The sequence below is a fragment of the Physella acuta genome, unplaced genomic scaffold, assembly GCF_028476545.2.
Source record: "Physella acuta isolate Inbredline_101_S28 unplaced genomic scaffold, ASM2847654v3 ptg001377l, whole genome shotgun sequence".
NCBI lineage: Eukaryota > Metazoa > Mollusca > Gastropoda > Physidae > Physella > Physella acuta.
Window position 1 is genome coordinate 689,027 of NW_026732892.1, and position 123,326 is coordinate 812,352.

At 39.2% G+C, this 123,326-nt stretch overlaps 5 protein-coding genes across 11 annotated transcripts; 4 read left to right on the top strand and 1 right to left on the bottom strand.

Annotated features, from left to right (window-relative positions):
* The first annotated feature begins 6,262 nt into the window (after nt 1-6,262).
* Nucleotides 6,263-21,620, top strand: LOC131927158 (GLIPR1-like protein 1). 4 transcript variants are annotated; one of them, XM_059282876.1, is made up of 7 exons: nt 6,263-6,384; nt 12,343-12,587; nt 15,851-16,007; nt 16,445-16,557; nt 16,990-17,102; nt 20,370-20,467; nt 21,029-21,620. In XM_059282876.1, the coding sequence occupies exons 2-7, from the start codon at nt 12,351-12,353 to the stop codon at nt 21,103-21,105; spliced, it is 795 nt and encodes a 264-aa protein (XP_059138859.1). In that variant the 5' UTR covers nt 6,263-6,384; nt 12,343-12,350; the 3' UTR covers nt 21,106-21,620. The 4 variants fall into 4 exon arrangements, with proteins under 4 accessions (XP_059138859.1, XP_059138860.1, XP_059138862.1 ...); XM_059282877.1 differs by lacking the exon at nt 6,263-6,384 and adding an exon at nt 11,796-11,849; XM_059282879.1 differs by lacking the exon at nt 6,263-6,384 and adding an exon at nt 11,797-11,819.
* Nucleotides 21,621-29,466: 7,846 nt separating this feature from the next.
* On the top strand, nt 29,467-40,011 carry LOC131927147 (GLIPR1-like protein 1). 2 transcript variants are annotated; one of them, XM_059282863.1, is made up of 7 exons: nt 29,467-29,593; nt 32,643-32,887; nt 33,635-33,791; nt 34,270-34,382; nt 37,689-37,801; nt 38,818-38,915; nt 39,582-40,011. In XM_059282863.1, exons 2-7 carry the CDS (start codon nt 32,651-32,653, stop codon nt 39,656-39,658), a joined length of 795 nt encoding a protein of 264 aa, XP_059138846.1. In that variant the 5' UTR covers nt 29,467-29,593; nt 32,643-32,650; the 3' UTR covers nt 39,659-40,011. The 2 variants fall into 2 exon arrangements, with proteins under 2 accessions (XP_059138846.1, XP_059138847.1); XM_059282864.1 differs by lacking the exon at nt 29,467-29,593 and adding an exon at nt 31,403-31,477.
* Nucleotides 40,012-55,736: 15,725 nt separating this feature from the next.
* Nucleotides 55,737-75,323, top strand: LOC131927150 (cysteine-rich secretory protein LCCL domain-containing 2). 3 transcript variants are annotated; one of them, XM_059282869.1, is made up of 10 exons: nt 55,737-56,133; nt 57,971-58,256; nt 58,552-58,705; nt 59,501-59,613; nt 60,684-60,796; nt 61,790-61,887; nt 62,937-63,083; nt 72,663-72,926; nt 74,033-74,177; nt 74,261-75,323. In XM_059282869.1, exons 2-10 carry the CDS (start codon nt 58,002-58,004, stop codon nt 74,361-74,363), a joined length of 1,392 nt encoding a protein of 463 aa, XP_059138852.1. In that variant the 5' UTR covers nt 55,737-56,133; nt 57,971-58,001; the 3' UTR covers nt 74,364-75,323. The 3 variants fall into 3 exon arrangements, with proteins under 3 accessions (XP_059138852.1, XP_059138850.1, XP_059138851.1); XM_059282867.1 differs by having other exon boundaries at nt 55,738-56,133; nt 72,657-72,926; XM_059282868.1 differs by lacking the exon at nt 55,737-56,133 and adding an exon at nt 56,223-56,289 and having other exon boundaries at nt 72,657-72,926.
* Nucleotides 75,324-77,063: 1,740 nt separating this feature from the next.
* On the top strand, nt 77,064-84,843 carry LOC131927156 (peptidase inhibitor 16). Its single transcript, XM_059282874.1, has 6 exons — nt 77,064-77,314; nt 79,946-80,069; nt 80,286-80,398; nt 82,651-82,748; nt 83,315-83,461; nt 84,780-84,843. Exons 1-5 carry the CDS (start codon nt 77,064-77,066, stop codon nt 83,428-83,430), a joined length of 702 nt encoding a protein of 233 aa, XP_059138857.1. The 3' UTR covers nt 83,431-83,461; nt 84,780-84,843.
* Nucleotides 84,844-86,258: 1,415 nt separating this feature from the next.
* LOC131927157 (cGMP-dependent protein kinase 1-like) lies at nt 86,259-118,908 on the bottom strand. Its single transcript, XM_059282875.1, has 16 exons — nt 118,809-118,908; nt 117,496-117,621; nt 116,751-116,856; nt 115,790-115,853; nt 113,528-113,605; nt 108,522-108,616; nt 106,412-106,483; nt 101,440-101,511; nt 98,653-98,740; nt 98,077-98,216; nt 94,674-94,763; nt 93,961-94,102; nt 91,266-91,429; nt 89,411-89,533; nt 88,898-89,027; nt 86,259-88,473 (listed from the first exon to the last, which is right to left on the bottom strand). The coding sequence occupies exons 1-16, from the start codon at nt 118,906-118,908 to the stop codon at nt 88,375-88,377; spliced, it is 1,689 nt and encodes a 562-aa protein (XP_059138858.1). The 3' UTR covers nt 86,259-88,374.
* Nucleotides 118,909-123,326: the final 4,418 nt, after the last annotated feature.

The window sequence follows — 123,326 nt, forward strand, 5'->3', positions numbered from 1 at the left end:
TCTAGTGTTTTAAAGCAAATATTTTCATTGGCAGCATTGGTACTGTCGAATTCACAAATTATGAATTACTGAAACGTAGAAAATAAAAACAAGTTAATTAAAAAGTCTAGTGACATTTAGGCGCAATTTCCTTATGTTATCTAAAAATAGCTCTGTCATAGCGTAAATCAAGAGCAGGGTTAGTAAAACCATTGGTTAGTTATTAAAACGTTTTTTATTAAAAAAAATTTTCAGTATTTTACATGTTTTATTTACAATAGAGTTACATGACTAAAAACCATTGCGCGCCTACTGAACGTGATGGCGCAGCCATTGAACGTGATGGCGCAGCTATTGAACGTGATGACGCGTGTGGTGTGGTTGGATAAATATGCCTACTAATTCGGTTCAAATTTTAATTAATTAAAAAAAAAGTTGTGACCGAACGAAAGGATATTTTTGAAAACTTTCTTCGGCAATATTGTTCAAAATTATGGCTGGAATCGATTGGTACATGTTTCAAGTCGCTAAGTAATCTGGTTGCCGAGATATGAGTCAAAAACTGCTTTTTTTCGAGGTTGTTTGGCTTTTCCGGGAAATCCATGAAAGAAACCCGGAATTTTTATGGCCTATGTTCATCTTCGTAACTTGCTTAACATAATTGCTTTTGGAACTAGTCATCGATATTGCTTCGTTGAGGAGGAGATACGACTTAAAGCTGCGGACACACATCCATCCATCCATCCATCCATTCATTCATACATCCAGAAATGACGGGTTAATAAACGCAATTCTCCAGAATGGAAATTGCGCTAAAAACTAAATAGCAGCATATGATATGCCGCGGGTCGGCTCGTACAATAAATTTCTCTAGACATCTAGATCTAGAATCTAAATATCGGCTGTCGAAGGGAGCTATGTATAGATCTAGAATCTAGGTAAACCCAAAATTAATTTTTAAAATTAAAAAGACTTTTAAAATCAGAATACATTATTGAGATTCTTTATTAAACTATTTTAGTCCTTAAATATTTGATATAGACATAAATCTTTGCGTTTTAGATTCACGGATCATCTAATTCAAGAATGCAAGTGATTTATCTATCTAGATCTAGACTAGATCTATGTCCCAAGCGACACCCGTACCGACAACACAAAGACCCACACCGCTCCTACACATAGACCAACGCAACCTACATACAAAAACCACAACATCCCTGATGGCCCCCACACATAGACCCCCACACAAAGACCCCACTCACCAACTCCTTCATCCCAACAGCTCTAGGAAACACCATACTCATGTAGGCGTTACTGATCTGTAGGTTCAAATTCTTCTCCTGCTCAGTGAAGCATGTCTTTTTGATGCTGGAGCCCCAGGTGTAGTTGCCCCTCAGTGTAAATAAATCGTCACGTGACCAGTAGAGAGTGCCATCTGACGCCGGTAACTGGACCAAGGTCAGGGACGTCACCGACAACAGGAAGTGGACGACGAACTTCTTGCGATAAATCTTCATATTCATCATTCGTTTTGTTAAAGCTGTCATTTAAATAAATACAATGTTAAATGTTAAAGATGATTCAAATTGAAATGAGTACAACTGTGATACATGATAGATCTGAAGCGAGGCACGCTTTTGTTTCGTAGCTACTTACACAAATTTGTTTGGTGCAAACTGAAGTTAGTTTCTGGAAAAAAAAATTTTTAGCGCAATTTCCATTCTGGAGAATTGCGTTTATTAACTCGTCATTTCTGGGAATGGATGGATGGATTAATGGATGGATGGATGTGTGTCCGCAGCTTTAAGTCGTATCTCCTCCTCAACGAAGCAATATCGAGGACTAGTTCCAAAGCAATTTTGTTAAGCAAGTTACGAGGATAAACATAGGCCATAAAAATTCCGAGTTTCTATCATGGATTTCCCGGAAAAGTCAAAAAACCTCGAAAAAATGCCGTTTTTGGCCCATATATCGGCAACCAGACCACTTTGCGACTTGAAATATGTACCACTTGATTCCTGCCATAATTTAGAACAATATTGCAGAAGAAAGTTTTCAAAAATATCCTTTCGTTCGGTCACAAAAAATTTTTTGAATTAATTAAAATTTGGACCGAATTAGTAGGCATTTTATTCAACCACACCACACGCGTCATCACGTTCAATAGCTGCGCCATCACGTTCAATGGCTGCGACATCACGTTCGGTAGCTAGGCGCGCAATGGTTTTTATTCATGTTATTCTATTGTAAATAAAACATGTAAAATACCGAAAAAAATTTAATAAAAACGTTTTAATAACTAACCAATGGTTTTACTAACCCTGCTCTTGATTTACGCTACGACAAAGCTATTTTTAGATAACATAAGGAAATTGCGCTAAAATTGTCACTTGACTTTTTTAATTACTTGTTTGAGTGTTGGCTTCGTATTATCTGCATGTAGGATGTTGCTGTCTGGATGTGTGATGTTGCTGTCTGGATGTAGGATGTTGCTGTCTGGGTGTAAGATGTTGCTGTCTCGATGTAGGATGTTGCTGTCTGGATGTAGGATGTTGCTGTCTGTGTGTATGATGTTGCTGTCTGGGTGTAGGATGTTGCTGTCTGAATGTAGGATGTTGCTGATGTAAAGAAGTTACATTTAAATCTGCATGCCTAGTTCTCGTGCTTCAAACGCAATTGAGCTCTCGAGTTACCGTCTCTACTGAAGTCTCAGGTTATCAACGCAGGAATCAAGAGATTCAAATGGCTTTAAAACATGCCCATCTAAACATGAAAGGCGTGCATAATGCCTTGATGAGGTGCGGGCTTATTTCTCTGATCAAGGCGGGACAAGTTCGCACCTGCTCCATCCCCACACAATAATTACAGACAGGTCAAGATGACCTATCGAATTCATGAGGCCAGGATGAATTAGTGACTTTAGAACTTGATCAATTCAATGGTGTTTGAATTAGTGACTTTAGAACTGAATCAATTCAATGGTGTTTGAATTAGTGACTTAAGAACTGAATCAATTCAATGGTGTTTGAATTAGTGACTTTAGAACTGAATCAATTCAATGGTGTTTGAATTAGTGAATTTAGAACTTGATCAATTCAATGGTGTTTGAATTAGTGACTTTAGAACTGAATCAATTCAATGGTGTTTGAATTAGTGAATTTAGAACTTGATCAATTCAATGGTATTTGAATTAGTGACTTTAGAATTTGATCAATTCAATGGTATTTAAATTAGAGACGTACACGTTTACTTTACTTCCACTAACACGCTGGTAGCTGAGATAAAAAGATATTTTAGCATGCCTCAGTTCCAGACATGTTACAATTTATTCTGTACTGTTCTAACTATAACATAACTACTGACACATGTTTACAGCTTTATTCCGTACTGCTGCAACTACAACATAACTAATTACCCAAGTTTATAGCTTTATTCTGTACTGCTGTAAATACAACATAACTAATTATACAAGTTTACAGCTTTATTCTGTACTGCTGTAACTACAACATAACTAATTATACAAGTTTACAGCTTTATTCTGTACTGCTGTAAATACAACATAACTAATGACACAAGTTTATAGCTTTATTCTGTACTGCTGTAACTATAACAGAACTAATGACACAAGTTTATAGCCAGTAAAAATGTTTGTTGCATATAGACAGAAGCATTTATTTCGCGCGACTGCTAGCCTGAATGTCTTGAGTTCGGGTCAGAGACTCCAGGGAAGGAAGTCCTGAGTCCACTCAGTTGTGGTAACTTACCAAACTATGAAACTGACAACAACTGTCAAAACGATTGACAGCTACAGTATTCCAGATAATCTATAACCTCCAATCAATATTTCAGATAACCTTTAACCCCCAATCGATATTCCAGATAATCTTTAACCCCCAATCGATATTCCAGATAATCTATAACTTCAAATAAATAGTTCAGATAATCTGTAACATCCAGTCAATATTTCAGATAATGTTTAACCTCCAATAGTCGTTATAATTGTCCCCCTTACACTGTTAAAAAATGTGTTAACCATTCGCTGGTTTGCATCATAAACAGAATATTGTGTGTAGTTTAGGTCTGTTTCCGGTAAAACATTCAAATGACATTCACACACCTCTGTATATACACCCAGATGACATATCAGTTTAACTGTACAAGTACAATTTTGTCTTTTAATTGAGTGGTTACAATGGGTATACGTGACAGCATATTATCTGCTGACGTACTTTATCTGCTTACATATTTTATCTGCTTGTTTAAACTAATAGATGATAAATTGTTTTAAAAAGCATTTATAAATCATTCAATAGACAAAATCCCTAGTACACATTGTCGAGATGTACACATTAAAAGTTAACAACGTTAACACATGTGTTCTGGTTAGGTTTAGTTGTGTTACTGTGTCTACACATCAGCCACTAACGTTAACACATGTGTTCTGGTTAGGTTTAGTTGTGTTACTGTGTCTACACATCAGCTACTAACGTTAACATATGTGTTCTGGTGATGGTTAGGTTTACTGTTGTTATTTACACCGCCGTGCATGACTTTTGTTGGTCTGGTGCCCGACGTTTGCCTGTAAAAGTTTTGTTGAAAAAATTAGCAAAGTGAAAATTAAAAAAAAAATAGTTTTGATAGAAAGATGTCAGTGCACACTTACAGAGGAAGCGACGGTTGGAAGGACCGACGTGTCCTGCCGGATGTCCTGCCGGATGTCCTACAGTGCCATTTTTTAAAAATAACTATAAAGAAAAGCGCGAGTCTCTTCCTAAATATTAGTAAAGGTATCCAATAGACACTTAAGTGAACCACGCTAATTTATTTTCTACTTTTTAGTGCATTATCACACAAAAGTTTGTTATGAAAACGTTTTTTATGACATTTTTAAATGATTGAACGTCCTGATTGATTCAGCTGCTGCCGCGTGTTTTGATGAGATATATTTTCTGATCCTCTGTTCATCCCCCAACCTAGAGGACAAGGATATTCGAGCCTGGGACTTATGGGATTAGTAAACATGCGCTTAACTACCCGACCACGTATATGTTTATTTATGCGTACAAGTATGTATGTATATGTGGGCAGCCTATTGATTTATTATTTACATTAATATGTTGTTTGAAACATTTTTCTGTGAAGTATGCACTAAGCTACCCTTATATGTATTAGCAGTAAGACAGGGATTCTCTCCTGGATTAATTACAGTAATTAAAATAGAGGCCTAATCTTAAAAGCCGTAGTAATGTGAGTACTTGAGACATGTAACAAGATCGCGGGAGTTGATATAATAGTTTTCAACCAACCAGATGTAAATACACTGCTAAAGAAATTCTAGTGTAACAGAATTTCGCTGAGACGTATAATCCCATCGGACACTTAAAAATTGGAGGATTCTAGCGAATATCAAGCAACAGCCCACGAATGTTACCGTTTATTTAGGATCAAGTTACAGAAATTAATAAATCTGATTTTAAAATTAGGGAACAGTGACGTTAATATGGATTTTGAAATCCGTATGTTAAATTGACATCGATATAGGCCTACTCACCTATAAAACTAACACCAAACATGTAATTAGTATGCTAAATGCATGTTTAAACGATGTGCTCAGGTTTAATTTTTAAACACAACAGCTGAGCTTATCATTAAATCATGGTGTGGTTAATTTTAAACATCGTACCACTGTACTAAGCGACTAATAAAGAAAACAGATAGGCCCCTAGTTCCGAGGAGAGTCAATTTATGTATGTTTTAGGCTTATATTTGATCATTGCGTAATACACAAACATAATATGTTTTTGAATAATATGTTTTTGAAATATATATTTGTTGCCTGTACGACCATTTGTAGTATGTGGCGTCACTATTGGGGCCATACGTACAGCAAACCACACAATCCCTTCAAATATTGAGATCTTACAAACAGATGAATGCTGGTCATTAATAATTGTATTGGTTCGTTTAAAATAATTACATTATTTTTTTAAGTGGCGGGTAGGAAGATAGTTCGACAACAAATTACCGCACATACGCACTCACACACACGCAGACAGTGCGCACACACACACACTCAGGTATACACACATATACACAACATATACACAACCATACACATACAGACACTCACGCACGCGCACACACACATGAATGCACACACACACACACACCAGCCTAATGATGCACCGTCACTATGAGCGTCTGCAGCTCCATGTACAAGCAACATCAGGAGAAAAAAACAAACTACCCAGTTGTTATGACGTATGTCCTAATTACCGGTCGATGTGAGTACTTAAATAGATGTCAAGATAGAGCACACAAGCAGTCGCTAGTTGGTGAGTGAGCAGCAAACTACTAAACACAGGAGTCCCGCGGTACACTGACACCAGTGCTATTGACTAGCGGGTAAGTCATTTATCTTATAAATACCTGCTTCATTAGACCGTCATTATTGTACCTGACAGCTCAATTAGCTCACGTCTTTATTAAACGTCACGCTTTTGGAACAATTTTTAAATTGCCCCGGCCCTCTTTAAATACGTCACATTTCCAGTTATTACTTCATTCAAAGTTGGAATTCTTGTCTTCTCAAAACAGGGATTTCCTTAAAATTTATTCACTGAACCTGGTCAACATTAAATAGGCCTCTAAAGATTAATTTTTATTGCAATTTTTAAAAAAAAAGTATTTTAAAAATGCGACATACGGGCTAAATATTTTTAACATTACTTTTAAAATGCGAAAAAGTGGCGTCACACTTTCCGACCCCCCCCCCATCTCCATTCTAACCTCCTCCTTCTCAATTCCGACTCACCCCACCACCCCCCCCCCACCCCCACCACCCCACCCCCACCACACCTCCTAGTAGTGACGTATAGGGACGTCCCTCTAAACAAGTGTTTCTTCCAGACTTTTTTCTCCGGGGGACACTAGATATTTTAGGGGGTGGGGAAGAGATGCCGGGAAGAAACACTGCTCCATACTCTTAACTCAGAGTTAAGCTTCTTGCCATTCTTCAATCAATCAAAAATGGAAATGGATTGAATGAATGTATCTAGTTGTCGTTTAAGGACAATTTTTTTTAAGTTTTAAATCTCACTTAGATATAATCCTAATATATAAATCCCCACGTTCGCACATCTCTCTCTCTCTTTCTCTGTCCGCAAAAAATTTTCGCCGGACATCACGTCAGAATCGGCAGCGATATATCGAGAACTTTTTACGGACTTTTGTTGAAAAAAATATGTTAGATGTTTTAAATGTATAACCACAAAATTATTTAAAGAAGAAAAATAAAAAATAAAGGCGTATTCGAATATAGAGAAACAGTATTATTTATGCAACCGGAAAAGCATTAATATATGTGAAAAAGAACGCATAAAACTGTGACGTCACTATTGCTTATACATTAACTAATGACGTCATCTGCCGTGTTTAGAATGAAAAGAAATGAACTATTTCATTCAAATTTGATTTAGATCTACGTACACTATGAAATGTATACAATACAATTTTTCCGGCCTAAACTCATAAAATTTATTTTATGTATTTGGATTCTAGATCTAGAGATTCTAGATCTAGACTAAATCTAAATCTACGCAATAACTAGATCTAGACGTAGACGCTAAGATCTAGATTTAGACTCTAACTTCTCTAAAATCAATTCCAAAAATAAATTTCTATATTAGGACTAAACTATTTCAAGACTTATTTATTTTATACAAAATCTTTGTTATGAACTGGCTAATTTGGGATAAAAAATTAATTTGAAAGAATAGGCATATTCGCGTAAGTTAAGATTTTAAAATACGTGTTTCATTCTCCGTATTCTATAAGGTGCCTAAATAGCGGAGATGTTAGTGTACATTAAACCACGCAGGTGGTGCGGGTTCGAGACACAGCAAGTCAGCTTGGTTAATGTATTCTTTTTTGTTATGCTCGGGCTAAACTTAAAAAAAAAATCTTTTAGGATTCTAGCTCTAGATCTAGATTGTCGGGTGTCCGATAGGGCACTTCCCGGCGCCGCAGGCGCTTCAAATTTGGCATGATCTTGCCTTGGTGCGACAGAACACGGGGGCCGGTTGGCCGAAAAGTCTACGATGTGGGGGTCAAAACTGACCTCGACTGACCGGTACCTTATATGAGCTATAAATCGAAAAAAAATGTCCACCGAGGAACCTCTTCATAACTCTTGAGGTCGTAGACCGACCTTCGGGCGAATTAATTAAGCATTCAAATTCTCAATGTTTTCGAAAGCCTAAGCGAAGCTGGGCAGCATGCCTAGTAAATATAATAAAATGGGACGGCGTGGTCGAAATGTAGAGCAATTTACTGCTAGCCCGAAAGTCTAGAGTTGGATCACGGTTCGGACTTGTGACTGAAAGACGTCACTGAGTTCAGCCCAGAGGCCTAGCGACCCTTCCCGGCGCCCGGGGACAAACTCGAGATTTCGATTTGCACCCCCCCTCAAACTTTCGATTTGCACCCCCCCCCCCCTCGAGATTTCGATTTGCACCCACCTCAACCTTTCAATTTATTTTTCCAACCCATTTTGGCGCCCCTAAGCTCGGCGCCCGGGGACATATGCCCCCCCCCCCCCCCCGCCCCCCGACCCCCTCGCTACGCTACTGGTCCAGCCAGCTCTTTTGGGTACCTGACTTACTTCGGGGAAAGTAAAGTCGGCTTAACACTTTAAATGCACTGACAATCTAATATATATAAAGTTCAATTCTGTATGTTTGTTTGTAAAATGTTTGTAAAATGTTTGTAATCGAGGATTACAAAGGAATATAACAAAAAACGAAAAAAAAAACGATACTCGATGGATTCAAGTGTTAGATTATTAAAGCGCTCACGGTCTAAATTTATGAGTTTAAAAATTACTATTGAAAGTCTTTAAAAACAATTTTCATTTTATATACTTAGAATAATAATTTTCAATTATGAACATTACATAATTTTTTTTTTAAAAGTGTATCAATATTTATAAAATTTCTAAAATTGTGTCTGAAATGTATTTGCATTTTGTCCTTTAGTTCTCATAACGTCCCTAGATTTGGAAAACACAGTTACTTCCCTTTAAAAAAACCATTGAATCGGGGGAAGAAAGAATTTACTTTTATTACTTTGTTTTGGTGTTAGGAAAAAAAAAAATTACATAATTAGCGGGGATTGATTAAGAGCAATGTCGTTGGTATTTTTAATACTGCCTTTTATTTATTCTATACACTGAACATACTGTATACTAATTATTTTTTTAAAATCAATAACATTTAATAAGACAGGTCCTACAAATGCTATATGTTTATTTCTTTCCATTTACGGATGAGCTTGGAGTATTATAATTTTGTTCGCCAAATTGAAACAGGCGCGTCCGCCGGCGCCCCTGCACGGTTCGATTTGGCGCCCTGTGCTATCATGTGAGCGCTATGCTGCATAATTTCGTTTTAAACAGTGCGATAAACTATGAATAACAAAGATTACTATAGTCTTTAAGTTAATCAAATCCGGGCGTTCTCCGGCTATTTGGCGCCCCGGGCCTTCCCGTGTTTGCAATGGTACCTACGTTCGCGTGAGTTCAAAAGACTATGAATAAGTTGGGTACTATAGTCGCTTACTAAGTTGAATCAGGCGGTTACGCTGCACGTCGTCATGGTGCGATTAGGCGGCCCGGGCTAGACTGTGGACACTTTGAGTTTATATTTGCGTTTGTGTTTTCTTTGTGTTTGAGCTTGGGTTTGCGTTTGTGGTTGTGTTTGCGTTTGGATTTGGGGTTGGGTTTGGGTTTGTTTTCGTTTGCTTTTTTCTTTGCGTTTGTATTTTCTTTTGCTTTTATCTTTGCGTTTGTGTTTTCTTTGTGTTTGTGGTTGTGTTTGCGTTTGTTTTTGTGTTTTCGCTTGTGTTTGTATTTGTGTTTGTGTTATGTTTCCGTTGTTGTTGTTTTTTTGGTGTGTTTTTTTGTTTCGTTTGATTGTGGTTGGGTTAGTGTTTGCGTTTGCATTTGTTTTCGTTTGCTTTTTTGTTTGCGTTAGTGTTTGTGCTTTCTTTGTGTTTGTGGTTGGGTTTGTCTTTGCGTTTGTTTTTGTGTTTTCGTTTGTGTTTGTTTTGTGTTAGTGTTATGTTTGCGTTTTTGTGTGTTTTGGTTGGTTGTGGTTCGGGTGGGCAATGCCGGGTATATGCTGATTACTAAACACACACGTTATGGTCCTTTACAGATACGTTTTTCAGAGATGCCAGTGCAGGGCCTGGCCGGGACGGCTAGTAAGAAAATAAAACAAACTTTTAAAAGTAAAAGCTTCAGTCACTCATAAGATTGCTTACATATTTTAGCGACCAAACTCTTACATATTTTAGCGACCAAACTCTTACATATTTTAGCGACAAAAGATATTATTAAAGGAAACAAATTAGTTTTATTTACTTATTTTCAGTGCTTTTAAAAGCTTATTGTTAAAAATAGTTTCATGTTTGTTTTATTTTCCACTTTTTAATAAGTCGTTCTATATTTTCCACTTTTTAGTAAGTCGTTCTATATTTTCCACTTTTTAGTAAGTCGTTCTATATTTTCCACTTTTTTGTAAGTCGTTCTATATTTTCCACTTTTTAGTAAGTCGTTCTATATTTTCCACTTTTTAGTAAGTCGTTCTATATTTTCCACTTTTTAGTAAGTCGTTTTATATTTTCCACTTTTTAGTAAGTCGTTCTATATTTTCCACTTTTTAGTAAGTCGTTTTATATTTTCCACTTTTTAGTAAGTCGTTCTATATTTTCCACTTTTTAGTAAGTCGTTCTATATTTTCCACTTTTTAGTAAGTCGTTCTATATTTTCCACTTTTTAGTAAGTCGTTCTATATTTTCCACTTTTTAGTAAGTCGTTCTATATTTTCCACTTTTTAGTAAGTCGTTCTATATTTTCCACTTTTTAGTAAGTCGTTTTAAATAAGGTTGGCACCACTTAGGCCACGACTAAAAAATATTTGCTTTGAAACCCGATCAGTGGCTTGCAGTCATTCAAAGACAACCATTGGATCTTTTTAATCGTGGTCGACGCTCTGTCAAAACGTGAGTGTGTCGTCAGCTGTTAAAGCGATCTCTATTATTTTATCCTGTCTTCTCCACTTGTTTATTGAATTTAGTAATCTCTTGATTAAATTGTAATGAGCAAATTAGATTAAAAATTAGATTTTCTTGCATTGTCAACAGAGACGAATTTAAATGGAACGTTTTCCCACCAACAGACATTGTGAACTAAATAAAAGTTTATAAATAGGCAACCATCTCAACCTATTTAATAGAACGGCGTTACATAGCTGTGACTTTTAAATAATATTTTATTATATTTAATTACTTGATTTTAGGGTGTCACGTGACCCCCCCCCCCCCCCCCAAAAAAAAACATGCACGTCACTCATACGATATGCATAAAGCTATGGTCTGCAACCCGCTGTTCCATTTCTCCCCCAGTTCCCGCAGGCTGGCAAATATCATATCCATTTCACACGGCTACATTAATTTATTCCCAGCCTTGGGTGCTTGGGGTTAATGGTCGGGTTATATTTTTGTAAGGCTAACGTCGATACAATCATACTCAGCGCTGGGCAAAAAATGTAACCGCCGCCAATTACCGAATCACGTTAATTGTTACATGAATAGAAATTGAGGGTTTTTTTTTGTAAATTTTTTTTTATTCTAAATGACGTTAGCGACGAGAAGTTGTTAATGAACGGCGGAATGATTGTGGCCTACACAAAGATCAAATTGTCTGCGGTCTATAAAGCGGCAGTAGCTCTATGCTGTCTGTTTTTATCTGCCTGTATCACAGTTCGGACTAAGGCGTTAAGGTTAATCTAGTGACAGGAACTTGCCGTGGGGTTGGTGTTAAGGCTAGGGTTAATTTTCAAGCGAGGTATATGGTAGGGATACTCCAAAGATTGAAAGTGTCCCCCGTAGATTTTATTTTGATATTTTCTTCCAGGATCTATCCGTAAATCTCCAACCTTTATATTATAAAATTAGTCCCCGTAGAAACTAGTAGATATCTATCTAAGGGAAAGAAGAATGTAACTTGTAAATATTATATATCATCACTTAATTACTTCCCTTAAATGTAGTCTTGTTTCTTTACAACCCTAATCAAATATTATTTATATAATTATAAATAAAAGCGTGGGCCGCTGTAGTGATATAAATAGTAGTGCATTAATATATTTAAAGAAAGTAATGTTTTATATATAAAGTAACCGCAGATTTATATTTAATAAAAATTGTATTATTTTCTTCTTTTAGTGCATTTATAAAAGCTTGTAATCATAACCGTTTGTATGTATTTATTATTTTTAAATATTAAAAAAAATTTGTCTGAAGGCTAAGGAATGTCTACCCCACGGTACCTGACCCTGGCCATCACGGCGGCCATCTTGATTCCAGCCACCTGTCTGTTAGTCTCCCACACCCGTGAGGACATCTTCAGGCGGCCGGTACCAAACTTCGTCCGGACGGACATCGGCGACAGAACGACCTTCACCCCAGAGGAGAAGCAGCGAATCCTCCAAATCGTCAACTCGTACAGGAGTATCGTGGAGCCGCCTGCCACTGGCATGCGCGAGTTGGCAAGTGTTGTAGTGTTCTTCTATAGCATCAGTCGTGTCTGTGGCAAGTGTTGTAGTGTTCTTCTATAGCATCAGTCGTGTCTATGGCAAGTGTTGTAGTGTTCTTCTATAGCATCAGTCGTGTGTGTGGCAAGTGTTGTAGTGTTCTTCTATAGCATCAGTCGTGACTGTGGCAAGTGTTGTAGTGTTCTTCTATAGCATCAGTCGTGACTGTGGCAAGTGTTGTAGTGTTCTTCTATAGCATCAGCCGTGTGTATGACAAGTGTTGTAGTGTTCTTCTATAGCATCAGTCGTGTCTGTGGCAAGTGTTGTAGTGTTCTTCTATAGCATCAGTTGTCTCTGTGGCAAGTTTTGTAGTGTTCTTCTATAGCATCAGTCGTGGCTGTGGCAAGTGTTGTAGTGTTCTTCTATAGCATCAGTCGTGGCTGTGGCAAGTGTTGTAGTGTTCTTCTATAGCATCAGTCGTGGCTGTGGCAAGTGTTGTAGTGTTCTTCTTTAGCATCAGTCGTGTCTGTGGCAAGTGTTGTAGTGTTCTTCTATAGCATCAGTCGTGACTGTGGCAAGTGTTGTAGTGTTCTTCTATAGCATCAGTCGTGTCTGTGGCAAGTGTTGTAGTGTTCTTCTATAGCATCAGTCGTGTCTGTGGCAAGTGTTGTAGTGTTCTTCTATAGCATCAGTTGTGTCTGTGGCAAGTGTTGTAGTGTTCTTCTATAGCATCAGTCGTGGCTGTGGCAAGTGTTGTAGTGTTCTTCTATAGCATCAGTTGTGTCTGTGGCAAGTGTTGTAGTGTTCTTCTATAGCATCAGTCGTGTCTGTGGCAAGTGTTGTAGTGTTCTTCTATAGCATCAGTCGTGGCTGTGGCAAGTGTTGTAGTGTTCTTCTATAGCATCAGTCGTGTCTGTGGCAAGTGTTGTAGTGTTCTTCTATAGCATCAGTCGTGTCTGTGGCAAGTGTTGTAGTGTTCTTCTATAGCATCAGTCGTGTCTGTGGCAAGTGTTGTAGTGTTCTTCTATAGCATCAGTCGTGTGTATGGCAAGTGTTGTAGTGTTCTTCTATAGCATCAGCCGTGTCTGTGGCAAGTGTTGTAGTGTTCTTCTATAGCATCAGTCGTGGCTGTGGCAAGTGTTGTAGTGTTCTTCTATAGCATCAGTTGTGTCTGTAGCAAGTGTTGTAGTGTTCTTCTATAGCATCAGTTGTGTCTGTGGCAAGTGTTGTAGTGTTCTTCTATAACATCAGTCGTGTCTGTAGCAAGTGTTGTAGTGTTCTTCTATAGCATCAGTTGTGTCTGTGGCAAGTGTTGTAGTGTTCTTCTATAGCATCAGTCGTGTCTGTGGCAAGTGTTGTAGTGTTCTTCTATAGCATCAGTTGTGTGTGTGGCAAGTGTTGTAGTGTTCTTCTATAGCATCAGTCGTGGCTGTGGCAAGTGTTGTAGTGTTCTTCTATAGCATCAGTCGTGTCTGTGGCAAGTGTTGTAGTGTTCTTCTATAGCATCAGTCGTGTCTGTGGCAAGTGTTGTAGTGTTCTTCTATAGCATCAGTCGTGTCTGTGGCAAGTGTTGTAGTGTTCTTCTATAGCATCAGTCGTGGCTGTGGCAAGTGTTGTAGTGTTCTTCTATAGCATCAGTCGTGTCTGTGGCAAGTGTTGTAGTGTTCTTCTATAGCATCAGCCGTGGCTGTGGCAAGTGTTGTAGTGTTCTTCTATAGCATCAGTCGTGTCTGTGGCAAGTGTTGTAGTGTTCTTCTATAGCATCAGCCGTGTGTGTGACAAGTGTTGTAGTGTTCTTCTATAGCATCAGTCGTGACTGTGGCAAGTGTTGTAGTGTTCTTCTATAGCATTAGTCGTGTCTGTGGCAAGTGTTGTAGTGTTCTTCTATAACATCAGTCGTGTCTGTAGCAAGTGTTGTAGTGTTCTTCTATAGCATCAGTTGTGTGTGTGGCAAGTGTTGTAGTGTTCTTCTATAGCATCAGTTGTGTCTGTGGCAAGTGTTGTAGTGTTCTTCTATAGCATCAGTCGTGTGTGTGGTTTGGTTAGCATATCAGTTGTGTCTGTGGTTTGGTTAGCATTGTTTATAGCGTCAGTCGTTTGTGTGTTTATTTTGTTTTTGTTGTATATCATCAGATTATAATAAGGCTCCGTTTTGGTACCTGACGTGGCAAGTGAAGTAGAGTTCACCAGTTCATGTAACCTCAGCATTTGAAGGGATAGTTTGGTAATATTATGTCCTGAGTCAGTATGTGTGGTTTTTGCTGTGGATTTAGCTGTGGTTTTAGCTGTAATTTTTGCTATGGTTTAGCTCTAGTTTAAGCTTTGAAATACGTTTATTTATTCTCATATTTCTAGCTGTGACTTAAGTTTATAATTCCCATGTTTGCAGCTGTGGTTTAAGTTTTTAATTCCCATGTTTGCAGCTGTGGTTTAAGTTTATAATTCCCATGTTTTCAGCTGTGGTTTAAGTTTATAATTCCCATGTTTTCAGCTGTGGTTTAAGTTTATAATTCCCATGTTTGTAGCTGTGGTTTAAGTTTATAATTCCCATGTTTTCAGCCGTGGTTTAAGTTTATAATTCCCATGTTTGCAGCTGTGGTTTAAGTTTATAATTCCCATGTTTTCAGCCGTGGTTTAAGTTTATAATTACCATGTTTTCAGCTGTGGTTTAAGTTTATAATTCCCATGTTTGCAGCCGTGGTTTAAGTTTATAATTCCCATGTTTTCAGCCGTGGTTTAAGTTTATAATTCCCATGTTTTCAGCCGTGGTTTAAGTTTATAATTCCCATGTTTTCAGCCGTGGTTTAAGTTTATAATTCCCATGTTTGCAGCTGTGGTTTAAGTTTATAATTCCCATGTTTGTAGCTGTGGTTTAAGCTGTTAATTCCCATGTTTGTAGCTGTGGTTGGTTTAAGCTTTTAATTCCCATGTTTGTAGCTGTGGTTTAAGTTTATAATTCCCATGTTTTTAGCTGTGGTTTAAGTTTATAATTCCCATGTTTTCAGCCGTGGTTTAAGTTTATAATTCCCATGTTTTCAGCCGTGGTTTAAGTTTATAATTCCCATGTTTTCAGCCGTGGTTTAAGTTTATAATTCACCATGTTTTAAGCTGTGGTTTAAGTTTATAATTCCCATGTTTGCAGCTGTGGTTTAAGTTTATAATTCCCATGTTTGTAGCTGTGGTTTAAGCTTTTAATTCCCATGTTTTCAGCCGTGGTTTAAGTTTATAATTCCCATGTTTGTAGCTGTGGTTTAAGCTTTTGATTCCCATGTTTTCAGATGTGGGATGAAGACCTGGAGGAGTTCGCCAAAGACTGGACCCAGAAATGTATTGGCACCCACAGTCACAGGAACATGACCAAAAAGTGGATGAAAAAAAAACCTCACACCTGGAAGGTGTGGGACTACATGGGGGAGGCACTCTACTACAATCATGGTGGGTAGAGTCCCGGGGGTGGGGGAGGCACTCTACTACAATCATGGTGGGTAGAGTCCGGGGGTGGGGGAGGCACTCTACTAAAATCATGGTGGGTAAAGTCCCAGGGATGGGGAGTCGCTCTACTACAATCATGGTGGGTAGAGTCCCGGGGGTGTGGGAGGCGCTCTACTACAATCATGGTGGGTAGAGTCCCGGGGGGGGGCGACCTACTACAATCATGGTGGTTGGAATAGATTGTTAGACCTGCCATAGTTGCTTAATAGATTGGTAAACAAACGATAGCTGCTTGATAGATTGGTAGACCTACCATACTCCGGAGAGTAAACAGACCAACAACTATGTTTAGAATTGTATGAGGAAGGAATGTTATTAGGTGCTGGTCTTTAAAAAAATCATTAGAAATATAAATAGTTTTCCTTTTGTTTTGAATGTAGGTTCTAAATATAGCATCGAGGAAGCCTTTTGGATGTTTTGGAATGAAGGCAAAGATTACGACATCAACGAGCCAAAATGTACACATAAATATACCTGTGGTCACTATCAAGTGGTGAGTAGCTTATAACTGTTTAAGTTGTCAGCTCTACACATTGTGTTGGTATATGTAAACATCGTGCATGGAGTAAGTTACACAAAATGTTTCCAGTTATTTATAATGTATTGTGTACAGAGTAAGATACATGGGGCCTACTTCAGTATGTAAGGATCATGTAAGGTGATTGACCAGGTTAGGTGTAAGGTGTAATGACCTGAATGTGTATTAGAATAATATTTAAGTTGCGATGCTACTATAATAGTTCATGCAATCATGATTAAAATTAATAAAACAGAGCATGCAATCTTGATTGATGCTTACTTATATAGATTATCAAACATGATTAGTATTACAGTTAGACAATGCAATCATGATTGTTATTGCTGAGATAGATCACTCAATCATTATTGATATTGCCGCGATTGACCATACAATCATGATTGACAGATAACTACAGCCAAGGCCCACAGGGTGGGGTGTGCCCTCAACAAATGCCAACGCTTCAGCAAAAGCACGTACCCAACCCCCGCCATCTTTATAGCCTGCTTGTTTGATGCCCGGTAAGTCGAGAACTCTGCTCCAAGAATTTAACCAGCAATTTCATTCAAAGATTACATCCTACATTATGATACCATGCCGTGTTGTTATGTCGTGTCGTGATGTCGTGTCGTGATATCGTGTAGTGATGTCGTGATGTCGTGTCGTGATGTCGTGTCGTGATGTCGTGTAGTGTCGTGTCGTGATGTCGTGTCGTGTCGTGATGTCGTGTCGTGATGTCGTGTCGTGATGTCGTGTCGTGATGTCGTGATGTCGTGATGTCGTGTAGTGATGTCGTGTCGTGATGTCGTGTCGTGATGTCGTGTCGTGATGTCGTGACGTGATGTCGTGTCGTGATGTCGTGTCGTGATGTCGTGTCGTGTCGTGATGTCGTGTCGTGATGTCGTGTCGTGTCGTGATGTCGTGTAGTGTCGTGTCGTGATGTCGTGTCGTGTAGTGATGTCGTGTCGTGATGTCGTGATGTCGTGTCGTGATGTCGTGATGTCGTGTCGTGATGTCGTGTCGTGATGTCGTGATGTCGTGTCGTGTCGTGATGTCGTGTCGTGATGTCGTGTCGTGATGTCGTGTCGTGATGTCGTGATGTCGTGATGTCGTGTCGTGATGTCGTGTCGTGATGTCGTGTCGTGATGTCGTGTCGTGATGTCGTGTCGTGATGTCGTGACGTGATGTCGTGACGTGATGTCGTGTCGTGATGTCGTGTCGTGATGTCGTGTCGTGTCGTGATGTCGTGTCGTGATGTCGTGTCGTGATGTCGTGTCGTGTCGTGATGTCGTGTCGTGTCGTGTCGTGATGTCGTGTCGTGTCGTGATGTCGTGTCGTGTCGTGATGTCGTGTCGTGATGTCGTGTCGTGATGTCGTGTCGTGATGTCGTGTCGTGATGTCGTGTCGTGATGTCGTGTCGTGATGTCGTGTCGTGATGTCGTGTAGTGTCGTGTTGTGATGTCGTGTAGTGTCGTGTTGTGATGTCGTGTAGTGTCGTGTCGTGATGTCGTGTCGTGATGTCGTGTCGTGATGTCGTGTCGTGATGTCGTGTCGTGATGTCGTGTCGTGATGTCGTGTCGTGATGTCGTGTCGTGATGTCGTGTCGTGATGTCGTGTCGTGATGTCGTGTCGTGATGTCGTGTTGTGATGTCGTGTCGTGATGTCGTGTCGTGATGTCGTGACGTGTCGTGTCGTGATGTCGTGTCGTGATGTCGTGTCGTGATGTCGTGTAGTGATGTCGTGTAGTGATGTCGTGTCGTGATGTCGTGATGTCGTGTCGTGATGTCGTGTCGTGATGTCGTGTCGTGATGTCGTGTCGTGTCGTGTCGTGATGTCGTGTCGTGATGTCGTGTCGTGATGTCGTGATGTCGTGACGTGATGTCGTGATGTCGTGTCGTGATGTCGTGTCGTGATGTCGTGTCGTGATGTCGTGTCGTGATGTCGTGTCGTGATGTCGTGTCGTGATGTCGTGTCGTGATGTCGTGTCGTGATGTCGTGTCGTGATGTCGTGTCGTGATGTCGTGTCGTGATGTCGTGTCGTGATGTCGTGTCGTGATGTCGTGTCGTGATGTCGTGTCGTGATGTCGTGTCGTGATATCGTGTCGTGATGTCGTATCATGATGTCGTGTCGTGCTGTCGTGTCATGTCGTGATGTCGTGTCGTGTCGTGATGTCGTGTCGTGATGTCGTGTCGTTATGTCGTGTCGTGATGTCTTGTCGTGATGTCGTGTCGTGTCGTGTCGTGATAACGTGTCGTGTCGTGATGTCGTGTCGTGTCGTGTCGTGACTTGGTAATATCTTCATGTCGTCACATAGTTTAGACTAGCTGCATACCTGTGCTCCGCTAAGGTAAATTTTTTTTAAATGTACTAACTTGGGAACAGAACAAAACTAAACACAATACAAACGAACGCAAAAAAAAAACACATACGAAAAAACAAACACAACACTGATTATATAAACACAATTTAAATGCAAAGGCATATTGCTCACAGTCTATCCCGTAGCGCCAAATCGCGCCCTTTCCGAGCGCCGGCGGCGCGTCTGACTCAGTGAATGACTATAAAACAGCGAACCTCCATCCCGGGGACAAACTTTCGATTTGCACCCCCCCCCCCCACCACCAACCTTCCTTTTTTCCACCCCCCCCCCTTCCGCAAATTTTCAATTTGTTTTTCCATCCCATTTTGGCACCCGGGGACATATGTCCCCCCCCCCCCCTCGCTACGGCTCTGCTACAAAACCCCTAGCTTGTCCGCAAACCGAAAGATAGAATAATAATTAGTAAAGAGTACATTAAGTGTTTAAAATAAATAAAAGCCAGTATTTAGAATATCCGTGTTTTACTGACCAAATTGCACTTTATAAATTCAAGCATTTTTTTCAGTACTTTTTAAAATTTACAATAAATTTTCATGACTAAAACCATTGCTCACTTAATGAACGTGATGACTTTATATAATAATGGGGCAATAGTTGATTAAAAATTACAATTAGTAAACAGTACGTTCAGTGAATAAAATAAGTAAAAGATAGCCTTTTACCAATCAGTGCTAATTATAATATTCCAACAATAATGTACTCTTACACGTCTGCATAATTTGCATTCACATTTTGGTAATTATATTATTCCAACAATTATTCCGTCTTGGAGATTTTGCCTTCACATTTTTAGTTGAATTTATTTTAAAATTACCTCCCTTGGCAAAATTAATAAACAGTTTAATTAGATTTTTCTACCCTACTGTTAATATGTTATTAAAATGTATCCACTTTTTCGAGGAATATAAACGAAAATGATATTTGACATTGATCCTTTTAATATGTTTAGCAATGTGCGTGTCTTTACTATTTTCTTTACGTTATGCAAAAGAGTAAAAGCAGTGGCAACTATAAAATAACTTTATGTCGTTATAAACAAACCCTACTTTATTACACACTGCGATGCGCTGAAAAGCACTGCAAGGTGCGATATTTACTTTTATGGTTCCAAAATCTATAGCGATGACGGAAGGAAGGACTGACACACACCACTTGGCCGCTTATATTATAGATGCTGTCAAGTTGTCAAAATAATTGACCAGTTTAAAAATTTGTTTCATAGTCAAACCAAAGTCGTAAATTATTGATTACAATAAGTATAAATAAAAAAGACACTAAGAGTGTACTTAAGTAGCTCGACAAAAATATGTAGCCTAATACCGGACAAGATATTTTAGTCAGTTTGAAATAGTCTTTGTATTAACGCGTACGTACTAGAAAGCTAACACGTCATTGTCCCCTCCACAGATACTTTGAGGACGCGCGGCCGTACGAGGTGGGAGAGAGATGCTCGGCGTGTGGAGGTTCCGGGTACAGCTTCCAGTACTGCAGGCACGGTCTCTGCAGTGAGTACAATTAGCACTTCCGGTTTGTTGCACGAGATTTTTGCCAAGTACAGTCTTTGTTTTATTTTTGTAGCGAGACGTGGGTCAGTAGAGTATGTGGTTGTGTGGTAGTATGTGGTAGTGTGTGGTAGTGTGTAGTAGTGTGGCAGTGTGTGGTAGTGTGTGGTAGTATGTAGTAGTGTGTGATAGTATGTGGTAGTGTGTGATAGTATGTGGTAGTGTGTGGTAGTGTTTAGTAAAATGTGGTAATATGTCGTGGTGTGTGGTAAAGTGTGGTAGTGTGTGGTACAATGTGGTAGTGTGTGGTCGTGTGTGGTTGTGTGTGGTAGTGTGTGGTAGTGTGTGGTAGTGTGTTATATTTCTATAGCTGTATCTGTACAGCCACTGGGTATATAGTAGCAAGGTCACTGTAGAACAGCTAATCATCGTTGGATATAGTTATCATTAGATGCTCCATCGCCACTCTTGTAAATATAATCTGTAATAAGTAGAAGCTAAAATAGAAGTTATATGTGTTGAAATTGGCTTTTCACTAAAATGTGTTTGTGTCTCATCTTTTAGTCTCGCCTTATATGAGGAAACATAACTCTGGATACGACGGGAGCACAGACAGCGTGGGCGTCACTGGGCTTCAGTAGATGGTCACACCATGTGGGCGTCACTGGGCTTCAGTAGATGGTCACATTATGTGGGCGTCACTGGGCTGCAGTCGATGGTCACTTTATGTGGGCGTCACTGGGCTTCAGTAGATGGTCACATTATGTGGGCGTCACTGGGCTGCAGTAGATGATCTCATTATGTGGGCGTCACTGGGCTTCAGTAGATGATCTCATTATGTGGGCGTCACTGGGCTTCAGTAGATGGTCACACAATGTGGGCGTCACTGGGCTTCAATAGATGGTCACTTTATGAGGGCGTCACTTGGCTGCAGTCGATGGTCAACAACACAAGCCGCCAGCTATTGAAAGAATGACGTCATTTGTTTCACGCTATCAAATTCTCTTAAATTTTCTCTAACTATATTTATGTGTTCACTATTCGTAATTTATTTGCTTTACATACACGATGGTCATATAATCATTTCGTGGCATTTAAAAAAAATTCTTTCAATATCTACAAACTGTTCTTGTTACAATAAACATCACATGGTAGACATCACGTCTTGTCCACTTTGTTTAAGGGTGTCAGCGTCATTTCGTGGGAGGTCAGATGGGTCTGCGGGGAGGTGGGGGGGGGTTGAGAGAGGGGGTTGAGGGGGGTGCACGTGCTTCGTACATACTTCTGTGTTGATACAACTATTGTACCCCTAGAAAAAGATAGACTCATTGCACTAGGCCGACATCTTAAAAACCGACATGAATAAAAATCCGACACGAATAAAAATTTCATAAAAACGTTTTAATAACAAGCTTTTATGTTTCGTCAAAACAAAATGGCTGGAATCTTGTCTTCAGATCACCTATTCTTTATGCTTTGCTATCATGGAGAGCCAGTTTTATTCTCAACGACTCTGTCGACTGAGAAACCACCAAAGGGTTTTATTCTTATCGACACAATTGGAGAGAGGCTCAACGATTTTGTCGCTGAGATGATCTATATCTATATTCTATCTATTACATGTTTGATTTTTTTTTGTCCATTTGGTTACAGGAGAGAATCTGCACTAGAGCTGTAAAATAGTAATTATTTTAGTATCTATATATATAACGAGCCGGCCCGCGGCATAACATACGCCGCTATTTAGTTGTTGTTTTTTTTCTACTTTTCAGTAATTCATAATTTGTGAATTCGACAGTACCAACGCTGCCACTGAAAATATTTATTTAAAACACTATAAGTAGCTCGTTAAGGACCATAATCCCCCTTCCTTCCCCCCTCCCCCCCCCCTACGTTTAAAATCGTTGGCTCTGCTTGTAAAATTTAGAGCGAACACAGCTCACTAAAACCATGTAGGGGTGGGGAGGTAGGGAGCGCGTTTACAGCTAATTGTTTTCTAGGCGCGTTTGCAGCTTGTTTTCTAGCGGCTCCCAGAAGAGAATTATATATATAGATTCTCTTCTGGGAGACACTAGAAAACAAGCTGTAAGCGCGCTCCCTACCACCCCACCCCTACATGGTCTGGTGAGCTGTGGTTCACGCTAAATGTTTACAGAGCCGGGTTTAGTGACGACTATAAGGGGCAGATAATTTAGTTTGAAACGATTTTAAACTATGGGGAGGTAACTAAGAGGAGGCTGCTTTCACGGGGGGGGGGGGGGGGGGTAGGGTAAAGGTTGGGGGAAAGGAGAGTGGGGGTAGGGGTTGGGGGAAAGAAGGGTGGGGGTAGTATCGTTCTTAACGATCTAGTGTTTTAAAGCAAATATTTTCATTGGCAGCATTGGTACTGTCGAATTCACACATTATGAATTACTGAAACGTAGAAAATAAAAAAACTAAATAGCAGCATATGATATGCCGCGGGTCGGCTCGTACAATAAATTTCTCTAGACATCTAGATCTAGAATCTAAATATCGGCTGTCGAAGGGAGCTATGTATAGATCTAGAATCTAGGTCAACCCAAAATTAATTTTTAAAATTAAAAAGACTTTTAAAATCAGAATACATTATTGAGATTCTTTATTAAACTATTTTAGTCCTTAAATATTTGATATAGACATAAATCTTTGCGTTTTAGATTCACAGATCATCTAATTCAAGAATGCAAGTGATTTATCTATCTAGATCTAGACTAGATCTATGTCCCAAGCGACACCCGTACCGACAACACAAAGACCCACACCGCTCCTACACATAGACCAACGCAACCTACATACAAAATACACAACATCCCTGATGGCCACCACACAAAGACCCCCACACAAAGACCCCCACACAAAGACCCCCACACAACCCCCACTCACAAAGACCCCACTCACCAACTCCCTCATCCCAACAGCTCTAGGAAACACCATACTCCTGTAGGCGTTACTGATCTGTAGGATCAAATTCTTCTCCTGCTCAGTGAAGCGTGTCTTGTTGATACTGGAGCCCCAGGTGTAGTTGCCCCTCAGTGTAAATAAATCACGTGACCAGCAGAGAGTGCCACCTGACGCCGGTAATTGGACAAATGTCAAGGACGTCACCGACAACATGAAGTGGACGGCGAACTTCTTGCGATAAATCTTCATATTCAGCATTCGTTTTGTTAAAGCTGTCATCTAAATAATTAAACACAATGTTAAATGTTAAAGATTATTAAAATTGAAACGAGTACAACTGTGATACATGATCGATCTAAAGCGAGGCACTCTTTTGTTTCGTAGCTACTTACACAAATTTGTTTGGTGCAAACAGAAGTTAGTTTCTGGAAAACAAAATTTTTTGAGTGTTTGCTTCGTACTATCTGCATGTAGGATGTTGCTGTCTGGGTGTATAATGTTGTTATCGGGGTGTAGGATGTTGCTGTCTGTGTGTAGGATGTTGCTGTCTGAATGTAGGATGTTGCTGTCTGTGTGTAGGATGTTGCTGTCTGGATGTAGGATGTTGCTGTCTGGATGTAGGATGTTGCTGTCTGTGTGTAGGATGTTGCTGTCTGGGTGTAGGATGTTGTGGTCTGGATGTAGGATGTTGTGGTCTGGATGTATGATGTTGCTGTCTGGGTGTAGGATGTTGTGGTCTGGATGTATGATGTTGCTGTCTGGGTGTAGGATGTTGCTGTCTGGATGTAGGATGTTGCTTTCTGGATGTAGGATGTTGTGGTCTGGATGTAGGATGTTGCTGTCTGCATGTAAGATGTTGTTGTCTGGGTGTATGATGTTGTTGTCTGGGTGTAGGATGTTGCTGTCTCTGTGTAGGATGTTGCTGTTTGGATGTAGGATGTTGCTGTCTGGATGTATGATGTTGCTGTCTGGATGTAGGATGTTGCTGTCTGGGTGTAGGATGTTGCTGTCTGGGTGTAGGATGTTGCTGTCTCTGTGTAGGATGTTGCTGTCTGAATGTAGGATGTTGCTGTCTGGATGTATGATGTTGCTGTCTGGGTGTAGGATGTTGCTGTCTGGATGTATGATGTTGCTGTCTGGATGTAGGATGTTGCTGTCTGGATGTATGATGTTGCTGTCTGGGTGTAGGATGTTGCTGTCTGGGTGTAAGATGTTGCTGTCTGGGTGTATAATGTTGTTGTTGGGGTGTAGGATGTTGCTGTCTCTGTGTAGGATGTTGCTGTCTGGGTGTAGGATGTTGCTGTCTGGGTGTAAGATGTTGCTGTCTCTGTGTAGGATGTTGCTGTTTGGGTGTAGATTTTTGCTGTCTGGGTGTAGGATGTTGCTGTCTGGGTGTAGATTTTTGCTGTCTGGGTGTAGGATGTTGCTGTCTGGATGTAGGATGTTGCTGTCTGGATGTATGATGTTGCTGTCTGGGTGTAGGATGTTGCTGTCTGTGTGTAGGATGTTGTTGTCTAGGTGTAGGATGTTGCTGTCTGGATGTAGGATGTTGCTGTCTGGATGTAGGATGTTGCTGTCTGGATGTATGATGTTGCTGTCTGGGTGTAGGATGTTGCTGTCTGTGTGTAGGATGTTGTTGTCTGCATGTAGGATGTTGCTGTCTGGATGTAGGATGTTGCTGTCTGGGTGTAGGATGTTGCTGTCTGGATGTAGGATGTTGCTGTCTGGGTGTAGGATGTTGCTAATGTAAAGAATTCTATACTCACTCGAAACACCGACTAGAGGTCGTGCGATACTCACCCTTAACTAGTTGAGTGTTGCAAATGAATAAATCAGTATACGTCAGCTACTAAACTTTTACAACAGCCGTTGTATACGGGTTGTGTGGTTCTAATGTCTATAGTTGAAATATTTTAATCTGCATACCTAGTTCTCGTGCTTCAAACGCAAATAACTCTCGAGTTACCGTCTCAACTGAAATCTCAAGTTATCAAGAGATTCAAATTGCTTTAAAACATGCCCATCTAAACATTAAAGACGTGCATAATGCCTTGATGAGGTGTTGGCATATTTCACTGATCAAGGTGGTACAAGCTTGTACCTGCTCCTTCCCCACACAATAATTACAGACAGGTCAAGATGACCTATCGACTTCAGGAGGTCAGGGTGAATTAGTGAACTTGATCAATTCAGTGGTGTTTGAATTAGTGACTTTAAAACTTGATCAATTCAATGGTGTTTGAATTAGTGACTTTAGAACTTGATCAATTCAGTGGTGTTTGAAATGTTGACTTTAGGACTTGGTCAATTCAATGGTGTTTGAATTAGTGACTTTAGAACTTGATCAATTCAATGGTGTTTGAATTAGTGACTTTAGAACTTGATCAATTCAATGGTGTTTGAATTAGTGACTTTAGAACTGAATCAATTCAATGGTGTTTAAATTAGTGACTTTAGAACTTGATCAATTCAATGGTGTTTGAATTAGTGACTTTAGGACTTGATCAATTCAGTGCTGTTTGAATTATTGATTTTAGAACTTGATCAATTCTAGTGTTTGAGTTATGGACGCCGGGACTTGATCAATTCAATGGTGTTTGAAATGTTGACATTAGGACTTGATCAATTCAATGGTGTTTTAATTAGTGACTTTAGAACTTGATCAATTTATTGGTGTTTGAATTAGTGACTTTAGAACTGAGTCAATTCAATGGAGTTTGAAATGTTGACTTTAGGACTTGATCAATTCAATGCTGTTTGCATTATTGACTTTAGAACTTGATCAATTCAATGGAGTTTGAAATGTTGACTTTAGGACTTGATCAATTCAATGCTGTTTGCATTATTGACTTTAGAACTTGATCAATTTAATGGTTTTTGAACTAAAGACTTTAGGACTTGATCAATTTAATGGTGTTTGAATTAGAGACTTTAGGACTTAATCAATTTAATGGTGTTTGCATTGGTGACTTTAGGACTTGATCAATTCAATGGTGTTTGAATTAGAGACGTACACGTGTACTTAACTTCCACTAACAAGCTGGTAGCTGAGATAAAGAGATATTTTAGCATGCCTCAGTTCCAGACATGGTACAATTTATTCTGTACTGCTGTAAATACAACATAGCTAATGACACAAGATTATAGCTTTATTCTGTACTGCTCTAACTACAACATAACTAATGACACACTTTTATAGCTTTATTCTGTACTGCTGTAAATACAACATAACTAATGACACAAGTTTATAGCTTTATTCTGTACTGCTGTAAATACAACATAACTAATGACACAAGATTACAGCTTTATTCTGTACTGCTCTAACTACAACATAACTAATGACACACGTTTATAGCTTTATTCTGTACTGCTGTAAATACAACATAACTAATGACACAGTTTATAGCTTTATTCTGTACTGCTGTAACTATAACATAACTAATGACACAAGTTTACAGCCAGTAAAAATTTATGTTGCCTATAGAGAGAAGCATTTATTGCGCACGACTGCTAACCTGAATGTCTTGAGTTCGGGTCACAGACTCCAGTGGGTAGAAAGTCCTGAGTCCACTCAGTTGTGGTAACTTACCAAACTATGAAACTGACAACAACTGTCAAAACGATTGACAGCTACAATATTCCAGATAATCTATAACCTCCAATCAATATTTCAGATAATCTATAACCCCCAATCGATATTCCAGATAATCTATAACTTCAAATAAATAGTTCAGATAATCTGTAACATCCAGTGAATATTTCAGATAATGTTTAACCTCCAATAGTCGTTATAATTGTCCCCCTTACACTGTTAAAAATGTGTTAACCATTCCCTGGTTTGCATCATAAACAATATATTGTGTGTAGTTTAGGTCTGTTTCCGGTAAAACATTTAAATGACATTCACACACCTCTGTATATACACCCAAATGACATATCAGTTTAACTGTACAAGTACAATTTTGTCTTTTAATTGAATGGTTACAATGGTTATACGTGACAGCATATTATCTGCTGACGTACTTGATCTGCTTACATATTTTATCTGCTTGTTTAAACTAATAGATGATAAATTGTTTTAAAAAGCATTTATAAATCATTCAATAGACAAAATCCCTAGTACACATTGTCGAGATGTACACATTAAAAAGTTAACAAATAACGTTAACACATGTGTTCTGGTTAGGTTTAGTTGTGTTACTGTGTCTACACATCAGTGATCAGCCACTAACGTTAACACATGTGTTCTGGTTAGGTTTAGTTGTGTTACTGTGTCTACACATCAGCCACTAACGTTAACATATGTGTTCTGGTGATGGTTAGGTTTACTGTTGTTATTTACACCGCCGTGCATGACTTTTGTTGGTCTGGTGCCCGATGTTTGCCTGTGAAAGATGAGGTGGAAAAATTAGCAAAGTGAAAATTATTTAAAAAAAGAAATTTATGGAAAGATGTGAGTGCACACTTACAGAGGAAGCGACGGTTGGAAGGACCGACGTGTCCTGCCGGATGTCCTGCCGGATGTCCTACAGTGCCATTTTTTAAAAATAACTATAAAGAAAAGCGCGAGTCTCTTCCTAAATATTAGTAAAGGTATCCAATAGACACTTAAGTGAACCACGCTAATTTATTTTCTACTTTTTAGTGCATTATCACACAAAAGTTTGTTATGAAAACGTTTTTTATGACATTTTTAAATGATTGAACGTCCTGATTGATTCAGCTGCTGCCGCGTGTTTTGATGAGATATATTTTCTGATCCTCTGTTCATCCCCCAACCTAGAGGACAAGGATATTCGAGCCTGGGACTTATGGGATTAGTAAACATGCGCTTAACTACCCGACCAAGTATATGTTTATTTATGCGTACAAGTATGTATGTATATGTGGGCAGCCTATTGATTTATTATTTACATTAATATGTTGTTTGAAACATTTTTCTGTGAAGTATGCACTAAGCTACCCTTATATGTATTAGCAGTAAGACAGGGATTCTCTCCTGGATTAATTACAGTAATTAAAATAGAGGCCTAATCTTAAAAGCCGTAGTAATGTGAGTACATGAGACATGTAACAAGACCGCAGGAGTTGATACAATAGTTTTCAACCAACCAGATGTAAATACACTGCTAAAGAAATTCTAGTGTAACAGAATTTCGCTGAGATGGATAATCCCATCGGACACTTAAAAATTGGAGGATTCTAGCGAATAACAAGCAACAGCCCACAAATGTTACCGTTTATTTAGGATCAAGTTACAGAAATTAATAAATCTGATTTTAAAATTAGGGAACAGTGGCGTTAATATGGATTTTGAAATCCGTATGTTAAATTGACATCGATATAGGCCTACTCGCCTATAAAACTAACACCAAACATGTAATTAGTATGCTAAATGCATGTTTAAACTATGTGCTCAGGTTTAATTTTTAAACACAACAGCTGAGCTTATCATTAAATCATGGTGTGGTTAATTTTAAACATCGTACCACTGTACTAAGCGACTAATAAAGAAAACAGATAGGCCCCTAGTTCCGATGAGAGTCAATTTATGTATGTTTTAGGCTTATATTTGATCATTGCGTAATACACAAACATAATATGTTTTTGAATAATATGTTTTTGAAATATATATTTGTTGCCTGTACGACCATTTGTAGTATAAGTGGCGTCACTATTTGGGCCATACGTACAGCAAACCACACAATCCCTTCAAATATTGAGATCTTACAAACAGATGAATGCTGGTCATTAATAATTGTATTGTTTCGTTTAAAATAATTACATTATTTTTTTAAGTGGCGGGTAGGAAGATAGTTCGACAACAAATTACCGCACATACGCACTCACACACACGCAGACAGTGCGCGCACACACACACACACTCAGGTATACACACATATACACAACCATACACATACAGACACTCACGCACGCGCACACACACATGAATGCACACACACACACACACCAGCCCAATGATGCACCGTCACTATGAGCGTCTGCAGCTCCATGTACAAGCAACATCAGGAGAAAAAAAACAAACTACCCAGTTGTTATGACGTATGTCCTAATTACCGGTCGATGTGAGTACTTAAATAGATGTCAAGATAGAGCACACAAGCAGTCGCTAGTTGGTGAGTGAGCAGCAGACTACTAAACACAGGAGTCCCGCGGTACACTGACACCAGCGCTATAGACTACCGGGTAAGTCATTTATCTTATAAATACCTGCTTCATTAGACCGTCATTATTGTACCTGACAGCTCAATTAGCTCACGTCTTTATCAAACGTCACGCTTTTGGAACAATTTTTAAATTGCCCCGGCCCTCTTTAAATACGTCACATTTCCAGTTATTACCCATTCAAAGTTGGAATTCTTGTCTTCTCAAAACAGGAATTTCCTTAAAATTTATTAACTGAACCTGATCAACATTGAATGGACTCTAAAGATTAAATTGCTTTTTTTTTTAAATGTTTTTTTTTAAAAATGCGACATACGGGCTAAAATTTTCTAAAATTACTTTATAAAATGCGAAAAATGGCGACACACTTTCCGAACTCCCCCACCATCAACTCCGACCCCCCACCTGCTATTAGTGAAACCGTTATCGACGTCCCTCTAAACACGCAGCTTTTAACTCTTAAATCAGAGTTAAACTTCATGCCATTCTTCAATCAAACGAAATGGAAATTGATTGAATGTATAGATCTAGTTGTCATTTTATAACAATTTTTTAAAAAGTTTTAAATCTCATTTATACATAGTAAAAATATTAAAATGGGATCATAACCAAACTTTTTTATTTTTAGCGACCAAACTCTTACATATGTTAGCGACCAAACTCTTACATACGAGGAAAATGGCCCGTTGAGAAAGGATCCAACGGGCGCTAAGTTGATAGTGCTATTTTCTCTAAACAAAAACAACCCCCCCCCTCCAAAACATGTCTACCGTCCCATTCAGCGAAATATAATTATATACTTTTTCCACTGTCCGCCCCCTCCAAGAAATTCTACCCCGCCCCCGAAAATTTCAAGTACCCCCACCCCTCTCCGGGGAGGAAAAAGTCTGAAAGAAACACTGGTCGCATTTGTAGATCATACAAACTAAAGGAAGAACCTGGGCGGGGTCTCGCCCCTACCGGAAGAGATGCATGAAAAAAACTGTGCACGCTAAACACTTTTTAGATTAGAAAAAGTTCCTCCCTCCGGAGAGGAAAAAGTCTGAAAGAAACACTGGTGTCGCGCTTAGCCACTACCCGAAGAATTGCATGAAAGAAACTCTGCACGCAAACCACTTTTTAGATTAGACACATGTATTAGGCTGTAATTTTATTATAGAGTATCGATGACGACATTTCTTTTGAGTTGGGGGTGTGGGTAGGCTTAGACGTTCTTACGCGGTGTTTGGGCTTCGCCCCTACCCGAAGAATTGTATGAAAGAAACTCTTCACACAAACCACTTTTAAGATTAGGCAATATTGGCTTTTTAATTCAATGTTTACTCGAGAATCAATGACGTCATATTATTTTATGCACTTTCCCGGCTTGAGACTATTTTTTGCTATATACTCAATGTGACGTCATGTTTCGCTTCCGTTTCACTATGCATGTTTTTGATTCGCTTGTGTTTTCTCTATAGCGTTCTTGTCAGATAGATACACAGATAGATAGATAGATAGATAGACAGACAGCGAAACTATTTTAGTATTAATGATGGCGATCAAACTCTTACATATTTTAGCGACCAAACTCTTACATATGTTAGCACCAAAGCTTTTATTAAAGAAATCAAATTAGTTTTATTTTCTTATTTCCTGTGTACACAAACGTCACTCAGAAAGTTGATATGCGTAAAAATTGTTTCAATTTTTTTTTTTTTGTAAATAAAAATGTATTCTAAATTCTAAATGACGTTAGCGACGAGCAGCTGTTAACTAATGGCGGAATGATTGTGACCTACACAAAGATCAAATTGTCTGCGGTCTATAAAGCGGCAGTAGCTCTATGCCGCTGTTTCTATCTGCCTGTATCACTGTTCGGACTAAGGCGTTAAGGTTAATCTAGTGACAGGAACTTGCCGTGGGGTTGGTGTTAAGGCTAGGGTTAATTTTCAAGCGAGGTATATGGTAGGGATACTCCAAAGATTGAAAGTGTCCCCCGTAGATTTTATTTTGGTATTTTCTTCCAGAATCTATCCGTAAATCTCCCATCTTATATTATAAAATTAATCCCCGTAGAAACTAGTTGATATCTATCTAAGGGAAAGAAGGATGTAACTTGTAAATATTATATCATCCTTAATTACTTCCCTTTAATGTAGTCATGTTTCTTTACAACCCTGATCTAATATTTTCTTTAGATATTAAAAATAAAATACTTAAAAAAAACTTTTTAAAAAACCACGTTTTTCTTGTGGACTAAAAAGTAGAAAATAATTTTTCTTTTGTGCTTCCTCGAGCTGTGCAGGTTCTTGTGATGACTGACAAAAAACGTGGGTACGTTCACCATCAAATTTCCCGACCCATCTGCCCGACCCACGTTTTTTGTCAGTTATCACAAGAACCTGCACAGCTCGAGGAAGCACAAAAGAAAAATTTATTTTCTACTTTTTAGTCCACAAGAAAAACGTGTTTTTTTTTTAAAGTTTTTTTTAAGTATTTTATTTTCTCCTTTTTAGTCCGTTGCTACACGTGAAAAACGTGGTTTTTAAAAAGTTTTTTATATAGTTTATTTTCTACTTTATCTAATGACTTGATTAAGTATGACTTGACTAAGTGTTTATAAATACACGGACTAAAAATCTTGAGCGACCAATACGCTTTAAACAGAGAAAGGGCGTAATTTAATTAAGCCTACATGCCGTGACCAGGATTCGAACATGGGTTGTCGCGGCCACAACGCGAAGTACTACCCACTATACGATCACGGCCAGCGCGCTCACATCGATTGGGGCCGAAGTAACTGGGTCAATAGGCCTCCAGTCTTGTCGGTATGTTTAGAAATCATGTCCTCGATTTTATGGTCCTTGGGGCGTAATTTAATTAAGCTAATTTAGGTCTCTAATTGCTAGTTTTTATGATTGCATCTGAAATTGTTAGGCGAAAATAGCCTGCATTCCAAATTTCAGATCTCTAGAGCAATCAGAAGTGGGATAATTTTCGATGTCAATTTTAACAACAAACATCCAAACAAACAAACAAATAAACGCAAAGCTGAGTTAAGAAAAACGTGTTAAAAATTTGTCTGAAGGCTAAGGAATGTCTACCACACGGTACCTGACCCTGGCCATCATGGCGGCCATCTTGATTCCAGCCACCTGTCTGTTAGTCTCACACACCCGTGAGGACATCTTCAGACGGCCGGTACCAAACTTTGTCCGGACGGAAATCGGCGACAGAACGACCTTCACCCCAGAGGAGAAGCAGCGGATCCTCCAAATCGCCAACTCGTACAGGAGTATCGTGGAGCCGCCTGCCACTGGCATGCGCGAGTTGGCAAGTGTTGTAGTGTTCTTCTATAGCATCAGTCTTGTCTGTGGCAAGTGTTGTAGTGTTCTTCTATAGCATCAGTCGTGTCTGTGGCAAGTGTTGTAGTGTTCTTCTATAGCATCAGTCGTGTCTGTGGCAAGTGTTGTAGTGTTCTTCTATAGCATCAGTCGTGTCTGTGGCAAGTGTTGTAGTGTTCTTCTATAGCATCCGTCGTGGCTGTGGCAAGTGTTGTAGTGTTCTTCTATAGCATCAGTCGTGTCTGTGGCAAGTGTTGTAGTGTTCTTCAATAGCATCAGTCGTGGCTGTGGCAAGTGTTGTAGTGTTCTTCTATAGCATCAGTCGTGGCTGTGGCAAGTGTTGTAGTGTTCTTCTATAGCATCAGTTTATAAGTTTATAATTCCCATGTGTTGCAGCTGTGGTTTAAGTTTGTAATTCCCATGTTTTCAGCCGTGGTTTAAGTTTATAATTCCCATGTTTGTAGCTGTGGTTTAAGTTTATAATTCCCATGTTTTCAGCTGTGGTTTAAGTTTATAATTCCCATGTTTGCAGCTGTGGTTTAAGTTTATAATTCCCATGTTTGTAGCTGTGGTTTAAGTTTATAATTCCCATGTTTGTAGCTGTGGTTTAAGTTTATAATTCCCATGTTTGTAGCTGTGGTTTAAGTTTTTAATTCCCATGTTTTCAGCCGTGGTTTAAGTTTATAATTCCCATGTTTTCAGCCGTGGTTTAAGTTTATAATTCCCATGTTTGCAGATGTGGGACGAAGATCTGGAGGAGTTCGCCAAAAACTGGACCCAGAAATGTATTGGCACCCACAGTCACAGGAACATGACCAAAAAGTTTATGAAAGACAAACCTCACACCTGGAAGGTGTGGGACTACATGGGGGAGGCAATCTACTACAATTATGGTGGGTGGAGTCCCGGGGGTGGGGGAGGCACTCTTTTACAATCATGGTGGGTAGAGTCCCGGGGGTGGGGGAGGCACTCTACTACAATCATGGTGGGTAAAGTCCCGGGGATGGGGAGTCGCTCTACTACAATCATGGTGGGTAGAGTTCCGGGGATGGGGGAGGCACTCTACTACAATCATGGTGGGTAGAGTCCCAGTGGTGGGGGAGGCACTCTACTACAATCATGGTGGGTAAAGTCCCGGGGTGGATCCCGGGGGTGGGGGAGTCGCTCTACTACAATCATGGTGGGTAGAGTTCGGGATGGGGTAGGCGTTGTTCTACAATCATATTGAGCGGAACCCCTGTGGTGGGGAGGGGAACTGAGGAAGCGTTGGTTGCTAGATCAACAACTATGTTTAGAACTGTATTAGGTGTATTGTGTGCAGGCCAATGGGTAAAACATTAGGGGGAAAAATTACATATGTTTTAAATGTAGGTTCTACATATAGCATCGAGGAAGCCTTTTGGATGTTTTGGAATGAAGGCAAAGATTACGACATCAAACAGCCAAAATGTACACATATATATACCTGTGGTCACTATCAAGTGGTGAGTAGCTTATAACTGTTGTAGTGGTCAGCTCTACACATTTTGTTTGTATATGTAAACATCGTGCATGGAGTAAGTTATACAAAATGTTTCCAGTTTTTACTTTCTCGTATACAGAGTATAGAGAAAATATTATTTAATCGTGAACAAAAATCACATGAAATTTTGTCAGTTTTCACCGTTTTACACCTCAGTCCTTCATCACATCCGGAGTATGGAGGACTAATTTTAATCGGGCAATAATTATTAATCCAAGTTTACCAAAAATGTTACGTTTTATGCGTAATCGAGTCTGAAAAACTGGGCTTTGCAATTCTGTCCGTGTGTGTGTGTATGTGCGTCTGTGAACACGATAACTTGAGTACCGTTACATCTAGGTTGATGATATTTCATATATAGTACTAGCCGTCCCGGTCAGGCCCTGCTCTGGCTTCTGTGAAAACCTTTCTGTTAAAGACCATTACCTGTGTGTTTACTAATCATCATAAACCCGGCATTGCCCACCCAAACCACAACCAACCAAAACCTAAACAACAAAACGCTAACATAACGCTAACACAATTACAAATACAAACGAAAACAAAAACCTAACAACAAACCCAACCACAACCACAAACACCAATACGAAGACAAAGAGAAAAAAAACGAAAAAGCAAACGAAAACAAACCAAATCCAAACGCAAAACCAACCACAAACACAAACCCAAAGAAAGAAATCACAAACAAAAAAGCAAACGAAAACAAACCAAATCCAAACGCAAAACCAACCACAAACACAAATACAAACACAAACTCAAAGAAAAAAAAACACAAACGAAAAAAGAAAGAACAAAAACGAACCAAATCAAAACGTAACCACTAACGCAAACCCAACCTAAACACAATGAAAATACAAACGCGAACATAAACGCAAAGTGCTCACAGTCTAGAATTTTTGTTATTTTTTTAAAAATGTGTTTAATGAACATGCCGACAATTATTACTATCAGTTTGAAAAATGAAAATTATTTCCCAACACTTTCAATAGTAATTTTTTAACTCATAAATTTAGACAAATGCGCACGGTAATAGTCTAACACTTTAATCCATGGAAGTATGTCAACGACAAACATATTTATTTTTACATACAGAATTGAGCTTTATATATTAGATTATGTCAAAATTCAGCAATTTCCGTTGACCGGAAGTAGTAATTTACGCTATTTCCGATTTCTCAAAAAATATATGTGAATTTACAAAGTACTAATAATATTCCGCACTATTATACACATATTGTTCGGCGTTTAGTTGGTGCGCAATTCTTTTTTCTATGAGATTCTATTCTATTTTTTTAAAAGTTTAAGTACTTAACAAACCGGGAATGATCTCCCCTAAACTTTCTCGAATATATGTATATATATATATATATATATATATATATATATATATATATATATATATATATATATATATATATATATATATATCTTCTGGAAGACGTTAGAAAACAAGCTGCAAGCGCGCCTTACAGTCCCCTCTCTTCCTCTCTATTGCTACCACCCCCACCCCCTCACATGGTCTGGTGAGCTGGAGTTCACGCTAAATGTTTACAAAACAATCGTAGAGCCGGGTTTGTTGACGGCTATTAGGGGCAGATAATTTAGTTTGAAACGATTTTAAACTTAGAGGAGGTAACTAAGAGGAGGCTGTTTCACGGGGGGGGGGGGGGAGGAGGGTATGGGTTGCGGGAAAAGAGGGTGGGGTTAGTATCGTTCTTAACAACCTACCGATAGTGTTTTAAAGCAAATATTTTCAGTGGCGTCATTGGTACTGTCGAATTCACAAATTATGAATTACTGAAAAGTAGAAAATAAAACAACTAAATAGCGGCGTATGATATGCCGCGGGTCGGCTCGTTCTTATATAAAACAACAGGGATGGCAACTCGGGATAAAAACATGACTTTTAATCCACTTTAAATACTTAAACTTTTTAAAATAGAATAAAATCTCGTAGAAAAAAAGAATCGCACACCAAGTGAACGTCATATAAAAAGTGCAAAATAGTGCGGAATATTATTAGTACTTTATAAATTCACATGCGTTTTTTGAGAAATCGGAAATAGAGAAAATTATTACTTCCGGTCAAACGGGAATTACTCAAAATTTGATAGAAGGTATAGAATTAGATCTTTTACTTACATGTGAAATTTCATTTATGTATCTGAAATAGTACTCAAGTTATAGGCTTTTGAAAATTTGAAAGTAGAAAAAGTTCCACTTCCGGTTATCAAATGTTGATACGGATCTACGATTTTGATATAATACTTATATATGAAATTTCATCAACCTAGCTGTAACGGTACTCAAGTTATCGTGTTTACACACACACACACACAGACATACGGACAGAATTGGATAACCTAGTTTTTCCGACTCCATTACGCATAAAACGCCAAAATTTTTATATATCTGGATATATAATTTTTGTCCGATTGAAATAAATCCTCTACATCCCAGATGTGATGATGGACTAAGGAGTAAAAAGGTGAAAACTGTCCAAATTTAATGTGATTTTTGTGCACGATTACAAGACTTTCTCTATACTTCGTATATACGAGAAAGTAAAAATAGATTTAAAAATCATGTCTACATCCCGAGTTGCCATCCCCCCAGGGGAGTAGCGAGGGGGGTGCGGGGGGTGCGGACAGCACCGGGTGACACCATTTAGGGGGGTGACACCAAGGCAAAAAATAGAAAAATATATCGAGAAAAACTTGAGGGAGGGGGGGGGGTGCAAATCGAAAGTTTGAGGGGGGTGCAAATTGAAAACTTGAAAGTTTGTCCCCGGGAAGGGTCGCTACGCCTCTGGGGGGTGACACCATTAAGTGCCGCACCGGGTGACACCCGACCTCGCTACGCCACTGCATCCCCCGTAGTGTTTTTTAAGAATATTCGAGAAAGTTTAGGGGATATCACTCCCAGTTTATTTATAATGTATTGTGTACAGAGTAAGGTACATAGGGCCTACTTCAGTGATTGACCAGGTTAGGTGTAAGGTGTAATGACCTGAATGTGTGTTGGAAAAATATTTAAGTTGCGATGCTAATATGATAGTTCATGCAATTATGCTTGAATTTAATAAAACATTGTGACCGATGTTTACTGATATAGATTATCAATCATTGTAGATTATTACTGCAATAGATCACTCAATCATGATAACTATTACCGAGAGTGACCTTGCAATCATGACTGTTATTGCTAAGATAGTTATCTCAATCATTGTTGATATTGCCGCGATTGACCATACAATCATGATTGACAGATAACGACAGCCAAGACCAGCAGGGTGGGATGTGCCCTCAACAAATGCCAACACTTCAGCAAAAGCACGTACCCAACCCCCGCCATCTTTTTAGCCTGCTCGTTTGATGCCAGGCAAGTCGATAGTTCGGCTCTAAGAATTGAAACAATAATTTCAATGAAACATTCTAGCAATGAGATGACTTGTCGTGTGGTGATGTCGTGTGTTGATGTCGTGAGATGATGTCGTATGGTGATGTCGTGTGGTGATGTCATGTGGTGATGTGGTATTCGTGTGGAGATGTCGTGTGGTGATGTCGTGTGGTGATGGCGTGTGGTGATGTCGTGTGGCGATGTCGTGTGGTGATGTCGTGTGGTGATGTCGTGTGGTGATGTCGTGTGGTGATGTCGTGTGGTGATGTCGTGTGATGATGTCGTGTGGTGATGTCGTGTGGTGATGTCGTGTGGAGATGTGGTATTCGTGTGGTGATGTCGTGTGGTGATGTCGTGTGGTGATGTGTGGTGATGTCGTGTGGAGATGTCGTGTGGTGATGTCGTGTGGTGATGTCGTGTGGTGATGTGTGGTGATGTCGTGTGGAGATGTCGTGTGGTGATGTCGTGTGATAATGTCGTGTGGTGATGTCGTGTGGTGATGTCGTGTGGCGATGTCGTGTGGTGATGTCGTGTGGTGATGTCATGTGGTGATGTCATGTGGTGATGTCATGTGGAGATGTGGTATTCGTGTGGTGATGTCGTGTGGTGATGTCGTGTGGTGATGTGTGGTGATGTCGTGTGGTGATGTCGTGTGGTGATGTGTGGTGATGTCGTGTGGTGATGTCGTGTGGTGATGTCGTGTGGTGATGTCGTGTGGTGATGTCGTGTGGTGATGTCGTGTGGAGATGTCGTGTGGTGATGTCGTGTGGTGATGTCGTGTGATGATGTCGTGTGGTGATGTCGTGTGATGATGTCGTGTGGTGATGTCGTGTGGTAATGTCATGGATTTTGCATAGGGTCGATGCTTTTATTGTACTTAAGAAGTTCTGCAGACGTGTATCGCCTGATACTGGACAAGATAGTTTTGTCAGCTTGAAATAGTCTTTGGATCAACGCGTATGTACTAGAGAGCTAACACGTCATTGTCCCCTCCACAGATACTTTGAGGATGCGCGGCCGTACGAGGTGGGAAGCAGATGCTCGGCGTGTAGAGGTTATGGGTACAGCTTCCAGTACTGCAGGCACGGTCTCTGCAGTGAGTACAATTAGCACTTCCGGTTTGTTGCACGAGATTTGTGCCAAGTACAGTCTTTGTTTTATTTTTGTAGCGAAACGTGGGTCAGTAGAGTATGTGGTTGTGTGGTAGTATGTGGTAGTGTGTGGTTGTGTGGTAGTGTGTGGTAGTATGTGATTGTGTGGTAGTGTGTGGTAGTGTGTGGTAGTATGTGGTAGCATGTGGTATGTGGTAGTGTGTGGTAGTGTGTGGTAGTGTGTGGTAATGTGTGGTAAAATGTGGTAGTGTGTGGTGGTGTGTGGTTGTGTGTAGCAGTGTGTGGTGGAATGTGGTAGTGTGTGGTGGTGTGTGGTTGTGTGTAGCAGTGTGTGGTAGAATGTGGTAGTGTGTGGTAGTGTGTGGTAGTGTGTGATAAAATGTGGTAGTGTGTGGTGGTGTGTGGTTGTGTGTGGTAGTGTGTGGTAGTGTGTGGTAGTGTGTGTAATTTGTATAGCTGTACCTGAACAGTCACTGGGTATATAGTAGCAAGGTCACTGTAGAACATCTAATCATCGTTGGATATAGTTATCATTAGATGCCCCATCGCCACTCTTGTAAATATAATCTGTAATAAGTAGAAGCTAAAATAGAAGTTATATGTGTTGAAATTGGCTTTTCACTAAAATGTGTTTGTGTCTCATCTTTTAGTCTCGCCTAATATGAGGAAATACAACACTGGATACGACGGGAGCACAGACAGCGTGGGCGTCACTGGGCTTCAGTAGATGGTCACATTATGTGGGCGTCACTGGGCTTCAGTAGATGGTCACACAATGTGGGCGTCACTAGGCTTCAGTAGATGGTCACACAATGTGGGCGTCACTGGGCTTCAGTAGATGGTCACACTATATGGGCGTCACTGGGCTTCAGTAGATGGTCACATTATGTGGGCGTCACTTGGCTGCAGAAGATGGTCAACAACACAAGCCGCCAGCTATTGAAAGAATGACATCATTTGTATCAAATTCTCTTAAATTTTCTCTAACTATATTTATGTGTTCACTATTCGTAATTTATTTGCTTTACATACACGATGTTCATATAATCATTTCGTGGCAATTTAAAAAAATTCTTTCACTTTCTGAAAACTGTGTTCTTGTTACAATATCATTTACATTGTAGACATCACGTCTTGTCCAGTTTGTCTAAGGGTGTCAGCGGCATTTTGTGGGAGATGAGATGGACGGGGGGAGGGGGGGACGATGGGAGTGCACATACTTCTGTGTTGATACAACTGTTGTACTCCTTGAAAAAGATAGACTCAGTGCCATAGGCCGAAATCTGAAAAACCGACATGAATAAAAAGCCGAAACGGATAAAAATATCATATAAAATGTTTTAATAACAAGCTTTTATGTAATAATGCACTAAAAAGTAGAAAATAAATTACAGACTACTATTTAAATAACTATAAAGACAAGCGTGGGTCACTTTAGTATCTATTGGATACCTTTACTAATATTTAGGAAGAGACACACGCTTTTCTTTAAATAGTAGTCTATAATTTATTTTCTCCTGTTTAGAGCACTATAACACAAAAGCTTGTTATTAAAAAGTTTTTTTATGAATTGGTTTTTACTTTCTCGTATATACGTAGTATAGAGAAAGTATTGTAATCGTGCAAAAAAAAAAATCGAGATTTTTACAAATCTCGACGTTTTACACCTCACTGATACGGAAAAACATAATTTTGCAATCTTGTCCGTATGTCTGTGTGTGTGTGTGTCTGTGTGTGTGTCTGTCCGTGTGTAAACACGATAACTTGAGTACCGTTACAGCTAGGTTGATGAAATTTCATATATAAGTATTTTATCAAAATCGTAGATCCGTATCAACTTTTGAGCGATTTCCGATAACCGGAAGTGGTACTTTTCCTACTTTGAATTTTTCAAAAGCCTATAACTTGAGTACTATTTCAGATAGATAAATGAAATTTCACATGTAAGTAAAAGATCTAATTCTCTACCTTCTGTTAAAGTTTGAGTAATTTCCGTTGACTGAAAGTAGTAATTTACGCTACTTCCGATTTCTCAAAAAACTAATGTAAATTTTTTAAAGTACTAATAATATTGCGCACTATTATACGCGTTTTTATTCGGCGTTTGCTTGGTGCGCAATGTTTTTTTTATGAGATTCTATTCTATTTTTAAAAGTTTAAGTATTTAAAATGGATTAAAAATCATAACTATATCCCCAGTTACCATCCCCTGTTGTTTTATATAAGAATATTCGAGAAAGTTTAGGGGAGATCACTACCGGTTTATTTTTTTTAGTACTTTACATGTTTTTATTTACACTAGAGTTACATGACTAAAACAATTCATAAATAAACCGGTAGTGATCTCCCCTAAACTTTCTCGAATATTCTTATATAAAACAACAGGGGATGGTAACTGGGGATATAGTTATGATTTTTAATCCATTTTAAATACTGAAACTTTTAAAAATAGAATAGAATCTCAGTAAAAAACAATTGCGCACCAAGCGAACGCCTAATAAAGGTGTGTATAATAGTGCGCAATAGTATAAGTATTTAATAAATTTACATTAGTTTTTTGAGAAATCGGAAGTAGCGTAAATTACTACTTCCGGTCAACGGAAATTACTCAAAATTTAACAGAAGGTAGAGAATTAGATCTTTTACTTACATGTGAAATTTCATTTATCTATCTGAAATAGTACTCAAGTTATAGGCTTTTGAAAAATTCAAAGTAGAAAAAGTACCACTTCCGGTTGTCGGAAATCTCTCAAAAGTTGATACGGATCTACGATTTTGATAAAATACTTATATATGAAATTTCATCAACCTAGCTGTAACGGTACTCAAGTTATCGTGTTTACACACGGACAGACACACACACAGACAGACACACACACACAGACATACGGACAAGATTGCAAAATTATGTTTTTCCGTATCAGTGAGGTGTAAAACGTCGAGATTTGTAAAAATCTCGATTTTTTTTTTGCACGATTACAATACTTTCTCTATACTACGTATATACGAGAAAGTAAAAAAACGTTTTAATAACAAGCTTTTATGTACTAATGCACTAAAAAGTACGTGATGACGCGTGTGGTGTGGTTTTATAGACATGCCTACTAATTCGGTCCAAATTTTAGTTAATTCATAAAAAATTTATTAGGCATCCAATTAAGTCAAATTTAATTTCATATTGCATTGTCTTCATGTCTTGACCCACGTGCCAAGTGTGAACCGTATCGGTCAAGTAGAAGTGTCCGAATTTTCACTCCGGCGTTTCGATCAAGACAGACTTACGACAGACTGACGACAGAGGAAGTGAGTTAAATAAAAGCTTGTAAAAACCATTGCGCACCCATTGAACGGCGCCCTATAAAAGCTTGTAAAATTCATATAAAACTGTTTAGTAACAAGCTTTTATGTAATAATGCACTAAAAAGTAGAAAATACATTATATACTACTATTTAAATTACTATAAAGAAAAACGTGGGTCTCTTCCTAAATATTAGTAAAGGTTTCCAATATATACTTAAGTAATTAACAAACTTTTATTTAACTCACTTCCTCTGTCGACAGTCGTCAGTCTGTCTGTCTAGATCGAAACGCCCGAGCAAAATTACGGGCACTTCTAACTGACAGATACGGTTCGTTGTGGGTACTTGGGTCAAGACGAGAATAAAATGCAATATGACAATAAATTTGACTTAATGGTTGCCTGATACATTTTTTATGAATTAATTAAAATTGTGTCCAAATTAGTAGGCTGCCTCATCGACTATTCCGTACTATTATACGCGCGCTATCACGTTCATTAAGTGCTCAATGGTTTTTAGTCATGCAACTCTAGTGTAAATAAAATATTTTAAGTACTGAAAAACAAATTTTAAAACAAACGTTTATTAATTATAAGTGATGTCATGCATCATTAGTCATAAAAGATGTTAAACATCATTAGCCATGAGTGATGTTATCACTTGTCATAAGTGATGTTATACATCACCGATCGACATCCATTTCATTGATCATTAGCTATTTTGCCATACGATATAATCTATTGCACGAATTGATACTATGCAACATTATATGTATTACTAGCTGCATCCCGTGCTCCGCCACGGTAAATCTTTTTTAAATGTACCAACTTGGGAACAGAACAAAACTAAACACAACACAAACGAACGCAAAAAAAAAACGAAAAAAACAAACACAACACTCATAACATAAACACAATTTAAATGCAATCATAAAGACATATTGCTCACAGTCTAGCCCGTAGCGCCAAATCGCGCCCTTTCCGGTGATTTGCACCCCCCTCAAACTTTCGATTTGCACCCCTTCCCCCCCCCCTAAAACTTTCGATTTCCACCACCCCCCCTCGCAAATTTTTTCCAACCCACTTTGGCGCCCCCTAAGGTCGGCACCCGGGGACATATGCCCCCCAGTAGCGTAGCGAGGGGGGGGGGGGTTCGGGGGGGACGACATATGTCCCCGGGCGCCGACCTTAGGGGGGGGCGCCAAATTGAAAGTTTGAGGGGGGGGGGGGTGCAAATGAAAAGTTCGAAGGGGGGGTGCAAATCGAAAGTTTGAGGGGGGGGGGGTGCAAATGAAAAGTTCGAGGGGGGGGGGGCAAATCGAAAATTTGCTCCCAAGGGGGCGCCAAATTGAAAGTATGTCCCCGGGCGCCGGGAAGGGTCGCTACGCCTCTGATGCCCCCCCCCCCCTCGCTACGCCTCTCCTATAAAACCCGAAAGATAGAATAATAATTAGAAAACAGTATAAATAATAGGCAGTATTTAAAATATCCGTGTTTTACCTACAATATTTCACTTTATCCATTCACGCATTTTTTTCCAGTACTTTAAAATTTACAAAAGAGTTTCATAACTAAAACCATTGCGCACCTAATGAACGTGATGACGCGTCTATAATATTGCTGAATAGTTAATTAAAAATTATAAGTAATAAACAGTAGGGCCTACATTCAGTGAATAAAATAAATAAAAGATTGCCTGTTATCAATCCATGCTAATTATAATTTTCTAACAATAATTTCCTCTTACACATCCGAATAATTTGCATTCACATTTTGCTAATTATATTATTGCAACACTAATTCCTTCTATGACGACCGTATATTTGCATTCACATTTTTTATTAGCGTGAGTTTAATGTATTTTTAAATTACCTCCTTTGTCAAAATTAGAAAAGAGTTAAATTAATTTGATTTTTCTACCGTACTGTTATTATGTTATTAAAATGTATCCACTTTTTCTAGGAATATTAACGAAAACTATATTTGACATTGATCCTTTTAATATGTTTTAGCAATGTGCGTGTATTTAATATTCTCTTTACGTTATGCAAAATTGTACAAACAGTGGAAATTATAAAATAGCTCTATGCCGCTATATAAACAAACCCTACTCTATACCTATAATATATAAAACGCCATGTGCGCTCTTCTCTCTCTCTCTCTCTCTGTCTGTCCGCAAAATATTTTCGCCGGACATCACGTCAGAAACGGCAGCGATATATGGAGAACTTTATACGGACTTTTGTTGAAAATAATATGTTAGATGTTTTAAATGTATAACCACAATTTTATTTAAAGAAGAAAAATAAAAATTAAAGGCGTATTCGAATGTAGAGAAACAGTATTATTTATGCAACCGGAAAAGCATTAATAAATGTGAAAAAGAACGCATAAAACTGTGACGTCACTATTGCTTATACATTAACCAATGACGTCATCTGCTGTGTTTAGAATGAACTATTTCATTCAAATTTGATTTAGATCTACGTACACTATGAAATGTATACAATACAATTTTTCCGGCCTAAACTCATAAAATTTTATGTATTTGGATTCTAGATATAGAGATTCTAGATCTAGACTAAATCTAAATCTACGCAATAACTAGATCTAGACGTAGACGCTAAGATCTAGATTTAGACTCTAACTTCTCTAAAATCAATTCCAAAAATAAATTTCTATATTAGGACTAAACTAATTCAAGGCTTATTTATTTTATACAAAATCTTTGTTTGGAACTGGCTAATTTGGGATAAAAAAATTAATTTGAAAGAATAGGCATATTCGCGTAAGTTAAGATTTTAAAATACGTGTTTCATTCTCCGTATTTTATAAGGTGCCTAAATAGCGAAGATGTTAGTGTACATTAAACCATGCAGGTGGTGCGGGTACGAGGCACACCAAGTCAACTTGGTTAATGTATTTTTTTATTATTATTCTCGGGCTAAACTTTAAAAAAAATTCTTTTAGGAATCTAGATCTAGATTGTCGGGTGTCCGATAGAGCACTTCCCGGCGCCGCAGGCGCTTCAAATTTGGCAGGATCTTGCCTTGGGGCGACAGAACACGGTTGGCCGAAAAGTCTACGATGAGGGGGTCAAAACTGACCTCGACTGACCGGTACCTTATATGAGCTATAAATCGAAAAAAATTGTCCACGGAGGAACCTCTTCATAACTCTTGAGGTCGTAGACCGACCCTCGGGCGAATTAATTAAGCATTCAAATTCTCAATGTTTTCGAAAGCCTAAGCGAAGCTGGGCAGCATGCCTAGTACCTATAATAAGACACTGCGGTGCACTGAAAAGCACAGCATGGTGCGAAAGTTTACTTTTATGGTTCCAAAAGCTATAGCGATGACAGAAGGAAGGAAGGAAGGACTGACACACGCTCAGCCCGCTTATATTATAGACTAGCTGCATCCCGTGCTCCGCCACGGTAAATATTTTTTAAATGTACCAACTTGGGAACAGAACAAAACTAAACACAACATAAACGAACGCAAAAAAAAAAAAAAAAAAAAACGAAAAAACAAACACAACACTCATAACATAAACACAATTTAAATGCAATCATAAAGGCATATTGCTCAAATGTACCAACTTGGGAACAGAACAAAACTAAACACAACATAAACGAACGCAAAAAAAAAAAAAAAAAAAAAACGAAAAAACAAACACAACGCTCATAACATAAACACAATTTAAATGCAACCATAAAGGCATATTGCTCACAGTCTAGCCCGTAGCGCCAAATCGCGCCCTTTCCAGTGATTTGCACCCCCCTCAAACTTTCGATTTGCACCCCTTCCCCCCCACCCCCCACCGACCTAAAACTTTCGATTTCCACCCCCCCCCCCTCGCAAATTTTTTCCAACCCACTTTGGCGCCCCCTAAGGTCGGCACCCGGGGACATATGCCCCCCCCCCCCCCCCCATCGCAACGCCTCTCCTATAAAACCCCTAGCTTGTCCGCAAACCGACAGAATAATAATTAGAAAACAGTATAAATAATAGGCAGTATTTAAAATATCCGTGTTTTACCTACAATATTTCACTTTATCCATTCACGCATTTTTTTCCAGTACTTTAAATTTTTAAAATTTACAATAGAGTTTCATAACTAAAACCATTGCGCACCTAATGAACGTGATGACGCGTCTATAATAGTGCTTAATAGTTGATTAAAAATTATAAGTAGTAAACATTACATTCAGTGGATAAAATAAATAAAAGATAGCCTTTTATCAATCAATTCTAATTATAATATTCCAACAATAATGTACTCTTACACGTCAGCATAATTTGCATTCACATTTTGCTAATTATATTATTCTAACAATTATTCCGTCTTGCAGATTCTGCATTCACATTTTTAGATTGAGTTCAATTTATTTTTAAAATACCTCCCTTGGCATTATTACTAAACAGTTTAATTTGATTTTTCTACCGTACTGTTATTATGTTATTAAAATGTATCCACTTTTTCAAGGAATATTAACGAAAAATATATTTGACATTGATCCTTTTAATATGTTTTAGCAATGTGCGTGTATTTAATATTCTCTTTACGTTATGCAAAATTTTACAAACAGTGGAAATTATAAAATAGCTCTATGCCACTATATAAACAAACCCTACTCTAATACTTATAATAAGACACTGCGGTGCACTGAAAAGCACAGCATGGTGCGAATGTTTACTTTTATGGTTCCAAAATCTATAGCGATGACGGAAGGAAGGAAGGAAGGAAGGACTGACACACTACTTGCCCGCTTATATTATAGATTTAAGTATTTATTTAAGTATTTAAGTAATGGCGCACCAAGCAGTTATCTTGTTAAGCTGTGGGGGTTGGGGGGGGGGGGGTCACAAAGCAAGGTAGATAAACATGCTGGTACAAGATACTTAAGCTTTTATACACGTTTTTAAATACAACATGCTGATAGGAACACGATACTTAAGCTTTAATACAAGTTTTTAAAGACAACATGCTGGTAGGTGCATGATACTTAAGCTTTCATACACGTTTTTAAAGACAACATGCTGGTAGGTACATGATACTTAAGCTTTCAGACATGTTTGTAAAATAAATCCTGCCATTGTCATCAACGAAACGTGTGACATGTTGTTATGGGGAGATAATCAACTGATGTATTAAACACCCAGAACTACTCACGTTCTAAATTACCACAACCATTGTTTGAAGTTTACAATAAACAACACAATAAAGTCTGAATTGGTAAACCTCCAAAATACTCCATCCACTAAAGAAAGTCTAAAATACTCGAGCCACTAAACAAAGTACAAAATACTCGAGTCATTAAACAAAGTACAAAATACTCCAGCCTATAAACAAAGTCCAAAATAGTTCACTGACTAAAAAATAATTATAAGACGGCATGAACTAAGTGAAGAACAAGAAAATATTCATGAACAAAAAAGCCGAAAAAATAAATAAACGAAAGTGTTTGGGCCTAAACATTATTTATTCATCATTTGTTTTTTTTTTAGTTCTGTTTTCAAATATAAACATTCAGTTTAAAATAAAATACATTCAACAGAAAATATATTTAAAATTTTAAAAAAATTCGTATACTCTTTATATGAAGGTTTACAATTTATTACATGGTACTTTTAAGTACATAGTAGGTTACTTGTGTGATAATGACGTAAAACAAACGTAGGGCCTCCGTCATCACCAACATAAAATCAAAACACCTTTATCTGGTGTTACTTAAATTATATAATGTTCAGACAGGTAGACACACCGTATGAAGTCAACGCTTAAGACAACATTTGTTTATAGTCGAGGATTCAAATTGAGATTCTTTCTCCGAAAATAGAACAACGCAACAAAAATAACAAAATACAATTTATTTGTTATTCTAAATAATCGTGGTGTGTATAAACTATGGTAATATTATACATGTACTCAAATATAAAAATGGTTTGACGAAAATAGAAAAACTCTCTTACAGTAAAAGCAAGTTTTTGTTCCTTAAAATTAATAATTAGCTATCGATTATAGTGATTAATTTTTCTGTATAACGCAACGGTTAGTTTATAATTTTATTGTTGTGTTATATCTGGGGTAAGGGGATAGTGTTTTATAACAATGAATTTGATTTTAAGTTGTATTTTTTCCCATTACATTTCTGCTTTTTGGATTGGTTGGAGGAAATAGGTCAACAAATTTCTGCTTTTTGGATTGGTTGGGGGGAATAGGTCAACAAATTTCTGCTTTTTGGATTCGTTGGAGGGAATAGGTCAACAAATTTCTGCTTTTTGGATTGGTTGGAGGGAATAGGTCTATAGTTGAGAACACATAAGTAGCGTCAGAACTATCAATGGCAAAAAAATGACGTAACATGAAAAAAATAGAAAATTATTTTTAAGGAACAATGATAATAAAAAAAAAATTTAAAATACTGAAAGTACACTATACTCATAGCGTCGTTGATTGCAGTATAAAATAAAACGGGAGTGATCTCCCCTAAACTTTCTCGGATATTCTAATATAAAACTACGAGGAATGGCAACTCAGTACATAGACAATTTTTGTAATCCATTTTTAATTACTTAAGCTTTTTATAATAGAATGGAATCTCGTAAAAAAAAAAGAATTGCACACTAAGTGGACGCCTAATAAAATGTGCATAATAGTGCGGGATATTATTAGTTCTTTATAAATTTAATTGCGTTTTTGAGAAATCGGAAACAGCGTAAATTAGTACTTCCGGTCAACGGAAATTACTCAAAATTTGACTGAAGGTAGAGAATTAGATCTTTTATTCACATGTGAAATTTCATTTATCTATCTGAAATAGTACTCAAGTTATAGGCTTTTGAAAAATTCAAAGTAGAAAAAGTACCACCTCCGTTTATCGAAAATCGCTCAAAAGTTGATACGGATCTACGATTTTGATAAAATACTTATATATGAAATTTCATCAACCTAGCTGTAACGGTACTCAAGTAATCGTGTTTGCACACAGACACACACACAGACACACAAACATACGGACAAGATTGCAAAATTACGTTTTTCCGTATCAGTGAGGTGTAAAACGTCGAGATTTGTAAAAATCTCGAATTTTTTTTTTGTACGATTACAATACTTTCTCTATACTTCGTATATACGAGAAAGTAAAAAGTAAACAAAACTTGTGACGTCACTGTTCAGTCAAGGTTAAGCCATTATTCTAAAACTTTAAAATTAATGTAGTTAATCTACCTATGAGTAAATCAATAAATTAATTAACGTCTTTAAATAAATTTGTGATTAACAGTCTGTCTGAAAACAAAAATTGTTCTCTACCTACATACTATTTTACATCTCTCCACATAGAGTAGAACCATTTACAATAGTCAATCAGACAAACAAAAAAACAAATAAATATTCAAACATGTAAACAAACTTGAGTTTTAGTAGTATAATAGACAAGTAGCGTCAGAACTGTCAATGGCAAAAAGAATAACGTCACAAGAAAAAAAAAATAGAAAATTATTTTTAAGGAACAATGCTAATAAAAAAGTTTAAACTACTGAAAGTACACCACACTCATAGCGTCATTGATTGTAGGATAAAAAATAGAATAAAAATTAGACTTTCGAAAATGACACACAATATTAATGTACAGGTGATGTTATTTATAGTGATGTTAAAGAAACAACGGTAATAACCATACTGACGCATGATTAGAGTTAAGCAAAGTACCGACATATTACTCTTACATGTAATAATAGCATCTATATATAACAAAGTTACATGTAATCATAGCACCACATATTACACCATAGATGTAATTATAGCACCTACATATTACACGATTAGATGTAATTATAGCACCTACATATTACACAATTAGATGTAATTATAGCACCTACATATTACACGATTAGATGTAATTATAGCACCTACATATTACACAATTAGATGTAATTATAGCACCTACATATTACACGATTAGATGTAAGTATAGCACCTACATATTGTTGACAGTAGAAGTTATGATAACCCTGTTAACTAACCGCCCATACCAACCCCTCCCCCACAGGTTACTTACAACCCTATCAATGTAAGCTAACCGCCCCTCCCCCTCCTACAGCAAGACACTCCTGCCTAGTTCCCACGATCCTCGGTACCAGCACTGAATGGGCCCCACCCACCCAAGTCTGGCCTGTTGAATAGATTCCATTCTAGAGCCAACACGCCATGTTTAACCAGGGTAAACTAATCAGCAGTCGAACACACACTAAGACATTTTCTTCAACCTGCCTAGGATTTTAAAAAATTTGGTAACATTTTTATAAGTCTAGACGACACCATACAGAGCATTAAATTAAAAATATTTTCATATCTTGAGCTTAGAAAATTTAACAAAAGATCCCCCCCCTATCTGACGTCATCACTGCGTTCTAGCCTGCAGTGTTTCTTCCAGACTTTTTTCTTCGGGGGGGCACTTGAAATTTTCGGGGGGGGGGCGGTAGACTTTCTTCGGGGGGGCGGACACTGTTAAAAGTATATATTTTCTATATAAATTATATAAATTTTATTTCGTTCGGGGGGGCGGTAAAAAATTTTCGGGGGGGGCGAAGCCCCCCCGAAGAGATGCCTGGAAGAAACTCTGCTAGCCTGAGGATATTCGCATTCAAGGGACGCTAATCTGTTGGGATTGTGTACATTGGCGTGGTGACTGTTGACGTCACACTAGCTAAAGATGGACACGAAGTTGATAGAAAGTTGTAAAGGTGATTTCACAAGGAATCTATACAGTCTAATATAGAGAACACACACATACGTGCCTACACATAGGTACAGGCATAATATGTTTTAAAAACCTGCATAAAAACGCTAATGGGGTCTAAAATAAAATATTCCATCCATTTTGGAATCGAAAAATTGGTTGATTTAAGACCTGCAAGGTAGTCTGCGTAAGGATATATCTTTAGGCTGAAATAAAAGCTAGGAGTTCATATCCGGGCTCAAACCAGTAAAACATCCCTGAGTCCACTCAGCTCTGATGGGTACCTAGCTCACGTTAGCGACTTGGCATCGTGCTGACCACACTATCATTTCAAATATCGAGGCCACAGAAACAAGTGAACTCTACTTCACATGCCGCATAAACCGTCAGTGTACTGAAGTCAACCCGTAGTCCACGACCTAACCAATACCAAGTGACCTTACACAAGTTGATGAAAACCGTCTCCGGCTAGGGAAGTTGAGCCAACATAGAAGATATGAAATAATCAGCGGCAAATGTGTCACAAAGTTGTCAGTTCGTCACTTAATGAACACAACCCACGTTTGATGACTTAGGCTATATGTGTGTACACTAAGTCATGCATCAGTAAAAATGTTAATTAAAACGTTAATTAAAACGATTGAGGAAAGATAATTAGTTTTGTTTGCTAGGTCAGGGTTTTGATTACTGTAGTGTAAACGAATAGTGAAGTGTATTTGACGTGAGTAATCTAATGTACGTGAGTAATATAATGTACATTAGTGGTGGGTGTACATGAGGGGTGGAGTGTACATGAGTGGTGGAGCGTGCTGTCAGCCCTACCCCCCCCCCAACCTCTGAATCCTCCACCGTTTGTTAGCCCTACCTCCCCCCCCCCCAACTTCTGAATCCTCCACCGTTTGTTAGCCCCCCCCCCCCCCTCCCCCCGTCTGAATCCTCCACCTTTTGTCCTACACATTCAATAAGGAACTCCTACAAGAAATAGATCAGCCCATTATTCTGAAGTAGCTCTTCAATTGTAAGTCACCATTTTACAGCGCACTAAATCCACTAGTACAAAATAAAATCAAACGACTGTATCAAAATAAGTTCTTGCGTCAAATGATTTTATGTTGAAGTGCCCGCTACCTTTTAAAATGGTTGACGTACAATGAAACTTTCGCTTAAAGCAATTCTAATACAGTTTTTTTTAATTCGTCAAACGTTTAACTGTTTGATTACACTAACTGTAACACTTGAAGTTTGAAGGAGGGTGGGGGTGAAGATTTGTCTATGGAACCTTGGCGCTAGTGGAAGTGGTTATTGAAGGCTGATTTCCCCCCCCCCCCCCCCCACACACACACACATTATGGGGCGTCGTTTTACGTTGGTCGTCACGTCATATAGGTAGTTTTGTATTGGTCATTATGCAAATCACCAGGGGTCATGCTGTAATACTTACCGTTTCGGTTCGAGCAGTTCATAAGCAAGCGCATTGATGCGTGTCAAGATTTCACTATCCACCCCACCTGTCCGCGCTAGGTGAATGAACCACCTTGGTGTGGGGTGTGGAAGCACTGTGGAACCGCCACGATAAATCAAGTGTTGGTGTCAGTTGAAAACCTGTTGATCCGCTTCGGTCCTGAACTTTTCACGCTTGGCTGACTTCAAGCAGACGTTTGTAGAATGTAGCAGCAGACTTGAAAAAAAATCGAGAGCGGGACTTGACGTAATTGTTCGTTACCGTTACAAAATCTAAAGACCTTTGAAATTTGAATCTTTGAAGTGTGTCCAGAAATATCGGGGTCAGCATTTAAAAAGTTTTACAGTAATTTTTAGTTTAATGTTTTAAAGTCGGGTTGGGATTTTGTTGATAACTGCGAGTAGAATTTTTCTGCGGGATCTGTGGCTTAGGTGTGGTTTTGTTGGGATCTGATGACATTATGACGGTGACATTTCTAGACGGTGTCATTTTGTTGGATGTCATTTTGTGGGGCAAACAATATCAGAACGGGAGCTTTGGTTTCAACACGGTCGTCACGTGATAAGGTTTATTGTCATGTGATAGGGTTTATTAACACGTCTGTATGTCTGAGATAAATTTGTTGGATGTGTACAACTTTGTTTGTTGGATGTGTACAACTTTGTTTGTTGGATGTGTACGACTTTGTTTGTTGGATGTATACAACTTTGTTGGATGTATACAACTTTGTTGGATGTATACAACTTTGTTTGTTGGATGTATACAACTTTGTTTGTTGGATGTATACGACTTTGTTTGTTGGATGTGTACGACTTTGTTTGTTGGATGTATACAACTTTGTTGGATGTATACAACTTTGTTTGTTGGATGTGTACAACTTTGTTTGTTGGATGTGTACAACTTTGTTTGTTGGATGTGTACAACTTTGTTTGTTGGATGTGTAAAACTTTGTTTGTTGGATGTATACAACTTTGTTTGTTAGATGTGTACAACTTTGTTTGTTGGATGTGTACAACTTTGTTTGTTGGATGTATACAACTTTGTTGGATGTATACAACTTTGTTTGTTCGATGTATACAACTTTGTTTGTTGGATGTGTACAACTTTGTTTGTTGGATGTGTACAACTTTGTTTGTTGGATGTGTACAACTTTGTTTGTTGGATGTGTACAACTTTGTTTGTTGGATGTGTACAACTTTGTTTGTTGGATGTGTAAAACTTTGTTTGTTGGATGTATACAACTTTGTTTGTTAGATGTGTACGACTTTGTTTGTTGGATGTATACAACTTTGTTTGTTAGATGTGTACGACTTTGTTTGTTAGATGTGTACAACTTTGTTTGTTGGATGTGTAAAACTTTGTTTGTTGGATGTATACAACTTTGTTTGTTAGATGTGTACAACTTTGTTTGTTGGATGTGTAAAACTTTTTATTTGGATGTATACAACTTTGTTCGATGTATACAAATTTGTTGAATGTATACAACTTTGTTCGATGTATACAACTTTGTTGGATGTGTACAACTTTGTTTGTTGGATCTATATAATAATTGAATGAAATCAAATGGTATGTGATGTGGCGGGTGGTCAACTTTCAGAGTGTATGTTGATACCTTAAGCACATGCTGTGCTTAAAGTTAACTAAGGTTAAAGTTAGTCCATGCATTATTCATGGTTTTTGTGGATGTGTCTAGATATGATTTTAATAGTGATACTAAACCACATGTTATGTTGCAGTGATACTAAACCACACGTTATATTGTAGTGATACTAAACCTCCTGTTGTGTTGTGATATAGGTAGCCACAAATAGCGAAGAGCAGAAAACGATCACCATATTAATCCAGATATTGTTATGCAATTATCACCATGATAATCCGTGGCGACACCTTCATAATCCACCTGCTAATCCAGCAGCATGATAATGCTGTTATCTACAAGTTATCTCTAGGAACAAAACGAGCCACGCCCCCCTGTTATCTATATAACTTATCACCTGAAGTGAAACACCTGGGCAGATTTTGAATGACACACCTGTAGTCTAACTGGCGATCTTTTTGTTTTCATAAACTCTAGTCTCTCGTCGTAGTTAGGTTTGTTGTCAAGTTTGAGTACACATGACCTAGATGCCGAGGTCAGGGTGTGGGTCAGACCTTCGTGTGGTGTGTGGATAGGTGTGGGGAGCTGTGGTGTGTGGAGAACTGAGGCGTCGCGAGGCGGGGTCGGGGGGTGCGGATCGCACCGGGTGACACCATTTAGGGGGTGACACCAAGACCAAAAATTGAAAAATGTATAATAGAAAAATGCTTCTTGCCAGTTTAATTAATTATAACTTATAAGTCTTATTAAGTGCAAATCAGGGGGTGACACCTGAAAGTAACCTGCCAATTATTGAGAAAACAATTTTACATATATATAAACTGATACTTTTTTGTTGGGGGGGGTGACACCATTAGGTGCCGCACCGGGTGACACCCGACCTAGCGACGCCCCTGGTGGTGAGGTGTGGATAAATGTGGTGTGTGGCTTGGCTAGGTGAACGAACTGATCTATCTGACCGGACGAGTAAACAAAGATGTGAAGCACATCACGTGACATCAAACGGTGGACGTGACCCTAACATCGCGATAGTACACTTTTACTGTGGTGGGGGGGGGGGGCAAGCTGCCGTTGCCCGTGGGTGGCATTTCATCTGTCCCCCTATATATATATGCCGTCTGGGAGGTCGTGAGTGCAGTCACACGCCACTGTCTTCAACATATGGACAATTTTTTTAACATTAGTTGAACAAGTCGTGGTAGCGTCTAGAGACAGATGTTGGTTTGTTTTTAAAGTTTGGAATTAATTGAAAACTTGGAGCCGTATATTATAGCAGTTTTAAATCTGAAGCCGTAAAATGTAGCCGTGCTTAAATCTGAAGCCGTAAAATGTAGCCGTGCTTAAACTCTGAGCCGTAGAATGTAGCAGCTTTTGATACGTGGACATTGAGCATGTTTTATAACGCAATACTTTAAAACTTTGTTTTTAGAAACCGTTTTAACGTCGCGATATTTGCTACACTAAAAAACGCGTTCTGCATTCTTAAGTCGTGGTAAAACTTAGTAAAAGGATAAGTAATTCATGGGTTAGTTTTAGCGTTATACATACCAATGTATAGTGCTGGGTGCAGGGTGTTGGGGGGGGGGAGACAAGGCGGATGGGCAGGGTGTAGGGGGGAGGTGGCAGAGTGTAGGTGACAGGGTGAAGGACGGAGGGCGTATGTTGGAGGATGTACGGCGCAGGTTGAGGAACTAAATCTGACTGCCGTTTTGTGTTGACTGATTGAAAACTGTGAATATGAACGTGTTTACAGTGTGTGACAAGTCCGCTATTTTTAGACGGTTTCTCCACTTGAATGTGTTGAACTGTGTTACCGTAGATCTACTGATATGTGACTGGCCTGGACGGCATAAGCAGAGACCCATTCGTTAAATCACTTGCCTGGGCTAGAGGCTATCCAAGGACTTGATTCGGTGAGACTGTGTAACTGACATGTGCCACTGACATGTGCCACTGACATGTGCCACTGACACAGATGACATGTAGCACAACCCCGGATTGACAGTATGTGTTACAGCAAAGAAACTGGATTAACGTTTGGATTGAAACAATGGGATTAGCGAGCGAATTATAACAATGGGATTAACAAAAGCCCGAGGTGGGTATTAGTTTTTGTTTTGTTAAGTCTATGATAGAGCTACAGATTGTGCATCAGACCAGCATACAAAACAACAACAGCAGACAGTAGCGGCGTGTTGTCGTCGTGTTGTTTGTCGTGTTGTTGGTCGTCCACGTTCTGGATAAAGTTGGCCCGGTAAAGTAAAATGTTTTAAACTTTGATTCATTTACTTAGAGACCGTCAGTGTACACCATAGTCACGTGTCACCCGTAATGCCATTGACGCTTTCTTTATTATATATTTAAAGGAAAAAGTGATGTACTCATTTTAGTGTAATTTTATAAAAGCTAATTAGTATAAACGTTCTTTTAAAATTTTATTTTCAAAACTATTTTTAAATTTTAAATTTTCATAGAAGCGTCTCTATCTAAAGAGGGTTGTGCACAGAATGAACGCAACCTATATATATATATATATATATATATATATATATATATATATATATATATATATATATATATATATATATATTATAATAGCGCGGAAAATTAGTGCTTTATATTATTTATAAAGGAAACTTTAGTCTATTTAAAATTATATTAAACATCTAATTAAATCTAATTTAATGAACATTTCATTGTCATCGGGCTTGAACTCGGTGTCAGGTTTTAAAGAAATCGGTTCAGTAGAAGTGGTCGAAAGTATGCTCGCGAGTTTTGACCAATGACGAAGCAAGTAAAAACAATAAAGCTCGACGAATCGTGTTACATAAAAAGCTTCTAAATAAACAGTAAATATTAAATTACGAAATAAGTTTTCTCAAACTTTCTTAAACTCCAGACTTTGATATTTGCGCTCTATTCTTTGGCCACGTCGGTCCCAGCAGCAAATATGAACATCAACGTCAAATCCTGATAGCAGCAGCAAATGTTGACACTGACATCAAATCCTGATAGCAGCAGCAAATGTTAACACTGACATCAAATCCTGATAGCAGCAGCAAATGTTGACACTGACATTATATCCTGACAACTATTGACTACAGAGGCAAATACTGACATTGACACCCCATCCTGTATGTCTTGCGACACCCCATACTGACAGTCTCAAGTCTTAAGACACCACGCAGATGTCTGTGTTGAGTGTGAAACTATAAACTACGTATGATATCAAAGACTGCACTGATCCAAGTATTTCCTGTTTACTATAGACCAGATAACAATTGTAAACACTGAGACAATAAACTACCAGTTGTATTATCTACGTCAGACAGCTGGGAATAAATCTCGCGAGAGTGACGTGTTTGATCTAACTGGTGCAAAAGTTAAGCTAGGATTAAATCCTTTTGTTTATTGTTGCTATTTTAAGGAGGTCTAGTACACCACCCCGCCCACACACACACACGACATTTATTTTTTATCTTTTAGTTCACATAAAAACTGTCAACCAAATTTGAACTTTTTGTTATTCTGAGTTCCATATCAGGCGATTCCAGAGTTCAAAGACATTGAATGTAAGATTCCGCTTTTATCTTAAAGACATAGGCGTATCGTGCGTCAATGATTTATGAAAATGTTGAATACGGAAATAGACGGCCGGATGACACAAAATGTACCGGAATATAATTCTGGTGAAATACCAGACCAGCCTCCACACAGGCAGGAACAGACACCGCCCACTTTAAGAAACTTTATAAACGGCTGCACCGTTCACACTGTTCACACATTTCAAAACATTTCTCGCGTTCACGTCCATCTGACCACCAAGTGACAGACATTTTAATCTGATCGAATTTTAAACTCCTGAGCTTATTTTAATCTGATCGAATGTTAAACTCCTGAGCTTATTTAGTTTTATGTTATTGTTAAAATACCAGATTGTGTCAGCCGTTGACTGAAGATTCAGACATGCGCAGTCCTCACATCAAGCTCGCCGTCCACTTCCTGTTGTCGATGACGTCCTTGACCTTTGTCCAGTTACCGGCGTCAGATGGCACTCTCTACTGGTCACGTGACGATTTATTTACACTGAGGGGCAACTACACCTGGGGCTCCAGCATCAACAAGACACGCTTCACTGAGCAGGAGAAGAATTTGATCCTACAGATCAGTAACGCCTACAGGAGTATGGTGTTTCCTAGAGCTGTTGGGATGAAGGAGTTGGTGAGTGGGGGTCTTTGTGTGGGGGTCTTTGTGCGTGGTCTGTGTGTGGGGGTATGTGTGTGGGGGTCTTTGTGGGGGTCTTTGTGAGTGGGTCTTTGTGTGTGGCGGTCTATGTGTGAAGGTTTTTGTCGGGAGAGCTTTAACTTGGGATCTTGGGGATTTTTGTGAGTAGGTTGTGTCTTTGCATAAGTGTAACGTGGTTCTTTGTGTATAGGCTAATGGAATGGGAGCCATGAGTCATGAAGAACCTTTGTCCTAAGTGATTGCAATGTGTAGAACTGTTTTATCCGTACAGATTTGGGACAGCCAGTACGAAGACTACGCCTACAACCACACCCAGAAATGTACCGGCGCCCACAGCTCTGGAACCATCAACTACGTCACAACTTTCCCCAAGGTATACACGACAACCTACAGGCTGAGGGGAGAAGTGCTCTACTATAGATACGGTTGGTGCCCTTTTAAAACATGAATCTACATCCGTGGGTTGCTATTTTAATGGGCTAATATTTGTTCCGTCCATCATTTCCCTAACTACTCCCTAGGTCACGCGCGTAGACTCTTTGATTGGCCGACCTTTCTCCATCTAGTACCCTCTCTCGTAGATGATCCATCAGCCTCTCCTATAGAAGCTCCATCAATCGGCCTCTCATATAGGAAGCTCCACCAATCAGCCTCTCCTATAGAAGCTCCACCATTCAGCCTCTCCAATAGAAGCTCCACCAATCAGCCTCTCCTATAGAAGCTCCACCAATCAGCCCCTCCTATAGAAGCTCCACCAATCAGCCTCTCCTATAGAAGCTCCACCAATCAGCCTCTCCTATAGAAGCTCCACCAATCAGCCTCTCCTATAGAAGTTCCACGAGCCTCTCCTATAGAAGCTCCACCAATCAGCCTCTCCTATAGATGCTCCATCCACCAGCCTCTCCTATAGAAGCTCCACCAATCAGCCTCTCCTATAGAAGCTCCACCAATCAGCCTCTCCTATAGAAGTTCCACGAGCCTCTCCTATAGAAGCTCCACCAATCAGCCTCTCCTATAGAAGCTCCACCAATCAGCCTCTCCTATAGAAGCTCCACCAATCAGCCTCTCCTATAGAAGCTCCAACAATCAGCCTCTCCTATAGAATCTCCACCAATCAGCCTCTCCAATAGAAGCTCCACCAATCAGCCCCTATTATAGATGCCCCTTTCTATACGCCAGTTAATCCAAGCAAACGTTCTTCCATTGTTTTAATCTGACAGACTCAGCCTACAGCATCGAAGAAGCGTTTTACATGTTCTGGGCGGAGGGATTGAAGTACGACATTTACACGGATGGTTGCACCCACCCCCAAACATGCGGGCACTACAGAGTGGTAAGGGATTATTTATACGTATACACGGGACTTTTACGTATACACGGGTGCCTTGAGATACAAAGTCGCTCTGTAACCGTGATTGTATGTCAGTTTGCTCGTATATCAAAACAATTTTCACCATTGGAATTAATTAAAACGCCACTAGTACGTTCCGGCCCCCTAATGGTACCCCAGTTATTTTTTTAACCTGTTTTTGTGTAAGAAAAATATGAATTGTCAAGTTTCTGTACATTTTTTTCTATATTTTTTTTTCCGCTAAATTTTGAAAGACTTTCTCTCAGACGAATCTCGCCCCTCAAATGTTTCTCGCCCCTCAAATATTTCTCGTCTTTCAAATTAAAACATACATATTTAACACATTTGACCAACAAAAGGTCAGTAAGAATACGAGAGACTGAAAGACTCAAGGGAAGCCACCATGAATTTTGTATCATATTTTATTCAACACTAGTCATCGGTGAAGTATAGACCTATATTAAAATGTTATACTTGTTTGAGAAATATATTTTATTAAATAGTTATTGGTCAAAACGCAATGTACCTTACTACACGTTGAACGATTTTAACGACAAAGCATAGAAATAAGTAAATAGCTAAAAATCCGACACATTAAAAATTTGATATAACAGGCTATTTATACCAATTAGAAAAATTAAAACCAAACTATATACATTATTAGTCAACACCACAACATATTAATTGCATATACTGATTAAGAGACTTAAATTATTCCGTTAAAATCCAGGCTGTTCTATGGTATTTATGTAGTTTTTTAAACTAATTTTTATTTTCATCATCTTTGGCGGAGAAATTTGTATAAATTTCATAGCGTACGTCTTGATAAGTAGATCTATATCTAAATCGAATTTGAACGAAATAGCTCATTTCTTCATATTCTAAAATTGGAAGCTATAGGAGGCGATTCTTAATGAAAATGATGTCATTAATATTGTTTATCATTTTCGACATGCTATTTTTTATTCTTCAATCAATGACGCACATTCTAGCTCGTTCATGTTTCTTTGTGTTCTGTTAGTGAACTATTTTTACCCCTCCATTCTGAACAGCTAATGAACGAGGTATCCTACAGAATGGGATGTGCTTTGAACTTGTGCAAAAAGTTCACAGAGAGCACCTACCCAACACCAACCACGTTCATAATGTGCAGCTATGATGGCCAGTAAGTTACTTCCCTTTGGCTTATTTCTTTGTACTAATAAAACAGCCTTTAAAGAAAATTCAAAAAATTCAAAGAAATATTTTTTTGTGTATAGTAAGAAAATTTTGTCAAGCATTTCAAGAATTTCAAACAATAAAATTATTTTTATTTTAAACAAATTTTAAAATTAAGATGAAGGCAGGTGCCTAGTATTAAAAAATAAATTTACACCTACTAGTTAAAATACCAACTTCATCATCTCTACTACAACCCCAATTTAATTTATCTGATGGACTGACCGGTCCCCACCACCACCTTAATATCACCACTAATCTCACCCCCACCTTAATCTCCCCACCAGGTACACCACTAATCTCACCCCCAACCCACCTTAATCTCCCCACCAGGTACACCACTAATCCCACCCCCACCTTAATCTCCCCACCAGGTACACCACTAATCTCACCCCCACCTTAATCTCCCCACCAGGTACACCACTAATCTCACCCCCCACCCCCACCTTAATCTCCCCACCAGGTACACCACTAATCTCACCCCCACCCCCACCTTAATCTCCCCACCAGGTACACCACTAATCTCACCCCCCACCCCCAACTTAATCTCCCCACCAGGTACACCACTAATCTCACCCCCACCTTAATCCCCAACCAGGTACATCACTAATCTCACCCCGCACCCTCACCTTAATCTCCCCACCAGGTACACCACTAATCTCACCCCAACCTTAATCTCCCCACCAGGTACACCACTAATCTCACCCCCCACCTTAATCTCCCCACCAGGTACACCACTAATCTCACCCCAACCTTAATCTCCCCACCAGGTACACCACTAATCTCACCCCCACCTTAATCCCCAACCAGGTACATCACTAATCTCACCCCGCACCCTCACCTTAATCTCCCCACCAGGTACACCACTAATCTCACCCCAACCTTAATCTCCCCACCAGGTACACCACTAATCTCACCCCCACCTTAATCTCCCCACCAGGTACACCACTGACGTCAAACCCTACACTGTCGGACCTGCCGGCTCCAACTGTGAAAACATGGGCTACTCGTTTCAATACATCAGGAACAATCTCTGTAGTAAGTTGGGAACAATCTCTGTAGTAAGTTGGGAACAATCTCTGTAGTAAGTTGGGAACTATCTCTGTAGTAAGTTGGGAACAATCTCTGTAGTAAGTTGGGAACAATCTCTGTAGTAAGTTGGGAACTATCTCTGTAGTAAGTTGGGAACAATCTCTGTAGTAAGTTGGGAACAATCTCTGTAGTAAGTTGGGAACAATCTCTGTAGTAAGTTGGGAACAATCTCTGTAGTAAGTTGGGAACAATCTCTGTAGTAAGTTGGGAACAATCCCTGTAGTAAGTTGGGAACAATCTCTGTAGTAAGTTGGGAACAATCTCTGTAGTAAGTTGGGAACAATCTCTGTAGTAAGTTGGGAACAATCCCTGTAGTAAGTTGGGAACAATCTCTGTAGTAAGTTGGGAACTATCTCTGTAGTAAGTTGGGAACTATCTCTGTAGTAAGTTGGGAACAATCTCTGTAGTAAGTTGGGAACAATCTCTGTAGTAAGTTGGGAACAATCTCTGTAGTAAGTTGGGAACAATCTCTGTAGTAAGTTGGGAACAATCTCTGTAGTAAGTTGGGAACAATCTCTGTAGTAAGTTGGGAACAATCTCTGTAGTAAGTTGGGAACAATCTATGTAGTAAGTTGGGAACAATCTCTGTAGTAAGTTGGGAACAATCTCTGTAGTAAGTTGGGAACAATCTCTGTAGTAATTTGGGTGTTTGTCATCATTGTTTATACTTGAACGGGTTTGGAGGTCGGTAACTAATGGGTGTGGGATTCAGTGACCTTTCAACTCTGTTGTGTCAAAGATTCTAAACAAAAGTGGTCTGCAACTTATCACATTATACAAAACATTCCATTGGCGGTTTTAAGAAATATAGCACATGATAAAATCACGGTCTCAATTTTTTTAAGCCATGTTTAGTGAAATTTAATTTTATACAAATAAAATCTTCCATACAGACCAAGAATTGCTATCACCACTGCTTCCCCCGTCCCCCTGCTTCTCTCCCTCCCCCCCCCCCCCTCCACATTTTCTACCTTGTGATACGTTTTTATCTGCAGTCAGTCCCAACATGAGGTTATTTAAAACCGGCTACGACGGCAACACAACTGTGCTAGGATTTGATTACAACGACGTCGTTATGGTGGAGGAGATGAACCTCACCACACCAGCCCAGACTACACCACCAGCTACAGCAACATCAGCAGGTAGCAATGTATCTGAGGCTACATCATATTTAACCACGCCTACATCAACCGAATCACAATCAACTACAACATCAGTAACAACAACCCGAACTTTAACAGCAACAAGTACACGCACAACATCAACTGCTACACAAATAACAACCACACAAGGACCAACAAGCACACCACTAACAACAAGTACTATAGTAACACCAACAGCAACCACACCAACAACAACAACCACACCAACAACCACACCACCAACAACCACACCACCACCAACAACAACAGCAACCACACCAACAACCACACCAACAACCACACCAACAACAACCACACCACCAAGAACAACAACAACCATGCCAACAAAAACAACCACACCACCACCAACAACAACAACAACCACACCACCACCACCAACAACAACCACACCAACAACAACTACACCACCACCAACAACAACCACACCAACAACAACAACAACCACACCACCACCAACAACAACCACACCAACAACCACACCACCAACAACAACTACACCACCACCAACAACAACCACACCAGCACCAACAACAACCACACCACCACCAACAACAACCACACCAACAACCACACCACCAACAACAACCACACCACCAACAACAACAACCACACCACCACCAACAACAACCACACCAACAACCACACCACCAACAACAACAACAACCACACCAACAACCACACCAACAACCACACCAACAACAACCACACCACCAAGAACAATAACAACCACACCAACAACAACCACACCACCACCAACAACAACAACCACACCAACAACAACTACCACACCAACAACCACACCACCAACAACAACAACAACCACACCAACAACCACACCAACAACCACACCAACAACAACAACAACCACACCACCACCAACAACAATAACCACACCAACAACCACACCAACAACCACACCACCACCAACAACAACAACCACACCAACAACCACACCAACAACCACACCAACAACAACAACAACCACACAAACCACAAGTACAAGCAGAACGACCACAACACCAACAACCACACCAATAAAAACGACAACAACCATACCAACAACTACGCCAACACCACCAACAGCTACCAACCCGACAATAACACTTTTACCAACAACTATAACCCAAACATCTACAAATTTACCCTCCACATCACCAACATTGATCTTTACAACATCAATTCCAAGTTCACCATCACCCACCTACATCTTATCTTCTCCGCCCTCCCCCTCCACCCCCCTAACAGACCAGCAAACGACCAGGTCTGACCAAGGTGTGACCTACAAACGTACCGTCAATGACGCTAATCACAACAGACTAGCTGTTGCCCTCTGGGTGATTATCCCGTCCCTCACACTAAACTCTCTCTTATCCCGTCCCTCACGCTAAACTCTCTCTTATCCCGTCCCTCACACTAAACTCTCTCTTATCCCGTCCCTCACACTAAACTCTCTTTTATCTTGACAAAAAATAGAACCTTGAAACTTCTCGAAACTTCTCGCTCGAAGAATCTCAGAACAGAAAATTGAATACCAACCCGCTGACCAAGTCGATAATTTTTTTGTATCGATAAAAACATTCTTACAGTAACCAACTGAATCCCAAAGTCAAATCTGGTTATGTATGCCATGAAAAAAATCGGCTAAAGTTTTAATTCCTAAAACTCGTCTGATTAGAGAGATGAATATGATAATCGTCTATTTGACACAGGTGGTCAGTTGGTCATCTCATGATTTTTTTCAGCTTAGATTATCAAACCAGGAGAACTGGTCATCAAATCTTTCGTCCTCTCCGTCATTTCCTGATAAACCATCAGATCTAATTAATATTGATCCCCTAAACCAGGGTCTCCAAACTACGGCCCGCGGGCCGGATGCGGCCCTCGAAGTCCTCTCATCCGGCCCGCGGAGATCTTTTTGACCAAGAAAAAATAGTTTGTTGGTGATGGCTGAGGAACTTTGCCCAGAAAAATCAAAGACATGCCTGAAAGAAACTGGCCCCCGAATTGAAATTTGATAGTTAATGCGGCCCTCGGAATAAAAAGTTTGGAGACCCCTGCCCTAAACCATTTTAACGTGGCCTTCTGTTAGTCTTTTAACTCTTTATGTGTGTGTATGATCAAGGTGAATTAGTGTATAGAATCCTGGTCATCGGATCAACAACCTAATTATTCATAAATCGGATGTCTCATTCTAGGGTGTTGAACGGAAGTCGTCAGTGCGCATGTCAATCAGAAACTGAAACAACCAAGTCGATATATCTAGTCACGTTCGAATATTAAAACAATTTTAATGCAAATAAAAAAGGAAATTGTTTTCTTTCCTGTATTATCTTTTATTTTGATATATTGAGTTGTTTTTCTAATAGCAAATGCCATATTGAACTTTCCCCATAAAATGGAGTTTATCGTACTCTCGATTTTTGTTAAACAACAAAATATCAACAAATCATTCAAAGTGTGGATATGAGGTTTTATTTAATAGTGAATTTACTGCTTCATCAAGAAGGAAATAATTTTGACTAAATAATTAGACAATTTGAAAAAGAAAAAAAAATATCCTAGGTTGGCCTACGATGGCCTAAGATGGCCAAAGATGGCCTAAACTTTACCAATAGAAAGTGACTCAACAGCTCTAAGGATAAGAAAAAATAATTCACAAGCGAGAATACCCAAACAAATAGTTGATTTCAATACCTCATCCAGTAATGTAAGAAATGGTTGATGATGTCAATGCCCAATCCTTTTTATGTTGAAACACTAGCAATCCATATGTCCACTTAAGACCGTTAATTATTTTTTATGGTCAGCAACGGAGATCACATTATAGTCACCTTTATGATCAGTCTTATGGTCAGTCTTACGGTCACATTATGGTCAGTCGTATGGTCACATTATGGTCAGTCTTATGGTCACATTATGGCCAGTTTTACGGTCACATTAGTGATCCAACTATGTCCTTACCTGAATGAGCCAACTACGTCCTTGACATCATTTGTACACGTGTTCTTGAGATTGATGGACCAACTGTGTCCGTGGCCTAATTTGACCAACTGTGTCCATGGCCTAATTTGACTAACTGTGTCCGTGGCCTAATTTGACTAAACGTGTCCGTGGCCTAATTTGACTAACTGTGTCCATGGCCTAATTTGACTAACTGTGTCCATGGCCTAATTTGACTAACTGTGTCCATGGCCTAATTTGACTAACTGTGTCCGTGGCCTAATTTGACTAACTGTGTCCGTGGCCTAATTTGACTAACTGTGTCCATGGCCTAATTTGACTAACTGTGTCCATGGCCTAATTTGACTAACTGTGTCCGTGGCCTAATTTGACTAACTGTGTCCGTGGTCTAATTTGACCAACTGTGTCCATGGCCTAATTTGACCAACTGTGTCCGTGGCCTAATTTGACTAACTGTGTCCATGGCCTAATTTGACTAACTGTGTCCATGGCCTAATTTGACTAACTGTGTCCGTGGCCTAATTTGACTAACTGTGTCCATGGCCTAATTTGACCAACTGTGTCCGTGGCCTAATTTGACCAACTGTGTCCGTGGCCTAATTTGACTAACTGTGTCCATGGCCTAATTTGACCAACTGTTTCCGTGGCCTAATTTGACCAACTGTTTCCGTGGCCTAATTTGACCAACTGTGTCCATGGCCTAATTTGACCAACTGTGTCCATGGCCTAATTTGACCAACTGTGTCCATGGCCTAATTTGACTAACTGTGTCCATGGCCTAATTTGACCAACTGTGTCCCTGGCCTAATTTGACCAACTGTTTCCGTGGCCTAATTTGACCAACTGTGTCCATGGCCTAATTTGACCAACTGTGTCCATGGCCTAATTTGACCAACTGTGTCCATGGCCTAATTTGACTAACTGTGTCCATGGCCTAATTTGACCAACTGTGTCCATGGCCTAATTTGACCAACTGTTTCCGTGGCCTAATTTGACCAACTGTGTCCATGGCCTAATTTGACCAACTGTGTCCATGGCCTAATTTGACCAACTGTGTCCATGGCCTAATTTGACTAACTGTGTCCATGGCCTAATTTGACCAACTGTTTCCGTGGCCTAATTTGACCAACTGTGTCCATGGCCTAATTTGACTAACTGTGTCCATGGCCTAATTTGACCAACTGTGTCCATGGCCTAATTTGACCAACTGTTTCCGTGGCCTAATTTGACCAACTGTGTCCATGGCCTAATTTGACCAACTGTGTCCATGGCCTAATTTGACCAGCTGTGTCCATGGCCTAATTTGACCAACTGTTTCCGTGGCCTAATTTGACCAACTGTGTCCATGGCCTAATTTGACCAACTGTGTCCATGGCCTAATTTGACCAACTGTGTCCATGGCCTAATTTGACCAACTGTGTCCATGGCCTAATTTGACCAACTGTGTCCATGGCCTAATTTGACCAACTGTGTCCATGGCCTAATTTGACCAACTGTGTCCATGGCCTAATTTGACCAACTGTGTCCATGGCCTAATTTGACCAACTGTGTCCATGGCCTAATTTGACCAACTGTGTCCATGGCCTAATTTGACCAACTGTGTCCATGGCCTAATTTGACCAACTGTGTCCATGGCCTAATTTGACCAACTGTGTCCATGGCCTAATTTGACCAACTGTGTCCATGGCCTAATTTGACCAACTGTGTCCATGGCCTAATTTGACCAACTGTGTCCATGGCCTAATTTGACCAACTGTGTCCATGGCCTAATTTGACCAACTGTGTCCGTGGCCTAATTTGACCAACTGTGTCCGTGGCCTCTTTGGTCCCATTGTGTCCTTGACCTCCGTGATCCAGCTCTTTTCTTGACCTGTGGAGTTTTCCCTTGACCCTGACCTTCACACTCTCTGAGCTACTCCACTTACAGACCCACTAACCCGCTCATTACATCCTTACTTACATCACAATACCCATGAACTCATTCGCTACATCCTTACTTACATCACAATACCCATGACCTCATTCATAACATCCTTACTTACATCACAATACACGGACCCATGAACCCATTCATTACATTCTATATTTATACCATACCCTGCAGCTAAAGCCAAAAACAGCTAACTATAAAAATATGATGTTTTTTTTCACGCATTGCTTTATGTTATATACACTTATGGTGTACTTTTTGAAAAATGTATCCAGTTCTATTTATAATCTTAACATTAACAATATTTTGTAAATATGAATATTACAAATATGTAGCCTGTATGCTGGACATACATATACTACATTTAAATATATCTGCTACAAAGTGTGCTACATCCCTACTGCATGTAAATATATTCACATGCCCAATCTATGTGTACCTACCCTCAAGAATAAATACTGTACTTAATCAAACTCTCATTTTTATTTGTCTAAGACTGTAATCAAACCTACACATTCATGCATCATTTTTATTCTAAACCATTTTGTAACTCGACATTTTAAAACAATTTTAGGGGAACAATAATATGTTTATACATCTTTACACATACATGTCAACATATAACTAATATTTATCCCGCACCCTGATTTGATCTCATGTGCTTGCTTATATTTATTTGACGCTTGTGTATTGTTTCACTCATCTGTTAAAATTGCTTTAATTAATATGTAATCATTGTACATAATGGTGTAACATATAGGATTGTATTTAAGTTACAATTTAATGTAAAAACCTAGGGACCTATATATTTTATAATGCCGGATACTGTGTTACAAGAATAACATGTACGCAATTAAGTTGACCTATTCCCTCTAACCAATCCAAAAAGCAGGAATGTAGCCAAAAAAAAACTTATAGATTTCACTGTTATAAAACACTGTCGCCTTACCCCCGATATAGCACAAGAATAAAGTTATAAACTAACCCTTGCATTATACAACACGGAAAATTAACCATTATAATCGATACGTAATTATTAATTTTAAGGAACAAAAACTTGCTTTTATTGTAAGAGAGTTTTTCTATTTTTGTAAAACCATTTTTATAATTGAATATATTTATAATATTACCATAGTTTATACACACCACGATTATTTAGAATAACAAACTAAATCGTATTTTGTTATTTGTGTTGCGTTGTTCTATTTTCGGAGTAAAAATCTCAATTTGAATCCTCGACTATAAACAAATGTTGTCTTAAGCGTTGACTTCATACGGTGTGTCTACCTGTCTGAACATTATATAATTTAAGTAACACCAGGTAAAGGTGTTTTGATTTTATGTTGGTGATGACGTACGTTTGTTTTACGTCATTATCACACAAGTAACCTACTATGTACTTAAAAGTACCATGTAATAAATTTTAAAAATTCGTATTAAGAGTATACGAATTTTTTTTAATTTAAATCTATTTTGTGTAGAATATATATATTTTATTTTAAACTGAATGTTTATATCTGAAAACAGAAATTTAAAAACAAATGATGAATAAATAATGTTTAGTCCCAAACACTTTCGTTTATTTATTTTTTCGGCTTTTTTGTTCGCGAATATTTTCTTGTTCTTCACTTAGTTAATGTCGTCTTATAATTAATTTATTTTTTCGGCTTTTTTGTTCGCGAATATTTTCTTGTTCTTCACTTAGTTAATGTCGTCTTATAATTAATTTTTGGTCAGTGAAGTATTTTAGACTTTCTTTAGTGGATGGAGTATTTTGGACTTTGTTTAGTGGCTCGAGTATTTTGTACTTTGTTTAGTGACTCGAGTATTTTGTAGGTTTACCAATTCAGACTTTATTGGGTTGTTTGTTGTAAACTTCAAACAGTGGTTGTGGTAATTTAGAACGTGAGTAGTTCTGGGTGTTTAATAAATCAGTGAATTATCTCCCCATAACAACATGTCACACGTTTCGTTGATGACAATGGCAGGATTTATTTTACAAATGGACATGAAATTAAAATATAATGTACCTACCAGCATGTTGTGTTTAGAAACGTGTATGAAAGCTTAAGTATCATGTACCTACCAGCATGTTGTCTTTAAAAACATGTCTGAAAGCTTAAGTATCATGTACCTACCAGCATGTTGTCTTTAAAAACATGTCTGAAAGCTTAAGTATCATGTACCTACCAGCATGTTGTCTTTAAAAACGTGTATGAAAGCTTAAGTATCATGTACCTACCAGCATGTTGTCTTTAAAAACATGTCTGAAAGCTTAAGTATCATGTACCTACCAGCATGTTGTCTTTAAAAACGTGTATGAAAGCTTAAGTATCATGTACCTATCAGCATGTTGTGTTTAGAAACGTGTCTGAAAGCTTAAGTATCGTGTTCCTACCGGTATGTTGTATTTAAAAACTTGTATGAAAGCTTAAGTGTCTTGTACCTGCATGTTTATCTACCTTGCTTTGTCCACCCACCCCCACACCCCCACCCCTCTCCCACCCCCACAGCTTAACAAAATAACTGCTTTGTATGCCATTGTTGCTATATTCAAATAATACATATGTTGCATAGTATCTATTAATGCAAGAGATATCATATTGCAAAGTATAATGCTAGCTAATGATTAATTAAATGGTTGTCGATCGGTAATGTATAACATCACTTATGACAAGTGATGTATAACATCACTCATGGCTAATGATGTTTAACATCTTTTATGACTAATGATGCATGCCATCACTTATTACTAAGGATGTTTAACATCATTTGTAACTAATAATGCATGACATTACTTATCCTAATATATAAAAGCCCAATGTGCGCACATCTCTCTCTCTCTCTCTCTCTCTTTCTCTGTCCGCAAAAAATTTTCGCCGGACATCACGTCAGAATCGGCAGCGATATATGGAGAACTTTTTACGGACTTTTGTTGAAAATAATATGTTAGATGTTTTAAATGTATAACCACAATTTTACTTAAAGAAGAAAAATAAAAATTAAAGGCGTATTCGAATGTAGAGAAACAGTATTATTTATGCAACCGGAAAAGCATTAATACATGTGAAAAAGAACGCATAAAACTGTGACGTCGCTATTGCTTATACATTAACTAATGACGTCATCTGCTGTGTTTTGAATGAAAAGAAATGAACTATTTCATTCAAATTTGATTTAGATCTACGTACACTATGAAATGTATACAATACAATTTTTCCGGCCTAAACTCATACAATTTATTTTATTTATTTGGATTCTAGATCTAGAGATTCTAGATCTAGACTAAATCTAAATCTAAATCTACGCAATAACTAGATCTAGACGTAGACGCTAAGATCTAGATTTAGACTCTAACTTCTCTAAAATCAATTCCAAAAATAAATTTCTATATTAGGACTAAACTATTTCAAGACTTATTTATTTTATACAAAATCTTTGTTTGGAACTGGCTAATTTGGGATAAAAAATTAATTTGAAAGAATAGGCATATTCGCGTAAGTTAAGATTTTAAAATACGTGTTTCATTCTCCGTATTTTATAAGTTGCCTAAATAGCGGAGATGTTAGTGTACATTAAACCACGCAGGTGGTGCGGGTTCGAGACACAGCAAGTCAACTTGGTTAATGTATTCTTTTTTATTATGCTCGGGCTAAACTTAAAAAAAAATTCTTTTAGAAATCTAGATCTAGATCTAGATTGTCGGGTGTCCGATAGGGCACTTCCCGGCGCCGCAGGCGCTTCAAATTTGGCATGATCTTGCCTTGATGCGACAGAACACGGGGGCCGGTTGGCCGAAAAGTCTACGATGTGGGGGTCAAAACTGACCTCGACTGACCGGTACCTTATATGAGCTATAAATCGAAAAAAAATGTCCACGGAGGAACCTCTTCATAACTCTTGAGGTCGTAGACCGACCTTCGGGCGAATTAATTAAGCATTCAAATTCTAAATGTTTTCGAAAGCCTAAGCGAAGCTGGGCAGCATGCCTAGTAATTAATAATGGATGGCATTAGTTATAACTAATGACGTACATCATAACGTATGACTAGTGATGTATGGCAATGAAGTATGACATTCCTTATGACTAATGACGTATAACATCACCTAAAATGACTAATGACGTATGACATCCCCTATAACTAATGATGTATAATATAACTTATGACTAGTGATGTATGACATCACTTATGAGTAATGAAGTATGACATCCTTTATAACTAATGACGTATAACATCACCTAAAATGACAAATGATGTCCGACATCCAAAATGACTACTGACATATGACATCCCCTATGACTAGTGACGTATTACATCACCTAAAATGACAAATGATAAATGACATCCCCTTTGACTAATGACATATGACATCCCCTTTGACTAATGACATGTGACATCCCCTATGACAAATGGCATATGACATCCCCTATGACAATTGACGTATGACATCCGTATGACAAATGACATATGACATCCCCTATGACAAATGACATGACATCCGTATGACAAATGACATATGACATCCCCTATGACAAATGACATGACATCCGTATGACAAATGACATATGACATCCCCTATGACGTATGACATCCCCTATGACATATGACATCCCCTATGACAAATGACATATGAACTAAAACTAAAATGTGTGTCCCAAGTTCCAGAGTGTAACAAGACCAGTTACGGACGGGGATGTCAGCAGACGTGCAGGTGTGAGGAGAGCCACACGGACAGGTGTCACGTGCTGGACGGCTCATGCACGTGCATGTCAGGCTGGACGGGAGAGTTCTGTCAGACGGACGTCAATGAGTGCTCCAACACCAGCGTGTGCGTGGACGTACACGAGACGTGCGTCAACTACAACGGCTCGTTTGAGTGTAGATGTGGAGATGGGTACAGGAGAAGTAGCGGCCAGCGCTGTCTTAAAGGTTTTTCCCACGTTCTCTTTAACTTGCTTTCGCGTCTGATTGTTTGTTTGTTTGGTTCTCCAATCAAATCTTGCGATCGAAATTTCGGGCACTTCTCAGTTAGCTAGCGCACTGAAATTTTCAGGGAAGCTTTGTTTCCGATGACAATAGAATATTCAATTGTTATTATTTATTTTTTTTTAATTTAAGTAACTTGATCCTAAATAAACGGTAACATTCGTGGGTTGTTGCTTGATATTCGCTAGAATCCTCCAATTTTTTAAGTGTCCAATGGGATTATCCGTCTCAGCGAAATTCTGTTTTACTAGAATTTCTTTAGCAGTGTATTTACATCTGGTTGGTTGAAAACTATTATATCAACTCCCGCGGTCTTGTTACATGTCTCAAGTTCTCACGTTACTACGGCTTTTAAGATTAGGCCTCTATTTTAATTACTGTAATTAATCCAGGAGAGAATGCCTGTCTTACTGCTAATACATATCAGGGTAGCTTAGTCCGTACTTCACAGAAAAATGTTTCAAACAACATATTAATGTAAATAATAAATCAATAGTCTGCCCACATATACATACATACTCGTACGCATAAATAAACATATACGTGGTCGGGTAGTTAAGCGCATGTTTACTAATCCCATAAGTCCCAGGCTCGAATATCCTTGTCCTCTAGGTTGGGGGATGAACAGAGGATCAGAAAATATATCTCATTAAAACACGCAGCTGAATCAATCAGGATGTTCAATCATTTAAAAATGTCATAAAAAAACGTTTTCATAACAAACTTTTGTGTGATAATGCACTAAAAGGTAGAAAATAAATTATACACTACTATTTAAATAACTATAAAGAAAAGCGAGATTTTCGGTATAGCAACCATGAGCTTTACCGACTCGACCACGCCGACCCCCACACGACAAACAAAATAAGGTAGCTGGGACGATATATATCATGATTATTAGTTTATATATATATATATATATATATATATATATATATATATATATATATATATATATATATATATATATATATATATATATATATATATATATATATATATATAGTTAACCTTATCAGGTTTTAAGATTTAATCTTGACTATTGACAGAAACAGAACCTGATGTAGTGCTGATTATTGGCCTGTGTGTGGGACTCGGTCTACTGTCTCTAGTGTTGGTGGCTGGTGGGGCGCTAGTCTGGCACTGTAGGACATCCGGCAGGACACGTCGGTCCTTCCAACCGTCGCTTCCTCTGTAAGTGTGCACATACATCTTTCTATCAAAGATATTTTTTTTAAAATTTCACTTTGCTAATTTTTCCACCTAATCTTTCACAGGCAAACATCGGGCACCAGACCAACAAAAGTCATGCACGGCGGTGTAAATAACAACAGTAAACCTAACCATCATCAGAACACATATGTTAACGTTAGTGGCTGATGTGTAGACACAGTAACACAACTAAACCTAACCAGAACACATGTGTTAACGTTAATTGTTAACTTTTGATGTGTACATCTCGACAATGTGTACTAGGGATTTTGTCTATTGAAAGATTTATAAATGCTTCTTAAAACAATTTATCATCTATTAGTTTAAACAAGCTGATTAAATATGTAAGCAGATAAAGTACGTCAGCAGATAATATACGTATACCCATAGTAACCATTCACTTAAAAGACAAAATTGTACTTGTACAGTTAAACTGATATGTCATTTGGGTGTATATATAGAGGTGTGTGAATGTCATTTGAATGTTTTACAGGAAACAGACCTAAACACAATATTCTGTTTATGATGCAAACCAGCGAATGGTTAACACATTTTTAACAGTGTAAGGGGGACAATTATAACGACTATTGAAGGTTAAACATTATCTGAAATATTGATTGGAGGTTCTAGATTATCTGGAATATTGACTGGATGTTATAGATTATTTGAACTATTTACTTGAAGTTATAGATTATCTGGAATATCGATTGGGGGTTAAAGATTATCTGGAATACTGTGGCTGTCAATCGTTTTGACAGTTGTTGTCAGTTTCATAGTTTGGTAAGTTACCACAACTGAGTGGACTCAGGACTTCCTTCCCTGGAGTCTGTGACCGGAACTCAAGACATTTGGGTTAGCAGTCGTGCGAAATAAATGCTTCTCTCTATAGGCAACAAACATTTTTACTGGCTGTAAACTTGTGTCATTAGTTCTGTTATAGTTACAGCAGTACAGAATAAAACTATAAACATGTGTCATTAATTCTGTTATAGTTACAGCAGTACAGAATAATGCTATAAACTTGTGTCATTAGTTATGTTGTAGTTACAGCAGTACAAAATAAAGCTGTAAACTTGTGTCATTTGTTCTGTTGTAGTTACAGCAGTACAGAATAAAACTATAAACATGTGTCATTAATTCTGTTATAGTTACAGCAGTACAGAATAATGCTATAAACTTGTGTCATTAGTTATGTTGTAGTTACAGCAGTACAGAATAAATTGCAACATGTCTGGAACTGAGGCATGTTAAAATATCTCTTTATCTCAGCTACCAGCTTGTTAGTGGAAGTAAAGTAAACGTGTACGTCTCTAATTCAAACACCATTGAATTGATCAAGTTCTAAAGTCTCTAATTCAAACACCATTGAATTGATCAAGTTCTAAATTTACTAATTCAAACACCACTGAATTGATTCAGTTCTAAAGTCACTAATTCAAACACCATTGAATTGATCAAGTTCTAAATTTACTAATTCAAACACCACTGAATTGATTCAGTTCTAAAGTCACTAATTCAAACACCATTGAATTGATCAAGTTCTAAAGTCACTAATTCAAACACCATTGAATTGATCAAGTTCTAAAATCATTAATTCAAACACCATTGAATTGATCAAGTTCTAAAATCATTAATTCAAACGCCATTGAAGTGATCAAGTTCTAAAGTCACTAATTCAAACACCATTGAATTGATCAAGTTCTAAAGTCACTAATTCAAACACCATTGAATTGATCAAGTTCTAAAGTCACTAATTCAAACACCATTGAATTGATCAAGTTCTAAAGTCACTAATTCAAACACCACTGAATTGATCAAGTTCTAAAATCATTAATTCAAACACCATTGAATTGATCAAGTTCTAAAATCATTAATTCAAACGCCATTGAATTGATCAAGTTCTAAAGTCACTAATTCAAACACCATTGAATTGATCAAGTTCTAAAGTCACTAATTCAAACACCATTGAATTGATCAAGTTCTAAAGTCACTAATTCAAACACCATTGAATTGATCAAGTTCTAAAGTCACTAATTCAAACACCACTGAATTGATCAAGTTCTAAAATCATTAATTCAAACACCATTGAATTGATTCAGTTCTAAAGTCACTAATTCACCCTGACCTCCTGAAGTCGATAGGTCATCTTGACCTGTCTGTAATTATTGTGTGGGGATGGAGCAGGTGCAAGCTTGTCCCACCTTTATCAGTGAAATATGCCCGCACCTCATCAAGGCATTATGCACGCCTTTCATGTTTAGATGGGCATGTTTTAAAGCCATTTGAATCTCTTGATTCCTGCGTTGATAACCTGAGACTTCAGTAGAGACGGTAACTCGAGATCTCAATTGTGTTTGAAGCACGAGAATTAGGCATGTAGTTTAAAATATATCAACTATAGAAAGTAGAACCACACAACCCGTATATAATGGCTGCTGTAAAAGCTTAGTCGATGACGTATACCGATTTATTCAATTGCAACACTCAACTAGTTAAGGGTGAGTATAGCACGACCTCTAGTCAGTGTTTCGAGTGAGTATAGAATTCTTTACATCAGCAACATCCTACACCCAGACAGCAACATCACACATCCAGACAGCAACATCCTACATCCAGACAGCAACATCCTACACCTAAACAGCAACATCCTACATGCAGATAGTACGAAGCAAACACTCAAAAAAAAAAAATTTCAGAAACTAACTTCAGTTTGCACCAAACAAATTTGCGTAAGTAGCTACGAAACAAAAGCGTGCCTCGCTTTAGATCGATCATGTATCACACTTGTACACATTTCAATTGGAATTATCTTTAACATTTTACATTGTATTTATTTAAATGACAGCTTTAACAAAACGAATGATGAATATGAAGATTTATCGCAAGAAGCTCGTCGTCCACTTCATGTTGTCGGTGACCTCCTTGACCTTGGTCCAGTTACCGGCGTCAGATGGCACTCTCTACTGGTCACGTGACGATTTATTTACACTGAGGGGCAACTACACCTGGGGCTCCAGCATCAACAAGACACGCTTCACTGAGCAGGAGAAGAATTTGATCCTACAGATCAGTAACGCCTACAGGAGTATGGTGTTTCCTAGAGCTGTTGGGATGAGGGAGTTGGTGAGTGGGGGTCTTTGTGTGGGGGTCTTTGTGTGGGGGTCTTTCTGTGTGGGGGATTGTGTGGGGTCTTTGTTTGTGGGTTTTTGTGTGGGGGTCTTTGTGCGTGGGGGTTGTGTGGGGTCTTTGTTTGTGGGTTTTTGTGTGGGGGTCTATGTGTGGGGTTCTTTGTGTTGGGGTCTGTGTGGGGGTTGTGGGGGTCTTTCTAGAGCTGTTGGCATGGGGGAGCTGTTCATTGGGGGTCTTTGTGGATGTTGTGGATTTTGTATGTAGGTTGCGTTGGTCTATGTGTAGGAGCGGTGTGGGTTTTTGTGTTGTCGTTACGGGTGTCGCTTGGGACTTTGAGTGAAATCTGTGATAAACAGAAATGAAAGGTTCCCATAATTCAGTAAGAAAATACTACAGCATAAAAATCAATGTAGTTTTCCCTATATGAATAGAGTGAACTAAATAAATTCGTGAGTTCAGTTAAAAGAAAGGAAGCTTTACATTAGCAGTGCGAGTGTAGACAAAGAGGTATGTATACATATATAGTGAATGGACTAGCTGTCTGACAGCGTGTAGGAATGTTATCAAACTTGCAGTTTTTGGGACAGCCAGCTCGAGGACTACGCCTACAACCACACCCAGAAATGTACCGGCGCCCACAGTGGTGGAACCATCATTTTTAAAAGATACTGGCCCAGCAAAGACACAGTAATTTGAGAGCAGAGAGGTGAAGTTCTCTACTATAGTCACGGTAGGTGCCCGACTGTAGTGGGAACAGAGGGGTGAAGTTCTCTACTATAGTCACGGTAGGTGCCCGACTGTAGTACAGCAGCATTTATAAATCTTCTTGTATTTTTAATAATGGCTAATGGTGTCTGTCCTCTATCTACGCCGTTAAAATTAAATGATGTCTTTTATTACCAACTAGACTACCCGTTATCTAGTTACTGTGGGTTTCGGGGGTCACCCATATATGACATCACGTCTGTCACTTATCATCACAAAATTACCAGACCCCAGATTAAAAAACACGTAAATTGAAAAAAAAATAACATTGACATAATGTGTCTAGAAATGACTCAAAATTTAACAGAAGGTAGAGAATTAGATCTTTTACTTACATGTGAAATTTCTTTTATCTATCTGAAATAGTACTCAAGTTATAGGCTTTTGAAAATTTCAAAGTAGGAAAAGTACCACTTCCGGTTATCGGAAATCGCTCAAAAGTTGATATGGATCTACAATTTTGATAAAATACTTATATATGAAATTTCATCAACCTAGCTGTAACGGTACTCAAGTTATCGTGTTTACACACATACACACACAGACAGACAGACACACAGACACACAGACATACGGACAAGATTGCAAATTCACGTTTTTCCGTATCAGTTAGATGTAAAACGTCGAGATTTGTAAAAATCTCGATTTTTTTTTTTGCACGATTACAATACTTTCTCTATACTCCGTAATTACGAGAAAGTAAAAAGTACTAATAATATTGTTCACTATTATGCACATTTTGTTTTGGCGTTCGCTTGGTGCGCAATTCTTTTTTCTACGAGATTCTATTCTATTTTCAAAAGTTTAAGTCATTTAAAATCAAGTCTATATTCCGAGTTATATAAGAATATTCGAGAAAGTTTAGGGGAGATTACTCCCGGTTTATTTACTTTCTTGTATACGAAGTATAGAGGAAGTATTATATCGTGCAAAAATCGAAATCGAGATTTTCACAAATCTCGACATTTTACACCTGTCTCAGTCGGAAAAAAAGATAGTTTTGCAATTTTGTCCGTATTTCAATTAATCGGAAGTGGAACTTATTCTACTTTTGGTTTTTCAAACGCATATATTGTGTGTAGCCTACTGTTTCAGATATTTAAATGAAATTTCACGTGTAAGTAAAATACCTAATTATCTACCTCCAAACGAATTCGGGATAATTTCCGTTGTCCGGAAGTAATAATTTACGCAATTTCCGATTTCTCAAAGAAAAAAACGCATATGAATTTATAAAGTACTAATATTATTCCGCACTATTATACAAATATTGTTTGTCGTTGGCTTGGTACGCAATTCTTTTTTCCACAAGATTCCATTCTATTTTAAAAAGTTTAAGTATGTAAAAACTTATTAAAAATCGTGTCTATATCTCGAGTTGCCATCCCGTAATGTTATATTAGAATATTCGAGAAATATTAGTGGACGATCACTCCCTGTTTATTTTTAAATAAACTTTGCAGCTCATAAATTTATTAAATTGTTTACAAAAGGTTCCAGTCGTTGCATCAGTAGCTGCACAATAAGTTACTGCCTTAGCATGGTGACATGAAAGATGCGCAATGGAAAGCTGCGCACAAAAAAAGCATTTTTATTTTCTTTAATAGAGCATTTAAAGACGTGATGATTTTAATAACAAATAATGAGCTCATGCACCTTGAAACACACAATTAAACATATTTCATGAAATTTGACAAAATTAAATTGTATTAGTATAATTAGTTTGTTTTTGCGCATTTTTCTGTTTGCACAGTTTTCCTTTGCGCAGTTTTCCGCTAACGCATTTTTCTGGGAACCCCAAAGCATGCATCAAAGGCCTAGAGCAGATATTTACCTTCTATCGTTTTGTGATTAAGTTTTTCTCCCGGGCCTGGCTACAGCATTGAGCAAGCGTTTTACATGTTCCATGAGGAGGGATCTAAGTACGACATCTATACAGACAAGTGTACTCACTGGAATACATGTGGACACTATCGTGTGGTGAGAACACACACTCACATGTGCATATATATATATATATATATATATATATATATATATATATATATATATATATATATATATATATATATATATATATATATATATATATATATATATATATACACACATCATGGAAATGAGTCGATTTCCTCATTATTCACTTATCAATAAAGAATATAGCTTCTCTATTATTTCTCTGTTGAAACTGTTCAGCTGATGAATGAAAAGTCTTGTAGAATGGGCTGTGCACTGAACTTTTGTAAGAGCTACTCACATAGTGAATACCCCACACCATCCACTTTGTTGATGTGTAGCTATGATGGACAGTAAGTTGATGTGTAGTTAGTTGATGTGTAGGTAGTTGATGTGTAGGTATTTGAAGTGTTGCTATGATGGAAAGTAAGTTGATGTCTAGCTAGTTGATGTGTAGTTAGTTGATGTGTATCTATGATGGACAGTAAGTTGATGTTTAGTTAGTAGATGTGTAGCTATCATGAACAGTATACAAAAATTAGCTAACCTTTACCAAGTTGTATTTAATATGGCCTATAAAATGAGTTCATAAATATGTTTCAACTTCAAACTGTTTAAGACGTAATGATTACAACGGCGTTTAATGAAAGAAAACCCAACTTAAATCTACTGAGCTAATCCCACACCCCACACACACCCACCTTAATCTCCTCTCACCACCAGTTACACAACTAATCTCACCCCCACCTTAATCTCCCCACCAGGTACACCACTAATCTCACCCCCACCTTAATCTCCCCACCAGGTACACCACTAATCTCACCCCCACCTTAATCTCCCCACCAGGTACACCACTAATCTCACCCCCACCTTAATCTCTCACCAGGTACACCACTAATCTCACCCCCACCTTAATCTCCCCACCAGGTACACCACTAATCTCCCCACCAGGTACACCACTAATCTCACCCCCACCCCACAGTAATCTCCCAACCAGGTACACCACTAATCTCACCCCCACCCCACCTTAATCTCCCCACCAGGTACACCACTAATCCCATCCCCACCTTAATCTCCCCACCAGGTACACCACTAATCCCACCCCCACCTTAATCTCCCCACCAGGTACACCACTAATCTCACCCCCACCCCACCTTAATCTCCCCACCAGGTACACCACTAATCTCATCCCCATCTTAATCTCCCCACCAGGTACACCACTAATCTTACCCCCACCTTACTCTCCCCACCAGGTACACCACTAATCTCACCCCCCACCTTAATCTCCCCACCAGGTACACTACTAATCTCACCCCCCACCTTACTCTCCCCACCAGGTACACCACTAATCTCACCCCCACCTTAATCTCCCCACCAGGTACACCACTAATCTCACCCCTCACCTTACTCTCCCCACCAGGTACACCACTAATCTCACCCCCCACCTTACTCTCCCCACCAGGTACACCACTAATCTCCCCACCAGGTACACCACTAATCTCACCCCCACCCCACCTTAATCTCCCCACCAGGTACACCACTAATCTCATCCCCACCTTAATCTCCCCACCAGGTACACCACTAATCTCACCCCCACCCCACCTTAATCTCCCCACCAGGTACACCACTAATCTCACCCCCCACCTTACTCTCCCCACCAGGTACACCACTAATCTCACCCCCCACCTTACTCTCCCCACCAGGTACACCACTAATCTCACCCCCACCTTAATCTCCCCACCAGGTACACCACTAATCTCACCCCCACCTTAATCTCCCCACCAGGTACACCACTAATCTCACCCCCCACCTTAATCTCCCCACCAGGTACACCACTGATCTCACCCCCACCTTAATCTCCCCACCAGGTACACCACTAATCTCACCCCACCTTAATCTCCCCACCAGGTACACCAGTAATCTCACCCCACCTTAATCTCACCATCAGGTACACCGCTAATTTCACCCCCACCTTAATCTCCCCACCAGGTACACCACTAATCTCACCCCCACCTTAATCTCCCTACCAGGTACACAACTAATCTCACCCCCACCTTAATCTCCCCACCAGGTACACCACTAATCTCACCCCCACCTTAATCTCCCCACCAGGTATACCACTAATCTCACCCCCACCTTAATCTCCCCACCAGGTACACCACTAATCTCACCCCCACCTTAATCTCCCCACCAGGTACACCACTAATCTCACCCCCACCTTAATCTCCCCACCAGGTACACCACTAATCTCACCCCCACCTTAATCTCACCACTAGGTACACCACTAATCTCACCCCCACCTTTATCTCCCCACTAGGTACACCACTAATCTCACCCCCACCTTAATCTCCCCAACCAGGCACACCACTAATCTCACCCCCACCTTAATCTCACCACCAGGTACACCACTAATCTCACCCCCACCGTAATATCCCCACCAGGTACACCACTAATCTCTCCCCCACCTTAATCTCCCCACCAGGTACACCACTAATCTCACCCCCACCTTAATCTCCCCACCAGGTACACCACTAATCTCACCCCCACCTTAATCTCCCCACCAGGTACACCACTAATCTCACCCCCACCTTAATCTCCCCACCAGGTACACCACTGACGTTAAACCCTACACTGTCGGACCTGCCGGCTCCAACTGTGAAAACATGGGCTACAACTGGTCAATCAAAAGGAACAACCTGTGTAGTAAGTGGTTGGGTGGCGGCAGAGGCGAAGCGAGGGGGAGGGGCGGGGGTGCGGACCGCACCGGGTGATACCATTTAGGGTGGTGACGCCAAGGCAAAAAATAGCAAAATATTTAGAGAAAAATGATAATTCCACTTAACTAAGTGATTAATTCAAGTGTTACATAGTGTTTTAAGGGGTGCAAATCGAAAGTTTGAGGGGGGGGGGGTTAAAAACGAAAGTTTGAGGGGGTGCAAATCGAAATTTTGAGGGGGGGTGCAAATCGAAAATTGAAAGTTTGTCCCCGGGAAGGGTCGCTGCGCCTCTGGGGGTGGGGGGGGGTGACACCATTGAGTGCCACACCGGGTGACACCCGACCTCGCTACGTCACTGGGTGGTGGTTGGTAGAAATCCTTCAGTCTGAGAACTCTCCACTTCGGTGAAATAATTTGTACGTAGCGTACATGGGTTAAGGCGAATTAAATAGAACTTTTTTTTGTACAATTAAATGCTAAGACTGTTTTTTTTTGCATTCGACCTGTCTTGATGAGAATTATTTGATTCACCTACTACGTTTTGTTTTCTAGTTAGCGCAACTGAACGAAAGTTTAATTTAGGCTACGACGGCAACACTACTGTGCTAGGATTTGATTACAACGACGTCGTTATGGTGGAGGAGATGAACCTCGCCACACCAGCCTAGGCTACACCACCTGCTACAGCAACACCAGCAGGTAGCAATGTATCTGAGGCTACATCATATTTAACCACGCCTACGTCAACCGCATCACAATCAACTACAACAACCTCACAGCAACAACTATACCACCAAACTTGAACAACCACGAGCACGCATCCAACTTCAATGGCTACCCCGCCCACTAGCATCTACATCAACAACTTCCACTTTAATAAAAAAAAACATCAACCAAATCACAATCGACTACGCCAACAGCAACCACAAATGCAACAACAGCAACAACAGCATATGTGCTTGACTTCATATAAGAAGCACATCAACCTATCAAAGGCTACCTCACCTACCTCAGCACTAACCTCACCTACCTCAGCACTAACCTCACCTACCTCAGCACTAACCTCACCTACCTCAGCACTAATCTCACCTACCTCAGCACTAACCTCACCTACCTCAGCAATAACCTCGCCTACCTCAGCAATAACTCTCCTACCTCAGCACTAACCTCACCTACCTCAGCACTAACCTCACCTACCTCAGCACTAACCTCAACTACCTCAGCACTAACCTCACCTACCTCAGCACTAACCTCAACTACCTCAGCACTAACCTCACCTACATCACAACTACCTCACCTACCTCAGCACTAACCTCACCTACCTCAGCACTAACCTCACCTACCTCAGCACTAACCTCACCTACCTCAGCACTAACCTCACCTACCTCAGCACTAACCTCACCTACCTCTGCACTAACCTCACCTACCTCAGCACTAACCTCACCTACCTCAGCACTAACCTCAGCTATCTCACGACTAACAGCACTATTGTTTATATCATGTATTCATCAAAATTAATCAAATCCCCATTTAGGGTCATCTATATTTTGTGGTTTTCTTAAAACATCGATATTTTTCCAAAATTTTGTATAAACTCTGTCATCATAGAGTATTTTAATCAATTTCCATTACAATTTATTAAAACACGTTTCTAAAACGCGAAATAACGGCTAAAATTCGTTTTTTAACATAGATTTCTAATAATGCAAAAGTGTAACGTCACACAATCTGAACCCCCTTCCCCTCATCACACACCGGCACAAAATTACGGAACCCCCCCCCCCCCCTCTCCCCTACGAGTGTGACATCATTTACTAATAAACTGTTTTCTCGAATCGAGGTAGGAAAACAGGCCATGTCAAAAGCCCCACCACAATCCATACACCCACACTTACCGCACACACACACATACACACAGTCGCAATAATCATCAAACCGTTTATCACGTGAATTATCCTATTCGTTAAATTGTCATTCGTCACATTCTAAAACTGACCAATCAAATTTCCTTTTCCAGTTTGACATCTATGAAGCGTCAGTGCGCATGTCTGTCAGAGCAACAAAACCATCTAATCACTTGCACAAATATTAAAAGCAATTCGCAGAAATTTTAAGTTTTAGATTTTGATTTCTTTGTTATATTGTGTTTCCATTGGGACCACTGAATGTGTTTTTATCAAGCTTCTCGTTAGTTACCAGTTTAAAAAAAATCCAGTAGCCTATCTAGGGAGGTGTCTGATGAATGATTAAGGCAAAAAATAGCGCGGAATGACAGTGGCGCCTATCTTGGTGTATGTTATGTATATATATATATATATATATATATATATTATATATATGTGTGGGAATATATATATATATATATATATATATATATATATATATATATATATATATATATATATAGATATATATATATATATATACAGGCCTATATATATATATATATATATATATATATATATATATATATTATATATATATATATATATATATATTATATAGATATCTATATATATATATATACAGGCCTATATATATATATATATATAATATATATATATATATATATATATATATATATATATATATAGGCCTATATATATATATATTATATATATATATATATATATATATATATATATATATATATATATATATATATATATATATATATATATAGGCCTATATATATATATATATATAGGCCATATATATATATATATATATATATATATATATATATATATATATATAGGCCTATATATATAATATATATATATATATAAATATATATATATATATATATACATACATATATATATATATATATATATATATATATATATATATATATATATATATATATAATATATATATAGGCCTATATATATATATATATATATATATATAACTATATACATATATATATATATATATATAACATTATATATATATATATATATATATATATAGGCCTATATATATATATAATATATATATATATATATATATATATATATAATATATATATATATATATATTATATATATATATTATATATATGTATATATATATATATATATATATATAGATATATATATCTATATATATATATCTATATATATATAGGCCTATATATATATATATATATATATATATATATATATATATATATATATATATAATATATATATATATATATATATATATATATATATATATATATATATAGGCCTATATATATATATATATATATATATATATATATATATATATATATATATATATACACATATATATATATGTGTGTGTGTATATATATATATATATATATATATATATATATGTACTGTTGAATGTGTAAATGTTGTTTGGTTGTTTTGTCATTATTTTATTCTCCAGAAGATAATTTAAAACTAACAACTTAATAGCATAAACCAATGGATAAATTTTAATCACAAATTGTTTCACACATGAATCAGTGAAGAAAAAAAAAGCTTTTGATATATTTTATTTCAGTATCACAAATATACTTTGGTTTGTCTCTCACAGTTCATCTACTGCAATAATTTATCCATCACACCAGCATGTCAAGTGTAGGCAAACACAAATATACTTTTTGTTGTTGCATTTTTACAAACATTTATACAAACATTTACACAAACATTTTTACAAACATTTTTACAAACATTTATATAAACAATTTTACAAACATTTACACAAACATTTTTACATTTATATTTCCATCTGATCCCATTTCTCACAAGTTTAAAATAATTTAAATATTCATCATTCCAATTTTACTTTCTATTTTTAAAGCAATTGATTTGGAACAGAACACAATGTGAAATAGTAGGCCAATATTTTCCCTTGTATCATGTTTTACAGCCCTTGTCTACTAGAAACAAAAGAAATTTTTGAGTAATCTCCCCTTATATTTTTACAATGAGATAAACTATGCCAACAGCTGATACCCACTACAATCTAACCACATAGAAATTGTGCTTTACAGTCCAAATGATATGTGTTCAGATGTCACCCAAAAGTTGGTATGGCACACAACAGTCCTAATATATGTGTGTATGTATGTTGTTTGTATGTATGTATATATGTAACAGTAAGCTGGATCAAATTGTGATAAGATTCTAAACACAGGAAAAAAACAGTTGTAACATGAAGGTATAATGTGAAGATTAACATGAAGTTGTAGCATAAATCTGTAACATGAAGTTGAAACAAAGTTGATACATTAGACTTTAATTGTCGAATTAATGTTTTTAAATTAAAAGAAAATAACGGTCATTTTATAAATCCATCATTATAAAATTGGCAATCACAGGTTGTTTGCTTTAGACATTGAGTTGTGTTTTTAAAACCGTAACCAGATTAAAATAAATTTTTTAAAAAGAATTGGACTTTTAGCACTAAAGTACATTTTCTGTTTTATTTTTCAATTCCTTGGGTGATAAATTATTATTTTATGAAGTGCATTTATTATTATGATGGAAACATTTTATTTGTGAATTAAATTTATTGCAAGTGAAAGTATGAGAAGATGATGGCGAAAAGTTTTTTTCCAAATATTTAAGGCACAAAATGCATTAGAACAGTGGGGTACCTCCACGGTGATCTCACATCACAAGTAGTTTTAGCTGCTCATACAGGTGGTAGCCACTGGGGGGGTTATCAAATCCTTTTTATGGATTGTAATTTATTGATTTAAATTGTACTATTTACTTAATACATAGAGTGTAACAGTTATAAATTTAAATTTAGACAGTATCAGTACTCATTAAATGAATTCATTCCTTTATTGAAAAGAGGTTTGCAGTTGTTTATTAAATCAGAGTAGGTTGCTGAGTCAAATTTTGTCAGTCAAAAGCAAGGGCAGATAAGCCCAACAGGAAACTTATTTTTCTTGAATTATCTCCCCTGTCACAGCTTTATGTTTTGGGGTGAGATTTTAAAGATTCAAAAATATGTTTTCCAAATACAATCAACTCTTTATAAAGTTGAAATGCTTGATCAAAAAACTGCGAGATATAAAATGTTTTATATAACATTTATAAGAATTTTATGTCTTCTTGTTTTTCTAGCTAAAAGTGTCAATGTTTCTACACTGCAGCTATTCCTTTAGCTCTTTACATAATTTCAAAATGAAAAGTTGAAACAAATAATGCATTAATGGCTAGTCAAGTCATTGGTTGTAATTTATAAACGTAACATGGTACAAGAAAAATAAAAGATTTTCTTGTAAAAGACAAACAACATTTAATATTGCTTGTACTAGTTCTACTGGTGCCTGATATTACATTCAAATATTTACCGTCAACATGCATTCTAATGTTCATTAAACTAAATATATATATATATATACTTTAAATTTATACATATGGTAAATTAACTCTCACACACACATTTTAAAAAATTACTTAAAAAGTGAAGTAATTTTTTTCAAGCAAGTCAGGCAACTCTAAATTCATACCCAACACAGACACAACTTATTATTCACCCCTCACCCATTATGCTTTTTAATTGCAGTGTGGTTTATTAAAAACAATGTATCAAACAGTATCAGCAGTTTAAAAATGTCTATATTTAGCATCAGGTCAAAAGTCCTTGTCCCAACCGGTGAGATCATCTGGAGGGGGGTGCTCCTCGTCCTCTGGGTAGTCGTCAAAGTTGGATGTGTCTATGGCAGATTTGACCTGCAAGTTTTGCAAAGTGTTTTACTAAGTCTTGTGATGGAAAGTTTTTGTTTAAATGTTTTAAACTTGGTATATGCTATTGTAAAACACTGAGTCTACTACAATGTGAAACTGCAGAAATTAATATTGAGGGGTAAACAACAAGCCAGGAAAACACAATATCATGGGAGGTAACCGGGTTCAGTTGCCAGATGGGAGATAACCCAGTTCTTGTTATGTAGCTTTATTTTTCAGAGTAACTCATCAACTAAACCAGGGAAGCTATTCTGGGGTTGAATATTGAAGTAAATATTTATTTTGCTTCAATTGCTTGTAATAGAAATTGAAATAGACTGGGGTTTTTTTAATGTGATTCTAAAAAATTAGTTTTAGAGACCAACAATTTATCTACAGGAGACAGCAGGAGGAAACAACCCAAACTTACTGAAGGTACTATTGGAGCTTTCAGAGTTCTGTTCCTTAGTCCATCCCAGTTAAAGCTATCAAACCACAGGTGTTTCTGTATCTCTCTGATCCCACCTTTTCCATAGCCCAGTCGTTCCATTGGATTATCTCTAGAGATTAGATAGGAGGAGAATATGAGATTATCTCTAAAGAACATATAGAAGGAATACATGAGATTATATCTAGAGATCAAATAGAAGAAAAATATAAGATTATCTCTATAGATCAAATGAAAGGAAAAAATGATATTATCTCTAGAGAACAAATAGAAGGGAAACATGAGATCAAATGGAAGAAAAATATGTTCAACTTTAATCGTTCATTTATTATTTTATATATTTAAAAATTTCAACACAAAATAATTTTTAATTATAGCCCTATTTACAACTGCTTTTATTTCAACAACTACACATTAAAATTTAACAACCAACATTTTTTTGTTTGCAGTATAAAGTGTACATGTTCTGTTAAAATACAATTCCAGAGAACTGACCGACAAAGTTTTTTGATAAGACTGGCAGCATTCTTGTTCACTTTTCTCGGAATGTCCACAGCGTCGATGCCTTTAAGAATTAAATTGTACGTTTTCATTGGATCAGGACCAGCAAATGGTGGGCTGTAGAGGAAATCAATACAACTCATTAAGCACAGTTTAGACGCAGACATTTTTGCAGATTATTCCATGTCTGTTGATTTTTTCTCACTAATTAGTTGATGCAGTAAAACATGTCATTATGTCTGCAGCTTTGTTTTTAAAATTCTAGAATTGGATTTTTTCTTGACCTCTGGGAATAGCTGACTCTGATTTATTTTGTTATCACTGTTGTCATTGCCAGAGCTGATGTAAATTGGACAAAAATAAATTCACAGAAAAATAAATTTACAGAAAAATAAATTCACAGAGAAATTAGTTCACAGAAAAATAAATTCACAGAAAAATAAATTCACAGAGAAATTAGTTCACAGAAAAATAAATTCACACAAAAATAAATTCACACAAAAATAAATTCACAAAACAAAAAACAAGTTAATTAAAAAGTCTAGTGACAATTTTAGCGCAATTTCCTTATGTTATCTAAAAATAGCTCTGACGTATAATGCTGGGGTGCGTTCAAGCTAGGAGAACGATCGGTTTGTAGGTGTTTATGTAATTTTAAAATTTGTGACCGAACGAAAGGATATTTTTGAAAACTTTCTTCGGCAATATTGTTCTAAATTATGGCAGGAATCGATTGGTAAATGTTTCAAGTCGCTAAGTGGTCTGGTTGCCGAGATATGGGCCAAAAACTGCATTTTTTTCGAGTTTTTTTTTGCTTTTCCGTGAAATCCAGGAAGGAATTCCGGGAATTTTTTTGGCCCACTATCATCCTCGGAACTTGCTTAACAAATTTGCTTTTGGAACTAGTCCTCGATATTGCTTCGTTGAGGAGGAGATACGACTTAAGGGGATAGGCTCCCGAAAAAAACAGGGAAAAAAACTTTTTAGTTAAAAAGCCTTTTTCATTTATTTGTGTATGTATAAGTTAGGGTACTTAAGGAAAAATATTTGGATGTACCAGGAACTCTTCTGAAAATATGGTTGCCATGGAAACGGCGGCCATCTTGGAAAAAACTACCTTTTGTGGAGTTCTAAAATTTCCTAAAGTAACATATAAACCGCCCATATAATCATTGATCTTTATTGTACTAACATCAATAGAGTGAGCTGGCTAATTTTTGTAACCGAAACACAGCTAGACATATTTTTTTTCAAATTTTCAAAAAAATATGTGGTGAAATTCCATTGAATTTAGCATTATTTTCATTGGAATTTCGTCACACCAAATTTTGAAAATTAAAAAAAAATATTTCTAGAGTGATTTCTGTTACAAAAACTAGCCAGCTGACTCTATTAGCGTTAGTACAAGAAGGATCAATGATTATATAGCCGATATTTATGTTAGTTTATGAAATTTTAGAACTCCAGAAAAGGATGTTTTTTCAAGATGGCCGCCGTTGCCATGGCAACCATTTTTTCAAAATATTCCCTGATGCATGGAAATATTTTCTTTCAAGTACCCTAACTTAGATATACACAAATGAATCAATAAAAGGTTTTAATTAAGAAGTTGGTTTTTTCTGGAGCCTACCCCCTTAAAGCTGCGAACACACATCCATCCATTCCCAGAAAAGACGAGTTAATAAACGCAATTCTCCAGAATGGAAATTGCGCTAAAAATATATGGATTTAGATTTTAAGGAAGAAATACTGATGTATACAGAAGTTAAAAGTAACTTTTGACATTAAAGTAAAGTATTTAAAACACAAGGCACTGTTAAATTTATTTACAACCAATCACGTTGCTCACCTTCCTGTCAGAAGCTCAAACATTAAGATACCCAGAGACCAATAGTCCGCAGAGATATCATGACCTTTATTCAGAATTATTTCTGGGGCCACGTATTCCGGAGTTCCACAGAACGTCCATGTCTTTCTGCCGTGTCCAACTCTTTTGGCGAACCCAAAATCTACCTGAGAGTTCAAACAGAGAAGGTCAGAGCAAGGTCAAATAATAAAGGTCAGATCAAGGTCGAATAATAAATTTCAGAGCAAGGTCAAATAATAAAGCTCAGATCAAGGTCGAATAATAACGTTCAGAGCAAGGTCAAATAATAAAGCTCAGATCAAGGTCGAATAATAAAGTTCAGAGCAAGGTCAAATAATAAAGCTGAGATCAAGGTCGAATAAAAAAGGGTAGAACAGGGCAGATAATTAAAAGCAGAAAAACACAAAACTGAAAAAAATCACTGCATAAATGATTCAAGTAATTATATTTTTGTCAGTAACTTCGTTTATGGATTATTGTGTTTGATGGAAAAATAAGCTAAAAGCAAATCCACAGTGGCCGGTTTTTAGACAAACGCTACATTAAACAGTTCAATGAAAATAAATTTTTAAAATGTATAGCTATTTAAAAATCTTCTTCTGCTTAAATAATTAATGCACGACTGTTCACACTCTGTACTATAATATTCACACAAGGACAAAGCTTGGAATATATAAGTTTAATCAAGCTTAAAATAGAAAAACTTGTTGTGCAATATAAGGATTAATTTTTTTTTAAGTTGTATATATTATGTTTATATGTTTAAAAGTTTTGTTTACATGGATTGTAGGTTAGTATTAGAGTTCAGTTAATGTTAATCACATAATAAGTTTTGTCTTCAGAGAGACAAGACAGAGACCTTTGCAATGTATAAATGAAGGGAGGGGGCTTGGGTCTTGTATCAATGGTGTGAGGGGGGGAGTGGGTGTTGTATCAATGGTGTGAGGGGGGGAGTGGGTGTTGTATCAATGGTGTGAGGGGGGTGGGTCTTGTATCAATGGTGTGAGTGGGGTGGGTCTTGTATCAATGGTGTGGGGGGATCTTGTATCAATGGTGTGAGGGGGGAGGGGGTGTTGTATCAATGGTGTGAGGGGGGGAGGGGTGTTGTATCAATGGTGTGAGGGGCAGTGGTTCTTAAACTCCCAGAATTGTGAATGAAACTGAAACCTATTTCAGTATGAGAATAAGTTAAAACCTTGGCTCAGGGCTGTAAGCTAAAGCGTGTGTGTGTGGTAGCCCCACCAGTTTGATGTAGCATTTGTGTGTGTGTGTGTGTGGTAGCCTCACCAGTTTGATGTAGTATGTGTGTGGTAGCCTCACCAGTTTGATGTAGTGTTTGTATGTGTGTGTGTGGTAGCCTCACCAGTTTGATGTAGCGTGTGTGTGTGGTAGCCTCACCAGTTTGATGTAGCATTTGTGTGTGTGTGTGGTAGCCTCACCAGTTTGATGTAGCATTTGTGTGTGTGTGGTAGCCTCACCAGTTTGATGTAGCGTGTGTGTGTGGTAGCCTCACCAGTTTGATGTAGTGTTTGTATGTGTGTGTGTGGTAGCCTCACCAGTTTGATGTAGCGTATGTGTGTGTGGTAGCCTCACCAGTTTGATGTAGTGTTTGTATGTGTGTGTGTGGTAGCCTCACCAGTTTGATGTAGCGTGTGTGTGTGTGTGGTAGCTTTAGCCTCACCAGTTTGATGTAGTGTTTGTATGTGTGTGTGTGGTAGGCTCACCAGTTTGGTGTAGTGTGTGTGTGTGTGTGTGGTAGCCTCACCAGTTTGGTGTAATGTGTGTGTGTGTGGTAGCCTCACCAGTTTGGTGTAGTGTGTGTGTGTGTGGTAGCCTCACCAGTTTGATGTAGCGTGTGTGTGTGGTAGCCTCACCAGTTTGATGTAGCGTGTGTGTGTGTGTGGTAGCCTCACCAGTTTGATGTAGCGTATGTGTGCGTGGTAGCCTCACCAGTTTGATGTAGCATGTGTGTGTGTGTGTGGTAGCCTCACCAGTTTGATGTAGCGTATGTGTGCGTGGTAGCCTCACCAGTTTGATGTAGCGTGTGTGTGTGGTAGCCTCACCAGTTTGATGTAGTGTTTGTATGTGTGTGTGTGGTAGCCTCACCAGTTTGATGTAGCGTATGTGTGCGTGGTAGCCTCACCAGTTTGATGTAGCGTGTGTGTGTGGTAGCCTCACCAGTTTGATGTAGCGTGTGTGTGTGTGTGGTAGCCTCACCAGTTTGATGTAGCGTATGTGTGCGTGGTAGCCTCACCAGTTTGATGTAGTGTGTGTATGTGTGTGTGTGGTAGCCTCACCAGTTTGATGTAGCGTGTGTGTGTGTGTGGTAGCCTCACCAGTTTGATGTAGCGTATGTGTGCGTGGTAGCCTCACCAGTTTGATGTAGTGTGTGTGTGGTAGCCGGTAGCCTCACCAGTTTGATGTAGCGTGTGTGTGGTAGCCTCACCAGTTTGATGTAGTGTGTGTGTATGTGTGTGTGTGTGTGGTAGCTTTAGCCTCACCAGTTTGATGTAGCATGTGTGTGTGTGTGTGAGGTAGCCTCACCAGTTTGATGTAGCGTGTGTGTGGTAGCCTCACCAGTTTGATGTAGTGTGTGTGTATGTGTGTGTGTGTGTGGTAGCTTTAGCCTCACCAGTTTGATGTAGCATGTGTGTGTGTATGTGTGTGGTAGCCTCACCAGTTTGATGTAGCCGTGAGAATCTAGCAGTAAGTTCTCCGGCTTCAGGTCCCTGTATACGATGCCCCGACTGTGTAGGTAAACAAACGCCTCGACTACACACGCTGTGTAGAAGCGTGTCGTGTTGTCGTCAAATGAACCCCTGGAGATTAGATGGGAAATTATGGGATATGGGACCTTTAAAGATTAGAATTAGATGGGATATTATGGGATATGGGACCTCTTAAGATGGGATGGGAATATTTGAAAAGTAGAACCCTTTAAGAGTAGACGTGACAATTATCTGCTGTTCACAAATCTGAACCTTCATGATGCAGATGGTCAAATTATTGGATGTCAATTGTGCTAATTAATTGTTTAATGTTAGTCAAGGATTTAATTATTTTAGGGCTAGGACGATGTCTTGAGCAGTGTTTCTTCCAGACTTTTTTCTCCGGGGGGGGGGGGGGGGGCACTTGAAATTTTCGGGGGGGGGTAGACTTTTTTCAGAGGGGGGGGGGAGGCACACTGTAAAAAGTATATATTTTCTATATAAATTATATAAATTTCTTTTCGTTCGGGGGGGGGGGGGGGGCGGTAGAATTTTTTCGAGGGGCGGGGGGGGGGGGGCAAGAGATGACTGGAAGAAACTCTGGTCTTGAGCAGCTGTCACATTCAATTACAAATGAGATCGTACAGCACGTGATTCTCGTAAAAAAAAGCACGTGACTTACTTGTCCCTGAGAACGGTCCACAACTCTCCCCCGAGACACGCCTCCAGCATCATGTACAGGAACTTCCGGTCCTTGAACGTCTTGTAGAGTCTGTGTTAAAAAGTTTGATCTCTCAATTAGTGGAACAAAATATTTAAATGTAGAGTCTGTGTTAAAAAGTTTGATCTCTCAATTAGTGGAACAAAATATTTAAATGTAGAGTCTGTGTTAAAAAGTTTGATCTCTCAATTAGTGGAACAAAATATTTAAATGTAGAGTCTGCTTTAAAAAGTTTGATCTCTCAATTAGTGGAACAAAATATTTCATACTATGTAGTGGAGGAAACTGACCACTATTGTAATAAAACAAAAATATATTTAGCTCCAAATATTGTAGTTGTGGTACCATCAACACAGAGGCCATGGGAGGACGGGTGGGGCGCCCGTCCGGATGCCGACCCAAAGGGGGCACAGACGTGGTAGAAAAATAAAATAACAAGCTCATTTTGAGTTGCATTACTGAATTATACTTTAACGAAGATGAGAAAATAGAATACTTCTTAGCTTTACAAACTATTTTCTACATCAAGTGTGTTATTCCAACATGGACACTGTTAAGGGCAGTAACAAAGCGCCCGGACTTTTTCAAATTAGATGAGGGAAGGCGGGCGTTTTTCTCCATCGTGAATGAATATACAAATGTGGAAGGGCGCTAAATTGATAGTTCGCCTCTGGCGCCTAATGGGTCTCTAAGCTTCTACATTAACAAAAGCATAATATAAAAGATGAAAAGAGTAACGCCTTTGTCAAGCTGCTGTTTTTTTTTTTTAGTGTCGCGTGTTCGACTTTTCACCAACCGGATGCCGGGAGATATTTGTTTTCTGGACACAGTCGATATGTTGTTGACGGATAACAAATGGTATACGTCACGAATGTGAAAGACCGCCCTAAAAATTCCCCGCCCTACGGCCAAAGTTAGGTCCGCTAGAAGGGGGGGGGGGGGTTCACACTCTAGACTTGCTGGCCACATATCAATATTGGAACTCAACTGTGGGTACGCCAGCTGTTTTAGATAATTCGTTCTTGTCATACAATCGCTTGTAATGATATATATGTTAGAAATTACGATTCCATTATTTTCTCTTATAATGTATAATAATTTGACACAATTTGAAACTTCAATACATGGTTTTGAGTTATTTTTTGGTCTGTTTATATCGTTTATATCAAATGTTCACATGTTAATGCTTCAAAGCTGGAAATCAAACAAAATTATTTATAGAAAATTTCAGCACTAGTTGTATGCCTTAAAGTTAAAAATTTTAAATATCCAATCAATGGAGGCGAGCGAGTTGACGAGATTCCTTCCATAGTGTTGTTGTCATGGAATAAAAACGTGCTTTTTAGATTTAGACCGTAAAAAAAATAAAAAATAAAAACTTAAGCCTAAAATTAATTTAGAAATTTTATATTTTTAGAATAAATGCTATAAAAGTTGCAAATCCAGAGAACTAGAAAATAATTTGTTGAGTTTAAGGCTACATTTCTATTTATTTTCATCAAGCCTAAGTTATAACCGGATGTTTCACTTTCGTAAGACAAATATTGATTGGCTGTACAGTAACTTAGTGATCGATAACTATTTGTTTACAAAACTTTGCAGATCAAGTTTTTAAATAACAATGCAAATTTAAAACCCCATGACCTAGTTTTCTATTTTTAGCTTACAATGTGTACAATAAAATTTTTGTCGGCCTATCCAATAGCAGGATGCCATTGTTTATGTCGCCATTACACGTGAAAACCAAATTGTTTTTGCTTTTTTTTTTAATTTTTATTTAGTTACCGAAAATATTAAAAACATCAAATACGTCCAATCTTTAGTAAAGTCCGAAAAAAACCAGACAGACAGGATTTTATAACCATATTAATTGTAACTACGCCGTGCAAGAATTTTAAATTAATTTATGCACCTCTCAAATACCTTTGAGACTTTTCTCGCTTGTGTCCATTAGCTGGGAAGACAACTCATAGCCCTGTTGATGGCTTTCTGTACCAAACGTTTCCATTTGCTTAGCTTGACATCGAACAGCTTCACTAGGGGCGGTGCCACTTTCGCTACCTACCCTGTTCTAGGGGCGGTGCCACTTTCGCTTACTACCCTGTTCTAGGGGCGGTGCCACTTTCGCTTACTACCCTGTTCTAGATGGCACCAGACTGACTGTTGACCAAACCCCTGATTAAAAGCTCTCTAAAGGTTTGCACAAACTGGAAAATAAACGCTCGGCTCAAGTTAAGTTGCCTCAACACGGGAAACTCAGTGCGTGGCCTCATTAAACCGTTCAGGTATGTTTTGGTGGTTCAACTGTTCAGGTAAGTTTCAGTGGTTTAACCGTTCAGGTATGTTTCGATGGTTAAACCGTTCAGGTAAGTTTCGGTGGTTAAACCGTTCAGGTATGTTTCGGTGGTTTAATCGTTCATGTAAGTTTCGATGGTTAAACCGTTCAGGTATGTTTCGGTGGTTTAACCGTTCATGTAAGTTTCGATGGTTCAACCGCTCAGGTAAGTTTCGGTGGTTCAACCGTTCAGGTAAGTTTCGGTGGTTAAACAGTTCAAGTAAGTTTCGGTGGTTCAACCGCTCAGGTAAGTTTCGGTGGTTCAACCGTTCAGGTAAGTTTCGGTGGTTAAACCGTTCAGGTAAGTTTCGGTGGTTAAACCGTTCAGGTAAGTTTCGGTGGTTCAACCGTTCAGGTAAGTTTCGGTGGTTAAACCGTTCAGGTATGTTTCGGTGGTTCAACCGTTCAGGTAAGTTTCGGTGGTTAAACCGGGCGTTCAGGTATGTTTCGGGTTAAACCGTTCAGGTAAGTTTCGGTGGTTAAACTACCCCAAGGTAAAAAAATGGCAGCAGGTACTTCCTGTTGTTGTGTTTTTAATTTTGATTTCTCTCTACACGTTCGTGTTGGTTAGCTGCACATGTGCTGTCCTCTTTAAATGCCAAAATATCACCTATATTGCAACTTGTATGTTGGCAATTACTTGTTTGCTTTATATTCTCAATTGAAATAGTGTTTAAAATAATTTCTGGTATAATTTACATCAGGTTGATCTACCCGCCACCTAGAGTTTCAGAAGCCCGGGGGGGGGGTGTAATACTTTAGTCAACCTCGGATATTCAACTTAGAACAGTAGACGTCGTGCTGTCTACTTTTATACCTAGACATCAAATCCGTGGAAACGTATGTAGATTTAGGTATATCAGCGTTTTCTGTAGTGACAATTAAGTCACACCCGACTAAATGTGAGAACTTTACCTAACGATAAAATCACACATGAGAATATCTGAGAACCTTACTGGCAATAAAATCACACCTGACTGTATATTACCTGACGATAAAGTCACACCTGACTGTATGTGAGTATCTTACCTGACGATAAAGTCACATCTAGCCTCTATCATAATCTTCTTCTCGTTCATGATGTGCTCCTGTTGTCTAGTCTCAACGATGTGATGTTTCTTTAGAATCTTGAGTGCGTAGGCCCGGCTGTTATCTTCGTTTACTTGCACCTAACAAACATTTCTTGGATTTTATTTTCATGCAACTTTTACTGTTGGCTCTACAATTGTTGTACTTTTAAACAATAAATCTTACATTGTTGTATCATTTTACATTTACTGCTTTTATAGTGTTGTATCTTTTACTGTTTACTTTTACAGCGTTATGTCTTTAAATGATGTATTTTACATTCCATTTGTTACTTTGTTATCATATGTTTTGTATGATACACTGTTGTATCTTACATTTGTCCATGTTGCATAGAAAATATCTTATCGCTTGGCTGTCTACACACAAAATATTAAACGTAAAATTTGTTTTAATGATTCACCATTTTGTAGCTCTAGTGGTTTCTAAATATGTGTAGAGTATATTTCATCTCCCACCCCCACCTCACTGCCTGCCTACGAACAACAACTCTGTCTGAAACAAGGGGAAAGAACTCACCAGTTCCACCCTGCCAAATCCGCCTACACCAAGGGTTGCGATCATCGTCAAGTCGCTCAGTTTTAATTTGGCGTACTCAGAGTCCACGCTGTGGAGAGGAAAATAGAGATTTGATGGTACAGCTTGTACACTGGACACAATATTTGTGGAGTCAGGGTAGGAGTCAGTAATGGGGAAGGCTGCAAGTCAGGGCAGGAGTTAATTCTGAGCGTCAGAGAAAGGTCAGGGTAGGAGTCAGAGATGGGAGTCAGAGAAAGGCTGCAAGTTAGAGGAGTCATAAATTGGAATCAGGAGTCAGAGACAGTACTCCGAGTGGTATAAGGGCCCAGCACGTCGGACACGCCTACCTTTGATCTGCCCTATGCCCATGTACCGATGCCTCTCATCTGCCCTGTGCCCAGCTACCGATGCCTCTCATATGCCCAGGCACTGATGCCTCTCATCTCCCATAACCCATCAGTTTATTTCCCCGTCCCAAGAACTTGATCTGCTCCCGCCTCAGGTAAATTGTAAGAAATCAAATCCGCGACAGATGATGAGCAGCCGATAGCCGATGTTTACCTTTTCACAGGTGAGAAATGGAGCCCACGTCACCCTCCTACACGTCCCCCCCTCCCCCCTCTCCTCCCCTCCTACACTACCCCATCCTGATTTAAATTTTATTCTGCTTTATCTTCAGTCCCTCTTAAAATCCATTTAAATGCCATCCGGATATCAATGGCGTCTTTTGTTTATCGAAATCTTCAGGAACTAATCACATTGCGCGCGTGTTGGTGTTTCGCTATCGCTGGGCGAACCTCTAAAATACATAAGCACATTTTTTATCATAACATTATTTTTAAATGCTTCAAGAGTGATTAATTAATTAATATCCCAATTGATCGTAGCATTACAATTGTTAGAATGACAACTCTTGAGAGAATCAAACAAGATTATTTAAATCCCTGCTAGTTCTCTCCCTTGAAACAAAAAGAAAAGGCTTTTAAGGTGGGCGTGAAAACGATAGATAACGTTACATTATATGTTGAACAAACAAACAAACTAGGTTTTATTTCATTTTACCCTACTATACCGTGTAGAGTACTTCATACAGGAGAATGTGTGTTGTATGATTGTGGTCTCTCACTTCTAATTCTTCCATGTATAGCTTTAACCATAGTCTCCTAAAATGTTTGACTTAAAATAGATCCGGTGTATGTGGCTAACATATTAGGAAATGCAATATTTAGATCAGAGACAATCTCCGGTTATAAATCAAAGCAATTCTCTATTTCGCTATTGAGGTAGAATAGAACAATCAGTTTTTGGCTTTTATATTGGTTGAGGTGGACATATATTTAACCAGATCTGTAGGCCTACAGGAGGGTTGGATCGCGAAAATTGTAAATGTCCTTGAACCATAGACCTCCATTCTCTATGTTTAAAAAATGAGGTCACGTCCGCCTAAATTCCGAGACGCACCGAACTTGTCGAAAGGTGACTGAAAAATGGAAGCAGATGTATGACAGCTTTATCAGGCATAATAATTATTGTTTTTTAATAGCCATTTAATTTTTTGTTTATTGTTTCACAGACGATGTTATTTTAGCAATTGTCTTAGCTTTATTATTTTATGTTATTTACTTTTGGATTAAAATGCCAACGCACAAAGAAATATAAGTAAATAAATAGTTCAGTAAAAGTAAACAAACTATTCTGGAAACAAGAGCAACAGTAGAACAGTGCTGGCAAGAGGCTAGCACACGGAGAAATTGATAGTGGCCGACAGTTTGTCTAAAATCTGGCCAACCAAGGCTGGGAAAGGGCGGGCAAGAAAGAAGACTTTGTTCCCGCTGAATCTGGGCGAAGAGACTGAAATCATCTGTCAACATCTCGGGGACCGTGTGAACAGCAAAGGTGGTTGTAGTATCCGGATTTTTCTCAATGGCTCCCACTGTTTTTTCCAGCAGGGCAGAGTTATCGTTATTATTTAATCTCCTTTCTTTTTTTATAAATCGAAACCAAATTAGTTGCCATTGGTCCGTTACATTCTATTTAATCTCGAGTTTAAAGAGTTCACTGTAGATGTTTTGACCTGATTTAGTGTTGATGTGAGACCGCTAGAGGGATAGGTCTAACAACATCACTGTTGTGTTTCTTTCAGCCTTTCTCGGAGGAAGAGGGATAGCGCCCCCTACCGGCAAACGCCCCCCCCCCCCCCACGGCGAAAACGTCTGAAAGAAACAGTGAGCGAGATTAATTGTGTAAACATGGTGATAGGCTGGGGTGTGAAGGGGTGAGGTGTTAACAGTTTACCCTACCGCCCCCTGTAAACTGTAGGGGTGTTTTAGGGGACAATAGCGCCACCTCTCGACAGGCTAGGTCTCACTCAAATTATCACAAGGGTAATCAGGAGTAATGATACAATCAAATGATACAAAGAAATGATACATTATTCGCTTCTTTATAGTATATATATATATATATATATATATATATATATATATATATATATATATATATATGTATATATTTATATATATATATATATATATATATATATATATATATATATATATATATATATATATATATATATATATTGTATATATTGTATATATTATATATATACAATATATATATATATATATATATATATATAGAGAGAGAGAGAGAGAGAGAGAGGGAGAGAGTAAAACCAAAAGGTATAGTGCATCAAATTACTCATGTGAGCACTATTGTAAAGTGTGTACAAAAAGACTTTGTGTACAGATTGTGTGTACATGTACAAATATGGTGTCAACTTACCCCGCTTTATCTTCTTCGTCTTCATAAATTTGTTTCAAGTTGTCGAGTGTGCTGATTAACTGTAAGTAGGAGCTGTAGAGAGAAAGTACAGTGTTAGTTTTAAATGGGAGCTGTAAATGGGAGTTGTAGATGGGAGCTGTAGAGAGAAAGTACAGCGTTAGTTTTAAATGGGAGTTGTAGATGGGAGCTGTAGATGGGAGCTGTAGAGAGAAAGTACAGCGTTAGTTTTAAATGGGAGCTGTAGATGGGAGCTGTAGATGGGAGCTGTAGATGGGAGCTGTAGATGGGAGCTGTATGTAGGAGCTGTAGAGAGAAAGTACAGCGTTAGTTTTAAATGGGAGCTGTAGATGGGAGCTGTAGATGGGAGCTGTATGTGGGAGCTGTAGATGGGAGCTGTAGATGGGAGCTGTAGATGGGAGCTGTAGATGGGAGCTGTAGAGAGAAAGTACAGCGTTAGTTTTATATGGGAGCTGTAGATGGGAGCTGTAGATGGGAGCTGTAGATGGGAGCTGTATGTGGGAGCTGTAGATGGGAGCTGTAGATGGGAGCTGTAGATGGGAGCTGTAGATGGGAGCTGTAGAGAGAAAGTACAGCGTTAGTTTTATATGGGAGCTGTAGATGGGAGCTGTAGATGGGAGCTGTAGATGGGAGCTGTATGTGGGAGCTGTAGATGGGAGCTGTAGATGGGAGCTGTATGTGGGAGCTGTAGATGGGAGCTGTAGATGGGAGCTGTAGATGGGAGCTGTAGATGGGAGCTGTAGATGGGAGCTGTATGTGGGAGCTGTAGATGGGAGCTGTAGATGGGAGCTGTAGATGGGAGCTGTAGATGGGAGCTGTATGTGGGAGCTGTAGATGGGAGCTGTATGTGGGAGCTGTAGATGGGAGCTGTATGTGGGAGCTGTAGATGGGAGCTGTAGATGGGAGCTGTAGATGGGAGCTGTAGATGGGAGCTGTAGATGGGAGCTGTATGTGGGAGCTGTAGATGGGAGCTGTAGATGGGAGCTGTAGATGGGAGCTGTAGATGGGAGCTGTATGTGGGAGCTGTAGATGGGAGCTGTATGTGGGAGCTGTAGATGGGAGCTGTATGTGGGAGCTGTAGATGGGAGCTGTATGTGGGAGCTGTAGATGGGAGCTGTAGATGGGAGCTGTAGATGGGAGCTGTAGAGAGAAAGTACAGCGTTAGTTTTATATGGGAGCTGTAGATGGGAGCTGTAGATGGGAGCTGTAGATGGGAGCTGTAGGTGGGAGCTGTATGTGGGAGCTGTAGATAGGAGCTGTAGATGGGAGCTGTAGATGGGAGCTGTAGAGAGAAAGTACAGCGTTAGTTTTATATGGGAGCTGTAGATGGGAGCTGTAGAGAGAAAGTAAAACATTATTTGGTATTTGCCTAATGTAACTTTTGTATCGGACTAAATACGATACTTTTGTTTTAAAAGTCACCAAAAGACAATGGTTACTAAATAAGTTTCAACTTATAATGGATTCGATTCTTGGCAGCACATTTTCTGAAAAATTCTAGTATTTAAATACACAACTACCTGATTTCTAGATTTACCTCCCCACCCCTGGAGTTACAGCCCCCGCCATACCCCACCCCTAGTTGTGGCCCCTGCCATACCCCACCCCTAGTTGTGGCCCCTGCCCTCCCCGAGTGCCGGAAGTTCTAGCAAGCAAGATGCCGTGATTACATCATCAAACGAGCCAGGCAATCAATGAGGCGTGAAGACATTTCTTGTTTAATGAACCGTGAACTTGACGGGCATTCGACATGATTTGTCTTCATTAGGCCCATCTTCAAATCTATCTATTTAGATTAAAAACTGCATCAAGAGAAACGAAACAAAACGGTCAAAAACTGGGAAAAGAAATGAGTGAACTGCGTGGGTGTTCTCTAATGTAGTTACCACTGATAGACAACGTGAAGGAGACTGTTAAAATTTTCTAAGAAAAAATGGAGTCTGTACCAACGAAATGGAGAGTTTGGTTGGGCTCTGGATGATGGGAAGGTTTTGGGTGGACTTTGGTCACTTTTATTCTACAGGTATGTGACACATCGCTGGATATTTTTATTGACCTTGTTTAAATACCCCAGTTCGTTTTTGAGCAATTTTATTTTTAAATATCTCGAGAACTGGTAAAACAATTACCAATAAGAAAAATAGTATTATTATTATTAATTGCATTAAAGTTATCGCTTAATGCTACCTAATTGCGTAACTAGACATTCATTTTGTTGATAACATTCCTGAAAAAGTTGATTTTTATAGCATGACCTCAAACCCTCATTAGCATAACCTTCTGGAACTATTTTAATGACGCGATTAGCATAAAAAGTTGATTGTTTAGAGTTGTAAAAAAAATGGGCGGATTGAGGACGGACGTTGAAAGAAAATTGTAACTCTTCAGTTTTAGCATGATGACGTAATAGGGAATGTGTTTACAGAAGTATAGTGACGTCATTTGTCTGACGTATTGTTAGATGTGGCTAGCCTCAGACCGGAAGCTGAATGCTGACCGTGACGTCATGTTAGCGCGAGCAGTTGGTATCACGTGATGGGGTTGTGATTTTTTGAGCAGGTAAACAAGATAAGGTCAGGGAGGTTAACGAATGGCGCGTGCCATTAAGCCCTGCTGTTGTTCTAGAACTCAATGGGCCCATTCTCTAGCGCCACATCCATTGGGTAATCTGACGTTTATATGATCCTCATTCCAAGACAGTGGAGGCTGGTTTTTTACATTCCAAGACAGTGGAGGCTGGTTTTTTACATTCCCAGACAGTAGAGGCTGGTTTTTTACATTCCAAGACAGTGGAGGCTGGTTTTTTACATTCCAAGACAGTGGAGGCTGGTTTTTTACATTCCAAGATAGTGGAGGCTGGTTTTTTACATTCCAAGACAGTAGAGGCTGGTTTTTTACATTCCAAGACAGTGGAGGCTGGTTTTTTACATTCCAAGACAGTAGAGGCTGGTTTTTTACATTCCAAGACAGTGGAGGCTGGTTTTTTACATTCCAAGACAGTAGAGGCTGGTTTTTTACATTCCAAGACAGTGGAGGCTGGTTTTTTACATTCCAAGACAGTGGAGGCTGGGTTTTTACATTCCAAGACAGTGGAGGCTGGTTTTTTACATTCCAAGACAGGGATTTTTTTTTTACTTGGACATTTATTCTAGTTGTGCATTCTTGGGGCTGGTGGTCAAGTTTCTGTTGGTCAAATTACTGCTGGTCAAATCACTGTTGATCAAATTAATGTTGGTCAAGGGGGGGGGCAGGTTCAAACTGATTGCATTTAGTAATTAACTGTTGTGTCCAGGTCCATTCTGAACTTTGATTGCTAAACCGGCCGGATGATTAGGTACATCCGTGAACAAAATAGCCGTAACTAGTTATTGCCTCTGTGGACAGTGTTTCTCTTCTACGGCATCTGGTGTTTTTGGGGGAAATAAATGAAAAACGCTTTGGGTTAGGGTGATGTAAGGACGAGGGCTGTTAAATGGAAGCAACGTTTGGCTTAGATCAATGAAAGGATATTTTATGGAGCTCGGGTTAGGGTTATCGCAAACTATTTTCAAACAACTTAAACTCCTTTGTTTGGAAGAGCTAAAGTTTGTTTGGTAAACTCGTGACGGAATTAGCCAAAACATCTGTTTGAAGGTTTGTTTACATTTTACCTTCAACCGTTGCACGTGATAGGCGAGGTGTAGCCTCGAAAGCAACTCTCCTTTTAACATGCTGAGTACAGAATGTTGCTGATCATGGCTCAGTGTGCCATCTAAGGCAACTATTCTATGAAACATGTTGGGTACAGAATGTTGCTGATCATGGCTCAGTGTGCCATCTAAGGCAACTATTCTATGAAACATGTTGGGTACAGAATGTTGCTGATCATGCCTCAGTGTGCCATCTAAGGCAACTATTCTATGAAACATGCTGGGTACAGAATGTTGCTGATCATGGCTCAGTGTGCCATCTAAGGCAACTATTCTATGAAACATGTTGGGTACAGAATGTTGCTGATCATGGCTCAGTGTGCCATCTAAGGCAACTATTCTATGAAACATGTTGGGTACAGAATGTTGCTGATCATGGCTCAGTGTGCCATCTAAGGCAACTATTCTATGAAACATGCTGGGTACAGAATGTTGCTGATCATGGCTCAGTGTGCCATCTAAGGCAACTATTCTATGAAACATGTTGGGTACAGAATGTTGCTGATCATGGCTCAGTGTGCCATCTAAGGCAACTATTCTATGAAACATGTTGGGTACAGAATGTTGCTGATCATGGCTCAGTGTGCCATCTAAGGCAACTATTCTATGAAACATGCTGGGTACAGAATGTTGCTGATCATGCCTCAGTGTGCCATCTACGACAAGTATTCTGTGAAACATGCTGGGTACAGAATGTCGTGGCACTTGTTGATCATCATTCTATACCTCTACCTGACCTGCCTTGTTCCTAAACACAACCCAGTATCTGCCTCACAGCCATGCTAGTTCTGCCCTTTATCTGCCCTACAGCCATGCTAGTTCTGCCTAGTATCTGCCCTACATCAATGCCCACACTGCCCAGTCTCTGCCCTACAGCCATGCCCACACTGCCCAGTATCTGCCCTACAGCCATGCCCACGCTGCCCATTATCTGCCCTACAGCCATGCCCACACTGCCCAGTATCTGCCCTACAGCCATGCCCACACTGCCCAGTATCTGCCCTACAGCCATGCCCACGCTGCCCAGTATCTGCCCTACAGCCATGCCCACACTGCCCTTTATCTGCCCTACAGCCATGCCCACACTGTCCAGTATCTGCCCTACAGCCATGCCCACACTGCCCTTTATCTGCCCTACAGCCATGCCCACACTGTCCAGTATCTGCCCTACAGCCATGCCCACACTGCCCTTTATCTGCCCTACAGCCATGCCCACACTGTCCAGTATCTGCCCCCCATTAACTGTGAAACAAGGCAGTACTCACTCTCTGTCGATGACCAGACAGTCGACACCGGAAGGGTCAGATGAGATGATGTTTGCTGTTCGCACGTCCTCTCTGTCGAGCAAAAGGTCAAAGGTCAAACAGACAGGATGACGTCACACATGTTAAACATAGGTCAACATATTTCTAACGTCACACGTGTAAAACATAGATCAACATATTTCTGACGTTACACGTGTAAAACATAGATCAACATATTTCTGACGTTACACGTGTAAAACATAGGTCAACATATTTCTGACGTCACACGTGTAAAACATAGATCAACATATTTCTGACGTTACACGTGTAAAACATAGATCAACATATTTCTGACGTTACATTTGTAACATATAGATCTACATATGTGTCACGTTACAAATGTTTATGGAATGTTAGACCACACAAGTGTGATAACAAACATGAAGTAATAAATTCCAAGTAACAAATTCCAAGTTAACAAATATTAAGTAAGAAATTGAAGCCTTAAATCGCTTAAACAAACAGGAGAACCAAGTGTGCTGCTTCTAATCCCGCTGAATTAACTAACCAAATAAACGTATTTTAAGTGTACTTCATTTCAAATTCAGAGCAATTTAATAGTATAATAAAAAAATCTAACGATAAATAACTTCGTTTCAAAATATTAATGATATACTATACATTCTATTGGAATAGATTAGAAGAAAAAAAAACGTTTATTCTCTAGATGGGTTTTTGTTTTTGTTTTTTAAAGCGTTGGGTGATTGAATATCAAAGCTGGTCTGTTGTGTTGGCGTTGGATCGTACAGGTACGTACAGTTCTGGCTAATCAAGCAGACAGTCTGACAGCCTCAATACACTGGAAGGTACGTACAGTTCTGGCTAATCAAGCAGACAGTCTGACAGCCTCAATACACTGGAAGGTACGTACAGTTCTGGCTAATCAAGCAGACAGTCTGACAGCCTCAATACACTGGAAGGTACGTACAGTTCTGGCTAATCAAGCAGACAGTCTGACAGCCTCAATACACTGGAAGGTACGTACAGTTCTGGCTAATCAAGCAGACAGTCTGACAGCCTCAATACACTGGAAGGTACGTACAGTCCTGGCTAATCAAGCAGACAGTCTGACAGCCTCAATACACTGGAAGGTACGTACAGTTCTGGCTAATCAAGCAGACAGTCTGACAGCTTCAATACACTGGAAGGTACGTACAGTTCTGGCTAATCAAGCAGACAGTCTGACAGCCTCAATACACTGGAAGGTACGTACAGTTCTGGCTAATCAAGCAGACAGTCTGACAGCCTCAATACACTGGAAGGTACGTACAGTTCTGGCTAATCAAGCAGACAGTCTGACAGCCTCAATACACTGGAAGGTACGTACAGTTCTGGCTAATCAAGCAGACAGTCTGACAGCCTCAATACACTGGAAGGTACGTACAGTTCTGGCTAATCAAGCAGACAGTCTGACAGCCTCAATACACTGGAAGGTACGTACAGTTCTGGCTAATCAAGCAGACAGTCTGACAGCCTCAATACACTGGAAGGTACGTACAGTTCTGGCTAATCAAGCACACAGTCTGACAGCCTCAATACACTGGAAGGTAGGTACAGTTCTGGCTAATCAAGCACACAGTCTGACAGCCTCAATACACTGGAAGGTACGTACAGTTCTGGCTAATCAAGCACACAGTCTGACAGCCTCAATACACTGGAAGGTACGTACAGTTCTGGCTAATCAAGCACACAGTCTGACAGCCTCAATACACTGGAAGGTACGTACAGTTCTGGCTAATCAAGTACACAGTCTGACAGCCTCAATACACTGGAAGGTACGTACAGTTCTGGCTAATCAAGCACACAGACGCAGACATACAAACAGACATTTACAGGCAATCAAACAGATATTTACAGACAATCAAACAGACATTTACAGACAATCAAACAGATATTTACAGACAATCAATGAGATATTTATAGACAATCAAACTGATATTTTCAGAAAGTCAACTAGACACTAGAATCAGTCACAAAAACACACGCAGGCAATCAAGCACACAGAGGCAGACATTCATACAGACAAGCAGACAGCCACTTGCAGACGAGGCTGAGACAGCAGACGACTCACCCTTGCAGAGCCCGCTCTCCAAAGAAGTCACCTTTTGTCAGCAGACGTATCACCTGCTCCTCCTGGGTCTTGGAATTTCTTTTGGTCACTTTCACCTGTAGGAGAGAGGTCAACAGATCTAGACTAGAGCAAGCTTTATTGCTTTGGTCGAGGCTATCATTTGTCTCACTGGGTTCGTTGGGAAACTTTTCCTACAGTGTAGTTTTTATGTACACAGCTCGTTTTTAGCTCCGTGTGTACCTCATGTTTTAGTCTAGGTTTTAAGCTCCATGTGTACCTCATGTTTTAGTCAAGTTTTGACGAATGTTGCGAGCTGAATATCAAGTATAGGTTTCAGAGTTTCTTCCAGGCATCTCTTAGGGGGGGGGGGGGGGGGGCGAAGAAAGTCTACCGCCCCCCCCCCCCCCCCTTCGTGTTTAGGTTAGGTTTGGGTTTAGTATTGGAAACTGAAGCATACAGAAGCTAACTAAACCTAAAGCTAACCTCAAGTCAAACTTAATAAAGTCAAACATCTCAAAGTCAAGCGTCATATAAGAAAACTTTAAAAATACAAAAATATACATTTATACAAATACAAAAGTACAAAAAAAAACCATTAAAACGACATACAAGCACACAAACAAAATCAGAAACACAATAGTCCAAAATACAGACATCCAAACAGCAAATCAAACAAACACAGACACAAACTGACACGCTGTGCTAAAAACTCGGTGATGTCATAAAGTGTCAAGAGTGACGCTTTAAACAACAATCGATTTCTTTTTCAATATGCTCTAAAAATAAAAACGTTAACTATCTGAATCGTCAATTAGCTGATTACATGGGCTAGTCAAAACTATAGACTATCGTTAATTATGTCTTGTCAGGTCTGGTCAGTGGTGGTCAGCTTGTCAGTACTGACAACTCGGGGTGTTAGGGGTGAAGGGTGTTCATGGAAAAGGGTGAGGGGTAAGAGATGGGTGCTAGGAGAGTCGTGTGTTTCAAAAGTTGGTTGGTGGATGGCGGTAAACGATTGGAGAGTTAGCAGCAGACCAACTGATCTGGTTTCATTGAGTTTTTTTGTTGCTGCTTGTTCGGGCTTATTGGGGAAATGACACCGTGAACTTAAGGCAGCAGGTAAAAGGTAGCAGGTAGCAGGTGTTAGATAGGTAGCAGGTAAAAGGTAGCAGGTATCAGAAAGGTAGCAGGCAGTAGATAGCAAGTAGCAGGTATTAGATAGGTAGCAGGCAGTAGGTAGCAGGTAGCAGGTATTAGATAGGTAGCAGGTAAAAGGTAGCAGGTATCAGAAAGGTAGCAGGCAGTAGATAGCAGGTAGCAGGTATTAGATAGGTAGCAGGCAGTAGGTAGCAGGTAGCAGGTATTAGATAGGTAGCAGGTAAAAGGTAGCAGGTATCAGAAAGGTAGCAGGCAGTAGATAGCGGGTAGCAGGTATCAGAAAGGTAGCAGACAGCAGGTAGCAGGTATCAGAAAGGTAGCAGGCAGTAGATAGCGGGTAGCAGGTATCAGAAAGGTAGCAGACAGCAGGTAGCAGGTATCAGAAAGGTAGCAGGCAGTGGATAGCAGGTAGCAGGTATCAGAAAGGTAGCAGGTAGGTAGCGTGTAGCATCTTTTATCTACCTTCCTGGAGGTGCGTTTAATACTTCAAATAATGGCGCCATTAGCTGTAATTACTAACAGTTACAGAACCAGCTAGCAGAAGTGAATCTTGAGCAGACGATCAACTTTAACCAGCGAGCCCAGGTCGTTAGGGAATTTTAGGGAATTTTGGGGGGAATTAAGGGGAATCTGAAAACACTTGAGGTACTTCTGGCGCTTTGATGTCCCAGCGTGCCGCTAATGTGGGTAAACTGGCTATTACAGTTAATCTTGGTAGTTTTAAGGTGGCAGGTGGGGGTTGTGATAAGGTGACGCCCTGCAGGTGGGGGGCTGTGATAAAGTGAAGCCCTACAAGTGGGGGGCTGTGATAAAGTGACGCCCTGTGGGTGGGGGCTGTGATAAAGTGAAGCCCTACAAGTGGGGGGCTGTGATAAAGTGACGCCCTGTGGGTGGGGGCTGTGATAAAGTGACGCCCTGTGGGTGGGGGCTGTGATAAGGTGACGCCCTATAGGTGGTGTGGATGGTAGCTTTAAGGTGGCGCCCCTGCAGGTGGGGGCTGTGATAAGGTGACGCCCTTCAGGTGGGGGGCTGTGATAAGGTGACGCCCTACAGGTGGGTGGTGGCAGAAATGTAGCTCTTTCTACTGTGTGCCTCTGCAGCACATCTGTTGCGCTATATATATATATATATATATATATATATATATATATATATATATATATATATATATATATATAATCCCAGAGCATACCACGACCCACAACCAGCACGTGCACATGCTGCTCTGGTGAGTACACCGTGAGAGGGTGTAGATCTGTTGCGTACACAAACTGTGTACGCACACGGTTTTGACTAAAATTGTGAATAAACCTGGTACACAAACGCTGTACACAAAAGTTGTACACAAACACTGTACACAAACTCCACCAAAGGAAGATGCTGAGATCACAGAATGAAGAGGATCTAAGACGGGGTTAAAGTTCAACAGATGAAACAGTTGTGTTTCCTGATGCATTAGGGCGTTTTATTTCTGGCGCGTGGTTTAGAGTTTTCTAGAGGGGCGTCAGCTTTCAGGCTTTAGCGGGTTGTTTACATTGGCCTGGGTGAGGGGCCGAACGTACGACTTGATCACATACACAGGGTTCAATACTCCAACTGTAAAGCGTACACAGGGTTCAATGGTCTGTCACAGGGTTCAATGGTCCAAATGTCACACGTACACAGGGTTCAATAGTCCAACTGTCACACGTACACAGGGTTCAATAGTCCAACTGTCACAGGGTTCAATGGTCCAAATGTCACAGGGTTCAATAGTCCAACTGTCACACGTACACAGGGTTCAATGGTCCAAATGTCACAGGGTTCAATAGTCCAACTGTCACAGGGTTCAATAGTCCAACTGTCACACGTACACATGGTTCAATAGTCCAACTGTCACAGGGTTCAATGGTCCAAATGTCACACGTACACAGGGTTCAATAGTCCAACTGTCACAGGGTTCAATGGTCCAAATGTCACACGTACACAGGGTTCAATAGTCCAACTGTCACACGTACACATGGTTCAATAGTCCAACTGTCACAGGGTTCAATGGTCCAAATGTCACACGTACACAGGGTTCAATAGTCCAACTGTCACAGGGTTCAATGGTCCAAATGTCACACGTACACAGGGTTCAATAGTCCAACTGTCACACGTACACAGGGTTCAATAGTCCAACTGTCACAGGGTTCAATGGTCCAAATGTCACACGTACACAGGGTTCAATAGTCCAACTGTCACACGTACACAGGGTTCAATGGTCTGTCACAGGGTTCAATGGTCCAAATGTCACACGTACACAGGGTTCAATAGTCCAACTGTCACACGTACACAGGGTTCAATAGTCCAACTGTCACACGTACACAGGGTTCAATAGTCCAACTGTCACAGGGTTCAATAGTCCAACTGTCACACGTACACATGGTTCAATAGTCCAACTGTCACAGGGTTCAATAGTCCAACTGTCACAGGGTTCAATGGTCCAAATGTCACACGTACACAGGGTTCAATAGTCCAACTGTCACACGTACACAGGGTTCAATAGTCCAACTGTCACACGTACACATGGTTCAATAGTCCAACTGTCACAGGGTTCAATAGTCCAACTGTCACAGGGTTCAATGGTCCAAATGTCACACGTACACAGGGTTCAATAGTCCAACTGTCACACGTACACAGGGTTCAATAGTCCAACTGTCACACGTACACAGGGTTCAATAGTCCAACTGTCACAGGGTTCAATAGTCCAACTGTCACACGTACACATGGTTCAATAGTCCAACTGTCACAGGGTTCAATAGTCCAACTGTCACACGTACACATGGTTCAATAGTCCAACTGTCACAGGGTTCAATAGTCCAACTGTCACACGTACACATGGTTCAATAGTCCAACTGTCACACGTACACATGGTTCAATAGTCCAACTGTCACAGGGTTCAATAGTCCAACTGTCACACGTACACAGGGTTCAATAGTCCAACTGTCACACGTACACATGGTTCAATAGTCCAACTGTCACAGGGTTCAATAGTCCAACTGTCACACGTACACATGGTTCAATAGTCCAACTGTCACAGGGTTCAATAGTCCAACTGTCACACGTACACAGGGTTCAATAGTCCAACTGTCACACGTACACATGGTTCAATAGTCCAACTGTCACAGGGTTCAATAGTCCAACTGTCACACGTACACATGGTTCAATAGTCCAACTGTCACAGGGTTCAATAGTCCAACTGTCACACGTACACATGGTTCAATAGTCCAACTGTCACACGTACACATGGTTCAATAGTCCAACTGTCATAGGGTTCAATAGTCCAACTGTCACAGGGTTCAATAGTCCAACTGTCACACGTACACAGGGTTCAATAGTCCAACTGTCACACGTACACATGGTTCAATAGTCCAACTGTCACAGGGTTCAATAGTCCAACTGTCACAGGGTTCAATAGTCCAACTGTCACACGTACACATGGTTCAATAGTCCAACTGTCACAGGGTTCAATGGTCCAAATGTCACACGTACACAGGGTTCAATAGTCCAACTGTCACACGTACACATGGTTCAATAGTCCAACTGTCACAGGGTTCAATGGTCCAAATGTCACACGTACACAGGGTTCAATAGTCCAACTGTCACACGTACACAGGGTTTAATAGTCCAACTGTCACACAAACACAGGGTTCAATAGTCCAACTGTCACAGGGTTCAATAGTCCAACTCTCGTATGTACACAGGGTTCAATAATCCAACTGTCACACAAATACAGGGTTCAATAGTCCAACTGGTGTAACGTGAATGTGGATGTGGATGTTGAAGACGTGGATGTGGATGTTGTAGAATTGTATGACTTGTCTCACCTTGCCGCGTGCTATGATATAGAACGTGTCCCCCCTGGCGCCCTGTCGTATGATGTACTCGCCATTGTTGTAGTGGGCCTGAAATAACAAAACAGCTTTTTTACTCAGTGAAATAATAATGGCCTTCTTACACTGGTTTAACACACTCAAATAATAATGGCCTTCTTACACGGGTTTAACACACTCAAATAATAATGGCCTTCTTACACGGGTTTAACACACTCAAATAATAATAGCCTTCTTACACTGGTTTAACACACTCAAATAATAATGGCCTTCTTACACTGGTTTAACACACTCAAATAATAATAGCCTTCTTACACTGGTTTAACACACTCAAATAATAATAGCCTTCTTACACTGGTTTAACACACTCAAATAATAATGGCCTTCTTACACTGGTTTAACACACTCAAATAATAATGGCCTTCTTACAATGGTTTAACACACTCAAATAATAATGGCCTTCTTAACAAGCTCAAATAATAATGGCCTTCTTAACAAACTCAAATAATAATGGCCTTCTTAACAAACTCAAATAATAATGGCCTTCTTAACAAGCTCAAATAATAATGGCCTTCTTACACTGGTTTAACAAGCTCACATAATAATGGCCTTTTTACACTGGTTTAACACACTCAAATAATAATGGCCTTCTTACAATGGTTTAACACACTCAAATAATAATGGCCTTCTTAACAAGCTCAAATAATAATGGCCTTCTTAACAAACTCAAATAATAATGGCCTTCTTAACAAGCTCAAATAATAATGGCCTTCTTACACTGGTTTAACAAGCTCACATAATAATGGCCTTTTTACACTGGTTTAACACACTCAAATAATAATGGCCTTCTTACACTGGTTTAACAAACTCAAATAATAATGGCCTTCTTACATTACTGAACTGGTTTAACACACTCAAATAATAATGGTCTTCTTACACTGGTTTAACACAATCAAATAATAATGGCCTTCTTACACTGGTTTAACACACTCAAATAATAATGGCCTTCTTACACTGGTTTAACACACTCAAATAATAATGGCCTTCTTACACTGGTTTAACAAGCTCAAATAATAATGGTCTTCTTACATTGGTTTAACAAGCTCAAATAATAATGGCCTTCTTACAATGGTTTAACACACTCAAATAATAATGGCCTTCTTACAATGGTTTAACACAATCAAATAATAATGGCCTTCTTACAATGGTTTAACACACTCAAATAATAATGGCCTTCTTAACAAGCTCAAATAATAATGGCCTTCTTACACTGGTTTAACACACTCAAATAATAATGGCCTTCTTAACAAGCTCAAATAATAATGGCCTTCTTACACTGGTTTAACACACTCAAATAATAATGGCCTTCTTAACAAGCTCAAATAATAATGGCCTTCTTACACTGGTTTAACACACTCAAATAATAATGGCCTTCTTAACAAGCTCAAATAATAATGGCCTTCTTACACTGGTTTAACACACTCAAATAATAATGGCCTTCTTAACAAGCTCAAATAATAATGGCCTTCTTACACTGGTTTAACAAGCTCAAATAATAATGGCCTTCTTACATTACTGAACTGGTTTAACACACTGATATAATAATGCCCTTCTTACATTACTGAAGTGGTTTAATGAGAATGACATTTCCACGTTATTGTGTGAAATATCATGGGGGTGGGGGCGATTAAACTCATGTAATCGTCATTGGATGCTTTAAAAATTGGATAAATAATGGAAAGCGTGAGCTCATTGTAGACACATTTTTTGTGAATTAGGCCACAACATAGGTCCAGTGGGTTCAATGGCAAGCGGTAATGTACTAATGTGAGGTCTCGGAATATTCTAGAGAGGCTGTGTAAGACCTTGGCTTAACCTTCGTTCATCTGTAGTCTAATAGTCTAATCCTACTCATTTTTGTTCCTGACCGACTTGTCACGTAGGCCTAAAAGTTATTTTACCCTTGTTACCAGCAGGTAGCTCAAGATAAACTCTACTTCCTCTGACTTTTCTGGTACTTCTGAACGAACATTTCTTGGTGAATGTTTTAAGTGATCAACCAGTGGCTTGTTTAAATGATCAATGCTACCTACCTGTAACTAAAAACAGTATTCATTGCTCCTATAGCTAAAACATCCTACCCACACTACATCTATTGCTCAAACAATCTAACCCACATTATAACTACGGATAAAACATCCTTTCTCCCCCCCTCCCCCCCCCCCCCCATTATAACTACGACTAAAACATCCTTACCTCCTCCAAGACATCCGCTATTTTGCTCAAAGTTTCCTCAGGCAAACCTTTAAATGTTGGAACACTGAAACAAGACAAAGTTCTGGTTTATTCAAGTTCGTGTTATTCAAATATTTCGCTGACCTGCTAGTCTACTAAACGGAATCAAATTGGAACCAAATTAGTTAAAAAAACAATATACACAACACAGGGGAAACTGTTGAGGCAATTTCGTTAACATGTAGATCGACCAATAGACAAGTAGATCGACCAATAGACAAGTTGATCGACCAATAGACAAGTTGATCGACCAATAGACAAGTTGATCGACCAATAGACAAGTTGATCGACCAATAGACAAGTTGATCGACCAATAGACAAGTTGATCGACCAATAGACATGGAGATTGACCGTGAACGTGTAGATCAGCTCAAACGCCAAGACTGTCTCAGTAAAGCAGACATCGAACAAGCCGTTTTTTACATGGAGATCTATCGCGGTTGTCCAAGTTGGTGTGACGATCTGATACAGGAGAACTTTAACATTCTCCGCATGTCTTGTCCGGTAACTAGAGCAACCCAATACGTCATCGACGGTGCCAGCACATCTGGTCAGCATCAAATCATACCGGCCATTACGGCGAACACAAGGGGCCAGCACCATGTCCTACCGTCCATCACGGCCAACACAAGGGGCCAACACAAGGGGCCAACACAAGGGGCCAACACAAGGGGCCAACACAAGGGGCCAACACAAGGGGCCAACACAAGGGGCCAACACAAGGGGCCAACACAAGGGGCCAACACAAGGGGCCAACACAAGGGGCCAACACAAGGGGCCAACACAAGGGGCCAACACAAGGGGCCAACACAAGGGGCCAACACAAGGGGCCAACACAAGGGGCCAACACAAGGGGCCAGCACCATGCCCTACCGTCCAGAGATTTATGGAAGGGAGACAATCGTGTGAGAAGGGAACTAACCTCCGCAGGAAATCCATATGTTCTGTATGTCGTAACAGACCAGTTCTCATCATAATACTCTGGAAACTTTGTCTGTCTATGGCCCATAACTTGCAGTCAGTCAGTGCTGTGGCAGAAGTAAAAAGGTTTTTTAGATGTCATGACGTCAGTGCTATGGCAGAAACTATTTTTAAAAACTAAGTTTAGTTATGACATGAATTTACGTTAAAAAAATATTTTAAATTTAAACAGAGGATATGAAACGTGTACTCTTATATTTTATTGAGGAGTGTAAAATTAGGTCAGGTCATTTATAATTTGCAGGAAAATTTATGTTTTGTGGTACCATCAACCCTAGCTTAAGTGTTGAGTCTTTACCCCCCCCCCCCCCCTCCTCAGAGATACACAGAAGAAAATATTTTTATCGCCATTTTAAAATTTTTACTGCTCTACTTTTCTCTGAACGTAAACAGCTTGAAATACCGTCTTCATGAGGTGCTCTGGCTACATAAAGCACACAACGTCTTTGTATGGCTAAACAAAATGGCTACCTAGCTAAATTATGCGGCTACCTCACTAAACAATAAGGCTACCTACCAAAACATTTAAAGCTACCTAACTTAACATCAAGGCTGCCTACCAAAGCATTTAAAGCTACCTAACTCTACATTAAGGCTACCAAACTATACAACAAGGCTACCTACCAAAACATTTAAAGCTACCTGACTAAACAAAAATAAGGCTACCTAACTTTAAGGCTACCTACCTTTGACTGTAGCGGTTCTGGTACAGTTGTATAAAATGGCCAACTCCCCAAACACCTTCCCCGCCCCCATTAGAGTTAGCCATTGTCCTTCTTTCGTCACCTCCACCTTGCCCTCTGTGGAAGAAACGGTCAGAAATTAGACCAGCTTGGCTTGACATTACCTCATGACTTAACATCCTAAACACACTCCAAATGTGGAAGTTTTAGGATTGACCTTCAGTGGACAGATAGGCGAGGGTTGCTGCAAATAACGCAACAAGACTTCAAATTTCTGACAGCGGTACTACCGCAGTCCCCTCAGAACTGATGGCATCAAGGTCTCATTCCTGTGGTTCTTTTACTTTCTCGTATATACGAAGTAGGCCGAAAGTCTTATAATCGTGCAAAAAAAATCGACATTTTTGCAAATCTCGACGTTTTACAGCTCCCTGAGTCGGAAAAACATAGTTTTTCAATCTTGTCCGTATGTGTGTGTGTGTGTGTGTGTGTGTGTGTGTGTGTGTAAACACGATAACTTGAGTACCGTTACAGCTAGGTTGATAAAATTTCATATATAAGTATTATATCAAAATCGTAGATCCATATCAACTTTTGAGCGATTTCCAATAACCGGAAGTGGAACTTTTTCTACTTTGAATTTTTCAAAAGCCTATAACTTGAGTACTATTTCAGATAGATAAATGAAATTTCACATGTAAGTAAAAGATTTAATTCTCTACCTTCTGTTAAATTTTGAGTCATTTCTGTTGACCGGAAATAGTAATTTTCGCTATTTCCGATTTCTCAAAAAACTCATGTGAATTTATAAAGTACTAATAATATACGGCACATTTTATTCGGCGTTCACTTGGTGTGCAATTCTTTTATTCTACGAGATTTTATTCTATTTTAAAAAGTTTAAGTATTTAAAATGGATTCAAAATCATGTCTATATCCCAAGTTGCCATCTCCTGTTGTTTCATATAAGAATATTCGAGAAAGTTTAGGGGAGATCACTCCCGGTTTATTTTATTACATAACATGTTTTCTTCGCTCAGTTTAAATTGAACCAACATCAGTTCGTGGTCCAGTATACTGCGGGCTAACTGTATAATTTAACCTTAACCTTAACCCGATCGTGGTCCACCACCTTCATCTGACCCGCTAGTTGTACACTAAACCTAACCCATGATCCACCTCAACTGACCCGCTAGTTGTACACTAACCCTAACCCATGATCCATATCAACTGACCCGCTAGTTGTACCACTAACCCTAACCCATGATCCACCTCAACTGATTGGTCTTTAACATGCCAGGTTAGCACCCGGCAACTTTCTGACACGGCCAGATTTTTTAACACTTCCATTTTTCTCTCAACTTCCGGCCTGTCGGACTGAATGACAGACACGTGTTTATCAGACGTGGCAGACATTTTATCCACCAGTCCAAATGGCACTTATTTAGCCCGGCGTGGTAGGTTTAAAATGTGGCTTAAATTTATCAAAGAACAACTGGCTGCTCATTAGTTAAATACACGTGATAATTATAGGTTAAGCTCAGGTGACTGCTAATTCAAATCAATAATTAGGAAATTTTAGAGGTAGAAACATTAAGTCTCTAAAAATGCTTTAGGAACTATCCCATAATAATCGGAATGTTTAGGTTTTCAATTTTAAACTTTAATTTTCAGAATGGCAAGGATTTTACTTCGACAGTGGGACGTACATACGTTACATTACCGCTGGGTTGTTAAGTCTTTGCTCAGTTTGAGGTGCATGTCAAGGTCAAGGTTGGCTGAGTTTGGGTCGTATCTGAAGGACACGCCCACCTGTGTTTCTTTCAGCAAGCTTATTTCTCCGAGGGGGGGGGGTCATTTAAAATTTTCAGGGGGGAGGGTGGAGGACACTGTTAAAAGTAAATATTTTCTATGTAAATTATATTTCGTTCGGTGGAGGGGGGGGGGGCGGTAGACGGTACCACCCGAAGAGATGCCTAAAACAAACTCTGACCCCCACATCAACATGTTGATGTTTTAATGCAGCGTTGGATGTTGAGTGTATAAAAAAAAAACATCAAGATTCCACGGCGGTGGAAGAAAAAATCCTTGAGTGACGAAGTTGTTCCTCAGGAATCTCAAGACTTGGTACATCTGGTCGGTTCTAGTTTCTATTTTAGTTTTTATTGGGGGATAGGGGTCGGTTGAAATGTAAATATTCAAAGTTAAAACGTTCAAGAATTTTCAGCGTTGTAACACGGCTATCACGTGACCTGTCATACATGGCTGACCATGCAAGTGGGGTGGATTAATAACACCTGGACATATCCATGGCTAATCTCTCTCTAATCCACCATCGGTTTTCATCTTTCATTAATCTCTGATGTTTGGGTTCGTAGGTGTGTGGTTGTAGGTGTGTGGTTGTAGGTGTGTGGTTGTAGGGGTGTGGTTGTAGGTGTGTGGTTGTAGGTGTGTGGTTGTAGGTGTGTGGTTGTAGGGGTGTGGTTGTAGGTGTGTGGTTGTAGGTGTGTGGTTGTAGGTGTGTGGTTGTAGGTGTGTGGTTGTAGGGGTGTGGTTGTAATGGTGTGGTTGTAATGGTGTGGTTGTAGGTGTGTGGTTGTAGGTGTGTGGTTGTAGGGGTGTGGTTGTAGGTGTGTGGTTGTTGGTGTGTGGTTGTTGGTGTGTGGTTGTAGGTGTGTGGTTATAGAGGTGTGGTTGTAGGGGTGTGGTTGTTGGTGTGTGGTTGTAGGTGTGTGGTTGTAGGGGTGTGGTTGTAGGGGTGTGGTTATAGAGGTGTGGTTGTAGGGGTGTGGTTATAGAGGTGTGGTTGTAGGGGTGTGGTTATAGAGGTGTGGTTGTAGGTGTGGTTGTAGGTGTGTGGTTGTTGATGTGTGGTTATAGAGGTGTGTGGTTGTAGGTGTGTGGTTGTAGGTGTGTGGTTGTAGGTGTGTGGTTGTAGGTGTGTGGTTGTAGGTGTGTGGTTGTAGGTGTGTGGTTGTAGGTGTGTGGTTGTAGGGGTGTGGTTGTAGGTGTGTGGTTGTAGGTGTGTGGTTGTAGGTGTGTGGTTGTAGGGGTGTGGTTGTAGGTGTGTGGTTGTAGGTGTGTGGTTGTAGGTGTGTGGTTGTAGGTGTGTGGTTGTAGGGGTGTGGTTGTAATGGTGTGGTTGTAATGGTGTGGTTGTAGGTGTGTGGTTGTAGGGGTGTGGTTGTAGGTGTGTGGTTGTTGGTGTGTGGTTGTTGGTGTGTGGTTGTAGGTGTGTGGTTATAGAGGTGTGGTTGTAGGGGTGTGGTTGTTGGTGTGTGGTTGTAGGTGTGTGGTTGTAGGGGTGTGGTTGTAGGGGTGTGGTTATAGAGGTGTGGTTGTAGGGGTGTGGTTATAGAGGTGTGGTTGTAGGGGTGTGGTTATAGAGGTGTGGTTGTAGGTGTGGTTGTAGGTGTGTGGTTGTTGATGTGTGGTTATAGAGGTGTGTGGTTGTAGGTGTGTGGTTGTAGGTGTGTGGTTGTAGGTGTGTGGTTGTAGGTGTGTGGTTGTAGGTGTGTGGTTGTAGGTGTGTGGTTGTAGGTGTGTGGTTGTAGGGGTGTGGTTGTAGGGGTGTGGTTGTAGGGGTGTGGTTATAGAGGTGTGGTTGTAGGTGTGGTTGTAGGTGTGTGGTTGTTGATGTGTGGTTATAGAGGTGTGGTTGTAGGGGTGTGGTTGTTGGTGTGTGGTTGTAGGTGTGGTTGTAGGGGTGTGGTTGTAGGGGTGTGGTTATAGAGGTGTGGTTGTAGGGGTGTGGTTATAGAGGTGTGGTTGTAGGGGTGTGGTTGTAGGGGTGTGGTTGTAGGGGTGTGGTTATAGAGGTGTGGTTGTAGGGGTGTGGTTGTAGGGGTGTGGTTATAGAGGTGTGGTTGTAGGGGTGTGGTTATAGAGGTGTGGTTGTAGGGGTGTGGTTATAGAGGTGTGGTTGTAGGGGTGTGGTTGTAGGGGTGTGGTTATAGAGGTGTGGTTGTAGGGGTGTGGTTATAGAGGTGTGGTTGTAGGGGTGTGGTTATAGAGGTGTGGTTGTAGGGGTGTGGTTGTAGGGGTGTGGTTGTAGGGGTGTGGTTGTAGGGGTGTGGTTGTAGGGGTGTGGTTGTAGGGGTGTGGTTGTAGGGGTGTGGTTGTAATGGTATGGTTACAGGAGTGAGGTTGGAGGTGTGTGGTTGTTGATGTGTAGTTATAGAGGTGTGTGGTTGTAGGTGCCTGATTGTAGGGGTGTTGTTGTAATGGTGCGGTTATAGGGGTGTGGTTGGAGGTGTGTGGTTGGAGGTGTGTGGTTGGAGGTGTGTGGTTGTATATGTGTCTGTAGGTGTGTATAAGTTTTTGGCTCTATGTTGTTGTTGCCTGTGGTTGGTGTGTGTAATGCTGTCACGCGTCTGTTTAGTTGATTGTTTTCACTCTACTTGAAGTAAACAAACTCTAATGACATCACTCGTCTGTTTAGTTGATTGTTTTCACTCTACTTGTAGTAAACAAACTCTAATGACATCACGAGATCAACAAATCCGCTACAATTTTTGTTACGTCCTTTACCTTCCCATGTTTTTTTCTTATCGAACCAACAAATTTGTTGAATGTTAGAAATCTGTTTCACCAGATTAACTAATCAGCCGTGACTTTTAATGGACAGAAGTCGAACATTTGAAATGTTCTTAAAACACTTAAAAATTAAAATCAGTAGCGTAGAATAAATTACGTCTTTGGATTTTAATTTTTTTTCTCATGAATTTTGTTTTTAATTTAAAACTAAAATTTTCCCATACTGCAAGTACCTACAGCTAGAGAACAGACAAACGGAACACCCGATCAACATTTTCTTTCACTAGCAGGTGTCATTATTTATTTTAAATACGATTTTAATTTTAGATTAAAATATTTTGTTGCACTAGATTTCAGCAATCGTCAATATTAAGCGACCATCATTAAGCTAGTACACAACATATCCCCATTCCCCACGACAAAGAAACTGAATAAGGATATATTAGACAAATGCTCAAGATGTTTGAGTGCGTTTTTTCAAATATTGAGTGGTGGGGGGGGGGGGGTGCAAGAAAAAATATTCACCTGATGAGAGATAACTATCAATTTCTCAAATGACTATTTGCATTATTACATGGGAATATTTCATGGGAATATAGTTCTGCCGATAGAACAAAATAGTGAGAGTACACCTGTGAAGTGAGAGTACACCTGTGAAGTGAGAGTACACCTGTGAAGTGAGAGTACACCTGTGAAGTGAGAGTACACCTGTGAAGTGAGAGTACACCTGTGAAGTGAGAGTACACCTGTGAAGTGAGAGTACACCTGTGAAGTGAAGTGAGAGTACGCCTGTGAAGTGAGAGTACACCTGTGAAGTGAGAGTACACCTGTGAAGTGAAGTGAGAGTACGCCTGTGAAGTGAGAGTACACCTGTGAAGTGAGAGTACACCTGTGAAGTGAAGTGAGAGTACACCTGTGAAGTGAGAGTACACCTGTGAAGTGAAGTGAGAGTACACCTGTAAAGTGAGAGTACACCTGTGAAGTGAGAGTACACCTGTGAAGTGAGGGTACACCTGTGAAGTAAAGTGAGAGTACACCTGTGAAGTGAGAGTACACCTGTGAAAAGAAGTGAGAGTACACCTGTGAAGTGAAGTGAGAGTACACCTGTGAAGTGAAGTGAGAGTACACCTGTGAAGTGAAGTGAGAGTACACCTGTGAAGTGATGTGAGAGTACACCTGTGAAGTGAGAGTACACCTGTGAAGTGAAGTGAGACTACAGCTGTGAAGTGAGGGTACACCTGTGAAGTAAAGTGAGAGTACACCTGTGAAGTGAGAGTACACCTGTGAAGTGAAGTGAG

Coding starts and splice junctions, on each gene's coding strand:
- LOC131927158 (XM_059282876.1), top strand. CDS start 12,351: ATGTCTACCCCACGGTACCTGACCCTGGCCATCACGGCGGCCATCTTG. Junction 16,008..16,444: donor GGCACTCTACTACAATCATG/GTGGGTAGAGTC, acceptor TTTTGAATGTAG/GTTCTAAATATAGCATCGAG. Junction 16,558..16,989: donor CCTGTGGTCACTATCAAGTG/GTGAGTAGCTTA, acceptor CATGATTGACAG/ATAACTACAGCCAAGGCCCA.
- LOC131927147 (XM_059282863.1), top strand. CDS start 32,651: ATGTCTACCACACGGTACCTGACCCTGGCCATCATGGCGGCCATCTTG. Junction 32,888..33,634: donor CCACTGGCATGCGCGAGTTG/GCAAGTGTTGTA, acceptor CCATGTTTGCAG/ATGTGGGACGAAGATCTGGA. Junction 33,792..34,269: donor GGCAATCTACTACAATTATG/GTGGGTGGAGTC, acceptor TTTTAAATGTAG/GTTCTACATATAGCATCGAG.
- LOC131927150 (XM_059282867.1), top strand. CDS start 58,002: ATGCGCAGTCCTCACATCAAGCTCGCCGTCCACTTCCTGTTGTCGATG. Junction 61,888..62,936: donor CATCAGGAACAATCTCTGTA/GTAAGTTGGGAA, acceptor TTTTATCTGCAG/TCAGTCCCAACATGAGGTTA. Junction 72,927..74,032: donor CGGCCAGCGCTGTCTTAAAG/GTTTTTCCCACG, acceptor GACTATTGACAG/AAACAGAACCTGATGTAGTG.
- LOC131927156 (XM_059282874.1), top strand. CDS start 77,064: ATGAAGATTTATCGCAAGAAGCTCGTCGTCCACTTCATGTTGTCGGTG. Junction 80,070..80,285: donor CATGTGGACACTATCGTGTG/GTGAGAACACAC, acceptor GAAACTGTTCAG/CTGATGAATGAAAAGTCTTG. Junction 82,749..83,314: donor CAAAAGGAACAACCTGTGTA/GTAAGTGGTTGG, acceptor TTTGTTTTCTAG/TTAGCGCAACTGAACGAAAG.
- LOC131927157 (XM_059282875.1), bottom strand. CDS start 118,908: ATGTCTGCCACGTCTGATAAACACGTGTCTGTCATTCAGTCCGACAGG. Junction 115,854..116,750: donor CATATGGATTTCCTGCGGAG/GTTAGTTCCCTT, acceptor GTCTTGTTTCAG/TGTTCCAACATTTAAAGGTT. Junction 113,606..115,789: donor TAGCGGATGTCTTGGAGGAG/GTAAGGATGTTT, acceptor TTGTTATTTCAG/GCCCACTACAACAATGGCGA.